At 45.5% G+C, this 144,179-nt stretch overlaps 3 protein-coding genes, 1 non-coding gene and 1 pseudogene across 5 annotated transcripts; 2 read left to right on the top strand and 3 right to left on the bottom strand.

Annotated features, from left to right (window-relative positions):
* Window positions 1-66,097: 66,097 nt before the first annotated feature.
* Trnae-uuc lies at window positions 66,098-66,169 on the bottom strand. Its single transcript has one exon. It is a non-coding gene; the product is annotated as a tRNA-Glu (tRNA).
* Window positions 66,170-81,982: 15,813 nt separating this feature from the next.
* On the bottom strand, window positions 81,983-119,212 carry Nufip1 (nuclear FMR1 interacting protein 1). Its single transcript, XM_036199697.1, has 10 exons — window positions 118,775-119,212; window positions 118,072-118,154; window positions 116,359-116,457; window positions 115,629-115,691; window positions 114,770-114,846; window positions 104,932-105,024; window positions 100,442-100,626; window positions 92,974-93,090; window positions 85,143-85,369; window positions 81,983-83,380 (listed from the first exon to the last, which is right to left on the bottom strand). The coding sequence occupies exons 1-10, from the start codon at window positions 119,178-119,180 to the stop codon at window positions 83,255-83,257; spliced, it is 1,476 nt and encodes a 491-aa protein (XP_036055590.1). The 5' UTR covers window positions 119,181-119,212; the 3' UTR covers window positions 81,983-83,254.
* LOC118591414 (PEST proteolytic signal-containing nuclear protein-like) lies at window positions 101,231-101,768 on the top strand. Of its 2 annotated transcripts, none has more exons than XM_036199700.1 (2): window positions 101,231-101,457; window positions 101,557-101,768. In XM_036199700.1, exons 1-2 carry the CDS (start codon window positions 101,232-101,234, stop codon window positions 101,766-101,768), a joined length of 438 nt encoding a protein of 145 aa, XP_036055593.1. In that variant the 5' UTR covers window position 101,231. The 2 variants fall into 2 exon arrangements, with proteins under 2 accessions (XP_036055593.1, XP_036055592.1); XM_036199699.1 differs by having other exon boundaries at window positions 101,231-101,512; window positions 101,588-101,768.
* Window positions 119,213-119,283: 71 nt separating the features above from the next.
* Gpalpp1 (GPALPP motifs containing 1) lies at window positions 119,284-143,760 on the top strand. Its single transcript, XM_036199965.1, has 8 exons — window positions 119,284-119,473; window positions 123,595-123,715; window positions 124,895-124,993; window positions 128,154-128,259; window positions 133,154-133,285; window positions 133,797-133,961; window positions 137,392-137,490; window positions 143,197-143,760. The coding sequence occupies exons 1-8, from the start codon at window positions 119,386-119,388 to the stop codon at window positions 143,413-143,415; spliced, it is 1,029 nt and encodes a 342-aa protein (XP_036055858.1). The 5' UTR covers window positions 119,284-119,385; the 3' UTR covers window positions 143,416-143,760.
* On the bottom strand, window positions 138,237-143,131 carry LOC118591144 (annotated as a pseudogene).
* Window positions 143,761-144,179: the final 419 nt, after the last annotated feature.

Here is a 144,179-nt window from a genome sequence, read left to right as displayed (position 1 = left end):
AGTTGCTATGTGACTACAGTCTGAGGGCACTTGGCTGGACTGATCTGACAGGTTTGCTTGAGTTTCTAACCTCGCCCAATAAGAGCTGGGCCCCCTTGCCATGGCTCATGTTTCCCTGGGGCAGCCAGAGCAACAGTGGTACACCCTGTTAGAAAAGCCACAGCTTCCCCATAATATGACAAAGGACGCCAGTGGTCATCAAGGGACACGGCCACTGAATCACTTCTGCCCCCAAGGCTGGTAAAGCTAATGGCTTGTAATATACACTTATCCCAGAGCCTCCCCAAACCGCTTCTTCCCTCCCCTGATGCATTGGGAGCTTCTCATGCATTCTCCTGGCATGGGATTTTACTTCTGGGCAGAAATAGCTGGGAACAGCTCACAGGTCCCAAAGGGACAGCATGGTTCCATTTGGGTGTCAGTCAGATAGCATATGAAACATGTCCAATCTCTTTCTCCTATAAAGTGAAAGAAAAGGGCACCAAAAGAAAACAAGAGAAGCTTGACTCACCTCAGTCACATGGGGAAGTCCTTCCAAGGTGAGTGTGGGAGAGAAGAAATGGGCAAATGTGGAATGGAATGGAAAAGAATTTGAGGCCTCATATATGAATGGGCCTTCCAGTTTGGGTCACCAGACTACAACTCCTGCCCCATCTCATGTGTTTTGCCTTTAATTCAAATATGGAAGCCTTGTTGGTAGGGTGTGGGGCTGTGGTCGAAATTATGGATGACTGTCATGTTTATCCCAATCTGCCCGGGTTTCACTCACCTGGACTCCATGCGCCATCTGAACAAGAGGCCTGGATGCTTCGACTCGTAGCTGTGAAACTAATTGATCAAGTAGGAGGCAGGAGCAGAAGGCCAGAAGAGGAGGGAGAAGCTCTAAAAGAGATTCCCATTTACTAAGCTAGGCCTCCCTATGAAGTGCCGGTGATCCCTCTTCCGGCGTTTCCATTCAAAATGTATTTACAATAATTCTCATCAAAAATCCAGGTTTTGGGCCAGGTGGTGGGTCGGTAAACGCCTTTTATCCCCTGCGGGAAGGGAGGCAGAAGGCAGGCCAGATCTCTGATTTGAGGCCAGCTGATCTGCAAAACAAGCAAAAAACAAAAACAAGAAAAACATATTTTATGCAGTAAACTGCCAGCTATTTTCTAGCTTTCAGAGAAATATGTAATATCATCTAAGTCGTTCATGCAAGGAACAGAGAATTTCTCACAAGCTCCTCATTCCCGCGGGATCACAGGTTCACCCAGTGAGACACCCCCCACACACCTCCTTCTCCCACACACCTCTGAAGCTTTAGTGTGGATCTCAAGGGGGGCAGGTCTTTGGGGGGAAGGAGTTAAAGGTGACTAGTACTAAGCAAAGTAATGTCCCACTGTTGCACAAGACAGCCCGACAGCACAAGTCACAGGGAGCCTGGGCCTTGGGGCTGGAGAGCCAGGGGCCTGAAATACTCCCCGTGGGGAGAGTTAGCACGGAGTATAGCAGAAGTCTGTACCTGCATGTCTCAAGTCTTAGCCAGATGTGCAGGTGCCCGAGAGAACTCAGTAAACCACAAACACATGCCTGCGTGGCAGCAAATGGGATTTCGAAGTCCCCTGTCATACTCCATACGCTCATTCCCAGAGCCTGGGAAGCCAACCTTCTCCCAGGGAGGCCAGTCACCAGCGGGTGATCCACGGTGTGGTCAGCCCAGGGTCCAAGTATCATAGACTGCCACCTACTGGCTTTGTCCCCCATTGCAGGATTCTAAACCCACTCGAGGCCTTGGTGTTCTGATCTTGTAAATGGGAGTGTGGTTTCACCAAGGAGCACAGCTATCATCTCTAACCAGTTGTCTGGAATCGCATGATTCTGATACGTAGAAGCTGTTGTAGGGACTGTGCCATGTTCTGCAGGAACCTCGTGCATCCTTGGGGGTGTTAGACCAGTATGAACAAGCCCTAACGAACAGCAAGGCGTTTATTCTCCCGCTGTGAGCCAACAGGAAGCTTGGTGGTAGCAAAGTGGCTAAAACAAGACATAAACACGAGTGGTAGATTAAGCTTCACATTTTTCCCATCTTTGCTCCAGGCACAAGAGCCCGATTAGGAGTCGAAGTCACTCAGGCAGAAGGGTAAATGAAGCTCCTGGTGGCTCTGCCTGCTCCTCCATACCCCAGACCCAGGAAGCGATGCTTGGGCAGGGAAGATGCCCAGCCCGTGGCAGGAGGCCCTCAAGACAGGTCTTTGAGCTGCCCAGTCTCACTTGACATGCAAGGGCCCCATGCTACTGCCTGTACTTACTCCCCTTCCTCTTCTCCCTCCTCTCCTCCCCTCCCTTGTCCTCTCTTCTTCGCCCTTCTCTCTTCCTCTTCTCTCATTCTCCTCCTCTTGTGTGTTATCTGTGTTTATTGTTTGTTTTTAAGACAAGACCCAATCTAGTCCTGGGAATCATGACCCCCTACCAGAGTGTGTCAGCCCTCCCCCTGGCTCCAGATTGTGTCAGCCCCTAACCCTGGCCTCATGATGTGGTGTCAGCCCCTACCCTGGCTCCAAGATTGTGTCAGCCTTACCCGACCTTGGAGGACCCATTGGCTGAACTTCAAAGGGAAATGCTTCTCAGAAGAGACTCCATCCTGGGCAGGCAGCAATAGTGGTTCAGGCATCTTGCTCAGCAAACACTGGGCCAGATGTCAAAGGCTTTGGTGATGTATGTGATAGGTCCATTTCTTTCTTTAGTTTTTGATTAAGGAAAAGGACTTTCTGATCTTTTGGTAATTCAGGAGATTGAGATGCAGCTCCCATCCCTCCCACCTTCCCTCGCCTGTCTTCCACAAGAACAATTGCACACTCACATGACATGTACATTCACATGCAAACCTCACAACATGTGCACACCACACATACCATTCATAACTCACTATACCTGCACACACATACACATACTCACATATACTCGCATACATACACACATCACACAACATGCAACACTCACACACCAATACACCAAGATTGAGAACCCTCCTCTGCATGATTACGTTCTGGAAGATCAAAGCCACCAATCTAGAAGTATCCTCAGGCTATGAAGTTAGAAATTTCCCTATCATGCGTAAAAGCTGCTAGCAAGCCCTTTTCCCAGCACAGAACTGACCTCCCAGGTGATCCATAGTGGAAAAATTCTCCCTAAATGGCGTCTATTTCCCACACCCGGAGCTGCATGGAGGTGTGGGTTCTCCCCATCCAGTAGACAAGAAGGAAGAGATGCAATCTCAATCTTCCTGAATTTCAGAAGAAAGAGCTCGTATCCTCATTCGTTTAAAGGTTTTGTGAAGCATCACATACTACAGCACAGACAACATTTATCATGAGATTTGCCCTAGAGGAAACTCCTTCAAAGAATATAACAGATGACTTTCTCAAAGTAAGCCTTTTCCATGCCTCACACACACCAGCTCTGAAAGCCCCCCAGCTGAAGGAGAGCATCGGAATGACCTTTCCCCCTATCTTTTAATGCTCTCCAACAGGGTTCGAGAGCTATTTGCTTCCACTTTTCCCACTACAGTCCCCCGAAGGCTGTGTCTGGTTTAGTCTCAATGTCAGCTTGCAGAAGCTGGATTTTCTGGGAAGGAGAATCTCAAAACTGGAGAAATGCTTCCATGAAGATTTTTCAGTGACAAAATCTGTAGAAACATTGTCTTTAATTAATGATGAATGAGTGAGGAAAGACCCAGCCCGTGGGGATAGGGAGACAATCTTTGGCAGGTGGTGCTTTTGGGGTCATGGTGTTTATTACCCAGAACCCTAAGTAAGAACAAGCTTTTATCCTAGGTCAGGGGCTTGGTCATGTTGCTGGGGTAAAGAAAACGACATAGTTGCTGGGGACTTTTAAGAATGAAGGCGCCAAAGGGTGGCCGTGGTCCACACCTTTATCCCAGCTCGGAAGGCAGATGCCAGGTGGATCTCCTGGTGAGTCCAAGATCAGCCTGGGCTACAGAGCAAGATTCAGGACAGGCACTAAAACTACACGGAGACCTGTCTCACAAAAAAACTTGAAAAAAAAATCTTGCTAGAAATGGAGGATTTCAGGAAACATCAAGCATTCCTATGATGGCCAGCTGACTACAAACATTCCTTAGGGTCTCCCCTTACTACCTGGCCGAAAGCATGTCTTATGCTTAATAGTGAAGGACCTGAATGGCCATGCAGATGCTCACAGTCCTCTCTTGTAGCCTTTCCTCTATTACTGTAGAGCAAATTCGCCTTCATAATTAGTGACTTGAACAGCAATGGTTTTCTCTCTCCTAGTCTCCAGAATGCATAGAGGGGAGTCAGGGTTTTGTGTTGGGCGCATAGTAACTGAGGGTCCCACAAGGGACCAAGAAGACATTAGCAAAGAGATGAGGTTAAAACAGAAGGGGGCCATTCCTATGGTGGAAGAGTGTGGACTGTGTGTCCAGGCAGTGCTATACATATTGCATAACTCTTTCGCGTTCATTTAATGACCCTCAACAACCCCTCCGCCCCCTCATCCTAAAATAATTCTGAGAGTTTACTCCTCAATCTAAGTAGAGTAGGGACATTTTCCACCTGGGTACCTTTTGAATGGCCTGGCTAGTGTCTTGTCCTAGCCAAGCCCTGGGGACCAAGGTGTGGTAACAGTGGTTTGGAAGCTTTTTGTCTTCAGATCCCTTCCCATAGTATCAAGTCCCGTCCAAAGGTGTGGGGACTGAACCCCCCCAACACAAACACACGCTGTAGCAGCCTAGGCAATGGCAATAAGTCTTGGGGCTGAAGGCACTTGCCTTTAGGGAAATGGTTGTTTTCCTCCTCTGAGCCCATTGTTGCTGTGCACAGTGTGTTCTCACGGGTCTGTTCTGATTCAAAAGCCTAGGATCAGTTTTCCAAGGTTATCTAAGCCAGAGCCCGTTGTAACCCACGCCCCGAAGACAGAATCTGGTGACTCTGAAAGGTGGCCCTAGTGGCCACAGAACTGAGATAGAAAAACCCTCACAGGATGGTGGTCAGAGTGTCTGCCCAGTCCCTGTGACAACAGGCAGGATACAAAGATCCAGAGACTCCTTCGAAAACTTGTCCAAGTACACCTCGCTGCTGATGGAAGGGCTAGGGTTGGATCCTAAAGTCCACATCCCAGACCTTGGATTCCTTACACTATCCCAACTGTCCTCTCAACTGAAGTTCACCCAGAAGCTAAGAGTAACATGATTGAAAAATAATGCTAGAGAGGGACCGAGAAGGCAGGCTGGGCTTTGCCGAGGGGCCCAGATGGGTGAACAAACAATTTGCCCATCCACTGTGGCGTTCTAAACCAATGGTCCCACCTCACTTGTTAACCTTCTGAATCACCATGGCTTAGGGACTCACACCTACCACCGCAGCGCTAACAGCCGACGCCTTGTGTCTGCCCCTTTGGGGCAGAAACAATATCTTAACAAATGCAAAAAGCGTAAGCAAACACACACAGCACACACAAAAATCACCTCACACGCGATCCGCCCTTCTGTTTGCCTCTCACCTGAAGACTATCTCCCTCGTGATATAAACCTTTCCAGTGTCGATAAATCTGACGGGTAAACAAAGGATGCCACAGCAGTTTTCAGAGAATAAACAGTGGGAGAGTGAGGAAGACCCGTTCTAGGTGAGAGTTTCTGGAAACTTCTTTTTAGGGAGGGCAACAAAACAGAAAATTAGGAATTGAATGGAGAATACGTCTGATGTACTTAAGAGCTAGGCTAATGTTTGTCACTGTGTGCGCCCAGTTAATGAGGTGGAAGGACCCTTCAGAAAGAGGAATTATTCACTAACTCACCAAAACAGAAAAGCCAATTTGGGAGGTGAATGTAATTGCCCTCAGTCTTCATAGGTGGTTGAATGACAGAATGCAAGATGAAGGATGAAATGAGCATATTCAACATGTGAGGTAAGATGGGAAGTCATAGACCCCAAGAATTCCTTAAAAAGAAAACACACAACTGCAAGTGGCAGAGACAGCCATCATGAGCGGGGTCTGGGGACACAGCTGCATGGCTGTCAGCGGGTCTAGGGCAACAGCTGCATGGCTGTTATGAGGTTGGGGGACGCTGCAATGGCTGTCATGGGGTCTGGGGACACTAGCTTGCATGGCTGTCCGGGTCTGGGACACAGCTGCCATGCTGTCATGGGGTCCCTGGGGTCACAGGCTGCAATGGCTGTCAGCGGGGTCTTGGGTCCAACAGCTGCATGGCTGTCAGGGGTCTGGGAACAGCTGCAATGGCTGTCCAAAGCGGGGTCTAGGGCAACAGCTGCATGGCTGGTCAGCGGGGTCCTGGGGTCCAAGCTGCATGGCTGTCAGCGGGGTCTGGGGACAAAGCTGCATGGCTCGTCATGAAGGGTCGGGGCACAGCTGGCATGGCTTGTCATGGGTCTTGGTGACACAGCTGCAATGGCTGTCAGTTGGGGCGTCTGGGTCACAGTGCATGGCTGTCATGGGGTTGGGGGCACATGCTGCCTGGCTGTCATGGGGTCTGGGGTCAAAGCTGCCATGGCCTGGTCATGGGGGTCTGGGGTCAAAAGCTGCATGGCTGTCATGGGTCTGGGGTCACAGCTGCATGGATGTCAGCGGGTCTGGGGCACAGCTGCATGGCTGTCAGCGGGGGTTGGGGGCACAGCCTGCCATGACTGTCCGCGGGGTTCTGGGGTCACCAGCTGCATGGCTTTGTCATCGGGGGGTCTGGGGTCAAAGCTGCATGGCTGTCAATGGGGGTCTGGGGTCACAGCTGCATGGCTGTCATCGGGGGCTGGGGTCCAGATGCATGGCTGGTCATGGGGGTCTGGGGTCAACAGCTGCATGTGATCAATGGGGTCCTGGGGGCACAGCTGCATGGCTGTCAGCGGTGGTCTGGGGACACAGCTGCAATGGCTGGTCATGGGGTCTGGGGTCAACAGCTGCATGTGTCAGCAGCGGGGTTGGGGTCACAGCTGTCATGACTTGTCATGGGGTCTGGGGGGCACAGCTGCATGCTGTCAGCGGGGTTGGGGTCACAGCTGCAATGACTGTCATGGGGGTCTGGGGGCACAGTGCATGGCTGGTCATGGGGTCTGGGGGCACAGCTGCATGGCTGTCATGGGGGTCTGGGGGCACGCTTGATGGCTGTCATTGGGTTCTGGGGGCAAACAGCTGCATGGCTGCAGTGGGGTCTGGGGCACACCTGCATGGCTGTCATGGGTGTCTGGGGTCGACAGATGGCATGGCTGTCACTGGGTCTGGGGCACAGCTGCGTGGCTGTCATGGGGGTCTGGGGTCAGAGCTGCATGGCTGTCAGGGGGTCTGGGGTCACAGCTTTGCAATGGCTTGGTCAGCGGGGTCCTGGGGTCACAGCTGCATGGCTGTTCAGCGGGGTTAGGGCACAGCTGCATGGCCTGTCAGCGGGGTCTGGGGTACAGTGCATGGCTGTCATGGGGTCTGGGGTCACAGCTTGCATGGCTTGTCAGTGGGTCTGGGGCACAGCTGCGTGGTTGTCAATGGGTCCTGCGGGTCACAAGTGCTGGCTGTAGGGGTCGTGGAAACAGCTGCATTGCTTGTCCAGCCAGCGTCTGGGTCACAGGCTTGGCATGGCTGTCCAGCGGGTTAGGGCACGCTGCCATGGCTGTCGCGGGGGTCTGGGGTCACAGCTGCGATTGACTGTCATGGGGTCTGGGGGCACAGCTGCACTGGCTGTCATGGGGTTGGGGGCAACGAGCTGCATGGCTGTCATGGGGTCTGGGTCACAGCTGGCATGGCCTGTCATGGGGTCCTGGGGGCACGCTTGCATGGCTGTCATGGGGTCCCTGGGGGCACAAGCTTGCCATGGCTGTCATGGGGTTGGGGTCAAAGCTGCATGCCTGTCATGGGGTTCTGGGGGACAGCTGCTGGCTGTATGGGGTCTGGGACACAGTCATGGCTGTCATGGGGTCTGGGGTCCACAGCTGCATGGCTGTCAGTGGGGTCTGGGCACAACTGCATGGTTCATGGGTCCTGGGGTCACAGCTGCATGGCTTGTCATGGGTTTGGGCGACAGATGCATGGCTGTCAGCAGAGTCTGGGGGTTTTTGTGTCTGCAATGCGCTACTGTGGATCTGGGAAAGAGGATCAGAAGCCTTAGAAACTGCCTGGACTATGGGTGAGCACAAGGACAGCCTGAACACTTCATGAGAGCCTTTGATATAAAAAGTGAAAGTAAGGCCTGGAGCGCGACTCGTGGTATCGGGTGTTGCCCAGCACACAGAGAACTAGTTCAAGCTAGGGTTTGACAAAAAGAAATAATAACGAAAAAGGAGGGGGGGGCGAGGGAGATAGAGGGGGACTGGGCTTTGGGGAGGGCGTGGGTCCCCTGATCATGCTGGTAAGCATCTTAGCCTGCTTGGGCACTGACTCTCCTAACTCAGGAGAGGTCATATGACACCCCTGTTGCGTGTGCAGGCATATGCTGCAAAGGCCCACAGCCAACGCTTTAATGCAAACATTCTCTTTCGACATCAACGTCTGCAACAATGGGTGCTAGTCTTAATATTATGGGGAGGTGAAAATGCGGGAACCCCGCACCCCTCAGAATAGTTTTTTTTTGTTTTTTTTTTAAGTTTTCTCTCAGTCTTCCTGTCTCTATAGCAGTCCCTGGTTTAATCCGTTATCTCTACAGACCAATAATGAGTAAAGGAACTCTATAAGCAATAATTGTCACTATATGCATCCCCACTGAATGACCTATCTCAGTATTTCTGCTTTCTTGGACAACTGGCGCCAGAGACTTATTTCCTGTATGGTTTAGATGAATGAGGTTTAGTCATTATTATGTGTGTAATGTTTGGCATCATCATTGTGTTCCATCAGTGTGTGCATATTGTATGTAATTGCACGTTGGTGGAGGAAGTCAACTGAGCCCGCTGGCATCAGATGGTGCAAATAAATCTAGGATTAACATTGATTTTTTTTTATCTCTGAAATAAAGACTTCTGGGAATTGTATGATATATGAAATTTGCTTTTAAATATTCTAATATAGACTTCTGGGGTGAGGTGGCAGATTAAAAACTGCCTCCATGTGATACGGGAGATTAGAAGAGTCAGGATCAAAACAATTGATGCTACTCCAAAGGTAGGAAGAGTGACAGCATCAGAAGTCATGGAGAGGTGATCCGGCGGGAAGGGTCGGGCAGCCCACAGCTCCAGCCAGACAGCCTCCTTGTCCAGAGAGGGAGGCAGATGTGCAAACTGTAACACAAAACACAAGAAACATGAAAAGACAAGGCAATGTGACTTTTCCAAAGGAGCATAAACCCTCAATTACCAAGTCCAAAGATGATTAAATGGGTAAAATAGGATGAGGAATGCAATCATTTATTTGTAAAAACGGTTAACTAACTTCGAAGTTGATACAAGTAAGAAGATTATTAAAGTAAGTAAACCAATTCAGGACCTAGAGAAGAAAGTCAGCACCATGGGTGAGACAGTCAGCACCATGGGTGAGACAGTCAGCAACATGGGTGAGACAGTCAGTAACATGGGTGAGACAGTCAGCAACATGGGTGAGACAGTCAGTAACATGGGTGAGACAGTCAGCAACATGGGTGAGACAGTCAGTAACATGGGTGAGACAGTCAGCAACATGGGTGAGACAGTCAGTAACATGGGTGAGACAGTCAGCAACATGGGTGAGACAGTTAGTAACATGGATGATACAGTCAGTAACATGGATGAGACAGTCAGTAACATGGATGAGACAGTTAGTAACATGGATGAGACAGTCAGTAACATGGGTGAGACAGTCAGTAACATGGATGATACAGTCGGCAACATGGGTGAGACAGTCAGCAACATGGATGATACAGTCAGTAACATGGATGATACAGTCAGGCACACATGGATGATACAATCAATAACATGGATGAGACAGTCAGTAAAATGGGTGAAAAATTCAGAAGCAAACATACTTTTGAACAAATACAAAAACCCAATAGGAATACTGGAGATGGAAGAACTCAGTGAACCAAACAAACAGAAAGTATTAGCAACAGACTGGACTGAGCAGAAGGAAGAAGATTGGAAGAATTAAGTGTCAGGATGCAACTAAACCAGTGCTTCTCAACCCATGGGTCACGATCCCTCACCAAATCTCGATCTCCAAAAAACATTTATGTTACAATTTATAACAATAGTAAAATTTACAGTTATAAAGTAGCAATGAAAACAATTTCATGGTTGGGGGTCGCCACATGAGGAACTGTATTAAAGGGTGGCAGCGTTAGGCAGATTGAGAACCGCTGAACAAAATTATGAGGACCTCTGATGCTTTATAAAGAAAAAAAAAACCCACATTCCCACTGAAACTTGAATGTGGCATGAATTAAATAATGAGACGCAGTTGTGGTTCCCACCAGAGGTGACATTACAGGTGTGTCCCCTATAGTGTGGAGGATTCGGCGGTCCAAAACAGCCAGCACACAGAATTTTCTCCAGATTTTTTCCCTTCACTTGCATGCATATGTGTACACAGTTTTATTCTCTGACAGTTCTAGGAGAGATCAGAAGACAAAGGTCAACTCCAGGGCTAGAATTAAGATGTCTGCAAACCTGTTTTCCCTCTGTGGTTTGAGGAGCAAGGTGTTTCTAGAGGCTCCCAGCATTCCTGCTGTGCCCCTCCATCTTCAGAGCTTTCCAGCTGTCTAGGCACACTCTCTCCTGCCTCTCCTTCCTGATTAGCAATCACAAGGTTTAAGTGGGCTGATGAGAGACTTGAATTCTCCTTTTCCAGTACACTGTGGCACACTCACAGGTCCCAGGGTCTGGGATGCAAAGAGATCTTGACCCATCACCCAACACTTCCAAATGGCATGTTCAGGGCTTGGATGGGGAAGATCTCCATTCAGCCTGCCACACTGGGACATCAGAAAAAAGAGGTGTTGTTCCATCTCCCCACACCTTCCCTGTGGTCAGATCCTTAGTCCCCATGGGACTCGCAGCCTCGACCTCACTGCTGCAGAGAGAGCAGCTTCGGCCCCTGCATCCTCAGGCTCCCCAACTTAATGCCATTCTAAGGCTTCTTTCACCCCCAAGAGATTGAGCCTGAAGTGAGGAAAGGCAAATTTCCAAAGTGATCTCCAAGGACCTCAGTCTCCCCCAACCCAACTCAGCACGAGGTAACAGGCTGCTTGCCAACTCTCTCAGAGCTAGGGGATACAACCTAAACCAGCATAGGCTATGTTAATGCCACACATGCGAGGAAAGACCATCTGTCCTAATCACAGCCAAATTCATTAAAGCATTATTTGTGTACACAGGCTCTCTCTCCCTAAGGCAAGATTCAAGAGATCAGCATTGGACGTGGGGAAGCTAAGGGGTTCTATAGCTCAGGAGAAGGGGGTTTCCAAATGGGGGATTTGGCAGGAAATAGGTGGGGGTTACAGAAACAGAACATAAGAGTAAGAAGCTGGTCATAACAACCCCCAGGAACAAAGACATGGTTGCAAGGTGGTCATAACAACATTTTGCAACAAAGGCATGGTTCCCATTTCCTGGAACAGGCAGTACAGAACCATTTGTAAGTTACGGTTATAGGTGGGACATAGCCCCAGTCCTTGAGAAACAGATTTAATCATAAACAGAAATGAGCCTAGTTTTGACTATTCTATAAAATGGCTTTCAAGCCTAAAATAGAGGCAGCTGATTTATCAGATACTGGGAACCCTCTTCAGGACCTCTTGCAAATCACTCACGTTCTAAATGCCTTTAGCCTAAATGGATAATATACTTGAATTTGAAAGCAAAGGAGCTCTCCTCTGAGACACTGTGAGGTCACAGGGTTTGAGGTATTATTAAAAATCCAATTCAAAGTCCCATCATTCAGGAACCAAATGATTTTTGTTTTGTTTTGTGTTTTGTTTTTTGGGTTTTGTTTTGTTTTGTTTTTTCAAAGACAGGGTTTCTCTGTGTAGCTTTGCGCCTTTCCTGGATCTCGCTTGGTAGACCAGGCTGGCCTCGAACTCATAAGATCCGCCTGCCTCTGCCTCCCGAGTGCTGGGATTAAAGGCATGCGCCACCACCGCCCAGCCCAGATGATCTTCTTACATGGAAGGGCTTCCCACATTTTAATTATGGGAGGACAAAGCGAGGGCTTGATACACTGGCTTCTACATAATGCACAGTGAAAGAAAAGCCTCCACGCGTGGAAAGCCAGAGCTCAGACGAAAGAATGCTGAGGTGCGTGTGCAAGCTTCCTTGAGAGGAGCTCTTGTGGCAGGTCATACCTCAAGCCCTAGGCATGCAAGGACGTGGCATCAAGAACATGCAAGCTCACCACTCAGTTTATGTTTAAGGAACAAAGAATGGTTTCTAAGTTTCAACAACACTATTGGGGTCGGTTTTCTTCAGGCTAGGCCAGCCTGGAGTCCTCTGGTAGGGGGAGGTCTCCAGGAAATGCTCACATTTAGTCCCTCATAGTGTGTTCCACCTATTGCTTTACTAGTACAAGCTGGAATGTTTCATAGAGTATATTGTTTGAAAATTCACAAAAGCTTAATTCTGGAAGGATAATGCCTACAAACGTTAGGGGGAAAGCATATGTAATATATATATGCATATTTCTAATTTTACGTAAAGCTTATGTATACATGTGCTTTTTATATCAGTATGATGTTAGAAAAATGCACAGAGTCTTAGAGCATGAAGCTCATGCATAATTTTAAACAACTTATTTCCATATACTTTTCCGTACTTTCTAGTTTTTCTGCAATCCACGCATAACTGCTTTTACTAATCTTAAAAACAAATACTAAAGCAAGATACCATGTAAACCTCTCACTAGGAAGATCAAAAGTCGACATCCAACATTCCACTTCCTCCTTTTTTAGAATGTGATCTAATCAATAAAATCAAATGATGTAGAAAAGAGGAGTACAAGGATTCACGAGTAAATTCTGGGATCTTGGTAGCCAAAGTAGAAGTGTAGGCCATCTGGTCTGGGGGTGAGCCACCATTTTAATCCTCTTCCTTCTTTGGGAGTGTGGGTACTCCCCCAGGGTCCTCTGCTGGGCAGTAGTCATCATTGTCAAGATCATCATTGTCAAGGTCTGGATGACCCAGAAGAGTTGGCCATAGGAGAGGTTACGAGCCTAGGTTGGCCAAGTAGGGTCTGTGAGCTGTTGGGTATGAAGGATTAAGCAGGGAAGGTGTGGCTGGTGTTTACCCGGTGTTGCTGATTCTAACTTAATAGGCAAGTGTGGAGGCCAGAATGTCCACCAGCTCCTGAGAACGCAGCAAGCTGGGCCAGCCAGGTGGCTCCTCCAGCTGTCTCCTTCCAAGGACAACACTCCACCCAATGTAAGGATTTCTGGAACTCGTACCCTGACTTCAGGTACAGTAAGTATGTCAAGGACACACAAATCAGATTAGTTAATGTATTTACTGTTCACTGTGTTCATTTTTGTCAACTTTTTGTCAAGCTTGGGTCATCTGGGAAGAGGAAACCTCAAGAGAAATAGCTCCATCAAATTGGCCTGTAGACAAACCTGTGGAACATTTTCTTGATCAATGATTGATGTGGGGTATACCACTGTGTCTCATACTACCCCTAGGTAGGTACTGAGTTGTATAAGGAAGCAGGCTAAGCCATCCATGGAGAAAGAACAAGCCAGTACACTTCCTCTGTGGTCTTTGCTTCGGTTCCTACCTTTGCCTTCCTGCTTTCGTGGTCATTTTTTCCAGTGATGGGACTGTGACTGGGGTGTGTAAATTTGCTTTCAGACATGGTGTTTATCAGTTGAAAGTGAATGTGAACTCATTACAGTCAGGAGACAGAGCTGGACAGGCCGGTGTCTGTCTTCAGATGGGAAACTTAAGGAGTGAAGAAAACCTCACTGGGAGCTGGAAAACCTGGAAGAGGAGCCTGTACTGGGAAAGGCTTGCCTTCCCAGGGTTCATAAAAGTGTCATGTCAGGAAAAGGCTCAGGGCTGGGAGACAGGCAAGGGGAGCTGGATGGGGGGTTACCAGCTCTTCTGCACCAGGCAGACAAGTGGGCTGCTTTACCACCAGGATCCTCAAGGCATATCCCAGATGCTTTTCCCAGATGCAGCTCCAGGGGAAAGCAGGAAAAAATGCCCAGGAGGGCAGAGGTGAGTGGGAGAGAGCTTTCTGAAGAACCTACAAGCCCACCCATGACAGCAAGTCAGATCTGGCATCTGCCAGCCTAGAGAGTACAGAGCTGGCTATGACAATGACAGGTGAGTCTTAAGAACTTTCCACTGTCCTATCTTCTTCCCACACCCCTACCCCAGAGAGAAACAACAGCTCACGAGTGCTGAGGGGGGTCCCAGAGAGAAAACAGGCAGGCAGCTCTGTCCCCTCCCCATTTCCTCCTGCCCTCTCGTCAGCCCCACTGGTTGGAGATGGGGGACTGAGATGCTGAGCAGTATGTGGGTACGGACCTTCCAACTTCTGAACATGAACTTGACTATATGCTTCTGTGTTTCTTCTCATACAGCTTTGACCTCTTTACAACATTAGGTCACGAGAACAGCCGAGATCATCCGCCTTCCAGGACTCTACCTCCTCCAGGTCTCTGCATGTGGTCCATTTAGACAGCTGCCTTATGCAACCACCTCTCCATGAGACAGCAGACACAACCCACATGACTGGCCCCTCCATCTTACAGGCTCACCTGTGCAACAACACACCACGGTGTGTCTTCACAGCACTCAGGCCTGCCTGCTCCACGCCTAGCCATTAGAATACCCACAGACACCTGGGTGAAGCAGAGGCTTCAGACAACAAGCACCTGTCTTCTTCTCCCACATACACCCCCAACTTGCTGGTTGAGCATGCTTATCCCAGCTGGCTCCCCTGCCTCATCCCACAGGTACAGCAGGATTCACTGCCAACCCCTCTCTGGCACATCTGTATAAAGCATGATGTTACTTTGTGTAATTTGTTTGTCACATCTGGATCTGCATGACCCACCACCCAACCCCAAGTTCTTTCCTGGTCAGTGAGGGTCAACTTGGGAGGAATAAACTTTGCACAACCCAACCAGGAGCCACAGGGGGTCTCCTGCTATCAGTTAGCTTTCTAGGGGGGCCCTAGTGTCATAGGCCTACTGCAGGGCACACGATAAAAGGAAGGCCCCATGCAGATCATGCTTTAAACTCCCATAGGCACCTCCCCAGGAGGTCCCAAAAGGTCACACTTAGAACTAAGACTGCTCCCCTGAGATAGACCTCAAAGCTAGATGTGGGGAAAATCCAACATGCTGAGTGATCCTGGAAATTGTGAAACTTTGTCCGGATGCACCAGAAGTGAGAGGAAAGCCGAGGTGCTGTGAGGACTCCATCTCAGGAGTGTACTTCTCAGGCCATGCACAGACTGAGCACGGTTGAGCATGTGGCGAGCCCTGCTCTAAGAACCTTATTTTATTAACCACAGAACCTTTACCATGGCAGCATAATGTGGCCTTCTCGTGTTACTATCGAGAGACTGGGACACGGAGAAATTGAGTCGCTTGGCCCAATTTCCTGTGGGTTTGAAAGCAAAGGGGCTTTTAGGAGACCTTCCCTTCAGCTCTCCTCCCTGGGCCAGCTCTCACCTCTCCAAGGTCCTGTGGCAGCTCTCTCGCGCGCGCTGCAGGTTTTAATTCAAAAGACCAAATGGTGCTGAAACTTCCTGTTAGACGGTGATCTTTGAAAGACCTCAGCTCTTCGATAGATGCTCAGAAGCAAAGGAGCAGAGCCCTGTAATTCCAGTACTTGAGAGGATGAGGCAAGAAGACCACACACCTGCCCCTGGGTAGCCCGGGGCTACAGAGTGAGAAGATACTGTTCTACATCATGCCTACCCCTCGCCACAAAAGAAAGCCCTCACTCTGCACGATCTAGCTCAGCCCTGCTCCAGCTAGCTCTCTGAGAGAGGGTTGGTACAGCCCTGAGACCGGAAGATGGCAGAGAGTGGTAGGGTGCTTTAAGAGATGGGCTGGAGTTCCCCTCGGAGGTGTGTATACGTTGGTGCTGACCGCAGTGGTAGGTCTTTTTCTTTCCCACTGAGCTTGGAGGCTGACTTGTGTCTTGGCTTCTTACCTGGCTCCGTCTATAGTCCTAACACACTGTCTGGAGTATCTATAGGTGTTTGGTTGGTAAGTGTTTGCTGAGATGAATTAAGGCCAATGTTATTATGTGCGCGCGCACACACCGTGGAGCATGTGTTGAGGTGAGAGGACCATTTCTGAGAGTCAACCTCGCCTTCCACCATGCGGGTCCCAGGGATCGAACTCAGGTTGTCAGCCTTGGCTGAAAGCGTCTTGCCCTGCTGTGCCTTCTCACTGGCCCTGTTGAAATGAATTTTGGGTAAATTGCAAAGCACCATGCAACAGGAAGCCCAGATTCCTGCTTCCTGCTGGAGGAGGGGCAGCTGGCGGCCTATGGGTGCACTGATCCCGTTAAGAACCTAAGAATGACGCGGTGTGCGGTTCAGTTGGGATGAGGTAAACCAGCTAGGACCTAGGTTAGTGCTCTGCATCTCAGAGCCCGGGCACAGCGGGTAACTGTAAGGCACCAGCAGACCCCAGTCTGGGCTTCAAACACTCCTTTGGGGGTTGTGAGTCAGAGCCAGGGTGGGAGATTTGACCTGCCAACAATCCTGGCTTTGTCTTTCACATTCCCGTGGTGAGAATGTGTCCTGGCTTATATTTATCATTGTCTGCCTTTTGGCGACCTTCGATAGTACCCACTTCTTGAAATGATCCATCCACATGGTCTCTGGAGGACTTTACAAAAGAACCCTTCTTTCCACATGCCCAGCTGGGGGTAGGAATTTGGCTAGAGGAGTCAGCCTCAAAATATCAAGATGACATATAATCAAGTCAAGACCAGTGCTCAATCTTCTCCCACTCGACAGGAGAGTGTTTTAAACCCTGGAGCGCAGAAGCAGACCCAGCAAGGAGACAATGCCCTTTACCAGGAGTTCACCGTCAGGTCTTCTCCACGCCACACTGGAACAGAAGGCTGGGAAGAGGGAGTCTCTGAGCTGAGCCGGGACAATTGTACCACCAAGGACAGATGTGTATTTGCCAGAAACCTCTGACGTGGACCACAGATTGCATCCTAAGACCACATGAGGGAGTGTCCAACACAGCTCTGAAGATAACCTCTGAAAGGCTTCGAGTCACCCAGGTGTCATAGCTCCAGAATAAACTTACTTGAGGAAGACCAGTGGCCAGGAAGAAAGGCCAACTGAGATGAAGAAAAGACATGGAGCTTGGACTCTCCCTGCTCCTTAGGGACATTTTCTTCTCTCCTGCACACTCTCACGGATCCCAGGACAGTGACCTTATAATTACACCAACAGGGGGCTTGTTGCAATCACAATTGTAAAAAAAAATATATTGTCTCAGAGAGGCATTTCGCTGACCCTTGTCACACGGTCGTCCGTGTCTAATAGAGGTGATAAGGATCTTGCTCTCTATTTGGCATAAGTTCGACAGGAGGTTTGTGGCTATTTTTCCACTTAACTCCATTCTTCTTAGCACAACCCAGTGCATTTTGAGGAGAGAATACTATGTACCTTCTGAGAAAGTTACTTCAAAATGTAGTCAGCTGGCCCATGCCTGAGAGGTCTCCGAGTCACCTTAAGGGATGCTCCCTTGAGAATTATAGCCAGTGCCTCTTAGAAACTGTATAGAACAATTTCTGTCCAGAGGAGAGAGACTGTGGGACCTTGTGTGGCCAGTCACACACAAAGCCCTGAGCGCTAAAGACAATGTGTGTGTGTGTGTGTGTGTGTGTGTGTGTGTGTGTGTGTGTGCTACTCAGCTTTCCAGCACTGTGATAAAATGCCCAGGGTAATCAGCTTATAAGAAGGAAATATTTGTTTTTGGCTCATAGTTCTGGAAGTCTCAGTGTATAGTCACTTAGCTCTGTTGACTCTGGGCCTGTGGAGAGAGAGAACATCAAATCAGGGGTATGTGATGGAGATTTCATCTCATGGTGACCAGGAAGAAGAGAAGAAACAGGAAGGGATCAGGACCCCAAGGCCCACTTTGAGGGTATCACCCAGTGATATAACCTCCTCTCACTAGACCCCCAGCTCTTAAAGGTTTCAACACCTCCCAGGAGAACCGAGGGTGGGCACCATGCCTTTAACAGATGGTCCTCTGAGGGACACTCCCACACCAACACCTCAAGTCTTCCCAACAGTTCCCTAGAAACAAATAAACCAACTCTTGTGTTTTGAAATGGCACACATTAGACGAATAATGGTATACCTCAAATGGTGCTCAGCAGAAAACCCAGGGAAGGCTGTGTGTAGACCTGTGTTTAGTAGGATGACAAAGAGGTGTGCAGGTCAGGCTGGGGGACATGCATGAGCAGCCCATGGGAAGCACCTTAGTGAAGTTTGCTGCTGAACAAGGAACAGGCCTGTCAGCTTTGGCATACACACTGATGCCAGGGCAGCATCTGGACTGACTGGGGAGCCATTCCAGGAGAGGATCAAATCATGTACAACACATATCCATGCCTCTGACAGGAACACCAAGTAGCAGTCTGACCAGCTGATGCGACAGGACTGAACCCCCCCTCCCCCACACACACACACACTAAGTAAGGTGTCTATGCAGTGGCCCATCCTGGTGACACTCATTTCCAGCTCTCACAGTTGCTATGTGACTACAAGTCTGAGGGCACTTGGCTGGACTGATTGACAGGTTGCTTGAGTTTCTAACCTCCCAATAAGAGCTGGGCCCCTTGCCTGGCCTCATGTTTCCCTGGGGCAGCCAGAGCAACAGTGTACACCCTGTTAGAAAAGCACACCTTCCCCCATAATAGTGACAAAGGACCCAGTGTCATCAGGGACCAACGGACCACTGAATCACTTCTGCCCAAGGTGGTAAAGCTATGGCTTGTAACTACACACTTATCCCAGAGCCTCCCCACAACACCGGCTTCTCCCTCCCTAGATGCCATTGGGGCTTTCTCATGCATTTCTCCTGGCATGGGAGTTTTACTTCCTGTGCAGAAATAGCGGGACACTCACAGGTCCACAAAGGGACAGCATGGTTCCATTGGGTGTCAGTCAGATAAGCATATGACAAATGTCCCATCTCTTTCTCCTCTAAAGTAGAAAGAAAAGGACACCCAAAAAGAAACAGAGAAGGCTGGACTCACCTCAGTCACATGGGGAAGTCACTTCAAGGTGAGCTGTGAGGAGAGAAGAAATGGGCATGTGGGAATGGAATGGAAAAGAATTTGAGGCCCATATATGATGGGCCTCCCAGTTCTGGGTCACCAGACTACAACTTCCTGCTCCATCTCAATGTGTTTTGCCTTTAATTCAAATATGGAAAGCACTTGTTGGTACAGGGTGTGGGGCTGTGTCGGAAGATTATGGATGACTGTCATGTTATTCCAATCTGCCCGGGTTTCCTCACCTGGACTCCTGAGCAGCATCTGAAGCAGAGGCCTGGATGCTTCGACTCGGTAGCTGTGAAACTATTGATCAAGTAGGAGGCAGGAGCAGAAGGCCACAGAAGAGGAGGGAGAAGCCATCTAAAGAGTCCAGTTACTAAGTAGCCTCCCCTATGAAGTGCCGGTGATCCACCTCTTCCGGCGTTCATTCAAAATGTATTTACAAAATTCTCATCAAAATCCGGGTTTTGGCCAGGTGGTGGTGGTACACGCCTTTTAATCCCTGCGGGAGGGAGGCAGAGGCAGGCAGATCTCTGAGTTTGAGGCCAGCCTGATCTGCAAAACAAAGCAAAAAACAAAAACAAGAAAAACATATTTTATGCAGTAACTGCCAGGCTGTTCTTCTAGCTTTTCAGAGAAATCATGTTAATATCATCTAAAGTCAGTTCATGCAAGGAAAAGAGAATTTCTCATCAGCTCTCTCATTCCCCGGTCACAGGTTCACCCAGGAGACACCCCCACACACCTCCTTCTCCCACACACACCTCTGAGCTTTAGGTGGATCTCAAGGGGGCAGTCTTTGGGGGGAAGGAGTTAAAGGTGACTAGTACCTAAGCAAAGTATGTCCCACTGTGCACAGGCAGCTGGACACACAAGTCACCGAGCCTGGGCCTTGGGGCTGGAGAGGCCAGAGGAGCTGAAATACCCCCGTGGGGAGAGTTCGCCCAGGAGTATAGCAGAAGTCTGTACCTGCATGTCTAAGCTTAGCCAGATGTGCAGGTGCCCGAGAGAAACTCAAGTAACCACAAACACATGCCTGCGTGGGCAGCAAATGGGATTTCGAAGTCCCCTGTCATACTCCATACGCTCATCCCAGAGCCTGGCGAAGCCCAACCCTTCTCCCAGGGAGGCAGTCACCAGCGAGGTGATCCACGGTGGTGGTCAGCCAGGGTCCAAGTCTCAAGACTGCCACCTACTGGCTTTGTCACCCACTGCAGGATTCCTAAACCCACTGAGCCTTGGTGTCCTGATCTGTAAAATGGGAGTGTGGTTTCACACAGGAGCACAGCTATCATCTCTAACCAGTTGGTCTGGAATCGCATGATTCTGATACGTAGAAGCTGTTGTGAGGACTGTGCCATGTGTCTGCAGGAACCTCGTGCATCCTTGGGGGTGTTAGAACAGTATGACACCCCTAACGACAGCAAAGTGGCCTAAAACAGACATAAAACCGAGTGGTAAGATTAGCTTCACATTTTCCCATCTTTGCTCCAGGCACAAGAGCCGGTTAGGAGTGAGTCAGCTCAAGCAGAAGGGTAATGAGCTCTGGTGTGCTCTGCCTGCTCCTCCAGTCACCCAGACCCAGGAAGGATGCTTGGCAGGGAATGCCCCAGCCCGTGCAGGAGGCCCCTCAGACAGGTCTTTGAGCTGCCAGTCCTCACTTGACATGCAAGGGCCCATGCTACTGCTGCTGCTACTCCCCTTCCTCTTCTCCTCTTCCTCCTCCTCCCTTGTCCTCTTCTTCCCCTTCTCCTCTTCCTCTTCCCTCTCATTCTCCTCCTCTGTGTGTATCTGTGTTATTGTTGTTTTAAGACAAGACCCAAATCTAGCCTGGGAATCATGAACCCCCCTACCAGATGTGTGTCAGCCCCTACCCTGGCCTCCAGATGTGTGTCAGCCCCTACCCTGGCCTCCAGATGTGTGTCAGCCCCTACCCTGGCCTCCAGATGTGTGTCAGCCCCTACCCTGGCCTCCAGATGTGTGTCAGCCCCTACCCTGACCTTGAGGACCCATTGCTGAACTTCAAAGGGAAAGCTTCTCAGAAGAGACTCACATCCTGGGCAGGCAGCATAGTGGTTCAGGCATCTGCTCAGCAAACACTGGGCCAATGTCAAAGGCTTTGTATGTATGTGATAGGTCCATTTTCTTTCTTTAGTTGATTAAGGAAAGGACTTCTGATCCTTTTGGTAATTCAGGAGATTGAGATGCAGCTCCCACCCACCTTCCCCTCGCCTGTCTTCCACAAGCACACACATATGCACACTCACATACATGTACATTCACACATGCACACTCACACATGTGCACACCACATACATTCATACTCACATATACGTGCACACACATACACATACTCACATACACTCGCATACATACACACACTCACACACATGCACACTCACACACATACACACAAGATTGAGAACCCTCCTCTGCATGATACGTTCTGGAAGATCAAAGCCACCAATCTAGAAGTATCTCAGGCTATGAAGTTAGAAAATTTCCTATCATGCAGTAAAAAAGCTGCCTAGCAAGCCCCTTTTCCCAGCACCAGAACTGACCCTCCCCAGGTGACCATAGTGGAAAGATCCATCCCTAAATGGCGGCTCTATTTCCCACACCCAGGAGCTGCATGGAGGTGTGGGTCATCCCCATCCAGTAGACAAGAAGGAGAGATGCATCTCAATCTCCTGAATTATCAGAAAGAACAGGCAGCTCGTATCCTCATTCGATTTAAAAGGTTTTGTGACACATCACATACATACAGAAAACAAATCATGAGATTTGCCTAGAGGAACTCTCTTCAAAGAATATAACAGATGACTTTCTCAAAGTATGCTTATGTCATGCCCTCACACACACCAGCTCCTGAAAGCCCCCACTGAGAGCAAGAGCATCGGAATGACCTTTCCCCCATCTTTTATGCTCCCCAAAAGGCTTCGAAGAGCTATAATTGCATTCCACTTTCCCCCTACAGTCCCCGAAGGCTGTGTCCTGGTTAGTCTCATGTCAGCTTGACAGAAGCTGGAGTTTTCTGGGAAGGAGAATCTCAACTGAGAAAATGCTTCCATGAGATTTCCAGTAGACAAATCTGTAGAACATTGTCTTAATTAATGATCGATGTGAGAAGACCCAGCCCGTGGGGATAGGGAGACATCTGGGCAGGTGGTGCTTTTGGTCATGGTGTTTATTACAGCAATAGAAACCCTAAGTAAGACAAGCTATTTATCCTAGGTCAGGGGCTTGGCATGTGCTGGGGTAAAGAAAAAGACATAGTTGCTGGGGACTTTAAGAATGAAAAGGGCCAGGTGGCCGTGGTACACACCTTTTATCCCAGCACTCGGAAGGCAGAGCCAGGTGGATCTCTGTGAGTCAAGATCAGCCTGGGCTACAGAGCAAGATCAAGGACAGGCACTAAAACTACACGGAGAAACTCTGTCTCAAAAAAACATTTGAAAAAAAAAAATCTTGCTAGAAAATGGAAGGATTTCAGGACATAAGCATTCCCTACGATGCCAGCTGACTACAAACATTCCTTAGGGGTCTCCCCTTACTACCTGGGCCAGAAAGCATGTCTTATGCCAAAGGAAGGACCTGATGGGCCATGCAGATGCTCACAGTCCTCTCTGTAGCCTGTTCTCTATTACTGTAGAGCAAATTCCTTCATAATTTAGTGACTTGAACAGCATGGTTTTGCTCTCTCTCATAGTCTCCAGAATGCATAGAGGGGAGTCAGGTTGTGTTGGCGCCATAGTACCTGGGTCCCACAAGGGGACCAAGAAGAAATGAGCAAAGAGATGAGGTTAAAACCAGAAGGGGCATTCCCTATGGTGGAAGAGTGTGGACTGTGTGTCACAGTGCTTATAACATATTGCATAAATCTTTCCGTCATTTATGAGCCTCAACAACCCCTCCCGCCCCCTCATCCTAAAATAATTCTGAGAGTTACTCCCTCATCTAAGTAGAGTAGGGACATTTTCCACCTGGGTACCTTTGAATGGCCTGGCTAGTGTCTTGTACTATGCCAAGCCCCTGGGGACCAAGGTGTGTACAGTGGTCTGGAAGCTTTTGTCTTCAGATCCCTTCCCATAGTAAGTCAGTCAAAGGTGTGGGACTGAACCCCCCACACACACACACCGCTGTCCCGCAGCCTAGCATGGCATAAGTCTTGGGGCCTGAAGGCACTGCCTTTAGGGAAATGGTGTTTCCCTCCCTCTGAGCCCCATTGTTGCTGTGCACAGTGTGTTCTCACGGGTCTGTTCTGATTCAAAAGCTAGGATCCAGGTTTCCAAGGTTATTAAGCAGAGCGTGTAACCCAACCACGCCCCAGAAGCCAGATCTGGTGACCTCTGAAAGGTGGCCCTAGTGGCCACAGAACTGAGATAGAAAACACCCACAGGATGGTGGTCAGAGTGTCTGCCCAGCCCCTGTGACACAGGCAGGACAAAGATCCAGAGACCTTCGAAAACTTGTCCAAGTACACACCTGGCTGATGGAAGGGCTAGGGTTGGATCCTAAAGTCCACATCCCCAGACCTTGGATTCTTACACATCCCCACACTGTCTTCTCAAACTGAGTTCACCCACAAGCTAAGAGTAACATGATTGAAATAATGCTAGAGAGGGACCGAGAGCAGGCTGGCTTTGCCGAGGGGCCCAGATGGGTGAACAAACAATTGCCCATCACTGTGGCGTTCTAACCAATGGCTCCCCAACTCACTTGTTAACTTCTGAATCACCATGCCTTAGGGCACTCACACCTACCACCGCAGGAGCTAACAGCCGACAGCCTTGATGTCTGCCACTTTGCAGAAACAATATCCTTAACAAATGCAAAAAGCAAGCAAACACACACACACACACACACACACACACACACACACACACACACACACACACACACAAAAATCACCTCAAAGCGATCAGCCCCTTCTGTTTGCCTTCTCACCTGAAGACTTAATCCCTTCGTGATATTATAATCCTTTCCAGTGTCGACTAAATCTGACCGGGTAAACAAAGGATTGCCACAGCAGTCAGAGAATAAACAGTGGGAGAGTGAGGAAAGACCCTGTTTCTAGGTGAGAGTTTCTGGAAACTTCTTTTTAGGGAGGGCACAAAACAGAAAATTAGGAATATGAATAGGAAGAACGTCTGATGTCACTTAAGAGCTGGCTAAATGCTTTGTCACATGTGTGCGCCCAGTTAATGAGTGGAAGGACCCTTCAGAAGAGGAATTATTCACAAATCACCAAAACAGAAAAGCCAATTTGGGAAGGTGAAGTAAATTGCCCTCAGTCTTCATAGGTGGTGAATGACAGAAATGCAAGATGAAGGATGAAATGAGATATTCAAAATGTGAGGTAAGATGGGGGAAGTCATAGACCCCAGAATTCTTAAAAAGAAAAAACACAAACTGCAAGTGGCAGAGAACAGCCATTATGAGCGGGGTCTGGGGACACAGCTGCATGGCTGTCAGCGGGGTCTAGGGCACAGCTGCATGGCTGTTATGAGGTCTGGGGGCACAGCTGCATGGCTGTCATGGGGTCTGGGGACACAGCTGCATGGCTGTCATGGGGTCTGGGGACACAGCTGCATGGCTGTCATGGGGTCTGGGGGCACAGCTGCATGGCTGTCAGTGGGGTCTGGGGTCACAGCTGCATGGCTGTCAGGGGGGTCTGGGGTCACAGCTGCATGGCTGTCAGCGGGGTCTGGGGTCACAGCTGCATGGCTGTCAGCGGGGTCTAGGGCACAGCTGCATGGCTGTCAGCGGGGTCTAGGGCACAGCTGCATGGCTGTCAGCGGGGTCTGGGGTCACAGCTGCATGGCTGTCAGCGGGGTCTGGGGACACAGCTGCATGGCTGTCATGAGGTCTGGGGGCACAGCTGCATGGCTGTCATGGGGTCTGGTGGCACAGCTGCATGGCTGTCAGTGGGGTCTGGGGTCACAGCTGCATGGCTGTCATGGGGTCTGGGGTCAAAGCTGCATGGCTGTCATGGGGTCTGGGGTCAAAGCTGCATGGCTGTCATGGGGTCTGGGGACACAGCTGCATGGCTGTCAGCGGGGTCTGGGGACACAGCTGCATGGCTGTCAGCGGGGTCTGGGGGCACAGCTGCATGACTGTCAGCGGGGTCTGGGGTCACAGCTGCATGGCTGTCATGGGGGTCTGGGGTCAAAGCTGCATGGCTGTCATGGGGTCTGGGGTCACAGCTGCATGGCTGTCATGGGGTCTGGGGTCACAGCTGCATGGCTGTCATGGGGTCTGGGGTCACAGCTGCATGGCTGTCATGGGGTCTGGGGGCACAGCTGCATGGCTGTCAGCGGGGTCTGGGGACACAGCTGCATGGCTGTCATGGGGTCTGGGGTCACAGCTGCATGGCTGTCAGCGGGGTCTGGGGTCACAGCTGCATGACTGTCATGGGGTCTGGGGGCACAGCTGCATGGCTGTCATGGGGTCTGGGGTCAAAGCTGCATGGCTGTCATGGGGTCTGGGGTCAAAGCTGCATGGCTGTCATGGGGTCTGGGGGCACAGCTGCATGGCTGTCATGGGGTCTGGGGGCACAGCTGCATGGCTGTCATGGGGTCTGGGGGCACAGCTGCATGGCTGTCAGGGGGGTCTGGGGCACAACTGCATGGCTGTCATGGGGTCTGGGGTCACAGCTGCATGGCTGTCATGGGTCTGGGGCACAGCTGTGTGGCTGTCATGGGGTCTGGGGTCACAGCTGCATGGCTGTCAGGGGGTCTGGGGTCACAGCTGCATGGCTGTCAGCGGGGTCTGGGGTCACAGCTGCATGGCTGTCAGCGGGGTCTAGGGCACAGCTGCATGGCTGTCAGCGGGGTCTGGGGTCACAGCTGCATGACTGTCATGGGGTCTGGGGGCACAGCTGCATGGCTGTCATGGGGTCTGGGGGCACAGCTGCATGGCTGTCATGGGGTCTGGGGTCACAGCTGCATGACTGTCATGGGGTCTGGGGTCACAGCTGCATGGCTGTCATGGGGTCTGGGGTCAAAGCTGCATGGCTGTCATGGGGTCTGGGGTCAAAGCTGCATGGCTGTCATGGGGTCTGGGGGCACAGCTGCATGGCTGTCATGGGGTCTGGGGGCACAGCTGCATGGCTGTCATGGGGTCTGGGGGCACAGCTGCATGGCTGTCAGTGGGGTCTGGGGCACAACTGCATGGCTGTCATGGGGTCTGGGGTCACAGCTGCATGGCTGTCATGGGTCTGGGGCACAGCTGCATGGCTGTCATGGGGTCTGGGGACACAGCTGCATGACTGTCATGGGGTCTGGGGACACAGCTGCATGGCTGTCATGGGGTCTGGGGACACAGCTGCATGGCTGTCATGGGGTCTGTGGTCACAGCTGCATGGCTGTCAGTGGGGTCTGGGGCACAACTGCATGGCTGTCATGGGGTCTGGGGTCACAGCTGCATGGCTGTCATGGGTCTGGGGCACAGCTGCATGGCTGTCAGCAGAGTCTGGGGGTCACAGTCTGCAATGCAGCTACTGTGGATCCTGGGGAAAGAGGATCAGAAGCTTAGAACCTGCCTGGACTATGGGGTGAGCACAAGGCCAGCCTGAACAACTTAGTGAGAGCCTACTTGATATAAAAAGTGAAAGTAAGGCCTGGAGCGCAGCTCAGTGGTAGGGTGCTTGCCCAGCACACAGAGAACCTAGGTTCAAGCCTAGGGCTACAAAAAGAAATATACAAAGAAAGGAGGGGGAGGGAGAGGGAGAAAGAGGGGGACTGGGCTTCTGGCAGAGCCGTGGGTCCCCTGATCATGCTGTAAGCATCCTTAGGCCCTGGCCTTGGGCACCTGAGCTCTCCCATAACTCAAGGAGAAGGTCATACGAACCCCCCCTGTTGCTGTGTGCAGGCATCATGCATGCAAGGCCCACAGCCCACGCTTAATGCACACTTCCTCTTTGACATCAACTCTGCAACATGGGTGCCAGTCTAATTTTATGGAGGTGAAAACGGACGCACTCAGAAATGAAGTCTTTTTTGTTTTTTTTTTTTTAAGTTTTCTCTCAGTCTTCCCCTGTACTCTATACAGTCTGGTTTAATCCCTTTATCTCTACAGACCCAAAATGAGAAAGGACTCTAATAAGAATAATTGTCACTATTATGCATCACCAACTGAATGACCTATCTCAGTATTTCTGCTTCTCTTGGAGCACTGGACAGGCCAGAGACTTATTTCCTGTATTGGTTTAGAATGATGAGGTTTAGTATTATTATGTGTGTACATGTATGGCATATGCATGTGTCCATGTGTGCGCATATGTGTATGTAATATGCACAGTTGTGGAAGCCAGAAGTCAACCCTGAGTGTCCTTCCCCAATCACTGTCCATTTTGGTTCATGAGCCGGGGTCTCTCACCAAGCCTGTCCCCCCACTCATTCACTGGCCAGGCTAATTGGCCAATGAGCTCCAGCGACCCTCCTGCCTCCACTTTGCCAGAGCTGGAGTCACAGACCCTTATGTGCACCACACACCTTGTGTTTGCCATAGGTGCTGAGGGTTCAAGCTCAAGTCCTCATGCTTGTGTAGCAAGGACTCAGCCATCTCCCCAGTCCTAGAATTAGAAAGGGTTTTTTTTTTCTTTTAAGATTTATTTTTATTTATATATATGGATGTTTCACCTTCATGTCTATGCACACATGTGTGCCTGGTACCCAGGGAGGACAGAAGAGGGAACTGGATCCCCTGGAACTGGATTTACAGGCTGTTGTGAGTTGCTATGTAGATGCTGGAAGTTGAACCTGCCTGGGTCCTCCAAAAGTGCTCTTAACCACTAAGCCATCTCTCCAGCCCCGAATTATGAGATTTAGATGTAGCATTTCAGAGGCATCTAACTATGATGCAGGAGCATATACCTGAGACTGAAAAGAGCCTCATTTTCATTTAGCTCTGCTACACACTTGCTGTATGACCTTGACGAAATGATTTAATTTCTCCAAGTCTTAGTTTTCAACTATAAAATTAGGGGTCTGGACTTGTGAACATACAAGGACTCTTAACCACGCAATGAAGGCGCTCAGCCTAGAATTAACTCCAGACGGTTGTAAACCACTTTGAAATATTTAGAGTAGGTTTCAAGTAAGTGGCAATTGCTGCTTTGCAGAGAGGTGGCTGGAATTACAGCTCCCAGCTGAGTTTGGATGTGTTCCAAGAGGACAGAGCAGGGGGCAGGGCTATGTCACCTGACTCTTGATATACATGTAAATTAAAAATGCATGCCAGGCTGAAGGAGGACACCTGGTGAATTAGTGATGGCCTTCAATGTCTTCGTTGCAGGGTGGGCAGGGATCTGGACAGGGGGAACAGGCATACAGTGAGGCCCTGGTGAGAAACAATGTAACCAGAACCCCGTTAGAAGTCCACACACACCTGACTGTGGGTGTCACCATGGCACAGCAGCCTGCCACTGATTGTTAGGTGAGCATGTTTCATTTAGCAGAAATGGGGGAGGATGCTGTGGCTCTCATACCACCAGGGCACATGGAAGCCGAGCCCAGGGCCTCTGACTCAGAGCCTGCCAGATCTCACAGAAAACAGAGGTTCGATGGCCAGGAAGGGCAGACCCAATTGGGAGCGGGCATCCTTCGAGGACAACAACCAGGAACCTCTCCAGGCAGAAAGAGACATGGAGGGATTCTCAATCCCCTCTCTCCCTCTGTTCCTCCATCCACCTCTCCCCACCCACCACTATACCTCCTGTGCAACAATCCTTGAATATGTATACTATGAATATGTATAACCCTCATTGGTTAATGAAAAGCTGGCAGGCCGGTAGCTGGGTGGAAAATTAGGCAGGAAAGCCAAACAGAATGATAGGAAGAAGGAGGGCAGAGACAGGGGAGCCACCAGTGAGCCACCCAGGAAGCAAGACATGCTAGAGGATAGGTAAAGCCATAAGCCATGTGACAATACATAGATGAATAGAAATGAGTTAATTTAAATGTAAGAGTTAGCTAGTAACAAGCCTGAGCTATCAGCCAAGCATTTATAAATAATACTAAGTCTCTGTGTGGTAGTTTGGAAGCAGTTGTCAGGATGGGGAGCAGGCATATTCAGCCTCTGAGTTGTTTTTTTTGGGACCAGGTAGTCAGATTAGGAATGTCTGTTTACAGTACTCAAGTGGTTCTGTTGTCTCTGATCGGTCCCCATGATTGGAGAAGAAGTCTAACCTAGTAAGAGATACCTCAGCTTGATGGTGACCGTTACTGGAGAAAACCCACAGGGAGAAGCCTCTTCCTGCCCCCCGCCCTTTGCTATATCACTTTCCTTCCTGCCCCTCGCCTATGGACTCCATGTGAGGATGTGGCAGGTTCCTGCTCTGCTCCTCAGAGTCCTAAGCAAATGCTAAGGCTCAGCTGGATAAAGACAGGCTTGGGCCCTTGTCATATCGATGGAGGCACAGTCCCAAGCTGTAGACAGATTGAGATTATTTGGCTTGAGGAGGCATGTCAGAGTGCTCCAAGATGGGCAAGGTGGAGAGAAGGTTATGGGGTTGGTGTGGGAGCCCACAAAAGTTTCCTAGTGAGATCTGAGCTTGCTTTACACAACAGGGCTGCATTAGGGATGGCTTGACCACGTACATGGTCACCAGGTGGTAGGGATGGTCTACACTTGGCTGTGCTGGGGGGAGATCTTTTGCTCCACTGCTTGGCATTCCTTTAAAAAAGCCCTTTAGTAGAGATAGAAGGGGCCGGTGGGTTTTGACCCAGGCCCTCCCGAGGCTATCCTGTGTTTTCTAACTGTCTCTCTCCTCTATACTTCTATCTACATATTTCTCATTTCTCCTTGCTCAAGAGTACCCTGGGGGATAAGAGGGAGCTGGTCTCCCTCAGGCTGGTGCCAGTTTTTCCAGATGATGCTAACTAGAGTCACCTTGGAAGACAGAACCTCAACTGAAGAATCACCTCCATTAGATTTACCTGCAGGCAAAAAAAAAAAAAAAAAAAAAAAAAAAAAAAAAAAAATTTAATTTGTGAGTAATATGCAAGGTCCTAGCCTACCCCTAGGCAGTGGCTCTGGGTTCTGTAAGAAAGCACGCTGAGCAAGCCATGAGAAAGGAGCCATTGAGCAGCACTTCTCCATGGTCTCTGCATCAGCCTCTGCCTTCAGGTTCCTGCTTCCCACTCTGTGATAGGTTATAACCTGGGAGCTATAAGACAAAAAGTAAACTCTTCTTTCTCCAAGCTGCTTTTTGGTCATGGTGTTTCCCACAGCACCAGAAAGCTAACTAAGAACTCTGGACATTGCCAAAAGAACTTTGAGGGTCTATGACTGAGATGACCAACAAAACTGTCATATTTTACAATGTCTAGCTTTGCCAGGCCAGCTCACTTCCAGAACACAGCAACAATGGCTGTCACATACAAAGTTCCCCAAAACCTAAAGATCATAGTTAAAAGAATACCCGGCAGTCACCGGAGCATCAGCATCTTCCAAGCTTTTAAGTGCTAAGAAAGCTTCAACTCCAAGTAGCATGAAGCATGTTCCAGCCAATCTACCCATTCTACCCATCCATGGAGGGTGGGCTCTTCATGCACCTGGCTTTTCTTTTGCCTGTGTGCACATGTATATGCGTGTTCATACGTGTGCAGTTTCCTGTGGGGGATCTGTGTAGAGGTCAGAGGTAAACGTGAGTACCATTCCTCAGAAGCCCTCCACCATGTGTTTTAAGACTGCCTCTGTCATTGGTCTGGAGCTCACCAAGTAGGCTGAGCTGTCTGCCCATTGAGTTCCCGGGATCCAAGAGTCTCCACTTCCCCAGTGCTGAGGTTACAAGTGTGCAATCACCTCACCCCCATTTGACACGGCTCTGGGGATCACACTTAGGTCCCTATCCTTGTGTGGCAAGCACTTAACTGACCGATCCGTCTCAACTGTCTGTGGTGCAGGAAAAAGACTCAATGATGAACTGATGAATGAATTTGATGAATGAATGAGTGAAGGAATGAATGAATCATCAGTCTTCCTATTGAAGAGTAGAGCCCTTCTTAAAAAAAAAAATATTTCTGGAGCAGGTGAAATGGCTCAGCAGGTAAACATGCTTGCTGCTAAACCTGATGACCTGAGTTCGATCCCAGGGTCCTCAGGGTAGAAAGAGAGAACTGACTCCTGCAAAGTTGTCCTCTAACTTCCACGTGTACACACCCACAAAAATAGATAGATAGATAGATAGATAGATAGATAGATAGATAGATAGATAGATGATAGATGGATGGATGGATAGATAGATAAGTAGATGGATGGATGGATGGATGGATAGGTAGATAGATAGATAGATAGATAGATAGATAGACAGATAGATGATAGGTAGGTAGGTAGGTAGATAGATAGACAGACAGATGGATGGACAGACAGATGATGGATAGATAGATAGATAGATAGATAGATAAATAAATAAATAAATAAATAAATAAATGAAATTAAGGGTGGGTTGCGGGTTGCCCTAACTGCAACTAGCCACTTACCTTATCTTAAAAAGAAATTCTTTCCATTTCCCTGCCTGCCACATCGTAGGTACTGAATAAAGGCTTGTGGAGTAGAGCAAACACATCCCAGAAGCAGCAGGCTGTGTTTGCTCTCTGGCTGCACCAGGGATCATTTGCTCCTGCCCCACACCCGTTCCCACCTCCCAGTCCTCGCCTGAAATCTAGATGAATTTCTCAGTTGTTCTTTTGATGAGCAATACATTTTCTTCTCTCCCTTCCCAAACCATGGGTACAAATCCTTTGTTTTGGCCAAAGATCAAGCCAGGCAAATGTCCAGCCCCCTCCGCTGGCAGAAAAATAAACATAGGAAGGAGGAAAGACAGGCTTAAAGAAGGAGAAAATGTGTACCTTATCCAGCCAATCTGAGGAGCTCATTTTGTAAGGAGCAGAGGATTTGGAGGCTCATAAATGAGAATTTCCAGACCTCCCAGCTCCCTTGTTTATCCCTGGAGAAGATATGCCTAGCAGAACTGACCGCTACCACTCCTTCATGCTAGACATGATTATTATCATTGGTATGACAGTAATACTGTCACTAAAAATGTTGTGGAAGCTTATTCTCCTGGCTTTACCTGTGGCAAGTTAAGGTCATTTCTACATCTTGTGAATCTTTGGCTTCCATAAACTTCTATTATTTTAAGTCACCTGAGCTGTGGTATTTGTAGATATCTGTAGGCATTTTAAGAGGTGAATACAAACTATAAGTTTATCACTGCTTTTATTTTAAAACATTGATTTATTTGTGTGTGAAGGACTCAGCTGTCCAGCTTCTCTCTCCCCTTCTTCCCTCCCCTTCTTTCTCCATTTGTAATCCCAGCACTCAAGAGATTGAGCCAGAAGCATTGCAGCATGTTCAAGGCCAGCTCTAGTTACATAATAAGCTTGAGGCCAGCCTGGACAATAGTGAGAGACCCTGTCACAAATTATGCAAATACATACAAAATAGACACATATTAAATGTATGCATGTAATTTATTATTGCTGGACCTGGATACTTTTTCTAGGAAAGTTTCCATGGGTCTTTTTATATTTTTAAATATAACTTCATCCAATTAGTTCTTCTGCAGAGGCCTGCCGGTCAGCCTTTTCTCTGTCACGGGATACCACTTCCCACTACTTAGGGTGCAAAGAAGAGCTGCCCCTAGTCCTGTACAGCCTTGGCCCTGATTTTCTCCAGTCTGAGGAAGAGATGCTCTTCTACTTGGCTTTCTGCTGCTGTGATAAACACCAAGACCAAAAGCAACCTGGGGGAGGGAAGGGTTTATTTGGCTTACAGGTTACAGTTCATCACCAAGGAAAGCCAAGGCAGGCACCCAAGGCAGAACCTGGTGGAAGGAACTGAGGCAGAGACCATATGGATGCTGCTTACAAGCTTGCTCTCTCTGGATGCTGCTTACAAGATCACTCTCTCTGGCTTACTCAGCTACCTTTCTTATACAGCCCAAGTCCACCTGCCCAAGAATGGCACCACCAACAATGGGTAAGGCACTCCTGAATCAATTAATAATTAAGAAAATGGCAGGATAGTATAGTCAGAAGTTTTCTCAGGTCCCGCCCAGCCCCACAGTCCGCATTCCCTCAGTCATGCCCGGCTCCATTGTCCCTCAGCTGCTCAGACCCAAGTAAACACACAGAGGTTTATATTACTTGCAAACCATATGGCCTAATGGCTCAGGCTTTTTGCTGGCTAGCTCTTATAACTTAACCCATTTCCATTAATCTATGTTTGCCATGTGTTCCATGGCTTTACCGGTTCTTTCATGTCTTGCTTCTTCTGACGGCAGCTGGCATCTCTCTCCCTCCCCTCTCCCTCCCATTTCCCTCCCCTCCGCTTTTCCTGTCTCTGTCTTGGATCTCCTGGCTGCCTATAAGCTGCCTTGCCATAGGCCAAAACAGCTTTATTTATCAACCAATCAGAGAAACACATATTCACAACATACAGAAAGACATCTCACAGCAGGGCAGTGGTGGCGCACGCCTTTATTCCCAGGACTCAGGAGGCAGAGCCAGGCGGATCTCTGAGTGTAAGGCCAACCCGGTCTACAGAGTGAGTTCTAGGAGCCAGGGCTACAGAGAGAAACCCTGTCTCAAAAACCAATAATAAAAATAATTAAGAAAATGCCTCATGGATTGTGGCACAGGCCAATCTGATCTGGGAAATTTTTCAGTTGAGGTTTCCTCTTCCCAGATGACCCTACATTTGTGACAAGTTGATGACTGAAGCTAATTGTGACAGGGGCTGTCTCCTGACATGTCCTAACCCCTCCTTAATTCCATAGTTGTAGAATTTGAGCCAATCAAAGGCCACATCTTACAGACTCCTCTGCAACTTAGGTGTGGCCATCACTCAAAGTTGCGGACAACAGGAAGTGAACAAAAAGTATATTTTTCATCTCCCAAGGGTAAGCTTGAAAAGTCCATTTTTAACTCTGCAGAATTAAATGCACATACAGGCTGTAGTACTCTCCTTGCAGATGCAGGAGAGCACTGTCCAAAGACGGTAGGCATAGAAGGCGTCTGGGTCAACACTCTCATAGCTGCCATGCACTCTGAGGAGGACATGAGAAGACTACACCTCTTTCTGCCTTTCCCACCGAGAAAGCCCCATCTCCATGCTGCCAAACTGAGGTTTTGAAAGAAGGAGTATGCCCACAGTTGATACAGCACCTCCTGGGACATTTCCCTCTACCTCTTCTGCAGACAAGCTTGTCTCTACTGACCTGCCCTTCGCCTTCTCTCCAGTCCAACCTTGACCCTGTCATGGACACCAATCAGGTAGCAGCATCACCTGGGTCATAGCTATGTTGTAGTAATAACTATATCAGAGGCCCTGAGCAAGCTTGTCTCGCCCCTGCATCGCCTCATCATATTCCCAGAGGGAACTTATCCCATTTCTTTTTCCCAGCCTTCCCTGAGGTTTCAGTTAAACAAGATGGAAGCCCGGCTTTAGAGATGTCTCCAGAACATGTGATCTGGGCTGCTCACTGGCTTGTTTTCAGGTCATGAGAGTCCTCCAGAAACATGAATACTCTTCGCTGATATCAGAGCGCTTTGAAGTGATCTCAGCTTGCCCTTGACTAGTCCCCATTTGTTGAAAATAGATGATTTTCGTGTCCCTGAGTAGCCTCAGCCAAAGCAGCCAAGAAAGTAAGCAGGCAGACAAGAGACTCATGCAACAGATGCCCAGAGCCTGCTCAGACTCTCCAAGGCATGGAGGATTGCACAGGAGACTGGTAGAGAAGGACACAGAGATCCTACTTTAACTGGAGGGACACATACAAGGAAGACTAGATGAAAAAGAAAGGATGAGGTCATGGAGTAAAAAATAGCCGTCTCAGACTGTTATGCGTAGGGGATGAAGACAACACAGTCCTTGGGGACTGGGGAGATGGCTGCATTGGTTTAAAAAAAAATTGCCACACAAGCCTCTGGGGCTGAGTTTGACTCCCAGAACCCATGTCAAAGCCTGGAGCAGTGATGCACATCTATGTCCCCAGCACTGGGGAGGGAGAATAGGATGGTCCCTGGGGCTTGCTGCCTAGCAAGTCTAGACAGATCAATGAGTTCCGGGTTTAGTGAGAGACTTGAGCTCCACAAATAAGTTGGTTAAAGCACTTGCTGTGCCATAGTAAAGACCAGGGCTCAGATTCCTAGAACCTGTGTAAGTTCTGGACACCCATGGCAGCCCACCACTCTGTGGAATCCTAGTACTCCAGAGCAGAGCCAAAGATTGCCAGGCAAGGACGGCTAGTTGGGCTTGCTGAACAGGCAGCTGTTAGGTTCAAGTGAGAGGCCTTGCCTCAATATATAGGTGGAGAGCAATCCAGAAAAACACCTGGTGTCAACCTCTGGCCCCCATATATGCATACACAAATGCATGTTCATACATGCAAACACATGTACACATACACACACATACACACACACACACACACACACACACACACACACTCACACTCAATAAATAAATGGAGAGTAGTTGAGGAAGACACCAATTTTGACTTCTGCCCTCCACATGCACACCACAAAGATGTACACATCCATACACAAATTAAAACATAGTCCTCCACAGTCAGGGGTACTCTCCCCAAAGACACTCACTGTTCTGTATGGAGGCTCCAGTGACACAAGGCCAATCCTGGGGATGACGGCCTGAGGCAGAGAGCAGATGCCAATGTCCTGGGTGTACCGAGGGGCCGATAGGAAACACAAGACCACAGTGATTTAAACCATGGGAAAAGTATGAGATGGTTTCCATCCCTGCTTTTTCAGACCCTCAAGAATACATACAGACATGAGAAGGCTGCCTTCAACTTCCCAGAAAGAAGAGAGGAACTTAAGAACCTTCTGGAAATCCAGGTTCACGTCCACATCCTCCTTCAGCGAGTACTCTGCCAACAGTACTCCTACAATCATAGCAGTAAGTACTGACAATGGCCGAGATGCTGAACTTCAGTTAAATATGGCCTCCTGCATTGTCTAAAATGCATTCTTTCCAGAGCCCCCAGAGTGTAAAATTTCTCTTAATAGGCCCAAATGTTGAATGGAACAACTCATCCGAACAGCAGGCCTGGGACTCTGAAAAAGGACATTGCCTCAAATCCCCTTTCTCTGTGCTTTGAGTTCCAGCCAGGTTTGTGCTGTGGATGAGCTGAGCCATGGGACTCGCTTTGCATCTCCAGACTTCAGAACAACCTCTGAGGAGTAACTGTAGTCGTCTCTGGGATGAATGTCAGCCGGACGCCATGTGCAGTCTAGACTCCACCTTCTGCCTTGGTTTGCTAAGCGATCACAACCTCACTGTCTCGCTTGTGACGTCACCTGCCATTTCACAGTGAGGACTGCTGGCACGTGTCTGTGCTGTGGGTAGAGGTCCAATGAAGGTTGGACCATGGCTCCTCTATCCAAGAAACTCAGGGCTAGCGAGTAACACAGACACCAGCAAGTCGTTTCTAGATTGATAAGGGCTGTGGAAGTCTTGGAGGAAGAAAGTCCTGTGGAAATGCCAAGCCTTGGATTCCTCAGAGAGCTCAACACTCCCCAAAAGACTTGCGGAGTGGGGCGCGGGTAGGAGCATAGTTGAGGCTGGAGAGACGGAGATGAGTCAGTGGATAAGAGCACTGGCTTCTCTTCCAGAGGACCTAGTTTGATCCCCAGCACCCACATGGCATCTCACAACTGTCTGCAACTCCCTGGCCAGGAGACCTGACGCCGCTCTTTAGGCCTCCATGGGTACTGCATGCACATGGTACGCACGCAAGCAAATACTCATACACATAAAATAAAAATAAAGTTAAAAAAAAAAAAAAAAAAACTCACCCCTGAGAAATTTGCTTTATGCTTTGAAGACAGTTTTACTTTGTGATGGACACTGAAGGAAAAGATAAGAGCATCCCACTGTCCTGCGGGGCGGCTGTTCCCTCTCATCCTCCTCATCCAGAATCAAAAAGAACCTTTGAGCTGTATAATGCAGGGTGGTAGGATGAGCCCAACGTTTGGCGGGAGATGATCTGGGCTCCGATCCAGCCTCGGCCTCTGGGAAGTCCCTACGAGCACTGAGGATAAAGACTCCCATCCTCTCTCCCAGGGTCATTATGAGGATGCATGAGATCATTTACATGAAAATGCTTCCCAGACTCTGCGGCTTTATTCTCCTGTCAGCGGCTGTTTCGCAGGCTTAGCACATTCTGGACTGGAGCGGTTCCTGACACTAATACGGATTCCCGCTTCTTGGACACCCTCCTGGACCTCGCCCTCCTTCCCTCTTTTGTTCATGTTCATTTAAAGTCAGAGTCCATGGCCATCCCTCGCCACCACGCTGCCTCCACTCAGGCTCCTTTGTTGGGGTCCGGGCTCACGTACAAGATGAGGGTGTCGTCTGAAGCCTCACTGCGCAAGTCAACTTAAAACCCAAACCTCAGACTCCTTCCTTTCCCGTTTGACAGCTAAGAAAGGCCCTTTCATCCAGATGAAAGTTGTCTCTGTGAGGCTGAGGCCAGGAAAGACCGGCCTAGCCCTCAGCTTTTCCACGGAGTCCATTTCCTCTGGTGGCGGTCCAGGAAGGACCACATGAAAGCTATGGAGGTTGGAATTCCCTTGAGGGCCAAGGACTGAGCGTCAGCGCCTCAGCAACGGGTCTACTCACCCTCTCCCTCCAGAGCCATCTTGGTGCTCTTATAGCCACCTTGAAACAAGCCCGGCCAAGCTAAGAGGTCCCCTTCAGTGTGGCTTCCCTGGCAGCCATGCCTCTACTCTCTGTCCCCACCCCACCCCCATCCCAGGCATTTGCATCCGGATGTGGCCACCTTGGTAGATCTCCACCTGTGGGTGGAGGCCTCTTCGTTGTCAGCTGACTCTGGTGGCAAGGGGTGGGGAGTTGGGGGGGTGAAGGGCACTGTCATCACCAACCCTGCTCCAAACTGCACCGAGGACTGACTTTGTATGGGAGCATCTGGCGTCAGGAAAAGTGTGTCATAGGACACTCGCCCAGGTGACATGGTAGTGGAGCTGGGGACGAGTCTTGAGGCTGGCCAGCAACAGAGGCTGAGAATTAATCTAGTGTCCACGTGAACGTGTGAAAACTCAAGCATGCAAAGGAAATCAGCATCACCTTTTCCCACTCCCATCCCTGGGTGATTGCAATTCCTGCCAGCAACAGGGATGGATGACAGAGGCTAGGTGTTGGAGGGGAAAGAGGGGCAGCCTCCTGATGCTGACCCACCGAACACTGTGCAAGCTCCTTCTGAGATGAGAGGGATGCCAGGGATCCAGCACGCCTGGTGTCTTCATCCAGAAGCCAGCTCATTCCTCCTGGCCAAGGCAGGGTGGTCTTCAGAAACACGCTCCAAAGAGCAGCCCACTAAACAGTGTTTTTCTTGAGCAAAGACCCAAAGCATATAGGAGTTATGCCTGTGTTCAGGTTCCCAGCCTGTGACCTCTGCTTTGCCAAGCCACAGTCCCCACTCCCCAAGGGACTTACAGGCCACCCAAAGAGTGTACATGTCATTGAATACTCAGGAGCTGTGTGGTTACAATGCAGAACCAAGTAATTTCCCTTTCTTTCCTTTCTTAAGCCTTCTTAATTCAGTCTGCCCTTTCTTTCATCACTATTACCAAATGTCACCAAACCCCCAAAGACAGACAGAAACACCATTGTTCGCTTGGAACACAGGTTCATGTTTTGGCTGGCATAGGACACATCATATCAATGGCAAGTTAAGAAGCATTCTGGAAAAGAGGCACTGGCCAGAAGAAAAAAAAAAATGTAACTTTTTATCATCCAAAACACTCAAGGGGGCAGGATGCCTTCCTTTTCGCTTCTGCCATTGGAGCCGTTAATAGAGCTTGACTTTCCAATTCTGCACACTTGTTTAAAATATGCATCCTTTTAGGTTCTGGCCAGGAAAGCTTGAGGATTTTGTTGGTATTTTGGTCATTAATTGGGAAGTGTTTAATGATTTTGTGGGAGTTATTTAAGAAAGTGTGCCCTTTTTCTTTTCTTTTTTTTTTCTCTCTTTTTTTTCTTTCCAGTTTTATGGAAATGTTGACCCATCAGGATTTACTTAAATCCTGCTTGCTTGTGGGCCTCCAAAGACAAAGCCATATCCATGGCAACCACAGTCTACCCAGCAGAAAAGAGCTGCATCCAGACACGAAGCATTATAGTTGTTTACTGATGACTAAGGACTTGAAAGCTTGCAGCTTGGACCAGACTCCAGGCTGTCCCCATCCTTCCAGGCCCAGGATCTATAATCAAAGACAAAAAAAAAAAAAAAAGACTTTTCCCAGCCCTGGGGGTAAAGGAGATGTGCCAGTTGCTCCCACAGTTTAGGACAGCTGTGCAGGAAATAGTGGGCCATATGGTAGGGAGGCTGGATTAAAGAAAGTCATGGAGGACTCTGGAGCCCTAGAGCACTGGGGCTTTGCCTACTCAGCTCCAGAGGCTGATGTCCTCAGAGGCAGTCTCTTCCCCAGAGATGGTCCCCTTGGGCCTGAGAGGCACAGACAGCAAGAGAAAGCCCTGCTAGAGTTTCTATCCAAGTGGTTTGTGATTTCCGGAGACTCCAAGCACCAGGAGTCTCATTTAGCTGGTCTTTTCCATGTGCCAATATAAGCCTGGTAATACTGTGTGAGGCAGGCAACAGGAGCCTTGTCTGGCTTTGGATAATTCATCTAAACATCCCATTGGAAGTTCCTTGATTTCTAAGCCCTCCTGGCCAGACTTACAGAAAGTCCCTAAATAGCGGGCCACATAGATCATTCACAGTTAAGTTCAACACGTGTGTTAGAATTTCAGTGCTAGTGTCCGCTGCCCAGGACAGGTTGGAGAAAGGGAATCCTATGTCTTCCTACACCCCTGCAAGTCCTAGAAAGGTCTTGCTGCCGCTGCTTTGGACATTAGATGGGGAATAATCAATGCATGATCCCTGTAAACAAAGGGGATTTCAGGTTCCTATTGTTAAGGTGTTTTGTTTTGTTTTGTTTTTAGTTGCTTCTTTGTTTTTAACAGTCTCTCCCATATTCCAGGCTAGCCTAGAATTCACAATGTAGCCAAAGATGACCTTGAACTCCTAGCCCTTTTGCTTCCAACTCCCAGGTGTTAGCATTACAGGTCTGAGTCATCATGTTTGGCTTGGTTTTCGCTTAGTAGAAAAGGTAGAATACAAGCGAGGATCCAGGGCAAATAATATAAGTTCCTCTGGCTACTCCTCAGCCTCCAGTGATGGCTCCTAAGGAGGACTGTGGAAGCTGGGCACAGTGGTGCATGCTGTTAGTTATTTGGCGCTCTTACCCTGCGAGGAAACGTCCCGAACACGACAAAACCACAGAGGAATTTTTATTGAGAGAGGATAGAAAGAGACGTGACAGGCCTGTGGGAAACACACGTGATTAAGAGCAAAAGAGAGATTCATGCAAGATGGGGCCGGCTTTATAAAGGGTGGGCCGCGCATGCGTACAGGAACTCGTGTGGCTACTCCACACATGCGTGTAGATTACATGGCCATGCATGCAAGCGTGCTTTACAAAACCATGCAAAGGCACGGAGTCCTAGTCACACAAGATGTTTGACCCGGAAATGGCTATTTTGAACTGGATAACTAGGCGGTCCGCCGGGCAAGCCCAACCGTGTGGGCATGTTGTGGCTTCATATCACATGCCTTTTATTACAGCATTCAGGAGGCAGAGACAGGTGGATCTCTTGAGTTTGAGGCCAACCAGGCTGCACAATGAGTTCCAGGACAGCAAGAGATACCCAGTGAGAGTCTGTCTCAAAACAAAACAATGGAGGAGCATGGACCTATGCTGAGGCTTCCAGAAGCTCTGCCATCGCTGAAATTTATGTCTGAGAGTGACTCTGGTTCTGAAGGGACAGTTTCATGTTAAACTATCAGTAAACTCGGTGATGTTCCCTTTGGCTGTGGGAGGTGGGAATCCCAATAAACACACAAACCCACATCAATGTCTGTGAACACCAAGTACCCAAGGAGCTGCTCACACACATCAAGAAGCAGGAGCAGACAACATTCTCAGCAAATAGCTCACCACCACATGCTGAGCTCCTGGGGCCAAGTTCATGCGTCAAGAAGCAAGGCTATTGTTTCCGCTTACTGCAGATATCAGGACTATTTCCTGCTAACTAACATGATGTTTTCACCTTTAGGTTTAGCAATAATAACCAGGGATATATCCACTGAATGTATATGAGAGACAAATTATCCCATTGATCCAACTTTCTTTTGCTGAACTAAATCCATTCAAAGCAAAGTCTGAGTGATACAAAGGTCACCACCCATGCTCTCAGCCTTTGGCAAGCACAAGGGTATGCTGGAGTCACCACACACACACACACACACTCACACACACACACACACACACACACACACACACACACACACACACACCATTTGTTGCTCTTGCCTTTAGACTTGGGTGGCCAGGCAGACCCTCGAGGGGCTAGCACTGGCAGAGAAGGGACAAGTCTACAGGCCAGGTAGCCCGCACCGCTTTTCCTTCACCAAGGGGCAGGTGGGTGGCCCATCTTTCTATCCTGAAATAAAACCTCACTGCTTGGCCCTGCACACGACATGCCAGTTTAGTGGTTTGTGACTTTTTGTTCTTTACTTAATCAACATTGTCAAACATTCACGAAACACTCTTGATTTGGAAGACTTTTTAGTACATTATCCTCGTACCCTGGAATCTTTTTCATCTGAGTAATTAATTCTTTGCAGGGGTGGAGCCTTTCCTTGTCGTTCTTTAGTAAATTAAATCAAGTGTTATGTTGTTCTTCTTCAAATCTTGTAAGAGGTGTCTTGGTGCATAACCAAACCTGACAATCTAACTTTTTCTTTTCTTTCTTTCTTTCTTTCTTTTTTTTTTTTTTTTTTTGTGTGTGTGTGTGTGTGTGTGTATTTCAAGGCAGGGTTTCTCTGCATAGTCGTGGCTATCCTATGAACTCTCTCTGTAGACCAGGCTGGCCTTGAACTCAGAGATCCGCCTGCCTCTGCTTCCCGAGTGCTGGGAATAAATGAGTGCACCACCACTGCGGGCTACTAACTTTGATCCACAGGACCCACATGATTAGAGAGCTGACTTCCACAATTTGTCCTCTGACTTCCACAAGTGGGTCATGACATGCACGCACACTTGCACGTGTGTACACACACCTTCACAAACACCTGCATGTGCATAAACATAAAAATAATTTAATAATAAAATAAATATTGTAAGAAGGAGCTTTTGATATGCTCCTTCTCAGTCAGCTTTGGGAAGCCTTGGGAGACTTTATGAGAATGAATTTCTATGTGGAAAGTCACAATAGCTAGGCAGTGATGGCACACGCCTTTATTCCCGGCACTAGGGAGGCAGAGCCAGGCAGATCTCTGTGAGTTCGAAGCCAGCCTGGTCTACAGAGTGAGTTCCAAGACAGGCACCAAAACAACACAGAGAAACCCTGTCTAAAAAAAAAAAAAAAGAAAGGTTTGGCAGGAACAGTGGCAACTTTTCCAGGCTGAAAGAGATGAATGGTAGCTAAGACAAGTAAAATAATAAAAGGAGGGAATGAAATTCTGTTCATATTGGCTCAGCAGTCAAAAAACATGATGAAGGGCTTGACTTCTTAGTGGCAGCTCTTTGCCTCCCAAATATGCTCTTCTGGAGACAAGATCATAGAAGCACATGTAACTATTCTGTCCCTGGGAAAGTCAGACCCAGGAAGTCAGCGTGTGGCTTATTATTGGATCTTCTTCTTCTTTACTTCAGTTTCCGTCTCATCAATAAAGGAGCCTACCAGAAAAGACACAGCAAGGCCACAGCTCTCTCAGGTAAATTGTTATCAAAAGAAGTGTATGCAGGTGCTGGAGAGATGGCCCAGTGGTTAAGAGCACCCAAGGACCCAAGTTCAATTCTCAGCACCCATGTGGTGGCTGACAACCATCTGTAACTCCAGCTCCAGAGGACTCCCTTTCTGGCTCTGCAGACACCAACCACACAGATGGTACAAATATATGCACAGAGGAAACATGAATATATATGACATTAAAAGAAATAATTTTAGAAGTGTTTATAGCCAGGCATGATGGCACTCCTTTAATCCCAGCACTTGAGAGGCAGAGGTAGGTAGATCTCTCTGAGTGCCAGGCCAGCCAGGGCTACATAGTGAAACCTTGTCTAAAAAAAAAGAGTTTTTCTTTGCCTACTTCTTTTTACATCTATAATTATGTCATAATAGAAAATTGATAATAATAAATACAAGGGGTGTTACTTTGTAGTCAGAATCAAGCCTAGTATTTTCATCTTCTTGACATCTGTCTGAGGGTTTCTATTGCAGTTAAGAGACACAATGTCCATGGCAGCTCTTATAAAGGAAAACATTTAATTGGGGCTGGCTTACAGTTTCAGAAGTGCATTATTGTCATCACAGGTAGCATGGCAGTGTAGTTGGGTTTTTGACTTTTTGCTCTTTGCTCTTTGGGGACCCACCACCCAGCTCCCAAATAAGTACACAAAGACTTAGTCTTACTTATACATGACCAGCTTTAGCTTGGCTTATTTCTTGCCAGCTTTTTCTTTCTTTCTTTCTTTCTTTTTTTTTTTAAAGATTTATTTGTTATGTATATAGTGTTCTATCTGCATGCCAGAATAGGGCACCAGATCTCATTATAGATGATTGTGAGCCACCATGTGGTTGCTGGGAATTGGACTCAGGACCTCTAGAAGAGTAGCCAGTGCTCTTAACCTTTGAGCCATCTTTCTAGCCCCAGCTTTTCTTAACTTAAATTAACTTTTGCCTCTGGGCTTTTACATTTTTCTATTTCTGTATCTCTTTTCTTTCCTTCTTACTCGGTGTCTGGCTGTGTGGCAGGTTGGCTGGCCCCTGGCATCCACCTCTCCTCCTATTTATTCTCTCTGCCAGCCCTACCTATTTCTCTTGTCTAGTTATTGGCCATTCAGCTCTTTATTAGGCCAATTAGAGGTTTTAGGCAGGCACAGTAACACAGCTTTACAGAGTTAAATAAATGTAACATAAAAGAATGCAACATATCTTTGCATCGTTTAACAAATATTTCCTCACATAAAAGACTGTAACACGTCTTTAACTAACACTCCACAACATGGTGGCATGCAGACAGACATGGTGCTGGAGAGGTAGCTGAGAGTTCTATATCTAGATCTCCAGGCAGCAGGAAGTGACCATGACACACGGGCCAGGCTGGAGCTTCTGAGACCTCCAACCCTACCCTCTAGTGAGATCCATCCTCCAACAAAGCCACACCTACTCCAATAAGGTCACACCTCCTAATAGTGTCACTCTCTATGGGCCTATGGGGGTCATTTTTATTCAAACCGCCACAGCCTCTTACTCAGGATTTTGAAATAAAGGCTCACACAGTTTGCAAAGCAGTAAAGAAACTTATTCCAAAGCAAAGCAACAGTACAGTTCAAAGAGAAATCCACCATCAAGAGTGACAACAGATCCTATGAGTGAGGGCACTCAAGAGCATTGACTACTCTTTGAAGCCTCCTTTTGTGAGTTTCAGAAGAAGTTCTGTTGCTGATTGACAGGCTTGGATTGTGTAAGGCTTTGCTCACTGCTCATGTCTCTTCCCATGAGACTTATGATGTAACCATTTGAACGCCTGGTTGTGCATGGATGTAAGATGGTAGGTAGGAAATTCTCCCTAAACATTCGCTCAAAGGACATAATTTGCCTTGTTGAGCATGTGCCCCAAACTAGTTCAGACCAGCCCAGCCCATATGTCTTGGTTTCTGTGACATGCTTGATAGACATGGGGCATTGTCAAAAGGTTACTAAGGGTAGTAACTTATTTCCAATTGTTAAAATGGGAATACAGAAGCTGGAGAGATGGCTCAGCAATTAAGAGCACACCGGCTGCTCTTCCAGAAGACCTGGATTCAATTCCAGCACCGGAATGGCAGCTGACAACTGTCTCTCACTGCTGTTCTATGGAACCCGATGCCCTCTTCTAGCCTCAGAGGATACCAGACACACACATGCTGCACAGGTATGCATGCAAGCAAAGGATCCATATACATAAAACAAGTAAATAGATGCTTTGAACTGTGTGTGTGTGTGGGGGGGGGGTATACAAGGAGCCTGGTGCAGGGGTCCCAGGTTGCCAACAAGTTTCTAGGTACATTGTACAGAGAGGGGAATATACACACAGTACTGTTAGGGACCAAGATGTCAGGAACCAAACATGAACCATAGAAAGTACTAGCTAAACCAAAGAACAACTCATAAGCCCCTTCCCAGAGCAGTAACCAGAGGCCTCCCAAGATAAGAGAACATCCCACAGTCGGGTGCCATGACAACCGAAGATAAAGAGCATTCCAGGGTCAGGCAGCCTAGCAACAGAATATACTGCCCCTGACCAGTGACCTTAGCCGATATCTTGCAGGTGCACTATCCGCCTCACACGTCTTGCACCCCTTCCATGTTCTACACGCCCCTTTTCCCTTTCCCTCCTTCCTGCCCCTTCCCCCCTTATGCTATATAAGCCATGTGGAGAACAATAAAGATTGGCGGCTTGATCAGAATACTGTCTTGCTGCTGTCTCTTTGTGTCGCCCTGTCCTTCCATTCTCTCCCACAGGATTGGTGGCCCCGTTGACACCCCGCTGGCCGGGGCACAGTACATGCAGGTGAGGGTCCTAGGTTTCCAAGTGTGTCATTAGAAAAGGGGTGTGTATATAGCTTCAGTCACGCTTTGGTTGCTAAGGTACACCCTGTACTTGTCTGCCCCAGAGGGAGCCTACAGTGTGTATCCAACACACTGACCACAACAATTCACCAATGTCCCTGAGTGCATGATTGGAGAGCCCACAATGGCTCCTTTGGCATACAAAGGAAGAAACAGTTGACTTTCTTGGTTGTTCAGTATTCAAAACCCAGATGTAGACTCATGCCTCTGCATCTCAGGTGGGCTGCCTGGTTGTCCGTTCCCTTTCTTCTCCTTCTCCTTCTCCTCCTCCTTCTTCTTCAGGTGGTTTCTTTCTTTCTCCCTAGTTCAAATTCAACAGAACCTCTGGGGAGGTTCTGAGGATCAAGCGCACACCCAACACTGGGTGCTTTTGCAAATCTGTCTTTGATTTGTTCTCCAGCTTTTGCTTGGACCAGAAGCTACTTTAAGCAAATTAAGCTCTAAGACCAGAGGCTGAGCAGAAGGCATGGCACTCAGGCCATTGTGATTGTCTGGATGCTCTCACCCTGGACACTCCAACTAAATACAACTTCTCTGGCAAGAGCCCCAAACTGGTGATTTTTTTTTTCTTTTTAAAGCAATCAGATCTAGTCCAAGGCTCTTGGCTACTTCCACCAGGCATTTAGTGAACACAAAAGCTGGTCTTCGTTGTAAGCGGTTGCCCGCACTGGGCTCTGGGCCTGACTTCCAGTGTCTGCAAGCCCTTCTACCTTGGACTTGTGAGCTGAGCTCACCCTCCCTTTCTGGCAAGGAAAGTGTGGAAAATTCCCTGTCTGTGGAGAGCTGGCTGTATTTCCCAGCAATTCTACAAAGTTCTCTCCCTGCAACCATTTTGAAAACACAGAATGCCCTAATCATTCTCAGCGCTGACATCCTAAACCTGAGAGCCCCTAGTAGACGCTGAGGAATAGACCCACGTCTCAGCGGGGAGCTTGACTGGGATTTTACAATAAACCCGGCTAAGTTATACTGACTATTTCAAGTTGGAGCCTGTGCAGACTTTCACAGACCCCTCCTGAGTTTCTTGGGGAAACAGTGAAGCCTACATCACCTTTCTTGGTGCCACCATTACTAGTATCTGTAATATAGGCAGTTAATATTTGTATAGAGAAATCAATTGGAGAAAGGAGGTGATTTGTTACCTTGGAGCAGCTTCATTTCTTTACACAAAGTTTGGAATGAGTGTGCCCATGTTTGTGACCTTGGGAGAAATTCTGCCCTTTCTCCCAACCCTTGTTTCTCCCTCCTCCCATCCCCTCTCCTCTTCTCTCCTCCCTTCTCCTCTTTCTCCCCCTTCCTCATCTTCTCCCTCCACCCCCACACAGTGTGTCTGTACACAGATGTGGCTCTTCTGGAACTCACTACGTAGACTAGGGTGACCTTGAACTCACAGAGATTCCCCCTGCCTCTGCCTCTCAAGTGCTGGCATCAAAGGTATACACCATCATGCCTGGCTGGATCCCTGTTTTGTAAGGGGGCAAAAAGGAGAAGAGGAAGATGAGGAGGGAGGAGAAAGAGGAAGGGGAAAGGGGGAAAAGAGAAAAGAGGAGGAGGAAGAGAAGAGGAGGGGCAAGATAAAGAGGAGAAAGAGAAACCCTGTTTCGGTAGCGCCCGAGCTACCACCACCCATTTACCATGTCCCAGCGAGGGGCTGTGGATCAAAAAACCGAGACAAAAGACAGCAGGTCATTCGTGCCAGAGGATGCCGAATGCCATTTTTTGAAGAAGGGAAGGAACTTTAAAAACAGGCTTACAGCACAATGGAGGAACCCCGGAAGGCAGAAGTTCGCTACTGAATGTTCTACATTCTTGCATCTAAGCTGTTTACACCAAATGCAGGATACACAAACAAAGAACCTCCAGTGAGCATTCAGGAGGGTGGAGACCAGCAGGAGCAGGGAATCAGCATAGGGAGGACATCAAGGTCAAGGTCGGCAAGCAGGGCAGCAGTTACCCAACTTGGGAGTTCCAGGGCCCTACAAAACCCAGTAGCAAACATGGTGCCTCCTTGATGGTCACTGTGAGGATGGTTAACTAAGTCAGTGCAGGGGCTGGAGTGGTAGCTCAGTGGTTAAGAGCACTGGCTGCTCTTCCAAGGAACCCGGCTCTATGCCTAGAACCCAAATGATGGCTCACAACCATCTGTAGCTCCAGGGTATCATCCACTGCCCTCTTTTGGCTTCTGCAAGCACCAGCCATGCACATGGTCCACAGATGTGCATGCATGCCGGAAGAACACTCCCATACACATGAAGTAGTAAAACAATGAATTGGAAGAAGTCAGTACATGGGGTTGGGGATTTAGCTCAGTGGTAGAGCACTTGCCTAGCAAGTGCAAGGCCCTGGGTTCGGTCCTTGGCTCTGGAAAAAAAACAAAAAAAAGTCAGGCTTGCTCCCTACAGGCACATGTGTGTTCTCTCTCTCTTTCCCATTCACCCTCCTCCGACTGCCATCTCTTTCTCGAGCTGTGATTTTCAAACTAACTATAGGAACTTTTTAAAAATTCAAATAAATATGTATGTAAAAGCCAGATCCAGAAAATGGGTAAAAACCTAAAGGACCACACATGAAGCACTGGGTTTGACCCTTTTCCTCCCCTTGGTGGTGGCTTCCTTAATCTAAATACTCTAGAGAGGGCCTCTCTTGTTCACTGGAAACCCTTCGGGGGTCCATGCATGTAGGCTGCACCCCACTTTCCACAGATGAGCTCTCGGGAAGGGCACTGGTGTTGTGGGATATTATTTTAAGATGTGTTACATTTGTTTATGCTATGGAACATTTGCTTTAATGATGCAAGGTTGTGTTGCATTCTCTTATGCTGCATTTGTTTGACTCTGTGAAGCTGTGTTACTGTGCCTGTCTAAAACAACTAACTGGGCCAATAAAAAGCTGCATGGCCAATAGCAAGGTGTAGTTAGAATTTTCCTGCCTGGCCCAGTCAGGACAAATCTCTCTTACCCGCCAGTCCCATAGTCGCTCAGACCCAACCAAGAAAGCACACAGAAACTTATATTGCTTATAAACTGTATGGCCGTGGCAGGCTGCTTGTTATCTGCTTCTTCTATCTTAAATTAACCCATTTCTGTTAATCTATACTTTGCCACATGGCTCATGGTTTACCAGTGTCTTTACATGTTGCTTTTCATGGCGGCGGCTGGTGGTGTCTCTCTCCAGCCTTCTACTTCCCAGAATTCTCTTCTCTCTTGTCCCGCCTATACTTCCTGCCTGGCCACTGGCCAATCAGAACTTTATTTACACAGAGCGATATCCACAGCAGCAAGGCAGGAGAAAGGATGGGTGGGGCTGGCAGGCAGGGAGAATAAATGGAAGGAGAAAAAAGAGGGGTTGTGAAGCCTGAAAAGGTCAAAGAGTGGGAGAAGAAGGGGCCAGCCACTGAGCTACACAGCCAGACACCGACTAAGAAGGAAAGAAAAGATATCCAGAAAGAGAGAAAGGTCAAAGCTCAGAGGCAGAAGATAGATGGAATACTCTGAGTTAAGAAAAGCTGGCTGGAAACAAGCCAAACTGAAGCTGGGCATTAAGAATTAATTAAGAATAAGTCTCTGTGTGTGATTTACCTGGGAGCTGGGTGGCAGGCCCCCCAAAGAGTAAAGAGCCAAAAGAATAAAAAACAAAAAAAACCAACAACAGCACACTGGTGTGTTTAGGGTTCAACCCAGGCTCCTGGGGCCAGAGTTCTTTGCATTCTTCTGGAATGGCTGGGCTGGCAGCTGGCAGCTCTTCCCAGGCCTCAGCTTGACCGCTCTCACCAGCATCGAATCACGTGAACAATTTCTGTCTTGAATATTCAGTTGAAAATTGAGCCCTGGATCCCTTGAACTGAACATGATGATTACAAACACAATCATCTCTTCGTTTCCCAAAAGTTGGAAAATTAACATGAGTGTAAGGGAAAATAAATCACGTGTGATTCCACCCTCTAGAAATAGCCGTTGCTGACATTTGGGTGTAATTTCTTCGAGCTTCCACGTATGTGATGCTTACTTATAGACATATATTAACAAGTAACGTGAATCTCGATTCTAATCATGCATACAATTTGGCACCCTGGTTTTCCCCATGCAATTAAGTGATGAGTATAAATAGCCCTGCCTGTAAAATATTCTGTCATCTAGAAGTATCATTTGTTCATTCTGTTACAGGTCCTATTACCGTTCTTAAATATTCTTAATTAAAATGATGCTGTATTAAAAAAAAAAAAAGGCCCTTATTATGATTAACATTAACAATCGTCTTGACAGGATCTAGGATCACCTAGGAGACAAACTTCTGGGCATGTCTGTGAGGGACTTTGCAAATTGTGTAATGGAGGTAGGAAAACCCACTCTAAATGCAGGCAGGCAGTCCACAGGCTGAGGTCCTACTGGTTAAAGGGAGACGACGGGAGTTCATGAGCTGTGCACACGTGCTTTCTCGCTGTGATGAAACACCTGAGCCAATGGAAACTTCTTCCATAAGTCACTGTCAGGCACTTTCTCATAGCAACTGGAAAGATAATCGTCTTCCTCTGGAAAGCTGTGTCTCTGCCCGTGACACTTGGTGCATCGAAGATGTCAGTTCTAGAAGTAGAAATAGAATCTAGAAGTAGATGAAAGCAAGAAGTGTATGATGAACTCTTCTTGCACATATGATATCTTCAATGCAGATGCAACAGCGAATACTCAAGAATCTGTGTTACCAGCGTCAAAACGCTTGGCTTACAAAAATTATCACTGGCTCTTTAGTGAGTCACAGGCTCTCACATAGTGTAGCAAGATCAGAATGGACTGGAAAATTTGCAGACGCTATTCAAGGCTTATTAAAATAAAAACTAACTAACAAGCAGCCAGAGGCCCTGGTAGCTCATATGACACTTTTGCACAAATTACAAAAACTCACCCCTTCCTCAGGAGACTCTCCTGCCCCTGCATGAGGTCACAATAAAGGTCAGCTCTATAGTGAGTGTGAAGGGACTGGAGGTCATCCGAACCCTGTGTGTCTATTTGGTCCTCTAAGGAATCTGCACTGCAGGTGGAGAGGACCCCACATACAAGAGGTTGCTTCTGCAGGTCAGATCTGAGTCTGGACTTCCACACCTGCACTATGCAGATTCAGCCCGCCTCTGCCCGCCACCACCCACTGCTCAAACAGCCAGCCCTGTTCAGTTAGAAAACCCCTAAGCTTCCGAAGTGCCTGGCAATTATGCTGCCGGTAGGTGTCTGCTTTCACAGGTGTCCCAGCCTGTATTTCCTGATCTCTCGCTTGCTCCATTTACACAGCCCAGCAGCACCTCAGATGTGTCAGAGCGAACAAATCTCCTCTCTGCCCCACTTCTCTGTCTCTCTGGGGATGCTTATCATTTGGGGGTTGTCAACAATCATGCCTTCCCTTCACACCCCACCGCCCAGCTGTTGCCAAATTCTGATTATCCCTCTAGCACCCCCCCTCCCACCCTGCCCTGCTCTCTCTACCGCCCCTGAATCCATTAACCTCAATCAGGATGTTAATGGAAAATTACCTCCGTTTCTGATACCTGTCGGGTTCGCTATTCCTACCTCGGACTGATTGGATGCGTTTGATGCATACACAATCTCCCGCCCCCACTTTCCCTCATTAGGTCGGAGACAGACAAATAGCCCTGAGTGGAGAGGCATCCAGAGGTCAGCCGCGAAAGTGGCCTCACTGTCTTTGCCATATAGACTCACTGAGCATGAGCACAAGGGGAGTTGGGGCAAAGGATGATGCCGCTGGATGGTTGGTGGTCGGGGGAGACCAGCAAACACGGCTGACCCCATTGCTGACAAGGCAGGGTCCTCAGGTCTGCCGCCCACTGCTGCAAAATTCTGACAAAAGCTGGATATTTGCCACTCACAGCAACGGTCCAACCCTGTGCAGTGGTTCTCAACCTATGGGTCGCGACCTCTTGGGGGGGGTCAAATGACCCTTTCACGGGAGTCACCTAAGACTATCAGAAAACACAGACATTCACATTACGATTCATAACAGTAGTAAAATTAGCTATGAAGTAGCAATAAAATTTTTTGGTTGGGGTCACCACAACATGAGGAGCTGTATTAAAGGGCCGCAGCATTAGGAAGGTTGAGAAGCCCTGCTCTAGTGGAAATGATTCTTCAAACTAATCTGTAGCTCTGAGGAGGACAGAAGTTCCCACAAGGGCTCACTGTCTCCACTGTATGACTCAGAGGATGTCCCTGTGAAGCTGCCAAGCACACAGCCAGTGCCTGGGGAGCAGAGCGCGAGTGGGATCTGCTATTCTTCCCAGTCCTTTCTCATCCATCTTTAGAAATTCTCCTTAGAAAGCCTAGAGAATGGGGGCTGGAGAATGGTGGCTCAGTGGTTAAGAGCACTGGCTGCTCTTCTATTGGACCCAGGTTCGATTCCTAGCACCCACACGGCAGCTCACAACTGTCTGTAACTCTAGTTCCAGGGGATCTGACACCTTACACAGGCAAAACACCAAGGCACATAAAAATAAATGAATTCTTGAAGAAAAAAAAAAAATTGCCTAGAGAACAGATGAGACACCAGAGTCAGCATGTCTGAGGCCTCCATTGAGCTGCTGTCCTGAGCACTTGCTTCTCTATTAGCAATCCTCTCTCCTCCATGTCCACTAAGAAGAAACCTGGGGGCCAGTGACATGGCTCAGTGGGTAAAGGTGCTTGCCACCAAGCCTGACAGTCTGAGTTCGATCCCTGGGACCCACATGGTGGAGGAAGAGAACCAACTCCTGCAGTTGTCCTGACTTCCACACACATGCACACACCTACACACATATGCATCGGTTCCCTATAATAAACTGCAATCGTGTTACAGCCTCTGGTAGATTCTGAAGCCTCATCAAACTGGAGGTGGTTCCGGGACTCTCCGAAAATTGCGGTTGGTGCTCAGCCTGGCGCCCCTCCCCTCACAAGTAATCCCAGAATTCAGGAGGCAGAGGCAGGCCGACTCTGTGAGTCTGAAGCCAGCCTGGTCTACACAGCGAACTTCAGGTCAGTCCAGGCTACACAGTGAGCACTGTCTCAAAAAGAAACGCTAAGGTTGCTGTCAGATCGACGCCAGGATCTAGGTAGTGCACAGGGGTGCTGTTCACGGCAAATTTGCCAGATTCTGAAGATGAAGTGATGGGATCCTGCTCAAGTGACAACCTCTCAGCTCACCATGGTGGCACACACCTTTAATCCCAGCACTCGGAAGGCAGAGTCAAGCAGGTCTCTGTGAGTTCAAGACCAGCCTGGTCTACCGAGTGAGTTCCAGGACAGCCAGGGCTACACAGAGAAACCCTGTCTCAAAAACAAACCAACAAACACATCTTCCCTCCAAAGAGTGACATGCTCTGACCACAGCAGAAGGCCAGCCAGCATGTGCCAAGAACACCTGTGTCCAGAGGATGTCTTCCTGGGCATTGTCCCCAGAGTATCCCCACAGCTACTGCCCCAGGGGTCTCTCCCACTTTGGTGTGTGCAGATTTTCCCTACAGTATCACTTTAGACCAGCATCAGCATGTGATACATTCACTGCAAATGTTGGCTTAATAAATGAGTCTCCCAAAGATAAAGAAGATATATGAAGATAAAAATGGACATCTTTTTCAGCACAATTTTACTGCCAACTTATTTTTTCCAAATTATTTCTTATTGTGATGTAAGTCACACACCATAAAATCCATTCTTAATTCAGAGATTTTTTTTTTTTTTTTTTTAGTGCCTTTAAATCACCACTATGTAATTCTCTGGCTTACTTTAATTCCTGTTCCTCTTTCCCCTCTACCACCGAGGGGGTGGGGTGGGGTGTGTGGGGTGGGGGTGGGGTGTAAGGAGGGAAGAGGCAGAAATCAGGCTACAGAGATAGATTCACGGTACTTCGGAACGTGAAGTTCAACTGCGCAGGGGAAGGAGGAAGAAGGCCGGATGGAGTTAGGGAAGCCAGTGTCCCCCCTCTCACCACTGTGTGGAGAGTAAGAGCACAGGAACCAGGGAAGCAGGCAGGGGCACTGGGTGCCATCAAGGCGGCAGCAATGAAAACCTCCATGTGGTGACAGATCAGTAGGGTGATGGCATTGGCTGCCGGCATTTGTTGGCCTTCAATCAAGCCAAGCACACTACACGCATTGTCTCTTCCAATCCTTAAAACTCCTGGCGTGGGTCCCACTAGTCACCCCCTCTTAGAGATGGGGAAGCTGGAGGACAGAGAGGTGGAAAAGAGTCCAGGTGACTGACACCTTGGACAAGGAAATGGAGAGAGGGGACAGAGGAGGGAAAGGTGACTTTTGAGCACATTGATTTGAGCTGAGTTTGAGCATATTGCTTGGTTCTGAGTTTCTTGCCTGCCACACAAGAGGGATCTTTCCTCCATTTGCTTAGGGACAAGACACAAAATCCCAGGTTTTCTTAAGTCAGGAGAGGAACCTTGCCTGCTCCCCCGCATCCACCATGCCTGGCCCTCGGTGACAAAAGGAAATTAGATTCATCCAATAACTTTGTTTCTCATAAAGTAATGGGGGTGATTACCCAGTGCCCTGTGGTCTTGTAGGTGTTTGCAAATTGATTTTTTTGTTATTATTTGTTCCAGTGATTTTCCAAGTATTCAGTGTTTTTCCGAGTCAGGTTTCCAATGTGAGGGAGCTCATTTTGACCCCCACCTTCCCTTTCCTGTGTTAGCACGGAGTGTTAATGCTGCAGTTTTTAAGGATGCCCACGTGAGGTACCGGTCAAACTCCCAGGAGCACACATGTGACAATCTGAAGTCTGCTTAGTGAGGGGTATAAACAAAATACTTCAAAGTGTGTGACTATGTGCAAAAGCAAGTGTAATGAGAAATATGTTAGTTCAAATGCTCCAAATAAATTTGTTAATTTAAAAACAACAACAACAACAACTTGATTGGGGAGCTCAGAGTCCCCAAAATGAAGTCATTGCTATTATTTTGCCCAATGGACACAGTGTCAAGCTGTCCTCTCAATTCTTATCTGTATCCTCATGGATTAGCTCAGCTCTCAGACCTTATCAGAGAAGCTTCTCTGTGTCATGGACAGCGGTTAATGCAGACTCCCAACTGGTCCAAGTACAGAAGGTGTCTGTGGAGTGTACCACCACAGAAGGGGCATCTATCTATGCCGCAGCCCCTCCCCACAAGGCTCAGGGAACATTCAAGAAGGGGAGACAAAAAGACCATGAGAACCAGGGGTCTGGGAGAACCAGAGAGGAACAGTGTCTTCTGGACATGACAGGACCACACACTCATGAACTCTCAGAACCTGTGGTTGCCTGCACAAGACCTGTACAAAATCAAGCTAGTCAACATTCAGTCACAGAACATGAGTCCTCACTCCTAGCTGAGGGGCTACTACTGACAATGGCTTCTGGGGAGGGAGAGGCTGCTTTCTTCAAGCATGTGGTCCCCAGTAGGCTGGTTATGCTCTAGTAGATGTCCCCATACCAGCTGACTGTAGTCAATAATAATAATAATAATAATAATAATAATAATAATAATAATAAACAGTACTCAAAGTAGAGAAGGGGTGAGGGATGGGAGTGGATCTGGGAGGAGTTTAGGGTAGGAACAGAGGGCAAATATAATCAAAATATAATGAAAGCACATATAAAATTCTCAAAAAATTAACAAAACATTGTTTTGAAAAATAAAATTTAAATATTCAAAAAAGTAACATTATCGTGTTCATGTTGTTATAGTGTAAACATGGGCTGAAAGAAAAATTCAAATGACTTTAAAATCCATCTTCTGCTGTATCCAACCATATGGAAATTCAAATTCGGTGAACAGAGTCTGCCATGTTTTGAAAATATTCTTTTGGGCTCATAATAAAAAACCAATACCCACCGTTAAATGTTAACTTAAAACAACCACCTTGACTAGAGGTGGGACCTTTGGGTGGCAATTACAGTTACAGAACATCATCAAAGTCAAGTCCCCTGAGCAGCACTGGTCTTGTCTGATCTTGGAAATTGAGCAGATATGGGCCTGGTTAATCCTTGGATGGGCGAGACAGTGTAGAGGGAAGTCTCTCCGGTCCAACCCATACCCGTGTTTGTACTGCCCGGTCCCGAGGTCCTGCAGCCGCTTATAAAATAATTATTCAGAGGCTTAATATTAATTGCAATATATGGCCCATGGCTCAGGCTTCTTACTAGCTAGCTCTTTCATCTTAAATTAACCCATTTCTAGTCACCACACGTTCTGTGGCTTTACCTGCATCCCATTACATGCTGCTCCTTGGACAGCGGTCTGGCGTCTCCCCTTGCTCTCCTTTCTCCTTTCTCACTTGTATTTTCCCACCTGGCTCCATCCTGCCCTGCCATAGGCAAATGCAGCTTTATTTATTAGCCAATGGGAGTAACACATATTCACAGCATACAGAAAGACATCCCACAAGAGCTCACTATTGAAGATGGGCGTTTTGCATATAGAGGGCGAGAGGGGGAAAAGAGGGGCACGTATCTCTTGGTGTGGAATAATTCACATCTCTTGAACGCAGCTAGCAAGAAGGCCAACTTAAGGTAGTCATTCCACCTCGGACTTCCAAGCCCCCAAATTATGAGCTGCATAAACCATATTCTTACTTACGTTCCACTAACAAAGAACAGGGTTCGACACACTCTAAAGTCTAGTACTAGCCGGCAGTGGCAGCGCACACCTTTAACCCCACCACTCAGGAGGCAGAGGCAGGAAGATACAAGTTCAAGGCCAGCCTGGTCTAGAGAGTTCCAGGACAGCTAGGGCTACACAGAGAAACCCTGTCTCAAAAATTAAAAACGAGAGAGAGAGAGAGAGAGAGAGAGAGAGAGAGAGAGAGAGAGAGCGCAAAACAAAACTAAAGTCATGAGTCGAATGTAGGTCTTGATTAAAGAATGAAAAGGTATTTCTAGCTCAATGAATTCAAAGACTGGTTTGAGGATACTAATGAAAATTATGGCAAAGTTGCTGCAAAAACACAACAAACCCATAAGATGCCAACTAGAACTTAAGTAGCCCTCTGCCTGCAGAGTGAAGCCCCTTTGTTCTATTAAGTACTGTGGGAAATGTCGCCTGTGCTCTGAACCCCTTAAACATTATGAGAATCTAGAGGGGATTTCCCCCTAAATCCATGGGGCCAATATTGGTGAAAAATTGTGTTTTATGGTGAATAGGATAAGCAGATCTAACAGTTTTGTAATGATGGGCTCACTCACCTTCTGAAAGCAAGTTTTAAAACAAAGCACGTACTTCCCTGACCGGAAGTCCTTGCCATCAGTCACTTTGTTACCTTCTCCCTTTGTCCCCAGGATCACCGAGCGCTGCTGTATTAGGCAGATTCTCAGGAGGAGCAGAGCTAATAGTGTGTCTGTCTGTATGTATGTATGTATGTGTGTTTATGTCTGTGTGTGTCTGTCTGTCTATGTATGTGTGTTTATGTCTGCGTGTGTGTCTGTCTGTATGCATGTGTGTGTTTATGTCTCTGTGTGTCTGTCTGTCCGTGTGTATGCATGTGTGTTTATGTCTGTATCTGTATGTGTCTGTCTGTCTGTCTGTGTATATGTGTGTGTGTGTTTATGTCTCTCTCTATGTGTGTGTGTCTGTCTGTGTGTATGTGTGTGTGTGTGTTTATGTCTGTCTGTGTGTCTGTCTGTCTGTGTGTATATGTGTGTATGTGTGTGTGTGTTTATGTCTCTATGTGTGTGTCTGTCTGTGTGTATGTGTGTGTCTTTATGTCCGTATGTGTTTGTCTGTCTGACTGTATGTATATGTGTTTGTGTGTAACAAAATGAGACTTATAAACTAGCTTACCCATTAGAGGCTAGGTAGTTTGGCAATGACCATATACACAACGGAGAGACAGAGACCCTGACAGCTGCTCACCCCATGAAGTTAGATGCCTCACAGTCCCAGTCCAGCACTGGAGACCTGCAGCTGCCTGGAAAGTTGCAGTATTGAGTGTATGTTGGAAGGCCAAAGAGGTTAGTGTCGGAAGTCAGAGGAAGAAGTGCAGGAAAATAGGTGCACTCTGCCTCCTTCCTCAGACCTCCCTACCTGGGCCACATTGAAAGGTGCCTCACACACTGAGGGTCTCACTCCCCCAGTTAATCCTTTCTGGAAGTGTCCTCACAGACATGCCCAGAGGTGTGTCTTCCAGGTGATTTTAAATATTGTCAGGTTGACAATCAAGCCCCACCCTTTGTCAGCTTGACACCCAACCACATCTTAAGTGATGTTTAATTTCCAAATAAAGACAATAACAAAGACCATAGTTTGGCCTAGCATGATAGGTATATCCACCTCATGTACACTGTAAATGCACACGCTCTTCCCCAGAATATGTAGCAAAATGCTTTGGGGAATACTTACTTTTTAAATATCCTGTATTGGTTACTTTTCTGTTGCTATGATAAAATATTATGACCAAGAGCAACTTTAGGAAGATTTTATTTTGCTTTAAGTTCCCAGATGGCTCGAGTCTGTAATGGCAGGGACAGAGCAGCGGGAACAGGGAGCTGACCATACTTCTGTCCACACGCTGGAAGCAGAAAGCAAATAGGAAGTGGAGTGAGGCTATAAACCCTCAAAGTCCACCCCCAATGACATACTTCCTCTAGCAAGGCTGCACCTCTTAAAGGTTCAGAATCTCCTCAAGCAGCACCACCCACTGGGGAACATGAGCCTATGGGGAACATTTTTATTAAAACCCAAAATCTATTCATTTAAATGTTATAATATAGAGTTAACAACACTTAAGTATTTGTATTAACTCCCTTCATATTATATTATATTGCATGTGAAAAAAAGAGAAAACTTGACTATCTGCTTAATAGCCATACATGGCTATATTATTAATATAGCATACAATGATATATATTATATATAACAATATCTTAATAGTGTGTATACACACACACACACACACACAAACACACACACAAAACTACACACTCCACCCTTCCAAACATTTCAGCAGATCTTGGTTGGAGTTGCGACACACACCCTCATTCTAGAAGGGTCTAGGTCATTGATCATCTTCCCTAGATTGGATCATTGTAGTTTCCCATCCACCTTAATTATAAGACATGATTACACCAAGAGTTGCCTGTTATGGTTGAATAAGAATGACCCCCCCCAACAGGCTCATATATTTGAATGCTTAGTTGCCAGGGAGTGGAATTTTTAAAAGGATTAGGACTGGGGAAGTGGCCTTGTTGGACAAACTGTATCATTGGGGAGGTAAGCTTTGAAGTTTCAAAAGCCCAGGCTAGGCCCAGTTCTCTCTCTCTCTCCCTCCCTTCCCTCCCTCTCTCCCTCCCTCCCTCCCTTCCTTCCTCCCTCTCTGCCTGCAGATCAGGATGTAGCTCTTCTCTGTGCTCCAGTGCTCCTGCCATGATGATAATTGGCTAAATGGAAACTGTAAGCCAACCCCCAATTGAATGCTTTTTTTTTGTAAGAGTTGCCTTGGTCATGTTGTCTCTTCATGGCAATGGAACAGGGACTAAGGCAGCTCCCTAGAAAGGATTTTCTGCATGCTTCTTGCCTCCACCATGGAGAAGCTGCCTGGTTTTCCCATCTGGATCACTTATCCCTCCCAACACCATAACCCACTTCTTAGCCTGTTGACTCAAGGGCATCGTTAGCTCTAAGTGGCCAGAGGAAGGCTTAGCTTCCAGTTTACTGGAATGTTTGCTGTGCCTCCTGGAAGGATACTCTCTGTGGAATATTCCTTTATACTATGTAAATATATGCCGCTGTGATAGGTTTAATAAAGCAGCTCATCGGGCAATAGCTGGATAAGATTAGGAAAGAGAACCAGACTAAGGACACTAGGAAGAAGAAGGGTGGAGTCGAGGAGTCACCAGAAAGACACAGAGAGGAAACAGGAGATGTAAGCTAAGGAGAGGTAACACCACGAGGCTGTAGTTGGAGTTTTCCTGTCTGGCCCACAGTCAGGACAAATCTCTCTCACCCGCCAGGCCCACAGTCGCTCAGACCCAACCAAGTAAGCACACAGAGACTTATATTACTTACAAACTGTATGGCCGTGGCAGGCTTCTTGTTATCTACTTCTTCTATCTTAAATTAACCCATTTCTGTTAGTCTATACTTTGCCACATGGCTCATGGCTTACCAGTGTCTTTACATGTTGCTTCTCATGGCAGCGGCTGGCAGTGTCTCTTCCTCCGCCTTCCTGTTCCCAGAATTCTCTTCTCTGCTTGTCCCGCCTATACTTCCTGCCTGGCTACTGGCCAATCAGCATTTTATTTACACAGAGCGATATCCATAGCACTTCCCCTTTTCTTTTTTTTTTTAAGGAAGGTTTTAACTTTTACAAAGTAAAATTACATATAACAAAACAATTATAAAGCAAGAATTACAGTTACAATATTAAAGAACATATGCTATCTACCTTATATTTATGAGTCTAAGGTTTTATATCTAACTTATTTTTTATTATAACTGAGGAAATTATAACTATCTAGTCTTCAACCACATCAAAGACCTCAGAAGGATATAATATTACCTGAGAACTAGCAGAAGGATGCAAGCAACTTTTGGGAGTCTTGCAGGATAGACAGAGACAGCTGGCAGCCTGGACAGTCACCTAATGTTCCTTTGTAAAGTTGGGGCATTTGTCTTCAGCCCATAGGGCTAGAGTCTCTTGGTCACTTCTCTCAATGTCCTGTAGAATGTCTGGCAGTTTCTTCTGAGAAGCAGGAACCTGAAGAACCATTTTGTCAAGCAAAGTTCAGTGGTCACCTTTCTATGGGTCCTGCATGTCCAGTTGATCAAGCAGTCCAGGCAAGAATAGTTTCTTGCCCAAATGGCTATTTTTGCCAAGGTGAAGATAAGATATGAAGGGTCTTCAATGCCCATCCTCCTCTCTGAAATAAATTGGTGTTGCCAGGAGCAGACATGTCTCACTGTCCAGAAAGTCTAAATTTTAAAAGTATTTTAAATGCCATATTCTGAAGGTCTTTGAAGTATTTGAAGATTACCCATCTATCTGAAATGTATACCTAGAAGACTTAACTAACATGGCTATGAGTATGATTATCACAGATGATTAATTATTAATCTATTTTTAATTATTAATTACAATTTAAAATGAGCTATACAAACATAATACCTTAAACACAAGTAGAAATATACACACAGTATAACAAAATTAACTTTAAGTTTGTATCAATAGACTAAAATCTATACCAATGTAAAACATTTTAAACAAGTTGTTCTTTAAAAGTAAGTTTATTAATCTACCCTTTCATCCTATTATATCTATATCATATCCCCTTTTCTTCTTTAGAGAGAGATTGCATTTATAATCAACCTGATTTAAATAAAAATATTGGTTTTTCTCTGTCCCACACCAGAGGGCTCTTCTGATTTGGAACACAAGAATCTCTTAACTTTTCTTTTAACAATATGTTTGGGTTTAGAGAAGGAGTGAGCCAATTTCATCTCCAAAGCCAGCTTGATAATTTTGGGAATGTGGGCGTAGTTTCTCTTACTACTTCCTGCTGGAGGGGGGCGCTGTATCTTATGGGGACACAAAGAAAATTTTAGGATTATGGAGTAGTCTGTGAGGGTAAACCTCTGAGCCAGTTGCCTTGAAACCATTCTGGATGTTGGATCATCTGGGCCACGGTGTCATCAGAGACCTTTCAGGTGGCCTTGGATGATCAAACCTGATGTATCTTAATCTGGAACAAATCCACAGCCTCTGGCTTTCTGTGGAAACAAAAGCAGAGACTCTTTTCCAAAGCAACATATCCTTATATCCAAATTTTGAAGTCAAGGTATCTTTAAAATTTACATATTTGTTTAACTCAACAGCTTTTACGAACAAATCTTTTTCTGTAGTTAAAAATCCCAAAGACAACACAAACCAGATTTTCTGTGTAATATCCATCTTTGTAAGACTGAAACGCTGCTGTGGCTGCTGTCTCCGCCCACCTCAGCTTCCCAACTTGGCAGTGGTACAGTTTACTGCCAGCTCTGGGTCTGGAGCCATGTGTACCATCAACTATCAGAAGCAGTTCTATCAAAGCAGTGCATAGCCCAGAAACTTTTTTTTTTTTAACTAGCAAAGGCTAAATCTACCACGCAGCAGAGTAAAGTGCCACTTGTAGACTCCTCATTCCCTGCCACACTGCAGGTCAGACACACAAGCCAGGAACCCACCATAGTAGCTCAAACCAGCAGGCTGCTGCTAACTTGAGAGAGACAACTAGGAAGCTGTTTTTAGCTCCGTCTTAGAATCTTTTTTCTCAGTTTTTAGGTGGAAACTCTTGCCAACACGTTGGGCGCCATTTGTAGTTAGAGTTTTCCTGCCTGGTCCACAGTCAGGACAAATCTCTCTCACCCGCCAGGCCCACAGTCGCTCAGACCCAACCAAGTAAGCACACAGAGACTTATATTACTTACAAACTGTATGGCCGTGGCAGGCTTCTTGTTATCTACTTCTTCTATCTTAAATTAACCCATTTCTGCTAGTCTATACTTTGCCACATGGCTTGTGGCTTACCAGTGTCTTTACATGTTGCTTCTCATGGCAGCAGCTGGCAGTGTCTCTGCCTCTGCCTTCCTGTTCCCAGAATTCTCTTCTCTGCTTGTCCCGCCTATACTTCCTGCCTGGCTACTGGCCAATCAGCATTTTATTTACACAGAGTGATATCCACAGCACGTGACAGAACATAGATATAAATGGGTTAATTTAAGTTGTTAGAGCTAGTTAGTAATAAGCCTGAGCTATGGGCTGAGCATTTATAATTAATATTAAGTCTCTGTCAGTTACTTGGGAAGTAGCTGGTGGGACAGAGCTGATCAGTGGTCTAGACAGAAAATTCTGCCTACAACTCTCCTCTCTACAATCAAGATTTCTAGGCCAGCAGAACACAAGGCCAAACTTTCCTAATGAAACCATTCCCATTTCTACTTCTTGATTCCTGGACCCTTGGATTCTGGCTATTGGAGAAACAATACCATACACTGTATACTGATTCAGGGCATGCACCACCTTCTAAAGTCCTTGTCCCAGCTCTACAAGCTATTGCCACCTAGCTGGCAAGATTTTGTAACTATCTTCAAAGGCCAGTCCACCATCCTAATAAGCCAGCTGCTTCAGATAGTGGGAAGCACAGTCAGACCCACAAATTCTGTGACCCTTAGCCCACCACCTTACCTCTTTGGCTGCAAAGTGAGTTCCTAGATCAGAAACAAGGATTTGTGGAATTCCTTGATGGTGGGTAAGGCCTCATGCATGTCCACAGATAGTAGTTGGGGTAGAAGTGTTATGTGCAGGAGATACATCCACAACCAGCATGAGTATCTATTCCATGAAAGATGAAGTGCTGCTCTTTCCATGATGAAAGGGATCTAATATAATCAGCCTGCCACAGTGTTCCTCTCTGCTGCTAGCAAGTTTGGCACTCAGCAGCAGCCACAGCCAGGTCGACCTTGGCAAGTGGATGGTCATGTTGCTGAGCCCATCTATAGCCTCCAGCACTTCATCATGAGCCCATTGCCCAGTAGCAGGACTGGCTGGAGAAATCACTGACTACTACACACAGAATGGACTGTCCTGTCTATTTGATTGTCCTCCTCTGCTGAGGTCACCATCTGATGGGCATTCACATGTGACACAAATATCTTCACATCCTTAGCCCATTTGGAGAGGTCTAGCCACACATCTCTTCCCAGAATATCTTTCTCACCAATATTCCAGCTCTGCTCCTCCAAAGCCCCTAACTATCCGATCAACCCATTGGCTACAGCCCATGAACTAATATATAAGCCACATTGTGCTCCAAGTAAAATGTTTGACATTGTACACTGCCTGGAGTTCTGTCCACTGCAAAAATTTCCCCTTACCATCTTCCTTCAGGGATGTCCCAGGACGGGGCTATGATAGTGCCAATATCTTTCCCCCACATGCTACTTGTATAGCCAGTGTGCAGCACCATCTGTAAACTAGGCCACGGACTCCTCTTTCTCAGTCACTGAGCTTAGGACCCATCCCGAGAAGCCATAGAACATGCTTGGGGATAGATAAAAGACACCATGTAGGGAGTATGGATTGTAGGCATTTGGACCACTTCTTTATGTAACTTACCCATACCTTCAGGAACTGCTCAAACCCAATCACAAATATACCCCTTTGATGTCCAGTTTTATGGGTGATGGATCAAATCATTCCCAGTTCACAATGGGCAGCTCAGGTTGCGTGGTAACTTGGTGGCCTGTTGTCAAGTGTTGAATTCCTACCAAGGCCTTGCAGCAGGCCAGAAACTGTCTCTCAAAGGGAGCATATTTGTTTGCAGATGACAGCAGGGCCCGGTGCCAAAGGCGTCCATGGGATGGATTCACCTATGAGGGCCTGCCAAAGCTGCAAACAGCCTTTGACAAGTGATAAAGCAGCTGTTACTTGGCACAGAACCTTCACCCCTGTCCTGGGTCCCAGTCAAAACGAACAGCTTTTGAAGTAAAAGGGGCCGTGTGCAATGACTTATTCTTCTCTTTAAAAGGAATATAATTATATGCCCCCCACTACCACCACAGGACTCACTGGCATTCTTTGTTACACTTATTTATTTTTTTGTGTGTACGAGCATGCACATGTCATGGCACTCATGTGGGGGGTGGGCTCAGAACATACTTTTAGGAGTGGTTTGGGGGCTAGAACCCGGGTCATCATATCAGGCTTAGCAGCAAGCTCCTTTATCTGCTGAAGCAGCTCCTACTGGGTTGACCCCCAGAAAGTTTACTGAGGTAGGAGGCCCTTGAATTCTGGTTGGATTTACATCTCACCCTCTGACAGGAAAATTCTGTAGTCCAGAGGTGCACTTCCTCCCACTCACAATTAGCATAATGTCATCCTTGTAATAGACTGGTGTCATACCACCCATATAATGACTGTTGTCAGGCATGCTTATTTATCCAAAACTCTGTGAAACACTTAAAAGTCCATTTATTGGGGCTAAGGTTAAGTGCTCGCCTTCCTAGCAACAAGGACCTGAGTTCAGTCCCCAAAACTCACAAAAGCCAAGCAGACCAAGCTTGAAGAACTACACCCGAGGTTTCCCTCCACCGCCACAGCACACACACTAAGTTCCTTTACTAAACACTCTACTATGAATGTGCCACCAAATCTCCCTGGCAGAAATAATGCCAGAAATAATAATAACATAAAGTGTGCAAAATTGTCCTCGTTCACATTGGGTGCTCAATAAATAACACCTGTTATTGTCATGATCTGCGTTTTCTGATCAGATCTGCCCTGACTGGTTTAATAAATAATTAACTAGCTAATCGATCATTTTTCTCCTCTAAAAACCCGTTGGTGGTTTTGTTCTGTAGTGTTTTGAGACAAGGTCTCACTACGCAGCCCAGTCTGACTGAGAAATGGTGCAGTCCTCTTAGCCTCCCAGATTTGGGGTGACAGGTCTGAGCCACCGCACCGGCAGGAATTTTAATAAGCATCTATTGTGCCTTTGGTCCTCATGAAGGATGACGTTTGTTCCCCTTAGAATCTGAAAGAACTTGGACGGAGTGGGCTTCACAGCCACAGGGAGGCCAAGTCGTTTTCATGGACGTTTTTCAGTGTTGTTGGTAGTTTGGGAACAAACTGCGGATTTCAAAGACCTCAAGCCCCGTGGGGGGCGAATGGAGCCTCCAACCCTCGTGGGTTTTCCTGATTGCACATGTCAGGACAGGTAAAGGGGTGGAGGGTTGGAGCGGAGGGGTGTGAGACACCTGAGCGCTGGCCACAGCGGAATACTGCGATTTCTGATTCTAGTCCAGCGTGAATGCTGGAAGGTTTCGCTCACTCACTCGTGCTTGCATTCATTCATTCGTCAAACAGGTCAGAGAAGGAAGTGTGTTTTTACTGTTGCTGGCGTTGCCTCGCCGATGAATATTTTTGAAAATCTGTTTTTCCTTCCCTCTCTCCTCCCTGAACATTGGTGAAATGAATCCCAAGTGCGGGAGTCCTGCTCTCCTGGGAGGAAGGATTAAGCACATGCCCGTCCTGGGGCGACCGAGTCTCTCACCCTGTTCCCGGTCGTTCTTTGGTCTTTCTGCTGCCGCGACGGCTCAGAGAAGGAGCTGTAAATTCAGTGTGTTTAAAAACTCTCTTCTTGGGTCAGGCCAGTGTAAACCTAGTGTTTTTACTCTAAAAGATTTTGGCGTTCCCACACCGGGAGTCGAACCCGGGCCGCCTGGGTGAAAACCAGGAATCCTAACCGCTAGACCATGTGGGAGACGACGAGTACGAGGCCGAGCTCAGGCAAATTGAGTCTCTTTGCTTTGCTCCTCCCACGGCCTGCAGACACTGTACACGACGGTGAATCTGATTTGCGCATGCGTGAACCCACTTTCCTGCTGTGCGCTCCGGTCTGCTCCAATCCCGGCTTTTTGTTGGCACTTCGGACCCACTGGACACGGTCCTGCCCTGGTTCTGCTGGTCTCCACGGGACCAGAACCTTGCAAGGAGCACGCAGGCCACCCCCACTGCTGCAGGCAGCCACGCGAAGCAGGAAGGCCGGGCTGCGGCAGTCGCCTCGGTGCCCAGCCGCCGATCCTCCGCCTTCCTTCGCTGGCCTTTCTCGGTGGGTCGGAGCCCCGCGCGGAGGCGGATGCTCAGCAGCAGAGTTTTCTGCGGACCTTGGGTCCCCTTTAAACGTCCCGCCTGGCTCCCGTCCTGGCCCCGGGGACTTGGAAGGCCCCGGGCGGGTCCGCTGAGGCTTCTGAGTGACACCCAGAGGCCATCCCGAAATAGAAACTGTTCCCTGTGCTGGCCTTACACGCCCGGGAGAGCGCGGGATCCCAGCACCCAGCAGTCAGATGACCCTAGAGAGGCTAGCAGCTCTGCAAACCTACTGTGCGCAGAAGACGCCGCTTTCTGGTCGCCTGCCCACCCACCACGACGACGGTCTTCTGTACTAGCTTTGAAGGTTCCTCTGTTTTCAACCCGTGAGATAGCTGCTTCCATTTTGTGAGACACCTGATTGGGAACACCCAGAATACTCTGTAAAACTAACCCTACCTACTACAGTGAGCCCTGCATCCTGCTTCTGAATTTAGGGGGTGGAGCGGGCAGGGATTTCAAGTGTACTTTCCGATTTTTCGTCTCCTGGGACAAGAATGATTACTTTTAGGTATCTTGCAGTTTTAAGGACACAAATCACCAGTGCTACCCATTCATTGGGTGGACGCCGTCCGTGGGATATAAACAAATGCAAGTTTACTTTTTATTTTTAAACAAGAGTTTCACTATATAAACCAGGCTGGCTTGGAGCTCACAAAGATCCGCCTGGAGGGCTGCGACTAACAGCATGCACAAACTTTGTCCCGCTGCAGGTTTACTTTTTAAGTTTTATTAGCATATATTCGCTGTACACAGTAACGGATTTCATTATGACATTTTCATACATCATATATTTTGGTCACATTCCATTACCCTCCGACAGTCCACCTCCAGCTGGTCCTCTCCCTCTTTCCCGCTATTCTTTTGAGTGTGTGTGTGTGTGTGTGTGTGTGTGTGTGTGTGTGTGTGTGTGTGAGTTTAGGGATAGGCGGATCTCTGTGAGTTCGAGGCCAGCCTGGGCTACCAAGTGAGTTCCAGAAAAGGCGCAAAGCTATACAGGGAAACCCTGTCTCGAAAAACAAAAAACAAAAAACAAAAAAAAAAGATTGTTTACAGGCGCATGGGCACCTTGCTAGTGGCTACACCACTGAAGAAAATGTGTTCTCCTCTCCCAGCAGCCATTAACCCAATAGTTCCTCAAGAATGGGCGGGGGCCCCCTGAGTTCTGCCCGCCCTTCCCCCAGCTCCCCATCACTGCCAGCATCTTAACTGTAAATCACATGGGAGAGAGAGGCCACCCCTTCCCGTGCAAGCACCTCCCCAACAAAGTTCATTTTTGTCTCACTGCTCCCTAAACGGAAACTCCATTTTTGTTTTAGCCACTGAACAGTAATCACCAGAAACTTTCGAGGCTCCTTAAGAAACAGAACACGGTGTCGCACGCCTGTAATCCCAGCACTCGAGAGGCAGAGGCAGGCGGATCTCTGTGAGTTCAAGGCCAGCCTGGTCTATGGAGCGAGATCCAGGAAAGGTACAAAGCTACACAGAGAAACCCTGTCTCGAAAAACCAAAAAAAGAAGAAAGAAAGAACACAGGATGATGCATCATTCAGCAGCTCAATCTTTATTGCAGAAAATTCACCACCTCTATCCCATCCCTGGCTTGGGAATCAGGATGTCACATTGGCAGCTGGAGATGGCCACACTGAGACCATGGAAGTGAGGAAATGTTACAAATCTGGATGGATTCCTTTCCTGGGAGAGCAGGCAGAATAGTGATGTGATGTTACTACTTAGTTAAGAATTAGTGTAACAGCCTGGATTGCTTCACAGAGAAACCTTGCCTTGAAAAACCAAAAAAAAAAAAAAAAAAACCACAAAAGAAAAGAAAAAAGTATTAGTAATGTGCTAGTTAATACCACACCAGGCGGGGAGACAGTCTGCTTCTCACCTCCCATGGACACTCTAAGGTGTGAGGGAGAGATGGAGAAAGGGAGTCAGATGCAGCCCAGATTCGCTGTAGGTGGGCCTGCACTTGCTGAGGGCTGGTTCTCACTGGATATGGGTTCCTAGAAGGCAACTGTCTTAGGGTTTCTATTGCTGCAACGAAACACCATCTCCAAAGGCAAGTTGGGGAAGAAAGGGTTTTTTCAGCTTACAGCTGTTCACCATTGAAGGAAGTCAGGGCAGGAACTCAAGCAGGGCAGGAACCTGGAGGCAGGAGCTGATGCAGAGGCCATGGAGGGGTGCTGCTTACTGGCTTGCTCTCCATGGCTTGCTCAACCTACCTTCTTATAGAACCCAGGACCACCAGCCCAGGGATGACACCACCCACCACGAGCTGGACTGTCCCCAATTGATCACTAATTGAGAAAATGTCTTACAGCTGGGTCTCATGGAGGCATCTGTGTAACTGAGGCTCCTTCTCTCTGATGACTCTAGCTTGTGTCAAGTTGACCCACAAACTGAGCCAGGACAGTGACCTTTCTTGGGCCCCAGAGACAGTGGCTCTCAAGGAGGCCAGAAGACTTTTCCAGGGACTTTGTTGATCTAGAGTTCCTGCTTCACCTACCTGGGTCTTCCAAATGAGAGCTTCAGGACACAAGGCTGGAAGTCTGGATGTTAGCAAGCACCCACCCTGTGATGTCCCTAGATTTTGAGACATGCCAAAGTATAGGGCTAAGCAGCCTACTTCTTCTAAAAGTATGGAGCCACTGAAGCCCAGAAGCTCAGGTCTACATCCACTTCTGGTGGTCTGTAAACTCCAAATTCCCCAGCCAAGCCTTCATAGCTTTCCACACGCTGCCTGGCACAGCCTGCTCCCATCCACAGAGCAGCGTACCTGTTCCACCCTGCTCATCCCTCGGCCAGACCAGCCTCTTTCCACTCTGAGCCAACCTTGAGGCCAGGTCAGCTCCATGAAACTGCCTCAAGTCTCCCAATCACAAGGCACTCCCATTTTCTCTGAATCTCAAAACAGAAGCCTGAATATTAAAAATAATAATAGTAAGTGAATCAAGGTGAGTCCCTCATCACCCTTAAGTTATTCAATAAGGCAGCTCAGGACTTAAGTCAGATTCCATAATTCCCCTGAGATCCTAATCCTGTACCCAATCATTTGGCGAACTAATCCCTCTTTCTTTCTTTTCTTTCTTTTTTCCTTTTATCTCACTTAAATACTTCCCGCTGTACTTCTATGTGGAGTAACCACCTTTTCACCAGCAACAAGAACAGAATGTTCCCTGGGAGAAGGAAACATACACACAGACAAAGCTTTCTTGTTGCCACAAGGAACAGTTATTTCTGTCCCAGGACATACAAGGCTGACTCTCGGAGGGACCTCTCCCATTTTATCCACCATTTGATACTGGGAAAACCCCACGCTGCACTTGCCAGAGGCTGCAGGAGCCGAGTGGGTGCAGCTGTGATTCAGGCCTGGCTGCCAGGCTCCTAGGAGTGAAGGTAGTTTTCATTTCAGGGGGCCAGAGAGTTCATTTGAAGAAGAGCCATTAGCTCTGCTCTGCAAGGAACATCCTCATCCGCCGACTCAGCTGGACTCAGAGTTAGCCTCGGAGCTCTTTGGGGTAACAGCCCCTCCCCAAGATTCGCAATCACAAGTCCACCCCTTGGTGCTTGAGTGATTGGTCCCTTCATTTCTTCATTAATCAGTCTCAGAGAAGCAGCCTTGACTTCCATACATATATGTGATGAACACCTAGAGTAGGGATGTCCAATCCTGAAAGCGCCTGAGTGCAGAGCTTTGAATGAGACCCAGGAGGGGGAGGGGTTATAAACTTACTAACAGTGTGAGAATTCTGTGTGTGTGTGTGTGTGTGTGTGTAGGTAGTTCTCTTGTGCAGTTCTCTAGCATCAGTTTATAGGTGATGTCATGCAAAATAAGCATACATGTACTCTTGCTGTTTACACACAGGAGTGGCTTCGGTCTCATGGTGTGAGAGGCTTCCACTGTGCCACCTCCAAGGGCAGCTGAACTGGCACCATCAGATGTCACATTTGCTCTGGGTGACAGTGAAACATCCATTCTCAGTAATGTTGTCATGTCCCATTGCAAACGACAGGCAATTGACGTTTGTTTAGAAGGCAGGCCAATAGTCTTATTTGATTGTTAAGGGCATTGCCACATCTCAGCCGGGCTTCACACCTCCTCCACTGCACTTTAAAATCAGCCCTCTGATTTGTTCTGCCCCAGCAACTGGGATGTCCAAACCTTGTTTCCTATCCCCAAGCAATGAATTTTCATAATAAAAGCAAACATAGTACCTTTTCTATTGTTTTATACATTATATGGTTTGTTTGTTTTGTTTTGTTGTTTTTTCAAGACAGGGTTTCTCTGTTGGCTGTCCTGGAACTCTCTGTGTAGGCCATGCTGGCCTCGAGCTCTGCCTGCCTCTGCCCCACAAGTGCTGGGATTAAAGATCTGCACCACCACCCAGATCTATTATTATATTTTTAATACCAGGACAGCTTCTGCAACACCTCCAAGGGAAACAGAACCCCAAAAGGAAACTCATGAATGAAGACAGATTAGTTTTGTCAAGTCAAATGATAAGGTTCTGCTTATTCTGTAGGAATTTGTGACATTGTGGAAGATTGATTAAGAAGGCCTTATGTCAACCAGATCTCAAGCGGACCAAGGACTGTTACAAGGACAAACCAGCAGAAATTAGAAACAGCCTGCTTTTGCAACAAACAGTGTGTTTGTTTTGTGAAGATGTGTAGGCACTGGTGTCTGTGCATGACTGTATGCCACATATACAGGGAGGCCAGGTCCCCTGGAGCTGGAGTGAGAGGAATTTGTGAACCACTTCTCCTGGCCTGGATACTGGGAACTGAAGTTGGGACCTTTGGGACAGCATCAGGTGCTCTTAACCTCTGAGCCATTGCTCAACCCTTTCCCCCATTTTTTTTTTCTTCGAGACAGGGTTTCTCTGTGTAGCTTTGCGCCTTTCCTGGAACTCACTTGGCAGCCCAGGCCTAACTCACAGAGATCTACCTGGCTCTGCCTCACGAGTGCTAGGATTAAAGGTGTGCGCCACCACCGCCCAGCACTTTTTTTTTTTTGGGGGGGGGGGCGCTAAGGATGGAACCCAGGGCCTTGAGCTTGCTAGGCAAGTGCTCTACCACTGAGCTAAATCCCCAACCCCTCCCTCATTTTTTTAAAGTTAAAACTGAGATAGATTCCATTGTAAAAGCTATTTATGTAGGAGTATATTTGATGGCAAAAAGGTACTTTTTACTGATAGTGAATTTATTAAGTAATATATGGAAAGAAGGGTAGATAGATATAATATGCCTTGGGAAGAAAAGGGGAATGTTTCCAAAATGGGTTTGTCTCACCAGACACTAGCCACACAGGTTTGGAGAACAGAAGTACTAATTTTAAATTTAAAATCTTCGGTGATGGATGACCGCACGGATACTATAAATGATGGTTCCATTTGCCATCTTAATCCATGGTATTACTGATGAATATGATGTCACTGGAGAAATGGTTCCAAGAGATTTGCAGGAAGCAGTAAGAATACATGCTCATGTGGTTGTGATTGCCATTGTTGTCAACATATCTGGGATAGTTACCGATGGTGCCCTGGTGATGGATGCTAGGTAAGAGAGGGGACTTAGAAAAATAATACAAGACAGTCCAACTGCTGCCCAAACTCACACTTAATGAGGTAGCATTGTATAGACTATCAATAACATTTTTGCACAAAAGAGTTAAAAATGGCTAACATCATGCAAACCATTATTAAGACCATGTCTATCACGTGGTCCAAGAGACTAAACATCGTCAAGCCAGGGACTTCTGAAAAGGGCTGGTGCTGAGTTGAGGTCACGTGTTTAAATTTTATATTACTAAGGTCATTTGGTATCAAAACCAAAATTTATGATGAAAACTGGCTTGCAGGCTTAGCATGTTAGTTACTCCAACCGCTTATTTAAACGGGTTGAACCTGGGTCTTCAAAGGGAAAACCATCTTAGCAATGCAATGTTTCAAATCATAACAAGATTCCCAAAGAAAGCGAAATCATGGCAAGCTCTGACGAGGCAAGCAGTCTCCCGGGTTTGGACACTTGTCTAAACACAGCCCTGTGAACAGAGAAAACATGTAGGCTTGTGCTTCGATTTGACAGAAGAATTTAAAGACATTTCAACATTTCTGGGAAAATAATAGCTTAGTATATTTGCAACTCCATTTTCTGCTGATCATAAATAGCCTCCCAATTGTTATTTAATTTTTGCAATTTTGACAACCTCATTCTTGTGTACAATGTACCACGGTTACATTCTCACAGCATCCTCTCATCCCCTCCACTCCCACCAAACCCCTTCTCACCAACTAGCCCTCCCCTCCCCCTCATCCTCCTTCCCTTTTAGAAATGTTTTTTTCAGATTTATGTGTTTTGCCTGCGGGTATGTATGTGCACTACATGTGTGCAGTGTCCTGGGAGGTCAGAAGAGGGTATCCGATCCCCTGCAACTGGAGTTACAGCTGGTTGTGAGGTACCACATAGGTGCCGGGAACTGACCCTCTGGAAGAGCAGCCCTCTCCTCTCTGTCTCTCTCTCTCTCCCCCACCTCCCATGCAGGCAGTCATAACTGCTGTGTGTTCCTGAGAGCAACCTCTGTGTCATACCCAGAGGTCAGCACCCACTGCTCTCCTTTACTTCCCACTGTCCTACCTCCTTCCCCAAAGTTCCCTGGGCCTCAGAGTAGGTCACAAGACTTCCTGTCAGGGCGAGGCTCAGCACTCACTTATTTTCAGCACTTCAACCAGTCATGGGTCCCCACTTTGATCTGCCCACTCAGGCTCCTCTGACCAAAGCTGAGAGAGTTGCCGTTAGTGTTAGTTATGCGGCGCTCTTACCCTGCGAGGAACACATCTGGAACATGACAAATCTACAGAAGAGCTGTTTATTAATATAGGATAGAGGTGACAGGCCTGTGTAAAGCACACATGTGAGTGAGGAGAGAAGAGGAGAGAGACACCTGTGCAAAATGGCGCCGGCTTTTAAAAGAGTGGGCCGCGCATGCGTACAGGACTGCATGTGGCTGCTCCATGCATGCGCGTAGATTACATGTAAAGCCACGGAGTCCTAGTCACTCGAGATGTTCTGACCTGGAAATGGCTATTTTGAACCAGAAATAACTAGGCAGTCCGCCAGGAAAGCCCAAACGTGTGGACATGTGATTTCCTATCATTCCCGACTCATATGTTCTTAAAAAAAGAAAAAAAATGTGGATGGATGGGTATGGGGCACCGTTTCTCTCAAAGACTGCTTCAGGCTGAATGGTGGATATCGATTGGTTCTTGGGGGGAGATGGGGAAGCTGGCTCCTGAAGTTCTGGGGTGAAGTCCTGCAGCTGTGTCTATCCTTCATGGTGTGGCTGGTCCTGGGAAGTTCTGTCATGCCTTGTCCTGCAGCTGTCTGTCCTTCATGGTGTGACTGGGAACCTTCTGTCTGACAGGACACCGATGACATAAAAAGCTTAGAGAAAAGACTCCTTATTATTTTATTTTTTGGAGTTGACATTTATCTGAGGTAGATCTGGCCTGTCTGGATGGAGACATGTTAAAAAGGTGGCTGTGATGTTTTAGTACTCTGCTTAATTTTTACCTGAGACAAGCCTTATTTAAGGTAGTTTATTTAAGGCACCTGTTTGTTTTGTTAATTTAGCGTTTAGGAAACACAGGTGATCAGTTGCTGAGTATTGAACAGTGATAGATTGTTATATCCTTACCGCCTGGATATTTTGATGGTCCCTTTTGCCTCCGGCCCTGTGTGGCCCTAGTTGGGAAGGAAAGGGTGATACCTCATTCCTCTGGAATTGGTGACAAGGCAGTGGATCCTGGTGTCCTCTGGAGCTTGAGAGTGCAAGAGAACTTATTTTTTTGAATTAGGGACAAGGCAAAGATCATGGCCCTGTCTGTATGCACATGAGAAACACAGGTGGTAACTTTAAAGTGGGACAATGAGCTCTTATCTTAGTTGGAAATCTTTCTCATTAAGTAACTCGGAAAGTACAATTAAATCTGGTGAGGTAAGTAAGGCTGCCCTCTGTTCCAGACAATAGAAAGGAGGAGTGACATCCTAAAACTCCCAGGACTGAGTCAATGGCTCTGGTGTCCAGAAGGAAAGAAACGGATCGCTTCCCTGCTGAGTTCTGGGTTCCCTGCTGTGTCTGTAGCCAAGCCTAGGTTTGCTGGAGGTCTTAGCTTGATGTACTCATGCGTCTTGGTGCCTGGGGGCAGTCAGCTGACTGGTTGTCTTTCTAGGCAGCACAAGGACAAGGCTGTTGATGGCCTGGCAGGGCATTCCCTAGCCCGTGGCCTTTTTCACTTAAAACAGGAACCCAACAGCTTTCAGGAGTCAGCGAGTGCCAGCATTTGGCAATTTTGTTTTTGGGCTTCTATCTCTTCTCTGGCACACCTTAAACGCCACAGATGACTCTTTTGCCCGTGGGGTCAGGAGCCTTGTTCTCCAGATACTTAACTTTTAGCTAGGAACAAGGAATGGATTTTACTCTGTGTCCTGAATTTTTCCTGACGATTGGTGGCTTAAGGACAGCTTTTGGAAGATCTGCCAGTAGGCAGACTGTAAACCGATCCTTTGGAAGACTTGCCTGAGGCTATAAGCTGATTTTTTTTTGGGGGGGGGGGCTTAGGAGCCATCCTGATTATTGTAAACTTAATTGTTTAGATCTCAGCTTCTTTTAGACCCATCTGTGGTTCTCAAGGCAGTTTGAGAATGAGTGGGTGGAGTTAAGGTGAGTTAGAGCGAGTCTTAGAAACCGCCCGAGCCCGCACATTTGAGCCCGCCGCTGGCCGGCGCGGAGGTCAGACAGAAAAGGTTACACGTGGCAGACGCCTTAGTGGGAAAGGAAAGAAAGGGTTTGGAGCTTTAGCAGAAAACTTGGAGATGAAGCAACTCTTATTTTCCCATTCGCTGGCTGAAGTACCCGCTACACTGTTATGCGGTCAGGTTTACCGGTACCCGCCCCATCCGCCAATGTAAGTGGTTGGTATCCGCCCTCTGTCCCATGACTGTAACTGAGTGGAAAATAAAAAATTAAAATAACAAACCGGGATCAGACTCCAATCTTGGGCGTCCCCATAGAATGGAGAGAGATCTAAGAATCAGCTCAAGTTCGCCATCCTCTTCGTCAAGGGATGGGAAAAGCTGCGACTGTGCTGCAGTGGTCTACCTGGTAGACCCCAGACGACATTTTTGCTCCTTCTTGTCGGGAGCAAAAATGTGCCTGCCAATGCCAGCACAACCTGGACAACCCCCGGGATTGTCCGTCGCAAACATATAGCTCAGATTTCAGCCATTAGAACAGCAGACTCACTGTGAAAAATCGTGGCGGTATCAATAGTGGCCAGCTGGGGGTGTGTGCTGGTTGGCGAAGAATCACAAGCCATGGTTACCTTTCTAGAGCTTTGTTGAGAGAGAGAAAGCGAAGATAAAGAGCAACTCTTTCCATTTGCCTGTTCGCTGGCCAGAATTAGATAACTCCCGTAAAAAATTGGGATTTTTGTTATTTTTTAAAGCATAGTTGGGCCATCTCTCAGTACAGAGATAGATAAGCTTAGGAATCTTTAAGTAAAGCCTCAAGAAGACAGCCTAAGGGAGAGAAAGGACTGATCGGGTTGGAAGCCTTATTTCCCAAGTCTGCAGGGGAGAGGCAGAAAAATAAAAAAAAATAAAAAAATAAAATAAAGAACATGATCCGGAGCCAAGACCTCCCGGAGGCTGGACAGATCTTGGGCACAAGCCGCCTTATCCGCTCATCAGCCGATAAGGGGGGGGTGGTGGTGGTGGCACTGTGTGAAGCAAGGACTCCCCGGGAGCCCTTAATGCTCAGCTGGCCCGTCGGGCACGAAGAACGTGCCGGCTTCACACAGCCCCAGGACGCACCCAACGGTGGTGGTCCTATCTTGAAAAATATCTCAAGCTGCAGACATGGAAGATGGCTGGAAATTTAGGCCTGCGATAGGGGCCAACCGTAGCCAGTGAAGACCGTGGCCGGGGGTTCCCCCGGTTTCAAGAATAACCAGCGAGGCACCGGACGCTCAACGGTCGTTCTCATGGATTCAGGAAACGGTTTACGCTAGCCGAAAAGGGGAAAACTCACCAATCAGAGCAGTGGTGTTGCATGCGGATTTGTGCAGCCAGGCAAATGGACAGTGATCTGTTGCGAACGGAGCAGAGTTTCCCGGATAGTGTAGCGCAGAGTTTCCATCCCGGTTCCCGGGTTTCCAGGCGCAAAGCACCCGGAAGCGCCCGTTCCCTCACAGCATCAATGTTAGTTATTTATCGGCGCTCTTACCCCACGAGGAACACGCTCCAAACACGACAAATCCACAGAAGAGCTGTTTATTAATATAGGATAGAGGACAGAGGTGACAGGCCTGTGTGAAGCACACACGTGAGTGAGGAGAGAAGAGAAGAGGAGGAGAGGAGAGAGACCAGTGCAAAATGGTGCCGGCTTTTTAAAGAGTGGGCCGCACATGTGTACAGGACTGCATGTGGCTACTCCATGCATGCGCGTAGATTACATGGCTGCGCGTTACGCAACCATGTAAAGCCACGGAGTCCTAGTCATGCAAGATGTTCTGACCTAGAAATGGCTATTTTGAACCAGAAATAACTAGGCAGTCCGTGTGGACATGTTGTGATTTCCTATCAGTTAGTCTTTGGGCACGAACATAAATATTTAAAAGGAAGATTAACATGTCCAATTGGCTTGCTAATTTTCCAAGGGAATGCACAGAGCTGGTCTGACGTTCAATTTGAAGAAAGATTTGCTCATTACTTCCTCCTAGACTTTAAGTCCCATCTTCCCAAAGACAGAAATCCCTCACCACAACCACAACCACACCTTCCTCACCTCATCACTTTGGGGCAGCACCTACTTTTATGAACAAGGTTTTTTCCAAGAATGAAGGGCATTAAGATGAAAATCTGAACCAAAACATCTGAGGATGAGCTTGAGGAATCTCTGGAATTAAAACATCTCTGTCAAACCAGCTGTTGGTGCATTCGTGTCAGATGCAATGTGAAATACCCGCTAGTTTTATACTCATTCCCAAGAGCCCTCTGCCCACAGATTCCAAAGGCTGTTCAGAACTGTGCACGCCTGCTCGGAGGAGAACAGGAATTATCAATGGGCTAGGCAGTTGAGGGGCAGGGACCTGGAAATCAGTAGGACCAGGAATGCCCTTGGTTCTCTGTCTCCCAAATGATCACCCTTATCCAGAAGTTATGCTTGAGGGTATGACTAAGTGTCAGTCATGCCTTACCTCACCACGTCTAAACCTCCTAGGGTCCAGCTTTAGAACTGGATCCCTGGATTTCCATGGTAAGTGGGCTGACTCTTGTTCCCGATTTCAGTGCGCACCTATGACTGTAGGGTTACCTCTTCAGAGAGGGCAATGTTACAGTAGCCTTGACCCGAGCTCTGTGAAGGCACCCTAGGGAAAGCTATTTCTCTAGCCTGGGTACATACCTAACATCCCAAGCTCCCCAGCTCCTAAGTGGTAAGCCAGTTAAGCAGGTCAACCACCAGCCTAGGAGACCACACCTCAGCAAGAGTGCTTCACCTTTAGCCGTGATAGACACATGGGGGGGATAATTACCTCTTTAATGAGGTAATGTAGTTTTCCTTCCCAGAAAACTCAGCCCTGGTGCAGTCAGCTATGGAGCCTGACTCAGAAATCTGTAACTTTCCCTTTTTATTTCTTTGGATGTTGACCAGCATCTAAGCATGCTTTCTCTAGTACTTTGGCCTTTTACTTTACTCTTTTCTGAAGCTGTCTCCTTCACACCCCTCTCCTGCCATGTGGCCGCTTATAAGTGATAGTGTTCTCGCTTCATTCCCTGGACAGCTGCTGAGATTTACAGCTTGTCTGCCATCAACTTCTGATCCTGCTGCCTCAATATCCCCAGTGCTAGTCTATGTGGTGCTGGGGCTGCAACCCATGGCTTTATGCATGCTGCTAGGCAAACTCTAGCAAATGAGCGACTTCCTAGCCCAGTGGCTAACAATTCTTTATGTAACATCCATGCTCTTAATGTTGCGAGGTTATCCCACCAGAGGCCACCACACAGACACTCTTAGAGCCAAGAGTAATGATGCATACCTTTAATCCCAACATGAGGCAGAGGTGGACAGATCTCTCTAGTTTAGGGCCAGCCAGGACTACACAGTGAGTCCCAGGTCAGCTAGAACTACACAGTGAGACACTGTCTTGAAAAACAACCAAAGCCAAAAGAAAGTCTGTATTTCTGGACAGCAGCTGTATGGGAAACTTGCCTAAATCAAGCAGCACCAAGCCTTACAGCTGTTGAGAGACAGTTGTTTGCACTGAAATTCTGACACTGCCAATAAAGTTTATCTTGAGTCAGAGGGTGGAGTCAATGATTGGCTGACTGGAATTACCATAGCGGTTTTGGAGGACTGAGATAGGAGAGCACAGGAAGTAGCAGGGAGGGACTTAGAAAGATGTGTGGTCTTTTCTGGTGGGTTTTGGCTTTCTCTGGGCACCCTCCTCGGGCTGCTGCCACACTGTCATCTGAATCATTGTTGTCTGCAGATTTGGTGGGATTTCTTAAAGGGAGGAATTAGTTAAAAGAAAGTTTTTTTCTCACGTTAAAAAAAAAAAAAATGAGAAATATTTTTACAATGGAGGATGTTTGGTCTCTGTTTGACTATACATTAAATGGTATAAAATGGAACAGTTAAGTGAGAGGATAATTAATGTTGATGGAATTTATATAATGTCAATTATAAATATTATTAGTTTGACCATTTCTGTTTTATCATTAAAAAAAAAAAAAGTTGGTTCATATGAGTGCCAAGATAAAAGTTTTAGAAAAAAATCTGTTAAAACAGATTTTCAGACCCAGACAGAAGAATTTAAAGGAGAACCAATCTCAGCATTGCATTACAAAGTTACAGAGAAACAGCCTAAGGCTTTCAAACAGCCAACCTTAATCTATCCAGTAACCTTACAGGAACTGCCAAATGATACATATCCTCCAGACTGTGTAAGAGCTGAATGGACTCCTGTGAAAATGTTAGAGAATCCAGGACCGACACAAGGGGCAAGCTAAGGTCCACAAACTTCAGCAATCCAACATCAGAGGAAATTAGTTCAATTCTACTAACTGACTGGTTTTTCAGAATCTTAGCCTCTTTCAGCTACCCAAACGAAAAGGCAGCAGTAGGGGCTGGAGAGGTGGCTCAGTGGTTAAAAGCACTGGCTGCTCTTCTAGAGGACCTGTGTTCAATTCCCAGCATTCATTTGGCAGCTCACAACTGCCTCTACCTCCAGTCCCAGGATATCTGAGGACCTCTTCTGGCCCTCATAGACACCATGATGCACAGCATCAGTGCAGGGGGAACAACCATGCACATAAAATAAAACATAATACATTGTTTTAAAAAGAAACCTATCATGGTTAGGTTAGCTCAACGCTAGAGTGATAGATCCAATTCCCTGCTTTCACATGAGACTCGATCTCAGTAGCCTTCATTTACTTCAAAACATTTACAGGGGAACAAGAGAGAAAGGACATGTGACATGAAATGGGGGACCATTTGGGGACAGGCAGGACTGGGAAAGCCAGAATATCAAATACAAAGTATGATAAAAGGTCATAGTCGAAGTCATTGCTTTGTATGAACACTAAAGAAAACAAAAAATCTTAAAAGCTCACTTACTATCTATCTCGGACCCTGGGAGACCAGCTCCCATAATCAGCTCAGGGTAATACAAGGAATGCCTCAGAGTAGTGAGGGAAGCAGCCGAAGCATGCTGGGATAACCCAGAGGTTGATGGATCGAAACCATCCTCTGCTACTCAGAGAGAGAGACATTTTTAGAGTAATAAAGGAGGAAGGCAGTTAGAGGAACAGCTCCCGAGTGTTGGGAGGAGAGTGAATTCGGGGGAATCTTCTTTTGAAGTTCCAATTAGTGTAAGTCATGCAGGCAGACAGCTCAACTGCTCTGAATTCCAAGCCACAAGCAGTCAGCAAGTTAACTCTTTCAATCTGGAAAGGTTTAAGAGACCTGTTTTTTCTTCCTATTTCTGTATACCAGTCATAAACTCTGGTTTATTTATTCCGAGGGAAGGACAAACACAAAGGAAAGAACATAAAGAAAGTTAGGGAAACTACTCACCCACCTTTTCACAGTGCTCTCGACCAAAGGGATCTCCAGCATCCTCGAACCAGGGCTATCTGAGGCCAACCGTCAAGAGAGTGTCTCTCCTGAACACTACCAGAAGGTGCCACCTGGGCTTTACCTCCGAACTTCTCCCTAGGATAATTTTCTGATTGTCCTTTTACTGGTCCCTGTTCAGGCACCAGAATAACAAAGACTTTGGGAGACCAGCTCCTGCGATCAGCTCCGGGTAATAAAGGGAATGCCTCAGAGTAGCGAGGGACTGTAAACTTTCCTATCTGAGGTAATTAGGAATAAGTTTTCATCTCTATGACTGGTGAAATAAGGAAACACACACGCTTTCTGATGTTAACTTTCTCTTTACTTCATCTTAAAATGGTCTCTACTCTGTCTCCACACAGCTACACATCTCACCATTTCGTACAGCTACATGTCTTTACATATATACATTTTTTCACATGGCTATACATCTTTTACATACATTTTCTTCTACATCTCTTTTCTATACAGTTTCATCTTCCTTGCCTCCACACAGTTACAAATCTCCACACAGCCATAACTAAACATCTCATTTAGGTTGTTGTGGTTATTGTTTTGGTTTTTCAAGACAGGGTTTCTCTGTGTAGTTTTGGTACCTGTCCTGGCTCCCGCTCTGTAGACCAGGCTGGCCTCGAACTCGGAGATCCTGGTCCTGCCTCCCAAGTGCTAGGATTATACAGGCATCTACTACCACTGCCTGGCTACACAGTTTTCTTATCAAATCAATACTTCACATAGTTCCTAGGCACAGCTCTATGTAGCAGCAACTCTTTCACACAGCTCTTTCACATCTTTCTTTTACATTATTCACTCTCTTTACTCAGTCACTCACTCACACTTCTCTCATGCTTCATGTGTGTGTGTGTGTGTGTGTGTGTGTGTGTGTGTGTGTGTTAGAGAGACAGAGACAGAGAGAAATCATGAAGGTCAAGAAGACAATCCCGTGGAGTCGGCTGCCTCCATTTTTACGGAGGGTCTAGAGAGAGCTCAGAGAGTCAGGCCTGTGTGACAGGTGCTTTACCCACTGAGCCATTTTGCCAAGCTCTTAAAATACTACTCTTTGCCACTATTAAAAACAACTCTCAGGCGAGTGGCGGTGGCGGCGCACGTCTTTAATCCCAGCACTCAGAAGGCAGAGGCAGGCGGATCTCTGTGAGTTGGGAGGCCAGCCTGGTCTATAGAAAGTTCTAGGACAGCCAGAGCTGTTAAACAGAGAAACCCTGTCCTGAAAAACCAAGCAAACAAAGAAACAAAAAACCCCAATGCTTTTGATTAAAACAAAATATATCTCCCTGCCTGATTATGTCTAGCTAAATTAAGCATTTAAAAAAGTGTTGCCTGTTGCTACCCAGCGTCTTCACTTCTTAATTAAACCTACCACAGTCTGCCTTACTTACATGACAGTAATCCAGAAGAACATACAGAAATGGAAGGTTCTCCCAGCAAATGCTACACACTGGCTCCTTCAGCTGTGGGTGTGTGCAACTGAGTGTGGCAACAGGAAAAAGTGCAAATGAACTATGACCACAAATCATTCAAAATCCAAGCTGTAATGAATCCAAAGTGGCCGGCTGTACATGCCAGTGCTGTATCATGTGCCCTCACTGTGGTTTTAACTCTGAACACACAGTTTGCACTGTGCCGACCATCATACCACCGCACCAAATGCTCCCCAAGCCTCAGCTCGGATCCCAGACAGCTGGGAGACTGTGGACTGCAGTGTTCTTCCTACGTTTACAGTTTTCTGCTCTTACGGGTTAGTTACAGAAAACAAAGACATGGAGTAATTTTCTGATGCTATGCTTCACGTGTTTGTATCAAATTAATCTATCATTAGGCTGCATGGTGTTTGATTTTAAAAACTGCTGTTTGCATTGCTGATTTGAGTTTCATAAAAATCCTTACATGGATTCTGGCTTGAGACTAGGGCAGAATTTCCAGCTCTTCTGAAATGGCCCTCTGCATAATTCTACCATTTTGTACTACCTACTTATGCAAAGCAGCATTTTCAGCATTAACAACTACAAAATCAAAATGTCAATCAACTCTGGAAAACCATGAAGATGTTAGGCATCATGTGGCATCAAATATTCAGCCAAGATGTGATTCTTCTATAAAAACAGACAGATACATCTACCTCATTAATATGCTAATATGCTCCTCTTTAATGAATGATGAAATCATATGCACGCCAAAGAACTATTTTAAAATAATTTCCTTTTGTCCTTCTATCTTTGATTTGTATACCTGTCTTGTATATTTATGTAAGTCTGAGTTCATACAAACATTCCTTGGGCAAAAGAGGCCCTGAGAGGAAAGCTAAGAAGCCCTGCTTGGTTACCACCCCAGTAACAGGGACACACTCTTTAAAAAGACCAGCTGTGTGTTTATTTGCATAAAGCCAAAGGTCAGACTTAAAATCCAAGCTAACAGCCATGAGGCTTACAGTTCCACACTGATCCGGCCTTGAAAAGGTCTTGGTTTTCTCTGCTTACGAGGATGCTGCTCTCTTTCATGCTTCACTTACACCTTCAGTTTTCACAGAATCAGTATTAAGTCCAAAAAAATCTTTTTTGATGATGTACCGAACACACTGCAAAATCACATTTCTTTCATGTCGAATGTCTGGAGCTAGAAGCTAAAAGATACATTAGAAAAGATTAGCTGTTAAGAAATGTCCAAGAAACACGACTTAAAATACCAAGTGTCCCTGCTAAAAGAAAGAGCACAGAGCAGAAGGCAGGCACATTTGTAAACGCACATCTCCTGTTCCTTTTAACTCACAGCGAGACTGCCTGGTTCACATGTGGGCTCCTCTCTTGGGACACAGAGCCAGGAACAGGAAAGCAGACTTCACAGTCATGACCTTTCCTCCTCACAGGGTGCGTGGGTGTGTGGGGGCACACTCATTGGTGCAGGGACACTCCCCTACACACTCGGCTCCTTGAGACGAGAGCACCACCACTTCAGCACAGGAATTCCATGGCATCCTGGGCAACACAGGACTCCACAGCCTTAAAAGACTCTTTAAAAAGTCAGTAAGAAATAATAAAGAGGATCCCCCAAATCCAAGTCTATAAATGGTAAAAAGTATGTTAAATACAGTAAGAGATGAAACTAGCATTTAAAAACACCTCCACGTTCCTTGATTTTCTTATCTCAACTGAAAGCTAAAATTCCCTGGTATCCAGAAAAAGTACGCAACCAAGGAGTCGTGTTATTTGCCAAAAAGGATTTGATTTCATTTGGATGTCTTTTTGATGTCTGTAATACAGATCAGGAGTACCACTCGGTAACCTCCAACAGCATCAGATAGACACCTGAAAACTGCAGCTGGCTGTATCCAGCAGTTGCGGTCACACCACGGAGTATTTTCTAGATCTGACTTGGTAAGAAGCAGCTGTGTGAATGTAACCCTGACAGGACAAACAGGACACTCTGGCCACAGCAGGAGCACTCACCTGATGAGCAAGAGACTTCCCAGCTCCACTAAAGCTGTTTCTCTTAGACACGAGAAGATTTTACCTCTGAACAGCATCATTCCCTCTCAGAAGCAAGACACAGTGCTCCTTTCTTACGCTTCAAGCATTTAGTAAATGTTCGAATACCTAATGCTGGTAAAGCCATCAAAGCCAAGACAGACACAAACACTGCTGCAGTCGGAGGAAGGCAAACGGAAATGTGACCTGGAGTAGACACCAGGACTTGTCTGGACATTACTTTTGGGCTGTTTCAAAGGCATTAAAAAAAAAGATTCATTCATATATTCATTCATTTCCATTTCATCTGTATGGGTGTATGGGTGTCTTGCCTGCATGTATGTATGTACACCTGGTGCCTGGGAACGCAGAAGGGAGTATCAGATACCCTGGAATGGGAGCCATACACAATTGTGAGCCAGCATGTGGTGCTGGGAACTGAACCTGGGTCCTCTGGAAGAGTGGTCAGTGCTCTACACTGTGGAGTCACCTCTCTGTAGCCCTCAACAGGCATTTGTGTTTTAAAACAGAAAGTGACGTCCTTCTCTTTCAGCTTGCCACTATATTTAGCTGTGCTTCCAATGAGAATTGCACCCTCAAAGACATCCCTCCTTATCAACAGTTAAACTAGACTTACATACACTGGTATTGAGCAGTGAGGACAGCTGTAATTGTTCTGCATGTGCTGACCACCAGCTATATAGATGCCAGATGTAGCTTTAGAGGATAGACAGCCACACATGAGTCTCCAAGAAATATATGTAGCTTGGAAACACACACACAGCACCCCAGTGACCCCACCTTCACTACACACACACAGCACCCCAGTGACCCCACCTTCACTACACACACACAGCACCCCAGTGACCCCAATTTTATGACGAAAGCACAAATGTCACAGCATGAACAAATACCACCTACCATTTCCAGGAGGTATGGGTGATGTGTCCTTGGTTCAAATAACGGGTGGTAGTAACTCTTTTTCCTCTTAAGGGCCATCTTCCTGAAACCAATCCTCTGGCTCTCCCACTTGGCTCTTGCGACAATTCTACCAGCTATTTTAACATTTTGTCTTGGACTCTTAGGAGGGCTGCTATGGAAAACATGGTTTTCTGTAGGAACATCTGCTTCAGTCTTGATAGGGATTTCTAAGTGTGGTGAGAGACAAACATAAAAAGGTATAATAATCCTCCCAGCCAAAATACTGGCTACCCAGTAACTTTTTAAAAAATGGTTTTTCCAGACAGGGTTTCCTGTGTAGATATCCCAGAACTAGCTCAGTAGACCAGGCTGGTCTTGAATGCATTGAGATCAGCCTGCCTCTGATTCCTGAGTTCTGAGATTAAAGGCGAGTGCCACCACAGCCTGGCTTAATCTTTTTTTTTTTTTTATTATTATTTTTTTTTTTATTACCCAGTAACTTAAACCCAAGAAGGATTTTTACAACAAGCTCCCCACCCCCCAACCAGGTGCTTAAACTCCCAAGAACTAAGAAGAGTGCCTTGGGACTACTCAAAAGACACCAGGGAACAGGACATAAAGGACAAACATAGATGTTCCTTGAAAAGAGTTAAAGATAATGACTATTTAAACGAACAGCAGAGGAGAGAACGGTGCTGTCACATGACATCGCAGTAAGAAAGGGAGAAATGTAAGCACGTGGCCACACATCTCAGGCTTTATCCACAGACAGCTCTATATGGATGGCCTGGGCTCGTCGTTTAACAGGCAGAAATGGTCAGATCCGAAACAAACAAGACCCAACTGTGGATTCTAATGATGAACCAAAACGCAGGCACGCCTCACCTTATAGTCTGCACCAGCACCACATCCTCCCTCCCGAGGAAGCACCCGTGACAGCTGTGCACACCAAGTCAAACATCACAGGCAGGGGACGGGCGGAGACACAACACATACGTCTATCAGAAGGGAGCTGCGGGGCTCCACCAGGATCAGAAGCAGACTTCAGGGCAAGAACAAAAACCTTATAAATGTGTGCGTGCGTGCGTGCGTGCGTGCGTGCATGTAAGCATGCACCAGGTCTTCAGGCTAGTTAGTAAGTGCTTTTATCTATGGAGCCATCTCACTGGCTTCACAACAGCACATTTTCCAAAACTTCACTACACCAAAAGAAGCAATATACAGGAGCCAGCGAAATCGCTCCATTTCTCCAAGCTGAGTTCAGGACCTACGTTCAGGCCCTGGGCCCAACATGATGGAAGGGGAAAACTGACTCCTGCAAATTGTCTTCTGTCCTCTGAATGAGTGCACACCACATGCCCCACCCCTCCTTACACACACACAAAGTGATATACAAACCCATCATTAGAGAAGGAAGCTCCAACACTCAGTAAAACAGCCAGAAAATGAGTGGAGATAGAGAGGTCTATCACCAATACTAAATTTGATAAAGACCATTTATCCAGTGTGTATTCTTGTCAAGTTCACTGGCTAGTAGTGTTGAGCCATGAGAATGTCTCAGTAAATTGAAAAGAAACAAAAAAACAAAAAAACTAAAAGCATGTAAGTTACATCTTTGACTCAAATAAAATCAAATAAAACTAATAAATAGGAAACTAGGTAGATGTCCTAATATTTGAAAACTAAACAATATTTCTAAATGAGTGCTATTCTAAGATATACATTCTCTCCCACTTCCTGTCATACAACAGCTACAATTCTTGAAATCTACAGTCTTCCTGTACATCCCTGAGTTGACTGATGGCTGGCAGCCCCTGAGTAGCTTCAGGGTGGGTGGGGAGGCGGGACTTGCTCACTGGAGACGGGCAGGATCTTTCAGCACACCCTCCAACTCCCAGGGAGGGAGGGCTGAAGGTGAAGGTGATGCCCATTATGCCCATGTAATGGAACTTCCATAAAAACACAAAAGGACAGAGTTCAGAGAACCCAGATAGCCACACTGAGGAAGAATTCTGGAGGGTGGTAAGCCTAGAGAGGACACGGACACTCGATCCCTTCCCCCATCCCTGGCCCTGTGGAGCACTTTACCTGGTGTACATACTGGCATTCTCTGGATTACTTTTCTTTTTTAAATTTATTATATTTGTGTTTTAATTTTACACATCAGCCATGGGTTCCCCTGTTCTCCCCCCTCCCGCCCCACCTTCCCCCCAGCCCCTCCCCTCCATTCCCATCTCCTCCAGGGCCAAGACTCCCCTGGGGATTCATTTAAACCTGGTGGATTCAGTACAGGCAGGTCCAGTCCCCTCCTTCCAGGCTGAGCAAAGTGTCCCTGTGTAAGCCCAAGGTTCCAAACAGCCAGCTCATGCACTAAGGACAGGTCCAGGTCCCACAGACTGGATGCCTCCCAAACAGTTCAAGCTATTTAATTGTCTCACTTATCCAGAGGGCCTGCTCCAGCTGGGGGCTCCTCAGCTTTTGGTTCATAATTTATGTGCTTCCATTCGATTGGCTATTTGTCCCTGTGCTTTTCCAATCTTGGTCTCAACAATTTACACCCTTACAGTCCCTCCTCTTTCTCGACAATTGGACTCCTGGAACTCCACCTGGGGCCTGGCCGAGGATCTCTGCATCCACTTCCATCAGTTACTGGATGAGAGTTCCAGCACGAGCGTTAGGGTGTTTGGCCATCTGATCACCAGACTAAGTCAGATCAGGCTTTCTCTAGACCACTGCCAGTAGTCTACAGTGGAGGTATCATTGTGGATGTAAGGGGACCTCTCCAGCACTCTGCTTCTTCCTGTTCTCATGTGGTCTTCATTGATCACGGTCTGTTATTCCTTGTTCTCCCTTTCTGTTCTTGATCCAGCTGGGATCTCCTACTCCCCTAAGCTTTCTTTCCCTCAAACCTTGCCCTTCATTACTCCCACTGTCGTCCAGGTTGTTCATGTAGATCTCATCCATTTCTCTGTCATGGGGTGATCCCTGTGTCTTTCCTAGGGTCCCTCATTGTTTGTAATAGCCAGAACCTGGAAACAACCTAGATGCCCTTCAACTGAAGAATGGATAAAGAAAATATGGTACATATACACAATGGAGTACTACTCAGCAGAGAAAAACAATGACATCATGAGGTTTGCAGGCAAATGGATGGATCTAGAAAAAATTATCCTGAGTGAGGTAACCCAGACTCAGAAGGATGAACATGGTATGTACTCACTCACAGTAGGATACTAGATGTAAAACAAAGATGACTAGACTGGATTATTCTTTATCTTATGGGAACCTTGACTTATTTGCCAATCACAATCAGATGCACAAGTACAAAACCCTAGGACTTGCAACTAGCACCAGAGAAGTGCAGTGGTGGGAACTGACACTCCCTCCAGGTAGGCAAGCGTTGGAAATGGACTGAAGGTGTGGGAACTCAGTCGTCCATATTGTGTGGCGAAAACCCTCTCTCACTGTGGTCTCAGCAGTCTGTGTGGTCGCTGAACACAGAAAACAAACTGAGTTTGATTCTTTATCTTCAGAATAACCCACACACTAATTTCTTAAATTACCAGGTAAGTCACAAAATATTTGAGAATAAAAATGAAAATGTAATGCATCAAGTTTGAAGAATTTGGCTAAGGCAACACATGAGGGCAAATGTAAAGGCTTGATGTTCATGTTAGAGATGAAGAGTCTGAAGTCCAGGCAAATTTCTATAGTGATGAACAAAGGGAGATGAAGAGTGAAAATGGGCGGTGGTGGTGGCCCATGCAATCCCAGCACTTGAGAGGCAGAGGCAGGCAGATCTCAGTGAGTTGAGTTCAGCCTGGTCTACAAAGCAAGTTCAGGACTATTACACAGAGAAACCGTCTTGAAAAAAAAACCCAAACAAACAAACAAACAAAACAACAACAACAAAAACAAAAACAAAAGAGTGAAAATGTATAGATTTGAAGCCGGGCAGTGGTGGTACACATCTTTAATTCCAGCACCGGGGAGGCAGAGCCAGGCGGATCTCTGTGAGTTCAAGGCCAGCCTAGTCTACAGAATGACATCCAGGAAAGGCACAAAAAGCTACTACACAGAGAAACCCTATCTCAAAAAAAAAAAAAAAAAAAAAGGAATGGATTTGAGTGAAAACCACTGAAAAATAATGAAGAAAATTTGATGAAGCCAGAGTTCCTTGGAAAGATAAATTCAGAAAGTACCCAGCAAGACTTAACAAGATAAATGGGACATGGGGAGAATATTTAATACATGGAAAAAGTGAAAACATTACTATAATATTACAAGGAATACTATAACTAACTAATTTTATACCAGTAAATTCAACTCGGAACAGGAAAGCTAATTAATCTTGTATCTATAAAGGAAATTTAATTCATAATTTAAAACCTTCCCGTTGGGTGGTGGTGGTGGTGCACGCCATTAATCCCAGCACTCTCGAGGCAGAGGCAGGTGGATCTCTGTGAGTTCAAGGTCAGTCTGGGCTACAGAGTGAGTTCCAGGACAGGCTCCAAAGCTACACAGAGAAACCCTGTCTCAAAAACCAAACCAAACCAAACCAAACCAAAAACAAACAAACAAACAAACAAAAAACAAAAAACCTTCCCAAAAGAAAAATGTTAGGTTCAGAAAAATTCTACAAAAATAAAAAAAGGTGAAAAAGGAAAAAATCCCACACAAACCCTTAAAACAGAAAACATATCCCCAAAGCAGACCAAATCTACCACAAAAAAGAAAAGGCCATGGATCAGTTAGTAGTGTCCTATCTGAGCACTGATGCAAACCTCCAATAAAACGTCAGCAAATCAAATCCATCAGTATACCATACCATTACCAAGTAGATTTTATCCCACAAATACAGGTTCATCTGACACCTGAAAACTGATATCACATTATTATTGCAGAGGGGAAAAAAATACAAACACTGGGCAATTTACAAGTTCTAAGATAGGAGTTTCTACCCCTCCTCTAAAACAGTGACTCTATGTATTTATTTACCATGAATCAATATGGTATGACACTCTCCATATTCAGGTTTTATATAGGACCAAATGTGGAAATTCTATCTCAAAGGGATTATAGGGCATATATTTCAAGCATAGACTTGTGTGTTAGAATGCTGGGCTCAAGTCAACATCACTCAAGAGTCTTCTGGTGAGCTATTTATCTCTGCTTACACCTCCTCATTTATGCAATGGAAACACAGTGGTATCCAGGTTACGAGGTCGTTCTGATTAAAAACACAGAACGAGTCTGGCACGAAGTGAACACTGTATGAGTATTTGCCCTGACCACATGAAGGATGCCTCTTTAGTGATGAGGAAAACCACAAAACAGTACAACTGGGACTCCCTGAAGCCCATGGATCTACTTATACAGTCACAGTATCACTCTCTGTTATTCCTTAAGCTTCAGTATTGACCGCTCAGCCAGGGCCCACAAAGGTCAGGCGAAGCAGAGCTTCTCTGATCAATTTTCTGTTAAGGAATGAGGCCATGGAGCGTCTGTATTCTTCTCTGAACATCTGTCCACCAACTGTCAAACATTACTACGATGTCCACCAATTCAAACCAGTCCTCACTGCAGCTATGCTACCCTTTCAAATTAAGGTCATTCTTTGGTTTATGGCCTTTTAAACCAGTTCTCAGTTTGGGGCTCTAATCAAAGCCGAGCCAGTTTGGGGGAAAACAAGCAGTTGAAGGGAGCTGTATGAAGCCAGGAAAAGTGGCAGGGCACCCCACCCCCACCCCAACACTCGTTATTCATAATTCTGGCAACCCCAGATTCAAGCATGACCTCTTCATGGCTTCAGTCTTGCTCGAGGGCCCTCCTTTAACCTGTCGGAGACAATTAACTCAGGACATCTGGGAGCAACTGGATGGCTTGATGAAGCTGAATCCAAACTACATAAAATAATTCTTAAGCTCTAACGGTACTAAACAAAGGCTTTCTCCTTAAAGCAGGGGCCTTTAAATAGTCCAAATAAAATGAGGGTTGGGGATTTAGCTCAATGGTAGAGTACTTGCCTAGCAAGTGCAAGGCCCTGGGTTCAATCCTCAGCTCAAAAATAAAATAAAATAAAATGAATTCACATAAAAATCTGATAGCTATTTGCCTGCTGCAACTATTAAAGACGCTCCGTATCCCTTCCTGTTCAGGGAGATGGCAAATGAGACAAAGCAGAGGCTACAAGGGAATATAATATTGTTGGCTTCTTTATTCTTTTTAAGTCCCCAGACCTAGATTTTCACACAGGTTCTGCTACACACCAGTGCTAACAAACTTAGCTTCTCTAACCCTGATGTCCCATAAAGCAGAGCTGTGAGATTTCAAAGACTTCTTGTTTCTTTTCTTCAAGCCAATTAAAAAATGGCGCCAGCCTCCAGCTGAAGACCAGAGTATGCAAAGTACTTATTAAATGTTTCATCTCCAGAGGGATACAAGAAAGCATTAGTTTACCTTGTTTTTATGGGATTCATTAACCTGTTAACAGTTTTTTCCTTATCATGTTATAAATACAACTGATAGGGAAGAAATATAATATGTGTTTAAAGAATAACTCCATCTACCTATCTCAGTTTATGGGAAACAAGAGTAAGAAACAAATACTGTTTTTCTTAAAAGTAGAAGGTGGCAACCATCTGTTAAGGAATACGCTGATAAATACACAGTAGCTTATATTTCAAAATCCAAGTAGCTTTTAACTACCAGAAGAGCCCATAGCGCATTAATAGCAAAGAATTCCTATGTCAAGGATAGGTACATAAACACCAAGCTTTGTATCGAAGCCAGCTCTTCGTTAGTCCACATCCTCCAAGTACAAACACTGCTTATCTCCAAAGACTGCTACCTTCATCCAATTGCACCCCCTTCATCCTGCATGGACACTATCTCTCACTCTTAACATTAGTGCCTACTCTGATCACAAGCATATGAACGCTCTCGCAGCAGGAAAGGCCGAAATACAATTACCAAGAAGGACCAGGTTTAGCTTACTATAGGTCATTAGTTTATTCACTAAGCACATACAGTACTGATGCAAATCCTGGATTAAAACTATACTGTAGGAGACTATTAGCCTATCACAACTCGAGAACATGGCCCTAAAAGAGAGGCTGGAGGAGGGAGGGCAAACTAGCTTTTCACAAAAAGCCACACACACTATCATATTTAAAAGTGAACTATGTCTCCTAGGCATCACTAGCTTCTCAGACAGAATCTTGTAAGGATTCCATTTCTTCAGTTCTTTAAAACAAATAGGTGAGGGCTGGGAAGACAGCTCAGGAAAAAGCTGGGTGTGGTGGCACACATTTGTAACCTCAGTAAGCTCTGGCTTCAGTGAGATCCTACCTCAAAAAGGAAGGTGGAAGCAATTTAGAAAGACATCCAACATGGACCTTTGGCCTCTGCACACACATCCACGTGCATACCCCCACATGCTTGTCCAAAACACACACAATGTAAATAAATACATAAGGCAAGCCCAAGTGCAGGGCCACTATGCATTCCAAGTGAGAAAACTTACCTTACATAAACATATTCTATAAACAGCACTGTGCCCGATAGACTTAAATTTTATTTTATCTTATTTCATTTCATTATTTTTTGAGACCAGGTTTCATGTGGCCCAGACTGGCCATAAGTTCACTATACAGCTGAGGATGACCATAAACTTCTGATCCTCTTGAGTGTGAGGACCACTATCATCTCCCACAGGTGTTACAGACATGCCGAGGGGCCTTGAAAAGGGATAGGATGCTGCATGCTGAATGCTACCACCGCCCAGCATGAACCAAAGGCAAAAAGCATCAGGAGTGGCACCCTGCCTTACCTTCTGGTTCACTCTCTGACCCAGAAACACTGCCGTAGCTGCTCATCAGTGAACACAGGGCCGGTGTCACCTCCTTAGGTACTATAGTCCTTTGTGGTTTCTCCTCTTTGTCAGACTCTACGACAGAAAGGAAAGAACCATGATTCAAAGAGGGGAGCCTAGGGCGACTGCTACCATTATAAAGAAAGCTGACTTCTCGTTGTAAGTGAAACAAAAAGAAGTCATTTCTGATGATTTCTTTCATCTTCCCCCACAAAAAGTCTAGGAGGGCTAAAAACTTTGTCCTTGTTTTAAATCTTAAGCTAAGCAGTTTTTTACTCCAGGGGCAACAGGGACAAATGTAACTACACAGCCTAACTTATCATGCTTTGTGGGATATAGAATATGGGCCTTTCCTAAATTAATTTACACAGTCCCTGATATTACAGGAAGTGGGGAAAGCCAAAACACTCATTGAGTGTTAGTGGGACAAGATCGTTAACTCTGAACACTAAATTTAGGAATAAATATAAAATTCTACTTTTTATTGTTTAATATTTAAACAAATCAAACATTTAAAGCATTCTATGGACTCAAAGAGTTCACTGAAATGAATCTAACCCAAACTTCTAAGAGCTCAGTTCAACAAGGCACCATGAAAAGATGGAAAGTACTGAAGAGCCTGCCAAAGGGAGGGTAAAGGCAGCCCAGAAAGCCTCTCAGTAGCCCCAGGACGCCACCCATTACATTCATTTTTGGCAGTTCTAAAACATTAGCACTGATCTAGACAAGGCATTAAACAAAGCTGGACTGAAGACAATATGCAACTTGTCTACTTAATGAACCAAATTCAGCCCACAACCATTCATTATGAAGTGCTTTAAGCCTGAGCAGTCAATATTCCTCAAGCCAGTCTAGGGAAACCAAAACATGTCACTAGGAAATGTACGTATCTTTTTATGTGAGCATTGGCTGTGTACCTCCACATAAGGTACACATGAGGGATAAAGACTTATCTACCACCCACACTACCAAAATGTTAACTGATGTATTAACAATGTCTCAAACTATTCCTTGTTGATTTTAAGCTAGATGAACCTCATCTTGCATATTAATAAGGAGAAAGGAAATTATGCAGTTTTTATATGCACATTATGAATGTTACCACGCAGTCTGTTCCTCCACTGTTTAAATGACCAGACAACATAAACTCTTCCAAGACCTAAAGAAAGAAACCAATCCCATAGCAGCCAAATGTTATATTCTTTAAAAGCTTGATCTCACTTAGATCTTATCAATCCTGCGATCTCATATGGCTTTTACAATTCTCCTGCCTCAGTTTCCCAAGTGCTGGGATTCTAGGGACAGACCCCCACACACCCAGTTTTGGTTTGGTTTGGTTTTTTGACAACAAAAAGGAGAAGCCCTTGAGGGCTCATCAGAGGTCCATGACATCACTGACTTATTACTGGTGATGTTTCATTTCATTGCTGCGTGATCTGCCCAGTTTCTCTATGTCTATGAAGTTAGGATCTCCCTCTTCATTATTCCATTCTTGAAATGAGCTACTACTGCACACTTCAATTTGAGTATCCACTCAAGTAAAAAGTGCCAGAAAACTTTTGACATATGTTAAAAGCACCGTAGTACTCAGTAGGTGTTTGAGGAACAGGTACTCTGAAGTAGTGTAATTATTTTAAAACATTTATTACTATGGTATTCTAGTGATTATTTTGTGTTTCTCTCATTTTTTTTCTACATATTTACACTGCAATTATTCTCTAAGAAAGATCTGTCCCTTGAGCTGGAGCTATGGCCCAGTAGTTAAGGACACTTGCTGCTCTTGCAAAGGATAAGTTTGGTTCCCGGGACCCACATAAGGTAGTTCACAACTGCCTGTAACTCCAGTCCCAAGGGACCCAACAACCTCTTCTGGCCTTCATGGGCACTTCATGCACATGGTGTGTGCGCATGCATGCACAGTGTACAGACACACACTTTTAAAAAAAGAAAGATCTGTCCCTTTCCTTCATATCTATCTATCCAAATATCCAAATACGTCTTTAAATCAATATAGACTCATAGATTTTACTTTGGGAGGGATGTCCATAACTTACCATTATCTATTCTGTCATTTCAATTGTTACAACTTCCTTTACTGAAGGATTCTTTAGAGCACCCTTCTGAGTATGTCCTGGACCGTTCGGTCCTATACTGTCTTATTTACTGGAAAGGCCTCATTATATGGCCCAGGCCCTTGGCCTCCTGAGTGTTGGGATCATAGGCATGCGCTACCATGGTGATCTTTGTATTTTTTTAGAGAACTTCATGACACCATGAGACACTCACTCGAGGCTAACCCTTGTGCTTTTTCTGCTCTAGACTACCATTCTTCTAAAGGATTCTGGTTTGAGGAGAAAAGTATTTGAAACTTACACCTTGAGTGTTAGGTGTACTAGGAGGGTCACAAAGCTCACTGTACCCGACCACCTCCCCAGAAGACAAGACGTGGAAGCTAATGTGCACAAAGAACTCGTGTTCTTTCTCTCAAATATTTAGGGGACACACCACAAGTACACTGAAAGTATACCAGGCACGCTGGGGCATGTGTGTAATTCCAGCACTCAAAAGGCTGAGCAAAAGAACTGTGAGTTCAAGGCCACCACCGACTACAGGAAGAAACCCTATCTCAAAAACCAAACCACTCTCTCCTAATCTATTAACAATAACATTAACTTAAAAATAAGATAGCGAGGGGTTGGGAGGTGTTATTCCAAAATTCCCTGGGATCTGCCTATAAATACTCATATAAATACTTTAGCACCCAACCTGAAGACGGTCAAAGGCATGGCACCAACAGATAAAACACTCAAGAAACAAACAAACAAACAAAAAATCCTCTTGTGCTTAAAAAAAATAAAAGCAGCTAAACCCAATTCTCTGAAATAAAAAATACCAGTATAAACAGATTATCAACCAAAATCATGAAATCAAAATTCATAGTTAGCACAAAATACTGACTCTAACAATCTTATTATTAAAGTTCCGTGTTCTCACTGATCAAAAGAAAAACACCAGATCTACCATTAGACCAGTAGTCAGTCATCAATGCCTGTCTGTTTCTCTCTCACACATCAGTTATGATCAAACACATGGTTGGCGGGACATGAAACTTCCAAGCTCTTCCTTGACACTCTTTAGGAAACTGCCCCATGTAGCGCAGCTCTCTGCATTCTGTCCTCTGAGATGTTGAGAGCAGTTCTACTATTCAGGCACGGTTCACTGACTCACCGTCCACTGGAGAGCAACTCAACCTTCAGCACCTCTCCCCTCCCTGGAAGTCATGTGGCCAGCTCCCATGAAGCCGCTCAGGGCTGCTGGCACCTCAGACTCAGGAAGCCCTTTCCCAAAAGCATGAATAGAGTTCTTTGAAGTCCCCATTTTTTTTCTTTTTAAACTATAGTGCTAAGCAAGCAAAATGTAGGATCCCCACAGGCCCCTCTCCCTTTTAATCATTTTATTTTATGTGTATGAATATATTTTGTCTGCATGTATGTATTACGTCACATGCATGCTTTTGGTGCCCAAAGTTGTGAGTATCATGGGGGTGCTTGGAACCAAACTTGGGTCAGGTCCCCTACAAGGGCAGCAACTGCTCTCGTCGATGTTCAGCCTCCCATAAGTCCCTTCTAAAACGAGGACAGGAAAACCTCCCTTGAAGAGGTAGTCACTGTCTTACTCAGCAGCTTCCCACCTGGTTTCTTTCTGCAGCTTCTCTCTATGCATGATGTTTGTCCTCCTACCTGACAGTGCCTCTAGGGGAGAAACTATCACACTCTCTAGCACCAAGATTTATAATTAAGTTGACTAAAGAAAATGCAGCCTGGGGATATAGCTCAGTGGTAGATCACCCGCCTATCATGCTTAAGGCCCTGAGTTGATCACCACAGGGGGTAAAAAGCATTATATTGGGGGGAAAATAATCACCACATAGCACCTCCCATGGGAACTTTGCTTTACACTCTTGCATTCTCAAGAAAGAAAGTTAAGGATCAACACTGCGTTAGTTACTTTCCTGTTGCTCCGATGAAACACCATGACCAAACAAACTTATGAAAGAAAGCATCGGTCTTTCAGTTCTGGAGGGCCAGAGTTCACGACGGTGGAATAAAAGCACGGCTGCAGGAAGGCTGAGCTCACTGCAAACCACAGCACGAGGCAGAAGGAACTGGGAATGGCGGGTGGGGTGGGGTGGGGTAGGGCGAGGAGTTTGAAACCTCAAAGCCCGCCCCCAAGGACACACCTCCTAATCCTTCCCAAACTTTCTCACCAACTGAGGACCAAGTATTCAAACATGAGCCTTGGGGGTCATTCATTCAAACCACCACCTGCACTGAGGACTGTGACGACCTGAACAAAGTCACCTTGACTTCAGCCTGTGACAGGATTGCTCTTCCAGTGCTCTATGGCAATGTTGGTTTGGACAATGAAATACTAACAAGTTAGACTGTCTGTTTTCTAGATACCAGGCTCTGCATGCACAGAAGTTTGAGGCCATTTTACTGACCAGCTACTTTCTAACTCACACAACAAACCTATAAATTAATAAAAATGTAACATAAAATTTTAAGCAAACTGGGTCCTAACTAGTTGTAGTGGTCTGAATGAGATGTCCCCTGTAAGTCTCAGGAATTTGAGTATTTGGTCCCCAGTTGTTGGCTGTTTGGGGAAGGTGAGGCAATGTGGCCTTACTGGAAGAAGTTATGTCACTGGGGAAGGGCCTAGGGTTTCAAAAGACTCGTGAGACTTTAAGTTGGGTCTCCCTGTCTCCTGTTTGTGGTTCCACATGTGAGCGCTCAGCTGCTGCCCCTGCCACCTGCTGTGCTACCTCTACTCCACCATCATGGATCTAGCCCTCTAGAACTGTAAGCACAAAACAAGCCTTCCACCTATAAGCTGCCTTGGCTGTGCTGTTTTATCACAGCAACAGAAAAATAACTAATACAAAAGCTGGTACCAGAAAGCTGGCCACTGCTGTGACAGACCTGACCAAATGGTTTTTGTAGTAATGTAGAAGGCTTTGCAACTGTGGACCAGAAAAGCGGGTCAACATTGTAAACAGAGGTGAATGGGCCATCCTGGCAGGAGCTTAAAGACTGTGAAAGACTTTGGCAACTTCTAAAGTTGGACTAAATGCATCTTGCATTATCATGTGGCCACCAGTTTATGGTGGCCAGGGAGTGGAACGTGAGGGTTTGAATGGGAGATTCTCCTAAGACTTGGGCATTTGAATACTTGGTCCCCAGTTGGCTGTTCAGGGAGAATTAAGAGGTGTTGTTTTGCTGAGGGGTGGTTCTGAGGTTTCAAAAGTCTCAACATTTGAGTTAGGCCTCTCTGCCTCCTGCCACCTCTGCTCTACAATCACAAAACCTAAGGCTCTGAAGCCATACACCCCAAGTAAACCCTTCCAGCTGTAAGCTGCCTTGGTCATGGGGTTTTATCACAGCAACAGAAACACAATTAATACACTAGTGAACACCACAGAGACTAAAGTAAGAACAACAACCCCCAGTAGACTAGTATGTAGAACATACAAAGAAATCAGATAACACAAAGTTGATGAGAAGCCATACTCAAAGCTGATCAATCTGGAGACTCCAATGACTGCAACGATGCCTTCTCCTGGTTCAAAGCAGCTACTGAGCACACGAAGTACAACAGAAGGTGAGTTAGGCAGGGATTCCCCAAGCTTGATGTGAGACCAGAACTACTACCTTGTTTAAAATACAAGGGCTCATGTCTGGACTAAGTTCCAAGGCAGAAAAAGTACAACATGGAAGAAAGTGGGAGAACTTTACTTTCACTTTTCTGCTGTTCAAAAAAATGTTCTCCCTCTCTCTTTCTTTCTTCCTTTGAGATGGGGTCTCACTGGGTAGTTCTGATTAGCCTGGAACTCCCTATGTGGCCCAGGCTAGCCATGACTCATCTGCCTCTGCTTCCTGAGTGTCGGGATTTATTCATAAGTGAACTTGTGCTTAGTGTCAGCTGCCATGGGAAGCACTGGACTGTGCTATCTCAGGTCAACACCACTGACAAGTAGAGAAACTAGATGCTAAGCTGGGTGGTGGTGCACACCTTTAATCCCACCCAGCACCCAGGAGGCAGAGGCAGGCAGATCTCTGTGAGTTTGAGGCCAGCCTGGTCTACAAAGCAAGTTCCAGGAAGGGCGTAATAGCTTTACTCACAGAGAAACCTTGTCTAAAACAAAAAAAGAGAGAGAGAGAGAGAAACTAGATGCTAAGGCTGGGTGGCTCTGGCCAGGGGGGGGGAGGGAAGCTGCTTCCAAAGAGGAGGAAGGGCCAGCCAGGTAGCACTCAGCTGCAATCCTGGTACTTAAAAGCTAAGGCAGGAGGATCAGTCTCAAGGTTGAGGCCAGTCTGGGCTACACAGCAAGAGCCTGTCTTAAAAACAAACAAACAAACAAACAATCTGCCCTTTCCTTGGTCATATCATATCATAAGAATGAGCTTCTGTTTTTCTTCTATTTGGGGGTGGAAGGGTTGACCCAGGTCTTTGTGCTCCTCCACTGAGCTACAGCCGTAGTCAGGAAGGGTCTTTCTAAAGTCCCTCCCACATCTTCACATTTTTCAGACAAACTCAGACCTCACATTTAGAGCACATGGACAGTACTAGTGCTGAACTATGAGTCAGACTCCTAGGTTCAAGTTCTGGCTCTGCACTAGCTAGCAATGTGACCAGAGTACAAGCTTAGGCTCTGTGCTCTTCATCTCTAAATGGACGAAATGCCGCCCACATCAAAGGTCCTTACAGGAAAGAACCAATACACACCAAGAACACGGAGCACGGCCAGCAGCTCACTCAGTAAGTACGGGTGTGCTTCATTTTTTGTAGTTGGAGTTTTTCCCAGTCCCACTCGGGCCCACAGCCACTCATACCCAAGTAAACACACAGAGACTTATATTCCTTATAAACTGTATGGCTGTGGCAGGCTTCTTGCTATCTAGTTCTTATTATCTTAAATTAACCCATTTCTATTAACCTGTAAGTTGTGGCTTACTGGTACTTTACATCTTGCTTCTCACGGTGGTGGCTGGCAGCATATCATGACTCAGCTTTGCTCCTCCCAGAATTCCCCTCTCTGCTTGTCCTGCCTATACCATCCTTCCTGCCTGGCTACTGGCCAATCTGTGTTTTATTTATCAATCAATCATAGCAACACATTCACAGCATACAGAAAGACATCCCCAGCAATTTTTAACAATTCCTACTGAATTATATCCCATTATAACCAACTCAACATTCTACTGTGCCAAGATCCTTTTCCAATCTAACTCAGTCAATGATTAGCCATCCCCTCATACTTAATGGATCTGAATTTTCCACAGAGGGCTATGATAACGGTATTAATATGATTGTGTGCGTGTGTGCACACACGCCTGTAATTGTGTTATTTTCCCACTTAGCTTACCAGAGTCACTGCGTATCAAAGTACCGAGAGGGTCTGCGGACGGAGCTTCGGCCTTAGCATCTCCGGCATGGCTGCCTAGTCCAGTGGCTGCTCTTTGTCTAGCCCTACCATTTTTCCATCTGGGATGTCTACCAGGACTTCTGATCTTTGCCATCTGGGAATGTCTGGACATGCCTTTCATTTTGCTGGAGGAAGAAAAGAATGGAACAAAAGAAACATGGGTGTGAAATTGACCACTTAGCCCCTGAGATGTGAAAGAGACCAAAGGCTCACATGCCACAACATACATCTTACTCATTTCCAGCTACAGGTTCCCATGAGTGTTTTGAGCCCGGAAACCAGGCCATGTTGTGCCATCATTGTGAGAGCTTAGCTGGTGGCATGCACATACTGTACATAAACATGTCTTAAGAGTTTACTAAACTCACCCATTATTATCTACTCTGCTCCTTAAAACCGGAGCTTCAAAGTTTGCGAAGCACTGACAAGTCTGTCACCTTCAGCAGATGCTCTCAACAAGAAACATTCAGGTCCTCTGAGCAGAAGGAAGATGATGTCTGATGGATCTACACAAAAGAATGAACCCTAAACAGGAAGTATTTCATACAACCACAGCCATTAGCCACCAATCCTTAACTGTGACTGAGCTGTGCCACAACCAAGCCAATGTGCTGGACACCAACCCGATCCAAAACGCTAGTGAAAAGTATTTCCCGTTGTCTGAGTTTGTTTGTTTGTTTAAGGACATGATTAAGAGCACAAAGGTGAGCGGGAGGCCGCGGTGGGGAAGATGGCGGACGGGAAGGCGGGAGAGGAGAAGCCAGAGAAGCCGCAGCGAGCCGGAGCCGCTGGAGGACCTGAAGAAGCAGCAGAAAAACTTGTGAAAACTAAGACTGTTTCTTCCAGTAATGGAGGGGAAAATTCCAGTCGCAGCGCCGAAAAGCGATCAGCTGACGAAGAAGCTGCAGACCTCCCAACAAAGCCTACAAAGATCTCCAAGTTTGGATTTGCCATAAGTAGTCAGACGACAAAGAAAGCATCAGCCATATCCATCAAACTTGGATCAAATAAGCCTAAGGAATCGGTTCTAACTCTTGCTCCAAAAACCCTTTCAGTAGCAGCCGCTTTCAATGAAGATGAAGATAGTGAACCAGAAGAAACGCCTCCAGAAGCAAAGATGAGGATGAAGAATATTGGAAGGGACACACTAACATCAGCAGGACCAAACTCCTTTAATAAAGGAAAGCATGGCTTTTCCGATAATCAGAAGCTGTGGGAGCAAAATATAAAATCTCATCTTGGAAATGTACATGACCAACACAATTAAATGAAGTGTTTTGAGACTGGGGTGTGGGTGGGTGCAATTAGAAGGAACAGTCTCCTTTTGTAAAGAATGGTGTAAGACTAGCTTTGGAGCTGGTTTTTCTTTTCTTTTCTTTTTTCTTTTAAGATTGAGTGGTACACTAATAAATGAGAGTTTGAAATTAGAGGTAATTTATGTTTTATATACAGATTTCAAGACATTTGCTAATTTTGTAGTTTCATGTGATTAGTTTCCAAAGGTTACAGATAATAAAGAAATCAGAAGTGGTACCTTTCTAAGAATTGCATTTTTTTTAAGACACAACTATTAGCACATTAAGAGGGAAGCCAAAAGTTACTGTCTCCTTAAAACTGAGCAGTCCCTCTCCTGACTCCACTCCCTCATCACTTGGACTGTCTGGCTCCCAGGAGCAGCCTCGTAGATAGGATTGGATTGAGAAGACGATGTTACTGGACTATCGCCTGAGTAAATTTAGATACAATTAAAATAAACCTTTTCCTATGGGAATTTCATTGTTCTGGGTTATCATATACTAGTATTGCATTGCTATCAGTGGGTACCGACGCTTTGCTCTTTAAAAAAAAAAAAAAAAAAAAAATATATATATATGTCAAAAATTCTTATGTGAAGTATTATTAAAAATAGCCCACTTGACTTTAATGGAGGTTGTCTCTGTTCAGGAGTCTTCAAAGAACACTATTTGCTACCAAAGTAAATCAGTATTTTGAATGTGCTTCTTTTGGTTTTTATACTAGTTCCTATACGCATTTCCACCAGAACTTGAGGCAAATCGTAAGGAAGCTGTTTCTTTTAAAGTAAAAACCCCACCAAAAACATCAGTGTACATACTGCTTTAAGTATTTAAAAGGTTAAATACCAAAAAAAGGAAAAAGTTATAACATTGTATGAAGACAGATAAGGCAATGCACTTTCTGTGACTTTTGAAGCATTTAAGTTACTAACTTATTAGATCCAATTTGAATTGAACTCACAAGATTTATTTGTACAACTCCATGGCTTATTTTAAGTATTTACATGCTGACCAGTGATTTCAAAAGCACACTTTAATGACTGAAACAGGACAGGAAATGCTTCTTCAAACATATTTTCATTATGAAGTCTCTCACCACATATACTCTTAGATTTGTGTATTGCAGAGTGTTTGTTTTGTATTTTTGTATTGTATATGGGCTTTTTCAATATGTACAGTTAATGCATCTTTAATAGTCACAGACAAAAGAAATGGTAAGATTTCCTTGAAAATTACAATGTTAAAATTGGAGGCAGCTTCAGTAAGTTTCATTGGTGGTAATTATTCACTAGGCATTTTTTAATGTAATAACTTCTAAGAAGCAACCTGCGGATATTCCTAACACTCTGTTCACTACATTTAAGTTTACATAATAAGCCCCAAAGAAAACAATGGAAATGTACATAACACTGTTAGTTCTTACATGATTTAAGTATATCAAGATTCATAAATTTAACTTTTATGTAGGCAAACTGTTCATTTGTCCATTTTATTGTTTATTGAAATAACATCTCTCCTACATATTCTTTACTTGATTCAAATGACATATTAACCTGAGGTCAAGATGAGGAGAGAGAGATGACTGAGCTGAATGTCTTTACTAAAATTACAATAAATTTTGTCAAACCTGGAAAAAAAAATAATAATAAAAAGAGCACAAAGGCCAGAAAAATTAAGAGGGATATCTCTAATGTATACCAGCCACTCCAAGACAGTATCTATGTATGCACTCCTGAAAATCAAGGACAATAAGCCCTTTGAGGCTAGAGTGGCAGCTCAGGAGTTAAGAGCACTTCCTTCCCTACCAGAGGACTAAAGTTCAGTTCCCAGCATCCACACTGGGCGGTTTACAATTGCCTGTAACTCTAGCTCCAGAGGATTATCAATATGTTTAAAACACAAAACCAAAAAACAATTAAAAACAGTCAAACACTTGAAGTGGTACCTCACCAAAAGAATATCCACAGAAGATGCTCAATATTTTTAGCAATGTTACCAAGTGCTGAGCAACATACAGAGAGATTGAATGCAGTGAGAAGAAGTCTAAATTACTCCAACCACTTGGCAAACTATTAAAGCTCATCATATAGATAACCTATGACATATCATCTGGTACGTGAAAAAATGAAAATGAACATTAACAGCCACAGAAGACACGTAAAAGAAATGTTCATAGGAATTTGAATCATAACAACCCAAACTGAAAACACCACATTATCACCAATAGAATACATCTCACAACTGAATTCTATATAACAGTATAAATTTATAACTATACATAGCATGGATGTATCTCATAAAGTAATTTTGAGTCACAAAAAACACATTTATTCAAGAATGTATAGTGTATGATTTCATTTACGTAATTCTAAGAATAGAAATAATATGTGATAATGAAAACAAAAACAAGGTTAACGTTTATGGGGAACACTAGACAGGACAGGGCTTTAGGGAGCTTGGTAAAGTAAGACATTCTGTGTATCAATACATGTGGCAGGTATGGATGCATATGCATTTGTGTGTGTGCGTGTGCATGTGACTGAGAGAGCAAGCACTCATCAAGCTCTGCATTTAAGATTTGTATATTTAACTTATAAGGCAAGCAATAAAATGGAAAATTCTGAACAAAAAAGTGCAAGCAAGGGAAAGGAGGCTCACACATTACTGACAGAAGAGCACAGTCTGGCAGCCATGACAGATCTACTTCTTTTTAATAAGCAACTGGCTAACAGCTTGATGCCAATAGGGAATTGGCTAAAACAATCCTGTGGGACATCCTTAACTATGCTTCCTAAACATGCCTGAAATGAACGTTCTCCAGGGAGGATTTTGATCGTCTGAGGATGCACAGGGCAGACAGCACCCCCATGGTAGAGACTGCCCCATCTCCCCATGCTGTAAGAAGGCTCTCTGGGGAGACTAACAGGGAGACAAGGACGGAGAGGCCTTGTGCAGAACTCACAACATGTGCAGAGGGTAACAGTATTTTAAGATCCAATTCAAACAATTTTAAAGCAGAGGTTGCAGAGCAAGATTGCAGAGTGGGTAATACACACCGGCGTGTCTTTTCTTACTCTGTAGGCACGTGCTTTATAGAAAGCTGAGAACACCTATGCAGGCACTCCAAGAACTCACCCATACTGTGTTGTTGTCAAGACTTCTCCTCTCTTCTCCTTTTCAAGCTGTAACTTTTTCTTCCTTTCAATATTGGCCAGAGTTGGGTAGTTTCTAGAATAAAAATAATCAGTTATTATTATAAATTTTTAATTACTTCTAAAATTTAAGAGAAAAATGCAGTTTATGAGTCAATGTTACTCAAAGCTGTCCACACACTCTGCAACCAGGTAAGGAGTGTATGCTAGAATTTCAACTGCATACTCCACACAACATGTGCAAACTGTTCTTAACGTCCGTTTATCATGTACCCATACATAAGAAACAACCTGCCTAGTCAATTACTTTTGCAAAATACATGCTATACACATGCAAACTCACCACAGTATGAGACAGTTCTCAAAAAAGTCTACTGAGGAGGACAGGAAACACATAAGAAGAGCTGTAGCTAAGATAAAATATAGTTAAGCACCCAGGAGAGTGGGACAATTTCAAAATGAAGAAATTCTCAAAGAAAGGGACACAAAATGGTGCTAACAGACAATACTCAGGTGGAAAAGCTTGGAATTTGTTCTAAGTAAACCAAGTAATACAAACAACTCAAGACGACAGAGAGAGGACCACGACCCAGGGAATTATTTTATATGAAACATAATTTAACCAAAGGGAATTGAACTACCAAAGAACAGTCATCCCAAAACATGCCTACAAAGTTTGTACTCAATCCAACAGGTTACAGAAAGCTGCAGCAAAGTTCTAGAGGGCTGGAAAGATAGATGGCTTAGTGGTTAGGAGCACTAACAGCTCTCCAAAGGACACAGGTTCAATTCCCAGCATCCATCTAGTCACTACGTCCTAGTGGCTCACAACTATCTGTAACTCCATTTTCAGGGGACACAACACTCTCTTCTGACCTCCCTAGGCAATAGGTACAGAGATATACATGCAGGCAAAACATTCATTTACATAAAATAAGTTAATCTGTTGGGCATGGTGGCACATGCCTTTAATCCCAGAACTCAGGAGGCACAGGCAGATATCTGTGAGTTCCAGGCCGACTTGGTCTATACAGTGAGTTCCAGGACAGCCAGTCCTATGTAGAGAGATCCTATCTCAAAAAAAAAAAAAAAAGTTCTACACATACACGTGGCTAAGAGTGAGATCAGACCTGACAGCCATGCACAAACTGAATGGCTTTCCCTGTTTGCTGGCACAAACATACAGAGCCGCCAGCCCTAGAATCTCACAATGAGACACAAGTCTTCACAACATAGAAACCAGGAAAGAGGGAACGGCTCTCACCATCAGAAACATCAACAAGAGTTCTGCCACTTTCTCTAAGACGCTTTCTCTACCTTCTTTTACATTGTATTACTGGACTGGGGTTGCAGCTCAGAGAGAATGCTCAGCAAGCATTTGCCCTAGGTTCACCCGTCATTATTCCTACACTAACAAGTGTATCTGCATTACTAACTCGAGCACACACAGGGACTCCTGGAGTTAGTTACACTGGAGAGAGGACTGGGAACGGCTTTGCTTAGTGGTAAAAGAATCCGGGGAAAAGGCAATGAATTTCACTAAGGGCGGTGCTTAGCACGTGCCAGCCATAAATAACCTCCATAAATAAGAGGCGATGACTGCACATGCTGTAAGTAAGTGCAATGGGAAAGGGGCAAGGTCATACAGGACGAGAACCTGAAAGCAGTCGCAACACATACTTGCAAAAGCAAACGTGACCTAAGGCTACACAAGTGGATGAGTGTGAATTCTTCCCTGACACTCAAAACTGGCCAGGCATTGCCAGGATACTGTGTCAGTTTGGTGGAAAGACAATGCTGAGAAGAACTGAAACTTGGAAGGGGCTCAGAGAAGACTAAGAGGGCAGAAATGAAAACCTCTGTAGCAAGATGAAAGGCGCCACTGCCACCAGTAAAGGTGAGGCGTGATTAAAAACAGCCTGATGTGAGGACGGTCAGCAGCCGTTCCCCGTCTGCAGCCTGAACACAGAGAAGCAGGAGTGGGAAGCAGTGTGCGCTGTAGTGGCTAGGCACGGAGCTCAGAGCTCCTCGACACCCTCCGAGCAAAGGGGACAAGCTCAGTTTCTCAGGGTACACGTGAAAACATACAAACATTACTAGGGAAAAAAAAAAATCAGTTATGGCCGGGCTGTGGTGGCGCACACCTGTAATCCCAGCACTCGGGAGGCAGAGAGAAGTGGGTCTCTGTGAGTTCGAGGCCAGCCTGGGCTACCAAGTGAGTTCCAGGAAAGACGCAAAGCTACACAGAGAAACCCTGTCTGGGGGGGGGGGGGGGGTAGATCAGTTATGTCTTAGAGTATGTAGTTCCATGCAGCCGTGACTTAGTGCAGGGTCTCCTGCTAGAGAAGAGCAGTGGGAAGCTAACACTGCCAAAGGTGAGACTTTCAACAGCCTTCTCTGTGTCTTGTTTCGTCTTTAATCACCCTTCTCCCTGTACTTCTTGTCCTCACTAGCCTAAGTGGATTGGTCCTGATGATACCAGACACTCATTCTGTCTCCTGTCCTTGTGTTTCTTTCTTTCTCGGTTTTTCAAGACAGGGATTCTCTGGGTAGCTTCAGGCGTTCTAGATCTTGCTCTGTAAGCTAGGCTGGCCTCGAACTCACAAAGATCCGCCTGCCTCTGCCTCTTGAGTACTGACTGATACTGAAGGCGTGTGCCACCACTGCACAGCTGTGCTTGTATTTCTTACCTCTGACTTGTCCTGCCTATGCCCTGGGACTCCAGTGATGCCCTTATGTGGCAGAGACCACCTTTGGGAGAGACTATGCCAACCGTTACCTCAGCATGCATGATCCAACTTTCCCCTATACTCAAAGTACTTTACTGACTTTTTCTCCTAGGCCTGTTCTCTACAGAACACAATTCCTCTTTTCTCTCATCAAAACAAAACTGCTCTAACACAAGCTTATGCTAATGTATATGTTAATTTCAAAGTCTTCCTGAATGCCAGAGATAGAACATTACTGAGGGGCAGACGCTTCTGTCTGGCCGTCCGTCGCATGAACTGGGAACACCTGAGTGAGCAATGAAGGAAACAGAACAGCTCCACCTAGTGGACTTCTGCCCTGGGAGGCAGGGGCCACTCCGTTTACAAGTGTCTATCTCACAGTTCAGGAGTGAGGAGCTCCTTTCGCTTTATTTATTTATTTATTTATTTATTTATTTTTGCTTTGTTGGGGGAAGCTTTGGTTTTAAACACAGTGGGCATCTCCAACTTTGGCTAATCTGAATAGAATAAAATAAAGATGAAGGAATAAAGGCAAAGATGTAATTTCTTCAGCACTTTTTTCTGGTTTTAAAGCCTCAGTCCTGGGATTCTTTCACAGGTTTTCTAGCAGAGCAGCTACACAGACATTAGCATTCTAGAATGTCAAAGAACACACTGGCTTCCTCAAGAGGAAGCCCTCACAGAACAGTAGCGTTCAAATTAAAAAGCAGTTTGCTAAACAAACCATTGTGGAATTCACTTTTTAGGGTACACTCTTCAAAAGCTGAGCTTGAAGCAATGTAAAATACATACTTGAATGAAAATACCTTTATGTGACACAGTATCATGTACTATGGATATATAGAATGGAAACTTAAAATAAATTGGGGCTGGAGAGATGCTCAGTGGTTAAGAGTACTGGCTGCTCTTCCGAAGGTCCAGGTTCGATTCCCAGCATCTACATGGTGGCTCACAACCATGTGTAACTCCAGTTCCAGGCGATTCAACACCCTTATCTGGCCTCTTTGGGCACAAAGCATACAAGTGATATACAACATGCACCCATACATATACACATAAAATAAAATAAAAACTAAAATTCTTTCAGTTCTTTAAAAATGTTATTTTTAAAGTGTCAAAAAATAAAGATAAAATAAATTAAGAATAGGTACCTAGAAATAATATTTCATAATATGTTTTTAAAAACTGCTTAATAAGAGTATATGTCTTAAAAAGCTATCCAATGAGCCCAAAATAAAATGTTTTCCACATTCCTTCTTTCCTGCTAACCCACCCCACCTCTCCCTTTCTAGAAGAGGTCTTACTTTATTATCCGCAGGCAGACCAGCACAAGGTCACCCCAGCTTTCCCACCCCAGCCTCCTGCACCCCAGAACAAAGACATCCATGCCCACGCTCAGGTCCAATATCCTACTAATGAATGTGTCACCAACACTGCTGAGTATGTGACAGGGTAAGAAGCTGAGAAGTAAATGTCAAAGAACCCCAAAGGAACTAAAAGGTGCTTTAAAAAAAAAAAAAAAAAAAAAAAAACCCTCCAGAACGCTCACTAACACGGCACCATCACAGGTACAAATTAAACTCCACCCCAAACTGCCACTCCAGTGTCCTCAAGTTCCCAGTCCGTAATTAATTCCACTCCACCACTCAGCTCTTGTGCCCGCTCCTTTTCCAGCACTTCTGAATACGTGCATCTACACTCTGGAATCCAGAACCGACACACCTGTTCTCCATGGAGCGTTACCAGCAATCAGTAACCCTTGCTCCTGCCCATCCTCTAGTCAAGAGGGTAGAGCTTTGTTCTGAAAAGCAACAAACTTAAAACTGTGCCACCTCCATCAGCTCCACTGCCACTAAAGATGACCAAGCAACCTGCTTCTAGACAATGAGGTCTGAGTGGAAATCTAGTTCAAGCTGAAACACACCCACTGCTCTCCTAATGGAAGCTGAAAATTAGGCTTTTTTTTTTTGCTTATCCTGTCTAGAATGTGAATGTAATAGAATGATAAATGGGAACCTCCGACAGGCAAGATCACAACGAGGCAGGGAAGAGCAGTAAGAACAGCTTGCCCAGTGGTGTCAACAGCAGGAACAGTGCCTTCAACTTGCTCTTTATGAGAAAGGATGGGCCACTTTGCACTAAGCTATGAAGGCAAGGCTGCTGCTCCTTCTGGAGAACATGGTCCCTGATGCAAACCCTCCAGCCAGACCCTTCTCTCTAGCTTCTCCAGGTCAACCAGCACAGCTTGAGTTCAAACCTCTCCCCAACAGTTTCCTTTAAAGTGAAGTATATACTTACTACATGACCACCCAACCCCACTCCCAAGTACTTATCCAATGCAAATAAAAGCCATATTCAAAACACAAGCTCATACATGAATGTCTATGGGGGCTTTATCAATTCCAAATACTGGAATCCAGTCTCAACCGGGAAATGAAGAGAAAACTGTGATTGATATAGCCATACAACGGGACAGAAGAATACTCAGAAATGCGAATGACCGAGTGAGTACACACCCACGTGTGACTTCTGAATCTCAAAAGTCTATATGGTGTATGATAGCACTTAGGTTACTTTCTTCAAAGGTATATTTGATTGGCGATTGCCCAGTAGTAGGGAGACCCGTCATGAAAGGCAGGACTGAACTGAAGCAACATGGCCTACTTGTGCCAGTGTTCAAATAACTGCGCTTCAAAAGAATAAATTACTTGTCATGTGCATTATCCCTTAAGTGTGGGGTGAGTGGCTTACTTCTCACAGAAAGCCAAATATATTGATGGCACTGCTTTCCAAAGACTCCCTTTGCAAAGTACTCTAACTAAGAAAAGTATCCTTCAAGCCAGGCGGCAGTGGTGGTGCACACCTTTCATCCCAGCACTCAGGAGGCAGAGGCAGGGGGATCTCTGTGAGTTCAAGGCCAGCCTGGGCTACAGAGTGAGTTCTAGGACAGCCAGGGCTACACAGAGAACCCTGCCTGAAAACACAACACAACACAACTGTGACTAAGCATTATTATCCCGATGTGCTAAAGGTAGTGTTTCAACTGCATATAGATTCCTAGGCCCCTCATATTCACTAGTTCCCATTAGAGTGAGTCTCTGGTTTTGGTGATCTTAGCCATAATCAGTAAAATGCTTGCCTTCTCAATTACAAAACGCTGGCTTGTGAGAAGGCTTAGTAAATAATAGCACCTGTGGCCAGGTCCCATGACCTGAGCTCAATTCCTAGAAAGAACCAACTCCCTTCAGTTACCCCCCCTGACCTCCACACACCCACACACATACACACAAATAAAAATGTAAACTAAGTAGAAAGGAAATGTTTACCCCTACCCTCAAGATAAACCACTGCCAAGCAATGATTAAAAGACGTGATTTCCATCATCACATGGTCAAAGGCTGCTAAGATCTTATCAGCACTGGTTCTCCGAGAAACCGTTTTTTTTTTTCCTTGATTCACTTGCTGCATGAACCACCAGGGGGAGTTCTTGAGTCATTTAAGAACGAGGCTTTTAAACAGGGACTGATGGAATCTAGTATTGAAAACCACAGCAGTGAGCCAACAGGATGGCTCCAGGGTAGAAGCACCTGCCACCAAGCCTGACAACCTGTGTCAATCCCAGGAACCCACAGGGCAGAAGGAGAGAGCTGACTCTTACAGACTGTCCTCTGACCTCCATGGTGACACGAACACCCCCCCCACACACACACACCTACACACCTTTAAAAAAAGGAACAAAACTACAGAAGTTTTTAAATATCAGATACATTATTGACTTCAAACCATGATTATGAATCAGTACAACACATTTTGACCAAATTCTCTAAAATAAAGGCACTGTTCAAAAATAACTTAATATGAGTTTCTCCAATTACTTTCTTGTGTACTGAAACAGAATTATAATGATAATGAAATAATCTTAAACCCCATTTACATATAGTAATATTACAGGCTCCCCTTTTGTCTAAGGCACCAGGTGATATAAACAGCCACATAAAAGATGTCCTTACTTCTCCAATACTTATTCAAGAATACACAATGCAAAATAGTTCTCCAGTGGACAATACTGCATATCTATACTAAACAGACTGAGAGGAGGCCATATTTAAAGACGGGAAAGGCTTTCCTGTAGACTCAGGATGAGTAAAAAAGGCCCAAAGGGCAGGAGCTCAGGGCTGAGGCAGTAAGCAGGAAATCATGGCGGCAGAAGCTCACCTCTGTGACAAGAGCAGCGTCATGACAAAACTAATGAACCAAGAGCTCAGCTGGACCCGGGACCTTCACTCTCTGCAATCAAGAGGGAGAGGCAGGGGGTTCCCTGTGAGTTCAAGGACAGCCAAGGCTGTTACACAGAGAAACCCTGTCTTGAAAAACAAGACAAAAAAAAAAAAAACCTCAAAACCCTACAAAGTTCAGCTGGCTGAGTGGCACAGCTTATGATCCCAACTCCTGGGAAGCTGAGTCAGGACTGCCGTAAGTTGGAGACTAGCCTGGTCTACATATTGAGTTCCAGACCAGCCAGGGCTATGTAGTAAGACCTGTGTTAAACAAGCCCACATTTAGAATTCTGTTTACCAATTCTGTTGTAGAATACTATTTTAAGGTGTGTTACTTTTGTTTATGTTGCATTTGTTGAACTCTGTGAAGCTGTGTTACTACTCTGCCTGTCTAAAACACCTGATGGGCTAATAAAGAGCTGAACCCAACAGTGAGGCAGGAGAAAGGATAGGTGGGGCTGGCAGGCAGAAAGGATAAATAGAAGGAGTAATCTGAGAAAAAGAGAAAGAAGAGCTAGCAGCCAGAGAAGGAGGAGGACATCAGGGGCCAGCCACCCAGCTGCACAGCGAGCGACAGAGTAAGATTTCCTGAAGCTAGAGAATGGAAAAGCCCAGAGGCAAAAGGTAGATGGGATAAATTAAGTCAAGGAAAGCTCGCAAGAAACTAAGCCAAGCTAAGGCCAGGCATTCATAATTAAGAATAAGCTTCTGTGGGTGATTTATTTGGGAGCTGGATGGCGGGTCCCACAAAAAAGACACACAACTAACAACAAATTCTACAGAGTTTTGGCATTTTGGCTAAGAGAAAATAGTGTAACAAATAATTATAACTGGCTAAGGAAAACAAGTGTAACAATTATACAAGTGGTGGCTGTATAACTGAGTAACAACTACAAATGGACACCTCACTTCCTACCGGAGGAGAACCAAGTAGAGCAAGCCCTGAAGCTCCCACTTCAAGTCGCCCCTGAAGCAGCCTGCACCACCTGTTCACCTGCAGAGGCCATCACGACTGTGTGGCTTTCTCAAGAGGACTTAGCAGGAGCTCCGACACTGACAGGGCTGATGTGAAGACCAGAAGGAGCTCACTACAAAGACCAGAGCTTTGGATGGGAAACCATTTTCATGTCCCTCAAGAGAATTAAAGGACAGGAGTTCAAACACAGTCTGTGCTACCAAGTGCGTCAATTTAATTATCTTTCTCAAGCTCTAGGACTAGCTTCCTGCTAGGCTGGAGGGGAAATACCTGCAATCTAGCTACTCAAGACGAGGAAAAGGATCAGGAGTTCAAACACAGCCTGGGCTGCTGAGTGAGTCAACATCAGCCTGAGTAATTCAGGGAGTCCCCGTTTTAAAAATAATTTAAAGAGAGGCTGGAGAGATGATTCAGTGGTTGAGAACACTGGCTGCTCTTCCAAAGGACCCAGGTTCAATTCCCAACAAATACACCGTGGCACACAACCATTGATAGATAACTCCAGTTCCAGGGGATGCAATGCCTTCTCTGGCCTCCTCAGACACCGAGCATACATGGTGCATAAACACACATACCAGTAAAACAGACACATAAAGTAATAATTCAGAGGCATTTTTAAATTAAAGACAGCTAGGGATTGTAGGACAGTGGCAGGACATTTGTCTAGTTAATCCCAGTGCTACAAAATGAAACTTTTTCAAACAAATGACTTCTTGTTTTCATATCTGACTTTCCTTTCTCTGTTAATTCTAGGAAAAGAGTACTGTGCTTGTTTGGTTGAGAATGGCCCCGACTGCGGTACTGTTTGAAGAGGTTATGGAGCCTTGCTGGAGGCCTGACGTCTCTGGTAGCTGACTTTCTGGGCTGATAGCGTCGCCCACTTCTAGCTCACATTGTTTCCTGGTTTACCAACAGGAGATGATGAGCCGCTGCCTGCTGCCATGCCATTCCTGCCATCACAGACTCGAACTCCCGGCACCCAGACCAAACTACACCTTCTTTCCCAAGTTGCTTCTGGGTATTTTATCAAAGCAACAGAAAACAAACTGATATGAGTAAGTGATTCTAAGTGCACCTTTTCATTCTAATAGCGCTACCTCAGTCTTCTGCCACAGGATCAAATACATGAGGAGACTGTCAAATGGAGTTCCGGGCAGATTTTTCCCAATAAACTGCGGCCAGACATCAACTATGCCGTCTCTGCTAATACACGTAAAGGCACAAGTTACACAGTAAGGCTCACGTCTCTTAAACATTAACTACAGGGATGAATTCCTGGACTTTTTACAGGTAAGGACAAATACATACACTGCTGTGCTCACTCTGCCTAGCAAGGAAGTCATTCAGCTGTGTGTTTAAAGAAAATAAATAAATAAATATAGCCATGCATTACAACATTTACTATTATTACAAGCCCACCATTGCCCCAGCCGCTACACGTCTAGTAGGAAGCCTGAGAGCTCTCTCTGGAGTCCACATAGGCCCTTTATGGCACAGCCCTTATTTAAATGGAAAGTTCCCGTAACTCTCCCCCAAACTACATCCAATAGCCTCATAATACTGTAGCTTTCAGTTCTTTTCTCATATTAGCATTACAAAATAATTCAATGGACTTCACTATCTAATAAAGATGTTTATTTTTAAATCATCAACTAACACTATTCTCATCCATAAAGTACCACTACTGAAGGACACAAAATCAAGCCGAGTCACTTTCAGTGAAAGGTCTACAATGTTATAAAAGACCACATTTCTCTTTTCCTATTCATTAGAGCCAGGCTGGCCATTAGTCTTGCCACAGTAAAAGAGAGTTATGCATTAGTTAACAACTCTACTCACTTTCTTCTTTCTTCCCTCCATCTTGCAATCTCTTCTGGTGTGTCTAGTTTGATCTTCCTCATTCCCGGAGCATGCATCTAAGGGCAGAAAGCCTGCTGAACATCAGGAAGCATACTGTGTGCTCAGAACTGAACGCAGCACTGCACCCAACATACACTGACAAGCAGAACATATGTTAAGCTAACCAGCAGTCTCACCATGCCTTATCCCTTAAAGGAAGAGCAACCATTTCTCGTGTAGCTGGATCAATGCTAATGATAGGGAGGACAGCAGTGTAATTTTTATTACATAGATGCATAACCCATTTTTTCAACTGACATTAAATACCCACCAAGCAAAGTTGAAGGTGACAGATAAAAAAAATTAGTAGACATGATCATTTTTCACAAGTCTTTTGTTTATTTGTGTGTGTGTGTGTGTGTGTGTGTGTGTGTGTGTGTGTGTGTAAGGGCCCTCAGACACCAGGACACCAGATCCCTGAAGCAGTAGTTACAGGCAGTTGCATGCTGTCCAGGGTATGTATATGTGCTGGAAACTGAACTGAAGTCATCTGGAGGGGCACTATAAGCTCTTAACTGCTAAGCCATCTTGTCAGCACCCAGCCATGGTCATTTGAAGAAGCATGGCATGGTCAAACCAGCACACAACTTGCAAGTGCAAGAATCTGTTCTGGGTAGGCAAGTCATTCTTCTCAACCTGCAAGAGGAGCTAATATCTATCTACTCTGCAGGGTTTGAGACTAAAATACAGTAAGAGATGCGAAACTTCCTTACAAAGTACAAACACCACAAGAACCTTACTTATTATTAGCACACATGGAGGGCACATTTAAAAGGTGAGAAAAGCCGTACGAACTTACATTTTTCCAATGGAACTGGACAATCTTCTCGTGTGCACTGAAGGAACAGTCCACTTCAGGACACTGAAAGTTTAACAACAAAAAGACAATTTACGATGGCCACGATTTAACGGTTCACACCACCACGGCCTACAGACTATGGTCAGCCGGCGATTTTTCCACCTGTGCTAGCTACCTCACGCCTTCATTCTGAGTCCAGCAGCAAAACAAAGGAATGGCATCCTCGTTGGGAGCAGCACAGCTACTCATCTCATTTCCTCCTCCTTTCCCTCTGAGGGAAACTAAACCATTCCTAATGAGTTTACTGAGGCATTCCTGCAAATGAATGTTTCCAAAACAAGAATTTCCTTTAAAAAAACAAAACGAAAACTTTCCAACATTCCAACATTTTTTAACTCATCTGGTTGTATTTAGAGAACAGCACCACACAGTGAGCTGCAGGTCAAGACAGCAACAGAGGGAAAGTGTTCAGAGGTGCTCAGGCGACTGCAGGGGAGGCCCAGCTCTCCTCTCACAGAGCCATGGAGGGCCTACACAGGTCACCACAACTCTCACAGAACCGTGGGTTTCTGACCCTCAAATCCCAGGCACTGTCCCCATGGGTCAAATCATCTAACATTTCTTCCTGGAAAAACTATGAACTTAGGAGGAAAATGAGCTTGGTCCTTGTACCAAAAACACAAATCAAGGGCCATTTCTACATCAGTTCAGAACAACCAGGAAAACCTACTTTTGTATGTTCAGACATGTGTATGTCATATTTTTCTTGATTTTTAAAGCCACGATCACAGGTATCACAGAAAAAGTGGAAAACTGGTTCCTTTCTTTTCTGCAAACAAACAACAAAAAAAAGCAGTAAGACTGTGGTAGGAAATCTCTGTTCAACCAAACACAACTGTTCCAGAAATACATATTTGATCTGTTTTAAAACATACTCCTGGGGTGGGGGCTTCTTTTATTTTTTTAGCAATACAGCAAAAGTAGGATACAAACAAATTTACTAATTCAAACTATAAGATTTCAAGTTAGGTACCCAACGAAGATTTGGTATAGCATCTGTCAAGATCTAAAAGTACCGATTTAAGGTTTAAAAAAAAGGAAAAAGCGCTTCACAGGGAACGTTATTATACTAGAATCACTAATACCAGAAATAATCTCCAATTTTTAAATGTTATGTTACTGTAACATTAAATGGACTGTTAATAGATTATACTGTACCTGTGTAATACTAATAACACAAGTTATACAGTTCTCACAATAAGAGAGTATTAATGTCAAGCTCTACACCAGCAGTTCTCAACCTGTGGGTCATGACCCCTTTGTGTGTGTGTGGGGGGAGATCACATATCAAATATTTACAATTGGTAACAGCAACAAAATTACAGTTATGTAGCAACAATGAAATAATTTCATAGTTGGGGGTCACCACAACATGAGAAACTGTATTAAAGGGTCACAGCATCAGGAAGGTTGAGAACCATTGTTCTAGACGGTACTCAACCTACCCTAAAGTAATTGTACAACTTATACAAAGAAGAAACGATTCAGACCATAATAAAGAAAACCTATTTCAATATAGTATTTGGCTTGTGACATATAACCAGGCATTATTCCTCATTTGAAAAAAATGGCTTCCAGGCTGGAGAGATGCCTCAGCAGGTAAAAGCACCTGCGGCTAAGCCTTAGGACCTGAGTTCAATCCCAGAACCCACATGGTAGGAGAGAACTGATGCCTGCAAGTTGTTCTCATACCTCCACACATATGCACCCACCCCCAACAAAAATAAATGTAAAATAAGAAAAAAGGCTTTCACACCAATGACAAATGCCCATTACTGAAAAATAAAAGCCTTACAACCAGGACAAACATTAATAGCACAACAAATCCTGTCTGAATTCAAGATATTATGTGCACAGTTTGGGAAAATGTAAACTCTCCTAAGTTAGAAACATTAGATTATAGCTTAATTGAGTTTAATGAGAAAAAAGGGAGATCTGCTTTTATATCAAAGGAAGACTCTTCTATGATAAAAAGCAACAAGATTAGGAAAAATAAAAGATTTGTCATTACAATTTGGGCTTCCAACTCAGTAAAAAGCTGGAACTTCCAGTGTTCTCTTAATTCCAGCTATCAGGCCCATTCTTTGTAATCTTTTAAACGTCACTGAAGTTTAATAATATTCATATTTATTTGAAAGCATAGTGCTCAATTATGCTTGTATACCCAAACGGATTTAACGTTCTTTCTTTCTGTAATTTCAGCATTTGTTTTTCAAAACTATTTTGCTTTAACTTTTTTACTTACAGTTAAGCTCCTTAAAAATCCTATCCACTAAAATTCCACATGTCCATAACAGATGTGAAACACTCCGACAGTTAAAACACAAAATATGAAGCAATAAACATAAGGATCAAATCGCCACATTCACCAGCTCAGAAATACCTTCTTTTTCTGTTTTCTGTTTTGGGGCAAACTGAAGCCATTGACTGTTGCATCTTGTGTTCGTGGAAAATAAGACTGTGTAACTAAAAAATAAAAGAGAGTCACTTAAGAATGCAAATGTACCATTATTTATTAATCACTTATTTTCCTTAGATTATAAAAAAAAAAGTGCAGGTAGCGTGTGAGTAGTGCAGGTCCCCATGGAGGCCAGGAGACGGTAATCGGCTCCTCTGGGGCTGGAATTACAGGCAGTTGAGAGCCACCTAAAGAGAGTGTTGAGACCCGAACTCTGGTCCTCCACTGTAAGTGCAATAGATTCTCCTCACCGCTGAGCCCTTTCTCCAGCCTCTACCAATCCCTTTCCACTGCACAGATACAATCGTAACTACTTTCTAACACGTAGTCTTATTTCCTGGATTGCATCCTTCCTACATTATGGAGATAGAAAGCCCCCAAAAGGTAAGGGTTTTTTGTATGTTTTATTCATTGCTATGTCAGTAGCCCCCAGTAAATAGTTGGGCTGAATTAATAAACTTTGGATGAGCAGATAGCGGGAAACCTTCTAGTGGGATACATTTTGAATACTCATTACCAGCCTCCAAAAATACAGGGCAGAGCTGAGAGATAAAAGGGGGAAACTGAGGGGTGGAAAAAAAAAAAAAGAAAAGAAAGCAAAAGCGTAGCACTAGGAACAGCAGCTTACCCGAAGAGTAGTAGTAGGACATGGGATACGTAGGGAATCCATTAGGAGACAGCCCCCAGTACCAAGGCGTCGAGGCTTGGAAGTTCCAGGCCGGCTGGCCGCTGAACTGAGGTTGAACCTGGGCATCGAAAGGAGGCTGCGCCGCGGGAAGAATCTGAGCGTCGAACGGGGGAAGCGCTCCAGAGAGAGGCTGGGTCTGCACGTGGGGCTGTCCCGTCTGGCACGGCTCAGACTCCGCCGCCGCCGCCGCCGCCGCCGCCGCCGGGGACGACAGAGGAGGTGGCGGCGGTGGCAGCATGGCCCAGTACACCCAGTTGTCCTGCGGCGGGGCAGTTTCGCCCGGAGTCCCCAGCACGGAAGTCAGCTCGGGGGCTAAAGGCCACCCGGCGGGAGTGGACTCAGCCATGCCTCCTAGCAAGCGGAGATCCCAGCGTGCAATTGTGGCGCCAACATTAGACGTCACTTCCGCTACGGCTGCGGACCTATGAGCCTATTGCGGGTGTTGCGTCATCAAACGAAGCCGGAAAAACTTCCGGCCTTGCTGCAAAGGTTGGTCTGGCATTGGAACCGAGTTTAACACTTGGACTCTGAGCGACTGTGTGTCGCAGCGAATGGCTAGAGACCTGATCGGGCCGGCACTGCCGCCAGGCTTCAAGAAGCACGCGACAGTTGAGGACGAGGAGCGGGACCTGAGCCCAGGTAAGCCGCAGCGGGCTCCTGCACTCGGGGGAAGGGCTGGCGAGCACAGCGGAGTGGGCGCGGTCAGCCCAGAGTTGCAAGCTGGGCACAAAGGGAAGTTTGGGGCCTGATCATTATTAAAAAGACAATACAGTCCCAATTGGCGATTAATATGAGCCGGATTGTGCTATGAACCGGGTTGTGCTAACTGACCAATCTTCGTACGGTCGTCTATTTAATTCTTCCATCCACTGTGTAAGAAAAGATCATGGTACATATGATACAAATGGTGACAGCGACTGGAGAATCGGTGCCTAGGTCACACAGCTTGTCTGGGATAAAGCCCAAATTAGATCCTCGTAGCTCTATTCCTTCGGAGTTAGAAGACCCTTACCGAAGATCCTATGCTTCTCTGGTCCCTGGCCTGACTCCCTGGCCTCGTATCCTATCATTGCATCTTTCACACGCAGCCCAGTGCCCACACAGCCCAAGTTTATGCTTCCTCAAGGATAAGTTTCTTTTTCCTGCTCTGGTTGTACGTATATGCCTGACAACTCCAACACATCCTTCCAATCCCGGCTTAAGTGTCACGTCTTCCTGGGGGGGGGGGGTCTTTCTCTGCCCAATCACACTAATATTTAACACATTCTGTTCGAATAACTTGTTGACATGTCAGTAGCCACCATTTCACTATGTCTTGTATCCTTACCATGCAATAAGCACGCCTCTCATTCTTCCGTGCTTTTTCTGTCTTTAATGTTCATTCCAGTTGGTAGGCTGGGAATAACTATAGGTGGGAAAGAACGAAACTGAAAAAATAGTGCAGCTATTTCTAAATCTTATTTTCCTTTTCTGGCTACCCTCCTTCCAGATGTTGGTTCTAGTGTAGCCATTTTTTAAAAAATGTTTTATATTGCCAGGTAGTGGTGGTGCACGCCTTTAAACCCAGCACTTGGGAGGCAGAGGCAAGTGGATATCCGAGTTTGAGGCCAGCATGGTCTACAGAGCGAGTTCCAGGACAGCCAGGACTACACAGAGAAACCCTGTCTCAAACATTTTTTCTTCATTCTTTATTTTATCAAGAAGTATCAATTGAGGTTAAAGAAGTGTGAATAAATTATATTGGGTAAATTCCCTGCAATTTATTTACACATTTTACTAGTAGCAGACATTGAGTAGATTCTGGCTTTTTAACTCTTACAAAGAGTTTTGTGTGTGTGTGTGTGTGTGTGTGTGTGTGTGTGTGTGTGTGTGTCCTATGTTATATCTCAACTTCAGAATCCTACAAATTTACCAAAGTCCTCAGCAAGTGTGGGATCTGATTCTTCCCTGTTCTCTCTAATCATTTTTTCTGTCTTTTTAATCTAGTGTTTTGATACAGTATTCTATGATGTTTTAATTTGCATTTCCTTGTGAGAAATGAAATTAACCATTTTTTTATCACTTTTATCGTTGTGCTATGATAGTCTTTTGCTCATTTTCTGTTGAATTATGTGTCTCATAAACCCTTAGGTTTCATTATTTATATTCATGTGTCTGTGTGTGGGTGTGTTCTCGTGAATACAGGTGCCTGAGGAGGCTAGAAGTTGTGGTGTCCCTTGAAACTGGAGTTACAGGCAATTGGGAGCCTCCTGATATGGGTGCTGAGAACCAAACTTTGGGGCTCTGCAGTGTGCACTCTTAACTACTGGCTGGCCTCATTATGGCATTTTTTAAACAAAATTTCTTTTTGTTGATTCTTCTCCCTATCCCCTCACACCTCTTACATCCTTCACCCTTCACCCATAACTTCCTTTTGCAAGTGTTATATCTCTGGAGGGAAAGGGACCCTGACTGTCAGAAGTCAGGCAATACCTACAGCTGTGACGGCAAGTAACCTGGATGCGTACAGCTGAGAGGAGAAAGGTATCCAGACTTGGGAAGTCAGGCCATACCTGAAGCTGGGTTCTGGTGGGGCATGGTCTCCCCATAGGATGTAGCAATCCTGCTCCCCTCCAAGAGAGAGCCATTACAGCTGAGCTCTGCCCCACTCCCCTAAGGGAGTTTCTGTTGCTTCTCTGCTTCACTCTGCAGAGAGAGTTTCCCAGCAGAGATTCTGCCCTGCTCCAGCGAAAGAAGGGCTCCACCCAAGACTCTTCCAAGAAATTTATTTGGGAAGGAGAAATCCAGGAGAGTGACTGCCTCCGGCAGGGTGGGGAAGGACAGCTGCCAACTGAATGGGCACAGGGCTGATTGGGGCTTCTTGGGGATGGAGGTTTTCCAGGGAGAAGATTTTCAGGGTGGGAACTGGTCAGATTTCACTCCCCTCAGCTTGGACAAGCTCAGATTGGCTAGATTCCGTGCTCAGGAATTGGTTGGTTTTGTGCTCAGTCAGGGGCAGAGTGTGTTTCCCTGGCTCTGCTCTCGGGGCCAGGGTGTGTTCACTGGCTCCGATTCCAGAGCCAAAGTGGGTTTCTTTGGCTCTGGTTTTTTGGCTCTCCTTTTGGAGCCAAAGTATGTTTCTTTCACTGGCTCTGGTTTCAGGGTCAGGGTGGGTTTCTTCGGCTGGCCTTTTTACCCTATACCTTTCCTTTTTCATGTCTAATGTGTGTCCCCCATTTCTCAATACCACTTTTAACCTTGTGGTCTCCTTTCTAGCTTATATCCATACACACCCCATTTATAGATGCACATGTGAACGTTATAAACCAGGCTGCTCCTATCAGAGAGAACATGCTATATTTGCCTCTCGGAAACGGTTACCTCACTATAGAATATTTTCCAGTTATTTCCATTTTCCTGCAACTTTCATGATTTCATTTTTCCTTATTTCATTTTATTCTCAGATGAATAAAATCCCATTGTTGTTTCATACCATATTTCTGTTGTCCATTTATCTCTTGATGGACATTTAGGCTAACTCTACTTCCTCCATGTTGTGAGTAGAGCATCAGTAAACGTGGATGTGCAAGTGTTGCTGTACTGGTAGGAAGACGTTTTTGTCAGCATGACACAGCTTTTGGTCATGGTGCTTCATCACAGCAGTAACTGTAACTAAGACACTAGTTTTTTCTTTCCTGTTCTCATAAACTATTAATCGGATCTACTACATTAGGCATTTTTAAGCATACTTTTCAGTGGCATTAGTTATGGTCATACTTTTTATATAACCACTACCACCATTCATCTCTAAAACTCTTCATGTGTTATGAATGTGTAGTTCTAAGTACCTCCTGTGAGTAGAGTCAAACAGTAGGCATTTCTGTAACTTTCTCTTGCGCTTATCATAATGTCCTTAAGGTTTCTCTATATAACGTTCTTCAGTATTTCCTTCTGGTGAGGATTCCTGGCCTCAAGGTTTAAACCTTGCCAGCCTCATTTAACAGGGCAACAAAGTAACACAGGCAGCTTAGCTAACTAACAATTCATATATTTAGTAAGTGGCAAAGTGCAGATTCAAAGCTGCAGATGCCAACTCTAAAGCCTGCAGCCTTGCCTTCCTTTGTGTTAGACACACTGGCCTCTTTAGCCTGCAGCGTCAGCTTATTCTCTCCATGGAGAACGCACAGCTTGATCTCTTCTGCTGACTTTTTCTCTGTCTAGAGCAGCGGTTCTCAACCTTCCTCATGCTGTGACCCCTTACTACAGTTCCTCATGCTGTGGTGACCCCCAACCATAACATTATTTTCACTGCTACGTCAGAACTGTCATTTTGCTACTGATATGAATTGTGATGTAAATGTCCGGTATGCAGGATATCTGGTATGTGACCCCCCCAAAGGGATTGCGACCTACTGGTTAAGAACTGCTGGTCTAGAATGTTCTTTTGGATTGCTGAATGACCATTGTTGTCTCATCACTTAAGTCTACCCATATGTCTTGTCAGAGCGGCCTTCTGTGGCCACTGTCTTCCAAATTGTCCCTCCACACAGACACATGTTTTTACTCTTTCAACAGCACCTTTTTCCCTGAACTGATCCTTTTGTTTGTTTCTTTAGAAGTATTTACTCCGTCACTGGTGCGTGCATGGGTTGGTAGGTGGATAGTCAGAAGATTCAAGTCCGTAGTAAATGCTAGCTCACTGTGGCTATGAAAAGAAAATGTCAGCCAGGAGAGGAGGACTCATTAAAAGAGTTGTGACACATCCAACCAACGCTGTCCAGTTGCAGGGCCAGCTCTGCCCCCTAATTACAGGAGCAGGAGCAGCAGTTCGGTCTCCTCAGACAGCGATGAGGACAGCAGCTCATTGTCTGGAGAAGACGACGACAGTGGTCCCACTGCCAGGTAAGTCACTAAGTCTACAGTGGAGCCGGCCTCTCACCTCTCCTGAGTCGACGGGAACCAGTCTGTGCCCGCATTTGTGCAGCACAGGGAAAATGGCTTCTCGTATGGCAGGTCACACACTCTACGTCTTCTATAAAGGAAATTATTCTAATTGGGGGTGATGGTGCCCACCTTCAGTCCCAGCACTCCAGAGGCTGAGCCAGGTGGTCTATGTAAGTTGGAGGCCAGCCAGGGCCACATAGTGAGACCCTGTCTCCAAAAAAAAATTAAAAGCAGCTTATGCTAGTAATGTGTGGATATAGAGATACCTAAAGTGAGTGGATGAATTAATGAATTGCTAAGATTTGTGTGTATGGTGCTAGGCAATCAAACCTATGGCCTTGAGCAGGCTAAGCAAGCTCTCTGCCACTGAGCTACGTATTCAGCCCAATAAGGTTTACTATATAGAAACAGTTTTTCCTTAACATATTATTGAAGTAACTAAATATTGTAAATAAGCCCATAGAATTTCTTTTTAAAATTGATAAACAGTGAATGTTCTGTTTAAATACATGATTCCTTTCTAATATAGCTTTACCAGCCATGGGTCAGGTAGATAAGCTGAACCTTTGTTTTTTACAGGTTAATAAGATTTTCGATGCCCTTTTAAGACTATGAGACAGAAAAAGGCAACTTCCAGTGCTTTTGAGAGGGAGAATAGCAGCTGAACTATGCATTTCACTAAAAAGGGCTGAACAGCTGGGCGGTGATGGCGCACGCCTTTAATCCCCGCACTCGGGAGGCAGAGCCAGGCGGATCTCTGTGAGTTCGAGGCCAGCCTGGTCTCCAAAGTGAGTTCTAGGAAAGGCGCAAAGCTACACAGAGAAATCCTGTCTCGAAAAACCAAAAAAAAAAAAAAAAAAGCTGAACAGACCCTGAGATTTTTTTCACTTAGTGTAATCTTCAATTCTTCACAAGGTACAGAATATTGATCTAGTCCTGAAAAATAAATAACTGAAGATAAATTCTAGGAAAAGATTAAGAACTATTGCAATACATATTTTTTAATTTGGCAGGGTTAATTTATTGTTTCAAATGTAGATATCTACTTAAAGTTAATGTTTCCTTTTAAAATTAAAGCTTTTCTTTTTGTAAAAATTTAACATATGTTTAACTTAAGTTATACTACTGTGTTTTCAGAAAACAGAGGCGAAATCAAGATAGAGATGACGACGATGATGGGTTTTTTGGACCAGCCCTTCCTCCTGGATTTAAGAAGCAGGATGACTCTCCTCCAAGGTGAGAATGTATAATGCGTCAGCCAATTTTTTTGAAGTTCATAATACTTTATAGCTTGAGACTGACCCATGATAGCCATCCTTTTAGCTTGGAATGAGTAAGTCTATTAAGTATGTAGCAAGTGAAACTAGAAGACTAAAACAGTAGATATGTATAGCACATCAGCAGACAAGCGCACAACATCCAGCAGGAATGCCTGGAGAAACACTGGGGAAGATATCAGCCAGAGCCCCCGATGGACAAAGAGGAACCGGACAGAACGTCTCCTGGGTAAGACTCCCAGCCAGCCATTCCCTCCCCAGGCACTGTATAGCATGGTAAACAACAGCAAAGTCTTCTGTTTAGGGAAGGTGCTGGGATGATTCCCCCTGAAGCTGTGCTCAAGAACAGTGTTTCTATCCAACCAATTTACTCTCCTTCTGGACTCAGTCCTGACAGTCGGGGAGGGGTGTTTTCTGTTCTCCTTTCCCTGTCTCACAGGGTGGGGGACAAGCCTGTCCCTGCACAAGGGGCTTTGGAGGTCTGAAGACAGACATGCTTGGGTCTGAAATGGGGCCCACCTCCAGAACCCTTCTCCGGGAGCTCAAGCAGCACATGATAATTTATAACATAATGCTTATTACATGCATCCAGTATGTGAGAGCACACAGAAGAGATGGCTGTTTCTTTTTATATTCAGAGTTGAGAATCTCATGTGCCAATTCCTGATTGCCATGTGACTCTGTTTCTTTAAGTATAGCAGGACTACACAGTCCGCTGCCATTTTATGTCATCCCCAGACAGAGAATGCTGTCTACATCTTTAAAGAGGAATGCAACAGATAGAGACGCACGGACGGATGTGGCTCCAGAGGCCTTAAGTAGATAAGTTACGATAAGATAAGGATAGCGAGTTCCTTCCAGAAGAGCTCATTATAGATGGGCCATCTCACCTGAAAGTCTGCAGTCCAAAATGCTTCCAAGTCCCAGACCTCGAGTGCAGCCAGCATGACACCACAGGTCTGCTGCTCAGTATCCACAACCTAGTTTTATGCATATAATTATCACCTAGCATGTCATATGCAGTTGCCTCAGGCTGTTTGCAGAAAGTGTATATGAAACACAAATGAATTTTCACATTTAGACTTGAGACCCTTTCCCCAGGGTTTCTTATTATGTATATATAAAGAGTTCAGATTCTGAAATTTGCAATGCTCATGGCCCAAGATTTTAGATAAGCTGAACCCAACTTGTACTTAGTCTATGGTGGTTTCTCTCTTGAAAGTTGCATCTTGATGCTTTGTCTAGACATTTGCTCATATGCAATGATTTCTGATCTTGTGGGGTTTTTTTATGAAGTTGCCATGTGTGTGAACATGTCTCTGTGTCTGGATGTTTCGTGCCTTCTCTTTGGCTTGTTTTTTCTGCTTGTTTGTTTGTCCTATTCTGGTTTGTTTGTTTTATCTTATTTTATTTTTAGATGCCTGTTTGTTTTTTAATGAGAGAGAATGAAAAGGTGCAGATTTGGGTGGGGAGGTGGGGAGGGTCTGAGAGGAGTCGGGGAGGGGAACCATAATCAAAATATATGGGAAAAAAAATCTATTTTCAATTTTAAAAAAAGGAAAAAAAAGAAAATAGCATTTTGAACAATAAAACCCATGTGTAAAATAAATAGCATATTTTGGAGTTAAAAGCCTCTGATACAACTGTAGAGTGCCATAGCTGTATTACATTTACTATATTTAAATTTTTTATTACATTTTATTTATGGGGGGGGGCATTTGACACCACCGCACATGCGGAGGTCACAGGACAGCTTGTGGGAGTTGGTCCTCTCCTTCCAGTCTCTGAGTCCAGTCAAGAGCCTTTACCCACTGAGCCTTGTCCAGTGTATTTACTATCTTCTGAGATTATGCCACAGATTTTAGCTCCACAAATTCTAAAGTCATAAAATTAATGTCTGTGTAACCCCGGGGAGAATTATACTTAGAAAAAAAGGCTCCCCTTGTAACTTGTAAATGACAGCTAATTGGATCTTTCTGATAATTTGAAATTTTGCCCTTTCGTATATAAAACTATTATACTCAAAAAGGGTTCATGAAGCCAAGACAAGATTATGAAGGGGTCAGAACACTTGACTCTCGATACTCTTTCCCTCTGCCAAGAAGCCTGTCAGAGAGGCTCTAAGTGAACAGGTACCACCTGGAAATCCAGCTGACAACTTGAGTCCCATCTGAGCAGGTAGCACTGACCGGGGAGAACCATGAGGAAAACAATGACTATAGGATCGAAAGTATGAAATGAGAAGAAAGGAGTTTCCTGTATCTTCTCTACAAAAAGGCTTAGTATTGAGGCAATTCTTTCTTGTATTGATGACAGTTCCCTGAGAATGGGGTAGTAATGCTACTCTGAAACTCATGAAATTTGACATTAAAGAGTCCAGGGCTCATACTCCAGTTCAGCCCCTTGCTGGTTGTATTGATCTTGGCTATTAACTTTTCCCAAAGTGCAGTGGCTTACATGGACGAGGGTTGTTTAAGGAACCAAGTGAAATGTGATTCGCATAGTAAGTACCTTCTCCTTCATCTGCGGGCCACAGTGGACCAGCTTCGTTCTTCTGCATCACCATTGGATTGTCAACAAGGACTGTGTAGGTTTGGACTGCTGTGGTGCATTTCCACTGACTGCAGGCAGCTCTTGTATGTACCTGCTGGAGATGTTCTTAGAGGAACACACTTTCTGCCTGAGTAGCTCTGACTGTAGTTATGAGGCCCAGTGGAATTTTCCGTAGATAGCAAATACCAAAACAAGTCAAAGTGCAAGATACCCTCATGAGTACAGTCGGATCAAAAAGATCGAAATGTTTACTTTAGTGTCTAGTTCATGACTCAGCAGGTAAAGGCACTTGTCCTGCAGCCTGAGAACTTGAGTTCAATCCCTGGTTCCACTGACTCCCCCCCGCCCCACGCCATATGCATACTGTGACATACACATGCCCATAAATAAGTGAAATTTTCTTTTCTAAAAAATGAAGTAGAAAACTATTAATATTAGTAAAAATAATGTTCAAAAATTATTTTCAACATTTGTTACTATCTGGCTTTCTTATGATTGTGAACTGTTATTCTGAAAACAGCTTTTTAAAGTCAAGAGGGGATGATAATGGTGTATTTTATTTTCAGGCCTATAATAGGTCCTGCGTTGCCACCCGGTTTTATTAAGTCTCCACAGAAAAGTGATAAAGGCAGAGAGGATTCAGGACAAGTGTCGTCATTCTTCAACTCAGAGGTTTGGAAAGTTTTTGTTTAAAAAATAAAATGTACAACAGACTCAGAACTTGAATGGTGTCTGTAATCATGTGGCTCACATGAGATATGAAACTCCAAATATGCGTCTCTTGACACATTGTCAGCTCACTGTGAGAGTAGAATACCAGGGATGAAATAAAAGCTGTTCTCACGCCTGATAATTTAGCAAAATGAGATTGTCAGGGATTATGGTTTATACTCCTGTCTTTGAAGGGTGGTATTTTTGTTACTTTTCACTTCCTGTCTTAAGAAGTTTCCCTCCAAGACAGAAAGTTTTAGCTGCTGTACAAGGAATATCCTCTGCCTAGGGAATGGTGCCGCCCACCGCCCACGGTGTGTGGCTCCTCCCACCTCGGTTAACACACACACACACACACACACACACACACACACACTCACTCACACTCACACTCACACATGCACAGATGTGCCCACAGGCCAACTTGATTTTGCCAGTCCTCACTGAGGCTCTCCCCGGGTGATTCTACATTATGTCAAGTTGTCATGGCAATCACAGCTAACCATCACCAGTAGTCTACACTATATTCTGAAAATGAGGGAAGTGTGTTTGATATCTAATAAGAGAGCTAGAAGTAAGGTCAGAATGAGATTGGTTAATTTAATAACACCATCTCCAGTTTTCCATCTTTCTGCCCTGTCTTCTTAGGGATGCTAATCCTTCAGCTGAGTGCTTTCTTTAGACCTCTTATGCCTGCAAAAGTCTTCACATTTACATGCAGTTTCCAATGTCCAGACACTGAACATGAATGGATGTTTTCACCCCCGATGGAGGAAGGGAGAACCTTCCAGAAGGTTTCATGTAGGCTCTCTTTATGTTTATTTGATCAGAATTGTATTAGATGCCCATGTGTACATAAGTCTGTCAAGTTAGTGCTAATGAGACCAAAGTGGATGGCTTTGAATTATCCAACTTTCTCCCCCAGGACTTAGAAAAAGGCCAATTTCATGATTCTAAAGAGGCAAATGATGTAGGTTCTTCCAACAATAGAGTAATTATTGGTAGAAACTATTACCACCACAACCACTCCAGAAAAAAGGAAGAGAATGCCAGGGCTTAGAAAGCTTAAACAACATGCCTTCGATCACAGGGCAGGGGCTATGCCAGTGCCCTAGCATGGTGCATAATTTCTGTTGTGACTTTAAGGAAGATACTGGAGCTCAGAGGAGTTCCAGGTTCTCATGTCCCCAGACAAGGAGTTGAGCATCGCCACAGTTTGCTAAGAGAAGACACACACTGCCAACCAGGAGGACAGCCAGTGTCTCGGGTGTGTCTGCTGTGCAGACGTTGGCCCCTGCATCTCATCTGCAGACTCTGGCTTATACCCTTCAGCTTAAACCTACCCCAGGAGCATGAGTCAAGTGCACCTGCAGACACTTTGGAGTGTTCTGTTCCTGTGCCACTTTCCAGATTTAATTGGATGGGGAGGTGTTTAATCTTCCTTTTCACCAACTCATTTCCTTCATACACTGATCTTGCCACCTTTGCCCAGGGCTCTACAGGTGTCTCACTCTCTGCCCTGTTTTCCTGTCTTGAGCTAATAAACCTATGAAGACTAAATAAGTCATCCAGGGTATCAAAATGTTGTCCTGTCCCAGGTTGGGTTTGGGCCTATGATTCTGATTTTCAATTAAGTTGTTATTGCTGTTTGCTTCTCTGATCCTCCATCCAGTTCATGTCTCTCAACAGCATACATGATAATTTGTTTCTAAAAATACCAAGCAAGATGTGATGAAATTTTACTTTCATGAAAACTATCTTTTTAGCTAGATATTAAAATAGTATTAGCATATTCTGTCATCAAACACTGTTTTTATTTGTTCATTGAATTTTTTTCTTTTTTTTGTTTTATTGAGTTTTTTCCCCCCATTGGGCTTTGGTTTTTTGTTTGTCTTTTAAGGCAGGGTCTCTACATAGCCCTGACTATCCTGGAACTTACTGTGTAGACCAGGCAGCCCTCAAACTCACAGAGATCTACTTGTCTCTTCCTCTGACTCTCAAGTGCTGAGATTAAAGACATATGCCACCATGCCTGGCCACAAATACTAATGGTTTTTAAAACTTTAAAAGTTTGTCCTAGGGTCTGGAGAAATAGCTCAGCAGTTGAGAGCATTTGCTGCTATTCCAGAGGACCCGAGTTCAGTTCCCAGGACCCACACTGGGTGTAGTAACTCCACCTCTAGGGAATCCAATACAATCTTCTGACCTCTGTGTGTATCCACATATATGTGGAATATACATACAAAAAACACACATACACATAAATAAAAGCACATCTCTTTTTAAAGGTTCATCATGTATTTTATATTTGCTTACCATATGCCACAAAGGTTTATGTCTAAGGAAATTACAGATACACTTAAGATGATGTTTGTTGGCCAGTGCTTGGTGCACAAGCCAGGCAACCTGAGTACCATCCCTGAAGTGCATGTGAAGATAGAAAGAAAGAAACAGCTCATGGTGTTTTCCTCTGACCTCCACACACACTGGCACATGTGTACACACAGACACACACACACACACACACACTATTTTTTTTTAATTTGGAGATGTTGTGACAGCACAGTTTAGAGGTAAGCTGTCAACACTTAAGGTTGAATCCACAGCAGACGGATTCAAAAGAGAATGGAAAGGCTCTCTGAAAGTACAGAAAACTCTGGTCCTGAAATAACACTGGTTATTCTTAGGTACTAGATATAAAACGAGGTAAGTTCTCTAGTCTTCTTAGTAAACTTAGTCAAAGACCCATTTCCTCAAGAAGAAAGGAAAAAGAATATCATTTCACAGTTTATTGTAAGAAGCAACTGTGGCGTTGGCTGCCAGAGCCCACCACACTTTGTGTGTGTGTGTGTGTGTGTGTGTTTCAGAGTAAGCCACAAGAGCATAAAAGGGATTAAATTTATTAAATTATTTCATTGTACTTCTATGAGTTTAAAAAGAACAGCCCCAGATAGAAAGCTACTGTTGAGTGGTTAAAGGGGAAATGAAAGGGTATAAACAAACTCCTCATCCAGTGACCTCAAAGAATAAAACAAAACAAGGTGTAGAAGCTACCAGGAACTGAAGGACAATCATGTTATTTATTGTAATAAATCTTCTGAGGACAAGGACAAACTATAAGCCTTGGAATATTACAGCATCTCTCCAGAGTCATACCTGGGAACCATCATCAACATGGCTCAGAACAAGATATAGTTCCAACCCATCTCCATTCCTGTATGTCAGCCAAAACACCTTCTATTGGAGGCCCCCAGTGGCCACACTGGGCTGGGATTCAGGGGGTGATTTTCACCATCCTTCTTGACCTCCATTAGGATCTTTCTAGACTTGCTCTTAGTCCTGTAGCCTGCCTTCAGGAGCCCCTCTGCCCACCCACCTGCATTCCCTGGGGACTCTGCCTTGGTGTGGACCCCTGTCCCCCCCACCCAGCTCTTCACAGCCCTTCTTGGCCTTCCCTCCTGGCCCATCTATATTCCTTTCTGTCACTCATCAACCTACAGAAGCAGTGTCTACCAGGGACCCCACAGTCACCACATCTGCCTAAGATCCAGAAAGGGCAAGAGCAACCAGAGAACAGAAAACCCACCCAACAAAGCCAAGACCTGATGTGGACACCAGGAAGTACCTCAAATGTCATAGTTCCAGATGCCTAGATCTTAGTACAAAAACACGAACATGAACAGCCAAGAGAGTATGCCTCCACCAAAGCCAGTAACCCTATTGCTCCAGCCCTGAAAAGTGCAATATAACTGAACACTTAAGACAAGGCCCTTAAAACAGCAACTGTGGATATGGTGGAGGACCTTAAAGAGGGCATGAATGAATGCCTCAGTGAAGTGTGTGAAAATACAAACAGTTGAATGGAATACTGAAAACAGTTCAAGTCATGAAATAGAATTAACACAGAAATAGAATCTCTAAAGAAACTGAAATAAAACTGGAAAAATTTAGGGTGTCAAACAAAAGCCTCAGAGGTAAGCCTCACTGACAGAGTACAAGACATGGGAAAGGAAAATCTCGGGTGTTGAAGACAAGGTAGAAGAAGTGGATAGCTCAGTCAAAGCAATGTTAAATCTAAAGGTGGGGGGGTGACAAGAGGTATCCAGTTATCAGCACTATTTTGTTTTGTGTTTTGTTTTCTGAGACAGGGTTTCTCTCTGTAGCTTTGGAGCCTGTCCTGGACTAGCTCTGTAGACCAGGCTGGCCTCGAACTCACAGAGGCCTGCCTCTGCCTCCCGAGTGTGCCTCCGCCGCCTGGCTTATCAGCACTATTTTGTACCTGCAGTAAATGACGTATGCTGGAAACTGGATTGACAAGTCTGGGTCAGTGTTTGGGGAGCTGTTAATATCATACTTGTTTCATAAGAGCTGATGGTAATACCCTGGTTCACTTGCCATATTCCAAAGAGCTTTTAGTGAACAGAGAAGAAAATAGGTTTCAGATGTGTCATTTCTGACCTATTGGTAATAAATACCAGGAATACTATGTTGAAAACAATTCTAAGGCCAGATCTCTGTCCATCAAGAGAGTTGAAATCCTGGAGATGTGACTCAGTGGCAGAGTCCTTGCCTAACATGTACGAAGCCTAGGTCCCCACCAGCAACAGTATGAATAGAAATAATATAATGAAGTCTGCAATGGCATAGAAAGACAAATGGGACAGTCCACATGCTATGGAGCTGTCATCTTCAAGGAACCCACAGGAAAGCTCACTGTTCAGTGATGGGCTAGCAATATAGTTTTTGTTTGTTTTGTTGTTTATGCATAATCCATTTCAGCTCAATTCCAAGTGGTTTAAGATCATTGTAACCTATTGGTCTCTTCTTAGATTAAAGGATTGTCTTGTTTTAAAAGGAAGCAGAGAGCAGGGACGATGAGGATATTGTTGGACCGATGCCTGCACAAGGACCAGTTAACTACAGCGTAACAACAGAGTTTGAAAGAAGGGCCCAGAGAATGAAGGAAAAATTAACCAAAGGAGATGACGTAGGTTTTCCAAGTTGTTTTTGCCGATTTATTTTATGTGTATGGGTGTTTTGCCTGTGTGTATGCATGTGTACCACACGCATGCCTGCTGTCTGAAGAAGTTAGAAGAGGGAGAAACTAGAACCGGAGTCACAAATGGTGGTGAGCAGCCGTGTGGGTGTGAAGAACTGAACCTGCAGCCGTGTGGGTGTGAAGAACTGAACCTGCATCCTCTACAGAAGCAGCAAGTGCTCTTAACATCAGAGCCAACTCTCTACCCCTAGAAAGTAGCATAGATTATATACTTACATACATGCACACATACACACATACATGCATACAGTTTTTGTCTTTTGTTTTGAAACAGTCTCACTTTGTAGCCCTGGCTAGCCTAGAACACCCTATGTAGCCAACACTAGCCTCGAACACATACATAGAAACCCACTTGCCTCTGTCTCCCCAGAGCCAGAACTAAAGGCCAGTGCCACCATGTGCAGACACTACTTTGTTTTCAACTTTATTTCTTATCCAGGATTCATCTAAACCAATTACAAGAGAGTCGTGGATGACAGAGCTTCCTCCAGAAATGAAAGACTTTGGTCTTGGGCCGAGAACCTTTAAGAGAGGAGCTGATGACAGATCCGGAGACCGCTCCATTTGGACAGACACCCCAGCTGACCGGGAAAGGAAAGCTAAGGTAGCAGGGATTTTTATTCTTGTTTTTTTTGTTGTTGTTCATGTATTGTGTCTAGTTTGGCTTGAACTTGCAAAGATACAAAATGAAATTATTGAAGGGTACTGATGATATAGGGTTTTGAGGACAACAGGACAGTTGTACATGACCCAAGGACTTGGGTTGGTGGCTCTGAGTTCATTGGCTCACACTAGTGAGGGTTGAAAGCACCAGTACTGATGGCATTATGCCATCAGTGGAAGCAAGCTTTATTCAGGAGAATTACAGAGATGTGAGAAATGAAGGAAAGGATGAAATGAAAGAAAATTAGAACTTTTGAGAGTAATGGGGGTTTCCAGGAACTTTCTTGTCTCAGTTTTTTATATGGCAAAGACTAGACAGGGGCTGAATAATTTCTTTGAGGTTGGTTAGTTCTCTAGGCTATCATGAAGGTAATAGATAGCGCATGTGCTCTATGCATGTTTCTTGGTCCAGCCTGAGAGATGTGCTGTTTATGTGTCTGCCCACCTAGCCAGGGATAGTCAAGCCTCCCTTTGTCCCTCTCTGACTTAGACTCTATTAGCCATTGACCTTGACTGTCACTGGTTGCTGTTTCTCACTCTATCTTTCCAAGTGTTTCAGGTTGTACCAGGCCTTTTCTTTTGGGCCACCAACAGGCTCCCAGATCATAACACGGAGCTTCTTATTAGTTATGAATGCTCAGCCTTAGGCTCATTTCTTGCTAGTTCTTGTAACTTAGCCTGTTTCTCTTCATCTGTGTTTTGCCTTGGGGCTTTTTACCTTCCTTTCCTCCTGTATCTCCCCTTCCTTTCCTTCTGTATCTCCCCTGCCTTTCCTTCTGTATCTCCCCTGCCTTTCCTCCTGTATTTCCCCTTCCTTTCCTTCTGTATCTCCCCTGCCTTTCCTTCTGTATCTCCCCTGCCTTTCCTCCTGTATTTCCCCTTCCTTTCCTTCTGTATCTCCCCTGCCTTTCCTTCTGTATCTCCCCTGCCTTTCCTCCTGTATTTCCCCTTCCTTTCCTTCTGTATTTCCCCTTCCTTTCCTTCTGTATTTCCCCTTCCTTTCCTTCTGTATTTCCCTTTCCTTTCCTTCTGTATCTCCCCTGCCTTTCCTCCTGTATTTCCCCTTCCTTTCCTTCTGTATCTCCCCTTCCTTTCCTTCTGTATCTCCCCTTCCTTTCCTTCTGTATTTCCCCTTCCTTTCCTTCTGTATTTCCCCTTCCTTTCCTTCTGTATCTCCCCTTCCTTTCCTTCTGTATCTCCCCTTCCTTTCCTTCTGTATCTCCCCTTCCTTTCCTCCTGTATCTCCCCTTCCTTTCCTTCTGTATCTCCCTTTCCTTTCCTTCTGTATCTCCCCTTCCTTTCCTTCTGTATTTCCCCTTCCTTTCCTTCTGTATCTCCCCTGCCTTTCCTTCTGTATTCCCTCCTTCCTTCTTTCCCCTTCCTTTCCTTCTGTATTTCCCCTTCCTTTCCTTCTGTATCTCCCCTGCCTTTCCTTCTGTATTTCCCCTTCCTTTCCTTCTGTATTTCCCCTTCCTTTCCTTCTGTATCTCCCCTTCCTTTCCTTCTGTATTTCCCCTTCCTTTCCTTCTGTATCTCCCCTTCCTTTCCTTCTGTATTTCCCCTTCCTTTCCTTCTGTATTTCCCCTTCCTTTCCTTCTGTATTTCCCCTTCCTTTCCTTCTGTATCTCCCCTGCCTTTCCTCCTGTATTTCCCCTTCCTTTCCTTCTGTATCTCCCCTGCCTTTCCTTCTGTATCTCCCCTTCCTTTCCTTCTGTATCTCCCCTTCCTTTCCTTCTGTATCTCCCCTTCCTTTCCTTCTGTATTTCCCCTTCCTTTCCTTCTGTATCTCCCCTTCCTTTCCTTCTGTATTTCCCCTTCCTTTCCTTCTGTATCTCCCCTTCCTTTCCTTCTGTATCTCCCCTGCCTTTCCTTCTGTATCTCCCCTGCCTTTCCTTCTGTATTTCCCCTTCCTTTCCTTCTGTATTTCCCCTTCCTTTCCTTCTGTATCTCCTCTTCCTTTCCTTCTGTATTTCCCCTTCCTTTCCTTCTGTATCTCCCCTTCCTTTCCTTCTGTATCTCCCCTTCCTTTCCTTCTGTATTTCCCCTTCCTTTCCTTCTGTATCTCCCCTTCCTTTCCTTCTGTATCTCCCCTTCCTTTCCTTCTGTATTTCCCCTTCCTTTCCTTCTGTATCTCCCCTTCCTTTCCTTCTGTATTTCCCCTTCCTTTCCTTCTGTATCTCCCCTGCCTTTCCTTCTGTATCTCCCCTTCCTTTCCTTCTGTATCTCCCCTTCCTTTCCTTCTGTATCTCCCCTTCCTTTCCTTCTGTATTTCCCCTTCCTTTCCTTCTGTATCTCCCCTTCCTTTCCTTCTGTATCTCCCCTTCCTTTCCTTCTGTATCTCCCCTTCCTTTCCTTCTGTATCTCCCCTTCCTTTCCTTCTGTATTTCCCCTTCCTTTCCTTCTGTATTTTTTCCTTTCTTTCCTTCACTGCTTTTCGTGTCTGGGCAGCAGGTGTCTGCTGGCCCTGGGCGTACCCCTCTCTTTCTCCCTCATTCTCTTCTTCTCCTCCTCTAGATTCCTCCTATTTACTCTCTCTGTCCTCCAGCCCCACCTGTCCTTTTCCTGCCCAGCTATTGGCCATTCAGCTTTTTCTTAGACCAATCAGGTACCTTAGCCAGCAAGGTGAAACAGCATCACATCTTTATATAATTAAACAAAGGCAGCAGGAACAAATGTAACACATCTTTGCCTAGTTAAAATAATATTCCACAACATCAGGCGCTGTTAATTATACCAAGTGCTGTTTGTTCTCACAGCCACCAAGAAGTACCACAGAGTAATCTAAGGGTGTGTGTGTGTGTGTGTGTGTGTGTGTGTGTGTGTGTGTGTGTGTGTGTGTGTGTGTGTTGGAGTGTTTGTTTTGTTTGGTTTCTGTTATGGTGCATCCTCTTTGACTTTGTGTCACACGCCTTTGCTGTTCTCGCTTCTGTTAGTTCCAGTTTCTTGGATTTTTCTACATAGACACTCATTGCATCGTTGAATGACAGTGTCCTTTTCTTTTTCTTCCTTCATTCCTTCCTTTCTTTTCTTTTCCTTTTTTTTTTTTTTTTTTGGTCGATATGTATACCCTTTTTAGTTTTTCTTTTACTGTTTTTGAAATCAGACAGTGGAAGATTTCTTGTGTGTTACTTTCCTACATTCTGTCTTGAGTTTCTTCTGGGTTACTGGGAAGGTTTGGTTTGTCCTCTTTCTTAGGAAAATCACAGCCTCTCTGCACTAACTGATTCCTTCCCAAGTATGCAGCTATTTATGACTGGGAGGAATTCAACCAACCTGGCTTTAGTTCAGTTTCTTGTCATTTAATCTAAGTAAAATTAATAGTATCTGTTTCTAATTCTATTTTAAATGATGTTGTTATGTTCATTCTTCAGGAAATGCAAGAAGCAAGGAAGTCATTCAGTAAGAAAGATGAAGAAAATATATTGTCAGGAAGGGATAAGAGATTGGCTGAGCAAGTGTCCTCATACAACGTAAGTAAGAAAATAAAATACATAAAGACATAAGTAATCTCTTCTCACTCTTGGTCTCTTTCCCACTTGGTTTGGTTTTGTGCTGGGATTTCACTACATAGCCCAGGCTGCCCTCTGACTCCCACTCCAGGGCGTGCTGGTCTCATGCTTTTCTGTCTTTGGGGTTTTTTCTTCTGTTTGGTCTTGGTTTTGGTTTTTCAAGGCAGGGTTTCTCTGTGTAGCCCTGCCTGTCCTAGAACTTGTTCTGTAGACCAGGCTGGCCACGAACTCACAGCGATCCACCTGCCTCTGCCTCTCAAGTGCTGGGATTAAAGGCGTGCGGTGCATCTCCTACCTCCTAGCATAGTTCTATTGTTTCTCTCTCTCTCTCTCTCTCTCTCTCTCTCTCTCTCTCTCTCTCTCTCTCTCTCTCTCTCATTTGAAATCAGCCTTATTCTGATTCTAAACAAAAAGAATGGGGTGACAGTAACAAGCAGGAACTCCCCACTGAATGTTGTCATGTGCTCTAGCATTCTTATCTTTGAAATTCAGGCAGGAAACAACCGTGTTCCAAACAGCTAGACATGCAAAACAGGGACGGTGTGTTTTAACCGCCACATTCACTCCGAAGCCCCTCCATCTCCCTCAGCACCCCAGTGAAGTACATGATCTGCTCAGCTAACTAAAGCAGCGCACACGCTGCACCGCTGACGTCACAGGACAGTTGCCTCACTGGTCCTGTGATGCAGGGCTCCAGCTTCACTTTCTCACAGGTGAGCATACGTACCAGGGAGGGCAGTTGTTTGACAGCCTCGAGCTCATGCTAAGTTGTGCTGTGCTGCCGGAGCCGGGTCCATGACCACCTCAGGTGGTACAAGAGCAGGCGTGGCAACAGACCCCCAGTTAGGGTCTCCAGTGAGCTTTCTGGCAAGGCAGAGGAAAGACTCTTCAAAGTTGGAATTACTTTTGGCAGAAATGTCATAGTACTGAAGATTCTTACTTCAGTGGGAGACAGTAGATTTTGCCTTCACTTTCCTGTGTTAATTAATATCCACTTTGTTGCCACATAATACAGTGGGGATGTTTTCACACACATACCAGATCACTGTGCCAGTTAGGTACATTCTTGTAACTCTTGATGTTACATCAAACATTAGAATGGCACACTGGCTTGGTAGTAGCCATCGCACAGGCCCCCAAACTTCTTCCAGCCGACTATGTCCTACATCTTCAACTTGATGGGTCCTCTGTTGGTCTAGAACACAAGTGGGTACAGCTCCATGGCCAGGGTGTCTGCATACTTCTTCTTGAACTCTCATCAAGTGGTACATCAAAAGTGTCTTCTTTCCAGGGCCACAGTCAGCCACCAGGATGAGCTTGACCCAGGCCTGCAGCTCTCCCTGGTAGCTGTGGTGGTCCGTCTCTCTCTTTTTACAACCTCCTTTCACTTAAAACACTTCTATGCCCCCGTCCTGAACAGTACTTGACTCTGTGGTCTGTGAACGTTTGTATAAGATCCTTCTGTATATTTGATAAGTTGTTTTTAACTTTTAAATCTTACTAAGTTTTAATCAAAAGTTTAATTCCCATCGGGCAGTGGTGGCGTACGCATTTAATCGCAGTGCTTGGGAGGCAGAGGCAGATGGATCTCTGTGAATTTTAGGCTAACCTGGTCTACAGCACTCGTTCCAGGCCAGCCAAGGCTACTGGATTAAAAAATAAACTCAAAGTTTAATTACTAAGGGGCAATTTGTTCAGAAAGCAAGAGCCTGTTTACTCATAGAGATCCTTAGTGTATAACTTTTAACATTATAAACAAATTTGGAATGTTTGGTGGGAAGATTTGTAGGAGAAAAAACTTTAAAACACAATTCAATCTCAATTTATAAACTAAGGTCACCATTCATTTAACAGTTTTTCATTTTTGTTATAATTTCTCTGAACTCTCAAAAACTAGGGAGTGGTCTATCTCAAAGAACAAGTATCAATTCCTGAACCCATTGGCCCCAAAAGGCCTTGGGTGTATAGGAAAATTACCTGTGTTCCAGATGTTTGAGTTAATGAAAATCGTGTAAGAACTGATTTCTTTGCCATGTGTTGACTGGAACCATAATCAGTAAAGCACACATGAAACGTTTTTTGGAAACTACCAAGGCTTGGCCCATCTGAAACGTTCACATAAGCCGCAGGATCAGGAGTCAAGTCCCAGTAGAGCTGGAAGAACTGTAGCCATCTAGACATGCTCTCTGCATTCAGACTAATCTAAAAGACATACCTGGGAAACAAAAATCCAAAGAGGAAATGAAAATATAAATTGGAATATGTAGACCTGAAAAATAAACATAATTTGTTGAAACATGTGGGACACAAGTATGTAGCCAGAATGGGTTGTCTTAGGAAGAATGCCTTAAAATTCATTAGCTAGATCTCTCCAAGCCAATATTTCTTATAAAACCAGATGCCTACAGTGTGACGCTGGAAACATGTCTACCCCACAAAGTAGAACATTATTTGCAGTAGCCTCAGGAAGATGCAAAAATATCAACAGAAGGAAATTCATGACAGCTATCACTATAACAGCATAGGTATTCACCAATGAGAGAAAGAAAACCCAGGGACATAAATGAAATACTCGGCATAAAATGTAACAAATTACAAGTGAGTGCAGCAGAGGGGTGAGTCAGTCATTACCCACGTTACAGAATCTGACGCAGCAGGAAGCATTCATCATTGGGTGCAGCTGGATGTGCAGAGTAAGTGTTCTGTCCAGGGGTGGCTGTTGGAATAGGCGTGTTGACAGCGTTTACTCAGGAATAACACTCAGCTTCCTAGAGAAATGGAAACGGCCAAGATCCTCATGGGGATTTGAATTCAAAAACATCAGTGAATTTACACCTATATCTGTGCATCCCATTGCATTTTTAGGAAAATAACTAAGTATTGAGTCGGGCTAATGAATGTGTGCTGGCATGTTTAGGGAGCATGCAATGATGTCTGCCATTTACTTTTAAATATACCCAAGAAATGAAATTTCTAAATTTGTGTGAGATTCTGATTACTATGAGATTTACTGTTCAAAGTAGCGATAATAGTCTTTTTTATTAAATTTTTTTCATTTATTTTACAAACACAGTGATCCTCCCTCCTCTCATCCCATTCCCTCTATCTACCCCCCCCATCCACTCCTCCTTCATCTTCAATCAAAAACAGGCAGGCCTCCCATGGGCATGAACAAAGCATGGCACATCAAGTTGAGGCAGTTCCTCCCCCTGCATCAAGGCTAGGTGAGGTTCCAGCATAGGGAACAGGTGTCCAAAACCCAGCTCCAGAGTCGTAAGATGAAGCTCCTGTGTAAGCTTTTCAAAAGCTGTGAAAAGCCATCCTAGGGACAATGAGATGGCTCAGTGGGTAATGGCGCCCACCTCCAAGCCTGATGACCTAAGTCTGATCCCTGGGATCCACATGGTGGACAGAGAGAACCAACTCCATTAGTCGTCCTCTGAGTTCCTCATACACAAAATAAAGAATGTGGAAGCCATAGTATTCAAGATCAGTTGCTCTCAATTTCATAAATTGTTAGAAAATGCAGGCATGTTTTTTGTTTTGGTGCTGGGAATTGAACCTAGGTCTTTGTATATGCTACACATATACACTCTACCACTGAGCTATACCCTAGCTGTCATTGTTTTTCTCTGCTGAGAAGTACTTCATTGTGTATAATGTACCACATTTTCTTAATCCATTCTTCAGTTGACAGGCGTCTAGGTTGTTTCCAGGTTCTGGCTATTACAAATAACGCTGCTATGAACATAGTTGAGCATGTCTTTGTGGTATGGTTGAGCATTCCTTGGGTATATGCTCAAGAGTGGTATGGCTGGGTCTTGAGGTAGTTCGGTTCCCAATTTTCTGAGAAACCGCCATACTGACTTCCACAGTGGTTGTACAAGTTTGCATTCCCACCAACAGTGGAGGAGTGTTCCCTTTGCTCCGCATCCTCTCCAACATCGACTGACTATCATTAGTGGGTTTTTGTTTTGTTTTGTTTTGTTTTTTCTGGAGCTGAGGACCGAACCCAGGGCCTTGCGCTTGCTAGGTAAGCACTCTACCACTGAGCTAAATCCCCAACCCTGACATTAGTGTTTTTGATCATAGCCATTCTGACAGGTCATTTTGATTTGCATTTCTCTGATGATTAAGGATGTTGAGCATTTCTTTAAATGTCTTTCAGCCATTTAATTGGATTGTTCAGCATTTTGATGTCTAGTTTCTTGAGTTCTTTATATATTTTGGAGATCAGTCCCCTGTCAGATGTGGGGTTGGTAAAGGTCTTTTCCCATTCTGTAGGCTGTCTTTTTGACTTATTGACCATGTCTTTTGCCCTGCAAAAGCTTCTCAGTTCAAGAGGTCCCATTTATTAATTGTTGTTGGCACTACACTCTTATAGGAAATATGTACAATAGAAACCACTATATTGTAACTCCTGTTCCAGGATCTCCAATGCCCTCTTCTGGCCCCTGTGGACTCTTTCACACACATAGTACACAGAAACCCAATTCAGGACCACACACATACACATGTATTCTTTTCATCTTTGTAAAAAGACTAACTAAATGACAATCGTTGTGACTAGCCTTAAAATGGCTCCAGGTTTACCTGGTCTTGGACACGATTCTGGGCAGCACTGGGCATGTGCACATCCACCCAGCTTTGAGGCTGCTGATGTGCACTGTGATCATCTTCTCCATCCCTGCCTGGTCACTGCATCCCAGGCTAGTCTACTCAGGTCCACAGCAAATCCCTACTTTATCAAACCAATTGTCTTTGTACAGCCCTGTCTGAAAATGGTATCTAGATAGACCTGAAAGTGTGAGTGAGCATCAGCCTAAGAGGAGAAGGGGAGTGAGGGAGGTTGGAGAAAAGAGACAAGCAGACCGTGGGCGAAGCAAACATCCTTCAGCTCTGGCCATGCACCATCTACACAGGCCTAGAATCCGGTCGCTTCTGTGCTCTTACTTCACTTCTGTTTTGGCTTCTGCCGGTGTGTCGCGCCCGCCTCGACCAGCAAGGAAGACGCGACACCGGGATCCTTCTCATTACAGTTTAATCAGACCTTTGATTAGTTACATTGTGTCTCTCTCGCTGGGGCAAGCCTCTCCCAGCACCTAAGTAGGGCTGGGCTGCCAACCCCAAGCAGCCACGTGGGCACTGTCCACAGGTTCACGCATATGCCAGCAACACACGAATCCAGCCATAGCCAAATAAGGAGCTGTTTACCATAAAGAGTGTTTGCCATCGGGAAGGCAGAGGGTAGAAGCCAGCACCATCTTTAGGGTGCAGCTACACGCGGCTCTCTACACCGGTGCCTTTGCCTCTTTCTACCTGAATGGCTTCAGGGACCAGGGCATCTGTGAGGTGGGAATTAAATTGCTCACTCTTTCATACCCCTCTTCTTGGTTTATATTCCCGTTAGGACTTAGTAACCATAACAACTGCTACCTTGCTTTCCTACTCTTTGCTGCATGTAGCTAATAGATGTCTTCGCTCCTGCTGGGTCGTATTTCCCACAGCTGCACGTTTTCCTCACAGATGCTGTCTTGGATCCAGAAACCCCATCAGGGTTATAAACATCTCTCATCACGTGCACCAGTGCAGTGTGCTTCATGGTTGTAGACTGTCTATGACCTGTGTGAGCCAAGGTTTTTATTTCTGTTCTCCTGCTCTCCCTAGGAATCAAAAAGATCAGAATCCCTCATGGACATTCACCATAAAAAGTTAAAGAATAAGGCTGCTGAAGATAAAAACAAGCACCAAGAGAGAACGCCATTTGATCGTGATAAAGATCTCAAGGTTAATCGGTTTGATGAGGCTCAGAAGAAAGCCCTGATAAAGAAATCCAGAGAACTAAATACCCGGTTTTCACATGGCAAAGGCAACATGTTTTTATAAGTGAGTGCACTTCAGTGAGGAGCACACATACTGATCAGTCTGACCCCCTCCAAGTACCCTTGTCTATAGTAATTATGTGCACTAATACTTCTCCTTTTGTAATAAAGTAAATTGAGAGTCTACATTTTTATAAATGTGACTGTTGAAAAGTTAGGGGTAAATGTGGTTAACTGGAAAAATAGCTTTGTCTTCACAATAGCCTAACAGGACATTGCTGTTAAAAAGCTTAGGGTTCCAGTGAAGAGATATGGTACTTCACAGAGTGTGATGTGCAACTTGACGGTTCGTGGGCTCCATTAGAGAGAAGAGAAAGGTTTTTTTGGCATTTGTGTGTGTGTGTTTGTTTGTTCATTTGCTTGTTTGTTTTTCGAGACAGGGTCTCACTGTGTAGTCTTGGCTGGCCTGGAACTCACTATGTAGACCAGCAGGCTGGCCTCAAACTCACATAGATCCACCTGCCTCTGCCTCCCAAGCCCTGGGATTAAAGGCGAGTGCCAGCAAACCCTGTTCATTGAACAAGATCACAATTGCGGGGTTGGGGATTTAGCTCAGTGGTAGAGCGCTTGCCTGGCAAGCGCAAGGCCCTGGGTTCGAACCTCAGCTCCAGGGAAGCCTTTATAAGTTTTTACAACCAGTGTACCATTTACCCATGGTCCTGTCTGATGAAGGTTGTGATGTCAGTTAAAGAACTGTGGGAATGAGGATGCTTCCTGAGTTCCTCATGATCTGTAGCAGTATGAAATGGACTCAATATTCGGGTGGGA

Source organism: Onychomys torridus, chromosome 9 (assembly GCF_903995425.1).
Source record: "Onychomys torridus chromosome 9, mOncTor1.1, whole genome shotgun sequence".
NCBI lineage: Eukaryota > Metazoa > Chordata > Mammalia > Rodentia > Cricetidae > Onychomys > Onychomys torridus.
Note: the sequence above shows the minus strand (reverse complement) of the source record. Positions and strands in the feature narration are given on the sequence as shown.

Excerpts from the sequence above, each read along its gene's own strand:
- Gpalpp1 (XM_036199965.1), top strand. The coding sequence starts at position 119,386 with ATGGCTAGAGACCTGATCGGGCCGGCACTGCCGCCAGGCTTCAAGAAG. Across the intron at positions 123,716-124,894 it reads GACAGTGGTCCCACTGCCAG|AAAACAGAGGCGAAATCAAG; the intron begins GTAAGTCACTAA and ends CTGTGTTTTCAG. Across the intron at positions 124,994-128,153 it reads CAGGATGACTCTCCTCCAAG|GCCTATAATAGGTCCTGCGT; the intron begins GTGAGAATGTAT and ends TTTTATTTTCAG.
- Nufip1 (XM_036199697.1), bottom strand. The coding sequence starts at position 119,180 with ATGGCTGAGTCCACTCCCGCCGGGTGGCCTTTAGCCCCCGAGCTGACT. Across the intron at positions 116,458-118,071 it reads ACAGAAAACAGAAAAAGAAG|AAAAGAAAGGAACCAGTTTT; the intron begins GTATTTCTGAGC and ends GTTTGTTTGCAG. Across the intron at positions 114,847-115,628 it reads TCCAGTTCCATTGGAAAAAT|ATGCATGCTCCGGGAATGAG; the intron begins GTAAGTTCGTAC and ends TTCTGCCCTTAG.
- LOC118591414 (XM_036199699.1), top strand. The coding sequence starts at position 101,232 with ATGGCGGACGGGAAGGCGGGAGAGGAGAAGCCAGAGAAGCCGCAGCGA. Across the intron at positions 101,513-101,587 it reads ATCAAACTTGGATCAAATAA|TGAACCAGAAGAAACGCCTC; the intron begins GCCTAAGGAATC and ends AGATGAAGATAG.